This window comes from Carya illinoinensis, chromosome 13 (genome assembly GCF_018687715.1).
Source record: "Carya illinoinensis cultivar Pawnee chromosome 13, C.illinoinensisPawnee_v1, whole genome shotgun sequence".
Taxonomy (NCBI): domain Eukaryota; kingdom Viridiplantae; phylum Streptophyta; class Magnoliopsida; order Fagales; family Juglandaceae; genus Carya; species Carya illinoinensis.
In genome coordinates this window covers 3,729,299-3,851,194 of record NC_056764.1, presented here as the reverse complement: position 1 = coordinate 3,851,194, position 121,896 = coordinate 3,729,299, and the positions used below count along the sequence as shown (strand labels likewise).

Sequence of the window (121,896 nt, the reverse complement as noted above, 5' to 3'; positions counted from 1 at the left end):
GGGTAGGGAGTATCACCTCCTGCGATCATGCTATTTATGATCAACGCCTGACAGCGATGGGTAGAAGCAAATATAATACTAGTCAAATTAAAGGCAAAATACATAGGCTCAAAGGCAAGCAGCGCCTTTTCTCCGGCCTAATCAGCCAAACTGGCATGGGTTAGGATCCAGAGACCGGAACGGTCATTGCTAGCAATGAGCATTGGTCCCATGCTATTAGGGTAAGCACTTAGCCCTAGTATTTGAATAATTACGAAATATAGTATGTCAAATTGGGTTAACGTATAGTTATCTAATTAGAATATTAATAATGCCTATTACGTTTGTGTTAGGCAAAATCACAATGGAAGAACTTTCGCCATGCTGGCTGCCCTAAGTACGAGGAGCTATGCACTATTTTCGGGGCGTTTGTAGCCACTGGGGCACATGTGCATGTGTCAACTCAATCACCCCCAACTGCTGAGGAGGAGGTCCAGCGTGATAAAGATATGCACGTCGCACCAATGTGCGCCGTCACATGAATGTGGGCAATCAAGATGGTGTGGTGATGGATAGTCCTGAGATGGACGACTTGTTTGGATATGGGCAATCATCCGTGTCTTCGGGCCAAAATCCACGTCGTCGAATGAGAGGGGCCACCCCTAGGTTACAACAAGAGATGTCAAACTGCTTGTCCGAGCTAGCTCGAACTTTCATAGCGAGACGGAAGTGCTATGAGGAAGGGGATGAGGCTTCAGGTTCGAAGCGTAGTAGAAGCACACATAGTTCCAAGAGGGATGCTCATTTTGATCAGCACACTCAATGTGTAAAATTATTGTAATAACTTGAACCTCCATTGTCGCCAGAAAATTTCCTTCGTGCTTACAACTCATTGATGGACAACAAGCATCAAAATGGCTTCCTTGCGTTGGAACCTATAAACAGGAGACTTTGGGCCATGAGCCTTTGAATATGCTTTGGCGGATGGCCATGCATAATTTAATTTATCTATGATGTGGACTTTTTATTTCTTGGTTTTAATTTTCTATTAGTAACTATGGAGTGATGCAGAAACTTGGTTAATGGTTAATTTTCTGTTAGTAACTATGCTTTGTGGAATGTTTATGCCAAATTACTTTGTTAACGTTAATGTGTGTAGAAAATTTTCAGTTGCCATTAGTTTATTACTTACAAATAGAATTGCTTGTGGGGGTAATTTCATGCATATGTGGAATGTTTGAATATGGAATTGAAGCAAGATTATGTGCCAAATCTATGAATATGGAATTACAGCTAATCTGTGATTTTACAACTAATGAGTATGAGGCAAATATTATGGGCACATGGGCATGCTTCAAAATTATTATCTCTTATATCTTCTATCACTAAGATCTTTTGAATAAAAATAAATTTATATTTTAATTATGATCGTATACTCATTGTAAAATTCATCCATTCTTATCATTTTCTAGAAAAGATAGAAGAAAATAGTAACAACAATTTTTATTGCTACTTTATAAGTTTTAATTCATTAGCTTATTCCGCCATTACATTAACTTTAATTTTATCTAGCAATTGGTAACATATTGCTACTTTATAAGTTTTAATTCATCACCTCATTCCTCTCCTCCATTAACTTTAATTTTATCTAACAATTGGTAACATATTTTTCACTACAGTAAAGACGCACTTCGACAATGGATAGTGATAATCTCTTAGCGGATAGTTCGTCAATGGATGATGACAACAATAGAGGAGAGGTAAACTCTGAGTTAGGGTCAAGTTCTAGTGGTTCTGACTTCGAGCACGGGACGTATTCAATCGTCGTGCTTATTCGAATTATGTGTGATGAAATGGGCATTAATCTTAGAATGCCCCAACACAATATTAGTTTACGTAGCCATCAATATATTTATGAAATACTAAATAGTAACCCCAGAAATTGTAAAGAGTTGTTTCGATTAGAGGTGGACACATTTTGGGCATTATACTTGACCTTGCATGGAGAAGGATTTTTAATGGATTCCAGACGTGAGGTCAGTGTAGAGGAAGCATTAGCCATCTTTTGTATTTTGGTGGGACATGCACAAAGGCAACGTATGGTAGCGGACAGGTTTCAACATAGCAGTGAAACCATTAATTGTCATGTGCGTACAATCATGAATGTGCTATGTGAGCTTGGAATGCATATTATTAGGCCAACACACACAGACTAACCCCATCCCTATATTGCGAGCAACCCTCGAAATATGTAATGGTTTGAGATGAGCAACATATTTTTTTACCTCTGCACGTTAGTGTTATTGAATTGTAAGTGGAATAACAAATAAAAAAAAAGGAAAAAAAAAGTCTGGGCATTTGATGGATTTTTTCGAGGTATGTGAGGCATATAGAAATCGGAAAGGATGAGTTGCACAAAATGTATTATATGCATATGACTTCGACATGAAATTCACATTTGTGTACTTAGGATGAGAGGGTACAGCTCATGATGCACGTGCTTTAATTAATGTGATGACTCAATCAAACATCCATTTTCCAACTCCGCCCTTGTAAACTTCTAACAAGTAAATTATTTTTTACTTTAGACTTGGGGATAATTTTATTCGAATTCCTTGAATAGTGTTCATAGTATTTTCAACTTTACACTGTTGAATACCACACAGACGTGTACAGGTCGCTATTATCTTGTGGATTCGGCATTTGCATTTTCTCTTGAATATATGCCACCATATCCAAGATAACGATATCATAAAAGCGATTGGCATAATCAGCGTACATTTATTGGCTATCGAGATTATTTTAATTTTTGTCATTCGTCATTGCGGCATGTTATTGAGCGCACCTTTGGTGTGATGAAAGAACGCTTTAGAATTTTAAATTTAATGCCTTCTTACTTGGTTGGGAGGCAAGGGAAGATCATAAACGCATGTTATGCGCTACATAATTTTATTAGAATTAAAACACCATATAATTGGTTGTTTGCGGACGCACATAGCATACGGATCCACCTTAACAGTCAACTGGCCCGAATGAGGCTGCATCATCATCTCACCAAGCAGACATGACAAGTGCATCAGCCCAAGCAATAGGTACAATACGAGATAATATTGCACTATCAATATGGGCAGCTATGAGTGAGAATTGAATATTAGTATTTGAAAAAATTTATGTAATGATGTAGTTTGTATTGGGGTTAGATAATTTTGTGAGTGGAATATGCACTTTGATACATTACACATTTGGAATTTGATTTTTTTGTGACTATTGTTCAATTATGCAATTTGGGGTTTTAATAGGAATTTGTAATTCGAACAAGAAAAAAAATCTACGACACTTTAGGGACATATATAATTAATTATTTATTACAATTCATATAATTATTCTAATTTATAATAAGGAAAAAAATTGCGAATTTTCTATATATGGAAAAATAAATAGGTCATTTCTATTTATAATATTCTAATTTATAAATAGAAAAGAATTTCAAATTTCCTATATATAGAAATAAACAGGTCATAATTAGATTAATATTCTAATTTAAAAATAGTAAAAAATTTCAAATTTCCTATATATAGAAAAATAAATAGGTCATAATTAGAATAATATTCTAATTTATGAGATGAAAAAAATTTTGAATTTCCTATATTTTAGAAAAATAAATAGTTCATAATTAGACTATGTTTTAAAACAATCGTGTTATATATGATTGATTATAGGTAAGATATTATTATGATATAGTAAATCACGATAAAAAAAGAAGAAGATAATCATGCTATATATGATTGATTATAGGTAAGATATATATTACACCTTCTAACATGGTTTATATCTTACACCCCAAATTATTATAAAATGGCACATTGCAATAAAAGCAGCCAACAAAAGTTGCTAAATATGCTCTTCGTAATGTCAAATCATATAATATTAATATGGATAAAAATTATATAAAAGCAGGTGATAATGTCACAATTTTAATAGTACGTACGTTTTAGAAATATGAGTCTTGGATGTGTCACTTTTATATAATATGAGAAGTGAAGTATGCAATAGTTTTGTTGGTTGTTAAATTTATCTAAAATTTATTAATTATAATTAAAACTATTATAATTTACAAAATAATGATGTTGATACAACTACTTTATAATTCATTTTGCATTAATCAATATATGGATACGATAGTTACATTTTATTAAAATATATTGAAAAAATGAAATGATGTGCACAATCTTAAATATGTAAGCCACGTGCACTTTCTTATAAAAAATAAACAAATCTAAAATTCATATAAGAAAATAAATTTTTAATAATGATTTTCACTATTTTTTAATTTTTTGAAAGGTAGGCAACTAGTTACGCATAACATTCTACTATTAAAAAGTAGTTGTGTTAGGAGATTTAGACCTCACTTAGATGTTGAGATGAGATGAGAAATCTGTAAATTAATAATAAAATAATTTGTAAATAATAGTAAAATAATTTAAGTTAAGATATTTTATGTAGTTTTAGAAAATGAAAGAGAAGAATTTAAATAAAAAATTATAAAATTAAAATATTGTTAAAATATAAATTTTGTTTTAAAATTTGAGAAATTAATTTTTTTTTATATTTTATTTAAAAGTTTGAAAAAATTATAATAATTGGATGAAAAATTTAAAGATTAAATAATATTTATATTTAAATATTAAAATAAAATCAAGTAGAATGAGAGGTCGAAACTATCCCAACGGGCAAACAGTTCTTATGATTGTGATTGTAACTGTGACATTGATAAGGTAGTTACAAAGAGTTAATGAAGAGAATTTGTGTTCTGTTTAAAAATATATTAAAAAAAGGGTTTGTGTTTGTGTAGTGTATAATTAATTAATCAAAAAATTTACGTATAGTAGTTTTTATTTTTGTGTATTTTATTAATATAATTAGTTATAAATAATATTATATATATTTATTTTATATATTTTATTAATATAATTTATTATATTAAATTTTTTTAATATTTAATTAATTACATCACTAAAATATAGAAATGAATAAAAAAAAGTGACTGATCGAAAATTTTTAATTAATTAATTTGAAAAAAAGGAGACACCGTGTGATTGGGTGATTCGGTGTCGTGGACCGAAAGGGTACAGACAGCGCGGATCGAGGACGAGTGAAGTGAAACATCCACATGCGAACAAGTGCATACCACGTGTAATGCCACGCCCAAGCCTCTGGCTGCGAATGTTTGCTCAACTTTCTTCAATTCTGCTACAGGTAACCGGGTTGGATACCTTTGGGGAATCGGCTGACAGCCGATATATTTAAAAAGAAAAAGAAAAAACAAAAAGGGCAAAAACCGAAAATCGAATAGACAAATGAAACCCCAACCAGAAAAATAGAGAGTGCCGTTGTGGGTGAGTGCCGTCAAAGAATTTTTCTGAGAGAGAGAGTGCCGCCGCTCAAGGCCGGTGGTCGTCGTTGTGGTTATGAGCACTGTGTATCAGGTCGAGAATATGCTCTGTCTTGGATTATAGCTCGATCCGCAGCAGGCCGACTTCTAGGCTGTAAGGATGAGAAGATATTAGCAAAAAATTCTTTGGCAAGTTGCATTAGGGACTTTTGGTCTCTAAGTTCCATGGTCATGCAAAACAAACGCTCAAGCACCATCCAAGGAACTTGGTTTTCAGGCAATATCAGGTCATGGTTGAGGAATTGGAGCATGCAAGACATGGTAAGAAATTATCTTCTCTCTAAGCTCAGTATAAGCATTCTTGCGGAGCAGCTTAATGATGAAGCAACCGTCAATTACCAAAATTTGAATAAATTCATCTGGGGTGTAATCGATCTTCCCTGCGTAACATTGACGAGCTTCTCTCTCCACAACCTTGATGGATCTGACGAGTTCTCGTAGCTTTGTGTCCGGAGAGGGTGACCTAGAGATAAGGCCTCGCAAATACCGAGCTTTGATTTTTTCTGCAGGTTTCAAGTTTGGTTTTTCATGATGAAGAGGCCAAAGGAAAATGCATTTAGGATGTAAGCTTTTGGATTAAGCCTGTAGAGATTGGTCGGGACTCTGAAGATGGAAGGCTTGGGCAGCATTGACAGTTCATGGGATATCGTAAGTTTTATCAAAGACCTAATGCGATCTCCATTAGCAGTCGAACCCATATTTTGGTTCTGTTTCATGTTACTTTGCTGTCTGCAAAAAGTGTTTCTTCAGAAATAACAATAAAAGAAACGAAAGGAAGGCCAAAGAGAACAGAACAAAATAACGCAAACGATTGAGATATACATGTACAAGTTCTACCTGAGAAATTAATCAAGCTTTAGACACCAATAATGAGTTACTCTGAGTTCATTAAAAAAACAGAACAAATCATGACCCTCATGAAGCATGGCAACGCTTCCTTGAACAAGTGTCTGGGGAGAATTACCCTCATGATCTTAAGCCCAGTCTTGGGAGAATGTCTTGGGAGAATAAATGTCTTCAGAGAGTGCCGTCCCTCGAGGTCGATGGTCCTCGTTTTGGGTAGCTTTCGTCTGAGCCGGTCGTCGTCGTCATTCTGGGGAGGTTTCCTGGTCGTCATTGTGTTTCGTCCGTGGGTTTCGCGGAAATGGGGAGATTTTCTGGTTGTCGCATAAATACGTTCAAATTTAAAACACACCGCTTCGTTATTGTTCACCTGGAGGGACGGTACGCGGGGGTTCCCCAACCCCGGGTGCAAGTAGATTTTTTCAACTTCCTTTCCTCTCTCCCCTCCAACAACCAGCCCCTCTCACTTTCAATTTTCACCTACCAGTGTCGGTCTTCCAGTATCCTCTCTCTCATCCCTTATGAATCTTCCACTGTCTTTCCACCTTCCGTAAATAAATATAAATATATATATATATATATATATATATATATATATATATATATATATATATATATTTATGCGTATAAGTTCCAAGCGACCACGTTGTTCGATTGAGTAATTAGCAAAACGACGAGTTGGTTAGAGGGACAGACATGGCGCCGAACACGACTGGGGTCTGGGAGCTGATGAGGCCTATGCTTCACTTGCTATTGCCACTCTGCGTTCATTGGGTGGCCGAGGAAATGACTGTTTCGGTTCTCGTTGACGTTGTTACGGAGGCTCTGTGTCCGGGAGAGTCAACCTGCACCGAAGCTATTTACATAAATGGTCTTCAACAAACGGTAAATAAACACAATATTCTCTCTGTCTCTCTCTGTTTTCGCGCTTTTATTAGGAAAGAAACAGAGCTTTGCTTAAGGAAAAAAAGTTGTTCTATATGACCGAGCAATTGTGGCATACAGCATGCACTGGTCCGGTTCACGCTATTCAGATTTCATTTTCCCTTTTCTTCCTTCTCCCGGAAACCCAAATGGATGCTCTTGTTCTGCTTTAATGATTCGAGAGTTGATCGTGTTCTGCTGTCATATTTTCTGGAATATAGTGCTAAACTAGCGAACATGGAACTTTTTTTTCATGTTGTCTAAGGATCCTTTTCAAAAACACCAACAAATTGGAAGTTTTTGTTAATTTTCATTTTATGCTTAAAGAAAGGAGATTTATAGACGTTTCTCTCTTTATTTGCCTGCGTTTTTTACAGTCACCAAACATTCTCAGCAAGTGGCAAAGAAGAAAAAACAAAAGAAAAAAGGGTCCAAGCGTCATTTACAATGACATTCCTTGATTTTATCAAGATCATATATAGCACCGTCTTTTCCTTGATATTTTACGGGATGAATTGGTCAGACGTAAAAAATGTCAATATCAACTTCTACTTTTATTCTGAAGAGGCTAATGTACGTCTGGACGTAAATGAACAAAGACGCTCAACCATACGCATACGAAAACGACCCATAAGCTGTATATTCTCCTTCTAATTGCTTACTGGAAAATATGACTGAGAAACATTGTGGCCTAATGAAAGATCAATAGCTATAGACTTTATATATTTTATGAGCAAGTGTGCAAAATAATTCACCTGTTGTTGGCTGCATGAAGATATCACTCTTCCACCGATTAAACCGGTTGGGATTGTTTAAGACATTACTAATTTTTCCATTTCCTACTAAACAAATGGTCCTCTCTCTATGGAAGTGTCTTAAATAATCTTAATTTCAAATGATCTATCCTCTTGGCATGTTAATTTAATTAAGCTATTTCACATCATTAGCAAATTTTTTTTGTCTGGTTTATGGTATATACCTATGAACATCATGCCTGGTACCTTAAAAGAAGGATTAAGTTGATTTTAGTAATTGTTCCTCGGAAGTGATGTTTAGGCTTGCATAATTGCTTGTCCAAGCTATTGTTAGGTTTGTGTGAGATATTTTGGACCTGAAAGTCGGAATATAAAAGTGTAACGTTGACTAGCCAGTAATGTTACTTTCATGATTTCATCCTTGACATTAGCCGCCACCCAGTAAAATTACGATATATGAGGCAGGAAGTAATACGTATATTACTGTGACCAAGTACAGAAAAAATATTTTCAAAAGGAAAAGTGGCCGCCAGGGTCCCCCCGCCTCCTCCCTTATCTCTTTTATGCTGAATCATATTTGCTGTATTCTTTTTATTATTTGTTTTCGGATGTAGACAAGTTGTAGACTCTCTCGAGACACTGTGGGGTCGGCTGCTATTTCAACCAGTTTTTTGGCCGGATTTAAACATTAGGTGGCAACTTTGTATGCCTTCTTAAGGATATCCTTTACTTATCATGATTATATAGCTTAATGCCAAGCTATTTAGTTAAATATAAGGTGTAATGATTTGCTTGAAGTGTATTTATCTTAAGCTGGATATGGTATTCTACTCAAGGGTTTTTCATCTATTTTTTAATTCTGATTTATTTTATAAAAATTAAATTATAAATCATGTGTACATCTTTTAGTCACACTATTTCTTTTGGCAGATTGTTGGAGTTTTCAAGATGGCGATACTTCCACTTCTGGGCCAGCTAGCAGATGAGCATGGGCGTAAACCAATGCTCATCCTTACCACCTGTACTACCATATTTCCTTTCGGTATGTTTTTTTATGAGTATTTTTCATGATCTGGCAAGTTAAATATGCAATGCTGTTAAAAAAATTATTTTAAACTTGATAATGGCCTAAATGAAATTTCCAATGTATAAGCCCATTATTGTTCATTACCTTCATGGTGCGTTTTTTTTTTCATTATTTTTGTCTTTGATATTTGGCCCATTTCAAATTTCATTCTTGAACTTCAAAATTTTTTTTTTCCATCTTTTTGTTGTGTGTTTCATCGACTATACAGTCAAGATCATCATATGAGTTTACATATTTGATTTTGCTTTGTTGTTTCAGCTATGCTTGCCTGGAATCAGTCCAAGGGATTTGTATATGCATACTATGTGCTCCGTACGATATCGTATATTCTAAGTCAAGGGAGTATTTTCTGCATTGCTGTTGCTTATGCGGTGAGAGCCATTCCTCGGTGACTGAAAATCATGAGTAGGAAATATTACGAGTGGGAGATGTAAGATGGAGGGCGCCCACATGGGCAAACCCCTCCTATGGCCATGTGTTACATGCTGGACAATAAAAATGGTTGTTTGCCACTATATTGCATGGCTTAAAGGCTGGCCAGCCGTATGAGATGCACAGGGAGAGAGTGCTATATATAGCCCCCTCATATGATTCTCAGTCATTTCCAAAAAAAAAAAAGTACAGAAAAAGTATAAAATCTCTCTTTTTTTGTTATCTCTTGGAAAAGTATCTAAATTGTGGATGTGTTGGATGTTACTTTAATTTATTTTATATAGTATATTTCACCACTAAAAGGAGACGCTTGAGGCTCGCTGGATTATTTATTTAGGCTAGATAGAGTCGTAGAGCAACTCAATAAGCTGTGTTTAAAGTATTTCGTTGTGTTTTCTAACATAGGTGGTCACATTTTCCCTTACTTTGGTAGGCAGATGTTGTTGATGACGGTAAGAGGGCTGCAGCATTTAGTTGGATTACAGGTCTTTCTTCTGCTTCACATGTCTTAGGAAATGTGCTGGCACTTTTTCTTCCTGAGAATTATATTTTTCCGGTATGTTGGTGCTGTAAATCCAAAAAGAACTTGACTGTGCCATCTTTTTCTCTTGTTAATCGTCTTACTAGTTAAGCTTTTTGTTTCAGGTTTCAATAGCTCTCTTGATCATTTGCCCAGTTTATATGCAATTCTTTCTAGTTGAGACAGTTAAACTGGCTCCTGAGAGAAACCAAGATTTGGCTTGCTTGGCAAAGATGATTAGGGTTTTGCATAAACGATACAAATCGATGAGAGATGCCGCAACAATAGTTTTTAGCAGGTAATTCTGTCTGCAACAGAGAGTTTAGAATGTTGCCCTGCTTGCACACCATTTCTGGAATCTTTTGGGCAGGTTTTTGTGCCAGACTCTTTTACGTGCTAGACATTATATCAGACATCGTTTTTATCATAAGGGCTTCATTTTTCTTTTACAGTCCGACGCTAAGGGGCATTTCTCTTGTTTCCTTCTTCTATGAGTTGGGAATGTCTGGCATTACATATGTCATATGGGTATGTTTCCTATTAATCCTTCTCGGTTGTATACTTCCTGTCTAAATGGGCTATGCCTTTTCACTTTCGATAACATCCCTTCCCAATGAATTCGTGTGAAACTCAGATTTGCTCCCTAAGTCAGTTCAGTCGGAATCTGTAACACATTATTCAAAAAAATAGTAACCACAGAAATCTTATTATAACGCCTCAATAGAAAACTCAAACCACATGACCTATAAAGGTCCTAATAGGTCATGTGATTTACTCTTAAAGGACTAGTCAATGATATACTTGGAGCCTTGTTGGAACATTATAAAGAGCAAGAACTTCTCCTTGCCAAACAATGTGCGATCTACCATATACTACCTACCTTATCCTCTTATCATATGAGGTATTGCAGTCTCCTCCCTTAAATTCCCGACGTCCTCTTTGAGTCTATCCATCATAGGTGGCACGGCTCAAGTCCCATATTTCTGGTTAGGAAAGAATCAGATACCATTTATAACACCTTAATAGAAGGCCCAAACCACATGACCTATACTCTAAAAGGACTAGTCAATGATACAATTGGAGCCCCATTGAAATATTATAAAGATGCAAGAACTTCTTATTCCCAAACAATGTGAGATCTCATACACCATCTACCTTATCTTCTTATCATATGAGGTATTACAATTATGCTTGAGTTATTTTTGTAGCAAATTGTATTCATCCAAAATCTTACTGGAAAATACTAGCAGTTGTTATTATGTAATGCAATTGTGTGAAAGAAAAAAGACAAGTCACAAGGAAAAAGAAAGAAGGGGGAAATACCCATAAAACAGCATATCATACCTTGTAGTTGAGATGAAATAAAATGAGTAATGGATAGGTGGAGAAATCAGGATATACACTAGTTCCATATTTTGAAGGGAATACCAAGCCAGAGGCTTTCTACGCTCATATATTACACAAGATAATCCATTTATCTGCGCATAGGGTAGTTGTCCGTGTCAACCTATCTCTATAAAGAACTATTATATTCTTAAGTTGGTACGTAGAACATACTATCTACATCACTTAAATGGTAAGTTTTAGCTTGTAAGATTCAAATTTTAAAATTTTATCTTCTAATTTAAATTATTCCATGTGAATGGTGGGTGGTATAGAGGCTTCAAAATAACAGTACTCATCTATAAAATAGAATAAAGCTATTAGTGAAACAATTTCTGATTTCTATTTGAATAAATGAATTGACGGTGATGCAAATACCTGTGCAGTACTACCTGAAGGCTGCTTTTGGTTTTGGAAAGAATCAATTCTCAGAAATTTTGATAATGGTCGAAATAGGTTCGATTGTTTCTCAGGTAATGTCTACTATGGAGGTTACGTTTTCCTTTTGATATACCTTGATAATGAATATTATGACTTCACTGCATGAAACTGGAGATTGTGAGTTATTGTGTTTAACTCGGTATTTACCAGTCAGTTAATCAAGCGTATTAAATATTTCCTACCTTATTTATATTTAAGTATTGTTCTGGATTGGTACATGCAAGAGTTTTGTCTAAATCCATCTGCTTGGTTGCTCAAAATTTTTAGTTTTGTGGACCTCTTCCAGATGTTGGTGCTTCCCCTAATCAATCCGCTGGTTGGAGAAAAAATAATATTGTGCATAGCTTTACTTGCATCGATAGCTTATGTAAGTCACTTCTTAACGTTTTCTTTTAATCCACACAATCCAAATACTCCCCCCCCCCCCCCCCCCCCCCCCCCCCCCACAACAAAAAAAAAAAAAAAAAAAAGAGAGAAAAAGAAAAAGAAAAGAAACACTCATGGTGGCTTTTGCTGTGCAGGCATTATTCAATGGCCTTGCTTGGGCATCATGGGTATGTACATGCTTGGTGATTGCGTTATTTAGTGGTGCTGATTCTTTCCTTTTTTTCCATTCTTCCTCCTTTCGGAGTTTTTTTAAAGCTATCATGTGTCCATTTTGGTGTGAAAGCAGAAGATAAAATTCCTACTCTTATTCATCAATTTCTAGTATATTAAGATATATTTCACTAGCTAGTAGTAATACTGTGTGGCATTGCCACAATGCAGGTTCCATACATGAGTGCCTTTTTTAAAGTTGTAGTTGTCCTCGTAAAGCCTTCTGTAAGTATTGAAAGTTCTTTTCTTCATAGAAGTATTATAACGATATTTGAGTTGTTATTCCGTTCTAATGATATATCCATTTTGCTTGTCAAATTCCTTGATATGCAGACTTATGCTATTATTTCAAAAGCGTCGAGCTCAACCAATCAGGTTTGAAAAATGTCTATGACCATATCACCTTGCACTCAATATGTATGGATATATTACCCATTAAGTATACTTTAATTGCCTATTGTAATAGAAACAGTTCTGCTATTATCTCAAGAGTGATACAATTGGTGAAGAACTTCCCGTTTTATATATAAACTAGTTCTGAACTCAGATAGAAAAATTGAGGCAGATTCATCAACTTTCGGTTAGTGCAAATCAATTTGAGCATGTTTTCAAATGGGTTGTGTTTAAAGTAATGAGCTTCAGACAACTTGACGAAGTTCATCTTTTCTCATCTTCTTGTTTCTTTTTTTTTTTTTTTTGGTCTGTTATCTATGGAATATGGTAATATTTATTTTTGCCTTGAGCGTCAGTACATTCACACCTGAATCTTCACGATCACTTAATGACGGAATATGGAAAGAAGTAATTATGTTGAGTTACCTCTTGAGTGAAATACAGTGCACAAACAGATTTTAAAAATGCACTTCGCCTCATGCACTGAGAATAACTCCATTGCATGCTCTATTTTTACAGGGAAAAGCACAAGGATTTATTGCTGGGGTGGAGGCAATAGCAAGTTTTTTATCACCACTTGTCATGAGCCCATTAACTTGTGAGTGGACCAAGTGATAATTTTGTTTGATGTATGTTCCAATCATTTGGTGTGTTGCTAACTGGTACTTAAATTGCTGTCTCAGCATGGTTCCTGTCTGACAATGCTCCATTCAACTGCAAAGGTTTCAGCCTAGTATGCGCAGGAATATCCATGGTAAGCATTCACTTCCCACCTCTCTCTCTCTCTCTCTCTCTCTCTCTCACACACACACACACACACACACACACAACTAACTCAACATTTTAATTTCCTCAGGTTATTGCTTTATGGTGCGCTGGCGTGCTCAAACCTGAAGCAATCTCAAGCCAAGACTCAGAGTCGGAGGTCATTGAAGCACCACTTCTAGGTGATAGTTGATCACTTGCTGTACGTTCCATGTAGTTGATAACCGTTTTTCTCAGCTGATGCTGTTAAATATTTGGCATCCTCAAGAGTAAAATGATGTCATAATTATGTGAGTGCATATAAATTTTAGAGTACGCATTTTTCTTCAGAAAGTTGTTCTTTTCTCTACAACTAATTCCTTTCACACGCGCATTCTAGCCATATATCATAAAGCAATCAATGTAAAGGTTGGATGTATTCGTTTTAAACGAATTATCTTGGGTATATCATGGGAGGTTTTCTTATTCATGTAGACTTGTACTGTGGTGTTGCTCAACTCTCACCCTAATTTGAGCTGATTTATAAAATTCTTTTTATTAAAGAAATCCAGAAATGAACCCACCTATTCGATTTGATCGGTCCAAACAATGCGGGTTTGCTAAATATCAGGAAGACAAGCAGAAGAGTTAAAACCATGCAACTCTGCAAAATTATGTTCTCTTGTCAAGTATTTATTCATTAAGTCATAGATGGGAGGAAGCAGCAAAGCTTAGGTACGCCATGAAGGAGAAAGGAAACTGAAGGACACTGGGGTCTGGTTGGATTGAAGTAGAAAAAGATATATGCAAAACTTGATGAATTAGCCATGTAATTGAAATCAGCAGGACATGTCTCAAGTACAGATTTTGTCCTGTACGACGTTAAAGAGGGTAAGAGAAGGAGCATTTCCTTGCTTGTCACAGTGAGATGATGACCCTTACATTTGCACTGATCCATAAAGCTAATTTCGAAGTTTAAAGGAAAAGAGAGAGAAGCTCAGGATAATAATCGATTTCAGAGTTTCACTGATGGTTCATGTTAATGTAGAGAGTATTGGTGATACTAGAACTATAAATCACCCCAGGATAAGTGACGAGTACCCCCAATTTCTTTGTATATTCTCAAAGATGCAAAATGTTTTGGTACATTCACCAACGAGAGGGAAAACTCCTCTCTCTCTCTCTCTCTCTCTCTCTCTCTCTCTCTCTCTCTCTCTACATATATATATATATATATATTGCTTTTTCAAAAGAAAGCCAGGTAACGTTAGAGCTGAGATTCCCATGAAACAAACCCAGATTCCACATCTGAAATTCTATACAAATTTTCCTCCAAATTGTTAACAGCTTGTGTCACTTCTTAGCAACAATATTAGTATCATCCCCTCCCTAGTCCCTCCTAGAAACTTTCTTGGTATTTCTGCTTATAATGCTAAAACATATAATCCAATTCTCAATAAGCCTTGTACTTTCCCCCCGATGATCATTTCATTGTTATGTTGGTAGAGCTCACTTCAAACTAGATTTGGAGGGGCCTTAGAATCTCAGATGCATCCTTGGATTAACCCTCTTTGGAGCTGAGTTTGGGGGGCGATTGGAGCGTCCTTCCCAAGGATGAATATACAACACAACAGTTTTTTTTTTTTTTTTTTTAAGTTTTTAATCAAAATAGAAGATTAATCATTAACCCCACAAATATTAAACATGATATCCTTCCGAGGGAATTTTTTACCCCCCTAAAAGCGATTGAAACAACACCAAGGAATTGTTATTTTTTCCGCAAAGAAGAAGACAAGGGAAATAGAATATATAAAGAGGAACTGAACCAGATGTCAGTGGCACAATTGCTTTTGCATCTCTGTTCATCGAAGGAGAGTCACCATCTTTGTTTAAAAAGATAGATTATTTCAAGGGGGTTGACCATAACCTTCAAGAAGAATGGACTCTGATTTACATAATGTAATCAAGAAGAATGGAAAAGCTCCTAACACGACCATCAAGAAGGGAGACTCAAGCTAAGATTTGTATGCGTGTACGTACGACTGTTTGCTGCTTTCTATATATTATTCGAATAACAAGAAGTGTTTTTTTTTTTCTTTTTAAATTTTATTATTCTTAATCAAAATGATTGATATGTCACAGTTTAAATAATTTTCTATCGATGAGGACAACATATAATATTTATGATAAAAAAAAATTTCTTATGATTAATTCTAGAATATCTCCTGTAAAAATACTTTCAATTAAATGAAAATTAGGTAGAAAAAAAAATCTGATTTTGAGCATTATCTTTTCTCAAATAATGTTATGTATATTTATAAAGTGTGTAAGCGCTATGTAATTTCATATTTATTTATTTTTCTTAAAAAATTATACAGCATTTATATACTTACAACTACTACCGTAGCAATGAGACCACTCTCTTCGTCACATTGGTACGAGACATGAAATTCGAAGTTTGGGACCATTGATTGGATCTAAAAGATGCCTGTACAGCACTCCCTCGGTACTGCACCAAACCTTTTTCTTGTACTACCATAAGGAAACGAGTTTGTACCACTCAATTTATCATCTACAACCATTAAATTCACATGTCAACAAATGCATCATTTTTAGCTAAGAAAAAAAAGGGGGAATCAACCCACGAAATTGTTTGTGGTCCTCTTCACTTCTTTCAAGCCCTTTCAACTCCTGATGTGAACAGGATTCGAATTCCATGTACTATGATAATCCAAGTCGTTATTGAAAAGAAAAATATTTTACTCACAAAAAGATTTTACAAAAATAAATTTATAAAGTGATGTAACTTGATCTGATATGTTGATTATAAAATTATTTTTATTATAAAATAAATTCAACGTATTATATAAAGTCGTATTAGTTTATAAATTTGATTTTATAGGATCAATAGCAATACACATAAATTTAGCATGTGAATAATACTTATCCCATTGAGAAAAGCCACCGATAATGGCTATTGATTGATTTTTTTACTTAATAATTAATAAAGTATTTTTTTAATGATGTTGCAATTAAAAAAACGTTTAAGGATATAAAAAATGTATGAAAATAATACCAAATGACCTTATCGGTGGAAACTCTCAGTGTCTTTGTGGTTGCAGCAGGATCCCTTTAGCATATAAAGAAGAGTGTTATAGAAAAAATATACTCAAAATTTCTATCGACTGTGTAAAAAGTTTTTTATTTTATTTTGTTTTTTTAAACATTTTTTTCAATCCCTTAGATATTTTTAAAAAAATTTAAAAAAATCACAAATTCATTAAAATATATTTTTTAATATTTAAGTAAAAAATATAAATAAAAAAGTTATTCTTAAAAAAAAATTAAAAAAGTTATTCGGTATAAATTTTCGATGGATATTTTATGTGGAAGTAGTGTTGTCCTATAAAGGAAGAAAGTCGTCTTTTTAACGTTACGTCATGGGTGATAAATCCTTTTGTCGTTACAAAACCGACCCAACAAAGTTGTCGCTTTCTTTCTACATTTACGTGCTCGACCATCTTCCAAGATTTCTCCTTTAGCTTCTCTATATAAATCAACGACCTATGCCAACGCTTCCTTGCATAGAAAAAACTACTTCTCAGGGTCAATCTCTCTCTCTCTCCCTCAGTTCACCACCTTCTAAAATCCATAGCCATGTCTCAGGTAACTCCGTCAAACCCTTCTATAGTTTTCAAATCTGATTATCATTCAAGGTTTTCTTTTTGGTTTACCGTAACAACATTGATTTTACTTGTTCTGCTCATTGGAGGTCCATCTTTTACCCTTTCTGTGATGTATGATTTGATCTACAAATATAGAGCCATTGATCTCAATGTGTTTTGATCTTATGAAGCTCGGGCTGATGTAGCCTGTGTGCAAACATTAAGGTCCTGTGAATCGGGATACTATTTCCTTTTCTTGGGAGGGTTGACTTTGTTTTATTGACTCGGCCTGAAACTGGCACGGATCGAGTCATTCCCACAATTTTGATTTTGTGGGAAAAAAAGGATTTAGTCCAGTATATGTGGACATCTTAAACGAAAGATCGATTTGATCCTCGGATTGGTTGGAAAATATAATGTAAGGAGGAAGATTGGCTTAATTTTGAGAGTAAGGAACATAAGGAAGAGGTTCACTCTAGGTCTTGTTGTATGATCGATACCATGTTTGACTCTATGTTGTAATCGAGTATATTTGATGGTCTGATCGGCAAATGTTAATTTTTTTTTCCTCCATCACTGTTAACCTGAATTTCTGTTTTTGTTTTGGTGCAGACAGTTGTTCTCAAGGTTGGTATGTCATGTGAAGGTTGCGTTGGGGCCGTGAAAAGGGTTTTGGGAAAAATGGAAGGTTTGTTGTACCCCTTTCATTTTAGCCTTTTTCCCCCATTGTTTTTTGCTTGTGCTCGTTTCAAATGCCCTTAAATATGCTTTCTAATTGATCGAGATTATGTAAATCGACGCATGTAATCAAGATTAAAATTGAGCTTATGCTTGGATGGCTTTGTGCGTATTCTTGTCTTTGTTTTATTCAATAAATCTCTGTCAAGTCTAAATTGTGTTTGTGGGATGTTCCTAAGTTAGAACAACACTGGAAAGTTGCGAGAAACAAAAGATTAGATATGGGAACGAAACAAAAAATAAGGGTTATTACTATCTTATATTTGAGAGTATGTCCTTTATTTGACCAGGAGCACGATTTAGAATTCATTCTATTTTCTCTCCTGTCTAAAATGACTATTCTTCTTGATTGATTATGAAGTTTACAGGTTCCTCAATTTTTACCCTAGTTGTGATTTAATTCATTAGCACATATGTCATATTCAGTTGTGAAGAGAGAGACTGGTTTTGATGGTTTTTTCATTTTATTTTCTTTTAACAAAGATGTGATAGACAATATATTCAACTAAAAAACTGCTCCCCCTTTTTTTTGTTAATATTCCATTCAAAAATGAAAAATTCTACTCATTATCCTCACCACACACCACACCTAATTTGTATTTATTTATTTATTTTTATCTTACCAAATGTGTGATGTATAGATGATGAGTAGAAGAACTCAATTAATTTAAAAAGAATAAAACTAAAAAAAATAAAAAATAAAAAAAATATGTTGTGGTAAATCAGGAATTATACTTGCTTTAAAATGAAATGTGTACATTAAAACTGATTTGGAAATTTATTGCAGAGCTTTTAACCTGGCGGTTTTTCTCCTCCTATTAACTGCTGTTCCTGCTATTATCATGGGACTAGTGGTCTTTAAGTAGTTGTTACCTTCTAAATTAATACATATCAGTGCACTTTTATACCATCTGCAGGTGTAGACTCCTATGATATTGATTTGAAGGAGCAGAAGGTGACAGTGAAAGGCAATGTGCAGCCTGAGGCAGTTCTGCAGACTGTTTCAAAAACTGGAAAGAAGACTAGCTTCTGGGAAGCTGGAGAACCAGCCGAACCTGTGGCTGCAGCTTAAATCTTCACACTGCCTACTTCTTGTTATATGTAGTCTATAAATCGATTATAGCTTGTTGAACTTATATAGCACAATATCATGTGTACCTATGCAGTTTGACCTTTGATCTTCAGCAAAATCCGAACTCAGTAATGAATAATTAATGTAACACTGCCTCTTGTTGGATTTTGAATTCCAGTAATCTCTTTCTTAGATAATTACCCTTAAAAAGGGTGTTAAGATGTCTGCCTAGAAAAACTTGGCAAAGAGAGGTCAAGATCATAAGGATAAATACAAGGCAAATTAACAATCAAATAAATAATTGTTGACATGGAAAAAGTATACAATTAATGGAACTTTTTACTTGGGTGAAAACCATGGGTTCAACTAACTATATAGTTGGCAGGCACAAGTACCACATAAAAGCCAGTTGGAATGATGGATAGCCATTTCATTTGGATGCTGCTGATTTTGTAGGGCAAAGTTGCTGTCACCTGGATAAAGGGTTTGTGGTTGGTGTCTGGTGATCCATTTTTTGCTCATTTTAGGTAAGAATCAAACTTAAAACTAAAAATTTGTGAGTTTTGGATTGATTAAATCTTAGCTCTTTAAAATAAATCAATAAATCTTATCCCTTTTATGGAAGCATGAATGTACCATTTCTGAGTTTCTGATTTATAAGAAATGAAAATTTAAGAACTCTTGAATTTTACAAAACACTTGGAAATTGATTTGGTCAAATTTGGCAGGTGGTGGTGGCGCATTAATCCTTGATAATTTAGTGCCCCTAATTTATTTACCCCTTCCTATACCATATCCACTAACCTATTAAAATTTACATACACAACGGGACAAAATACTGATCCTAAAGTAAAATATAAGGCTGTTATGTACCCAAATAATTGTTGTTTGGATGTATGGAAATGCAAAGAAAATAATGGAGGTTAGAGGGAAAAGTGATCAAATTGGACGTTGATCAGCGTCTAAGGAAACAGAGGGACGAGAGACAGCTTGCATATAGTCTCTCGAGTCCCTTCATTACACGGTATCAACCATCGTTTCTACATGAATTGGGCTTTTTACTTGTTTTTATCAACTTGCTTAAAACTTGGGCTGGAAACCATAAGAGATCAGCCCATACACAAACCCAACAGACCAGGAGGCCTCGACGCCAATGAAGCCTATAACCAAACGAAGCCTACATACAATAATAATAATAAGCCCGATGGGTATGAGACCAGAGTCACCAGACCAGTGCTCGAACAGGCATGGCATAAAGTCGCAAGTTCCTTTTGAGTTGTAACTTGGCCTTGAAAGATCTTCGGAACCTCTGTAGATAGGTACCTTGCCGACCTTGCATGGAACATTCTCATGCAAAGGTATATCTGGTTTTTTCCAGGACCCATTTTTTCTCACAAGCACTAGTTTTTTATTTTTTATTTTTTTGGGTTCTACTTAATATAATGCTTCTTATCGAGCTTTAAAGATGTCCTCAAATTCGTTTATCAGCCACCTTCCCGTAGTTCTCGAATTCCTTCAAGATGACTTTTGGTCGTCTTCTGCGCCTTTTTGGCGACACCAGATGTATCCCCAAAGGCAGAGCAGTCCATGGCAAGATTATCACATCTGGGTTCCGCCCGGATGTCTATGCAAACAACCATTTGATCTCATTGTACGCAAAGTCCAATCGTATGGATGATGCTCGCAAAGTGTTTGATGCAATGCCTGAAAGGAATCTTATTTCGTGGTCTGCTTTGATATCTGGGTATTCCCAAACTGGTATCGAAGAAGAAGCCTTAAATTGTTTCAGATTAATGGTTATTGATGGTTTCAATCCAAATCCTTATACATATGTTGGAGCCATATCTGCTTGTGCTAGTATAGGTGACGCACGAGCTGGTAAGGAGATTCATGGAAGGATTTATAGACATGAGCAAGAGTTGAATGGCCGAGTCAGTAATTGCTTGGTCAATATGTATGGGAAATGTGGTTTGTTGAACTCTGCACGGCTTGTGTTTGATGCAACTTTGAAGCCGGATTTAGTTTCTTGGACTTCGATACTTGCCTGTTATTGTCAATGTGGGGAAAATCTGGAGGGGTTAAAGATTTTCATGCAATCACAGAAGGAAGGAGTGGAAGTTAGTGAATTTTCTTGTGCAACTATGTTGGGAGCTTGTGCTGCGCTTGAGAACCTGAAGGTTGGGATGCAATTGCATTCCCTTGTCATGAAGTGTGGGCTTGGATTAGACAACTTCGTTATGACAGCATTGATAAATCTTTATGCCAAGTGTGGAGAATTACACTCTAGTCATCGGGCATTTTTGGAGGTGGACAAGCCACAGTTGCAGGCTTGGACTGCATTAATGGGAGGCTATGCTCAACAAGGAAAAGAAAGAGACGCCATTGATCTTTTCCACAAGTTCCATTCTTCGGGTTTGAAACCTGGTGAAAGGACATTCTCGTCAGTACTTGGAGCATTTGCAAACATGGCAGACGTTGAAGTTGGAAAACAACTCCACTCTTTGATCATTAAAATGGGATTCATTTCATTCATATTTGTTGGCAACGCGGTTCTGGATTTTTACTCAAAATGTGGGCTTCTCAGGGAATCATCGAAGACTTTCGAGGAAATGCGTGAACATGATGTTGTCTCCTGGAATGCATTGATTTCTGGGCATCTTAGATCAGGTCATCATGGAGAAGCCGTTGAACTTCTAAAGGATATGTTGATCGAACGATTTGAACCTAATCATTACACATATTCTGGCATTTTGAGCATCTGTGGTGATCTCCCAGCCATCGAGTGGGGGAGACAAACACATGGCTGCATCATGAAACCTGGGTTCAACACCAATGTGGTTGTAGGGAGTGCTCTTATAGACATGTATGCTAAGTGCGGAAGAGTAAGTGAAGCTCGGAAAGTTTTTGATAACCTAATTACAAAAAACTTAGTTTCTTGGAATACCATGCTTGTGGGATATGCACAACATGGTTTTGGCAGAGAAGCTTTAGAGATCTATAGCATGATGCAGAGAAATGGGATTGAGCCTAATGATATAACATTTCTTGGAGTATTATCTGCCTGTGGGCATGTGGGACTTGTAGAGGAGGGATGGGGCTACTTTAATTCCATGATCAGAGACCATGGTATTACCCCAAGGACAGATCATATAGCTTCTTTGGTCAGCCTTTTTGCCCGTAAAGGACAGACAAAAAGAGCTTTTGAGTTCATAAGGAGTTTTCCCATGGATCCTGATAAGGTGGTCTGGCGGTGTCTCTTGTCTGGCTGTAAAATTCACAAGAATTTGTCTCTAGCAAGATATGCTGCAGAGAAGATTTTGAGTATTGATCCAGAAGATACTTCGGCTCATATCACCCTATCAAATATATATGCTGAGGCCAAAATGTGGAATGAAGTAGCAAAAGTGAGAAAAATAATGAAGATGAAGGATTTAAAGAAAGACACAGGATATAGCTGGGCTGAATTGAAGAACAAAATATATTACTTTTCTGCAACTCATTATAGACAATTCCAAGAAACCAATCTCCATCAGGTTTTGGATGGGTTAACAGAGCAGTTGTTTGATGCAGGATACGTACCTGATGCCATGTTCTTATTGCACCCCAGTGACTAAGCAAAGGAGATTGGATGGCAAAAGTATTTGGTCATACGGCATGAAATATACTGAAGTCGTTTACATGTGAGAAAATAAGACGTGAATCAATGACGATCTGAGATAATGGATAATGGCATTAGATGTTATGTTTGAAAATTCCAAATTGGTGCTAACTTGTAATATACCTTTTAAGTAGAGAGTCTGAGGTCACGTTGTCACACTGAAAGATGCGAGTGACCGGAGATTAGAAAAATGTTCAAGACTGATGGTGTGGGAAGACCCCTAGGTGAGAGGTTAACAAACTGAAGGCATTGTAGCCATAGTTTCAGAGGGTAGTCCGCGACACACCTGATTCTCAGGCCTGCTCCAGTTGACCATTTCTAATAAAGCCGATGCCCAAATTGATATGAGCTTACTTCTTTTTTTGACTTGATCCTCTTCAATATTTTTCTTTGGATCCCTTCTCTTCGGGCTCAAGACTATTGGAAAAGGTTCTGTTATAATGGCTCCTTCTTCTGTTTGAGAAAATATACATGATTCAGAGGGTCCAGAGTCCGCTGTTCTCAATCTCAAAGAAGCTTGAAACTGGAGTGGTTCAAAGTCAAAGAAGCTGCCAAGGTTGTTCTCATCAATTGGATGGAAATGTCCATCCACTATGCCGATGCTGGCAGGTGGGAAGACATGAGCACAATATTCACCAATTATGTTGATAAACTATATCCATCATCAAATTAAAGTTCGAAAGTATTTTACAAAATGATGTTCTGTTATGTTCACTAGTCTTGATCCTACCAGAATTGACACAATTTATGCTATTTTGTGGAATAGCCCAATGCGCATGCATGCTATTACAGAAATTATAAACCAAAGATGATCCTGTGAACTCGTTTAAACTAAATTGAATCTCATATCTTTTCACAATCCCTCTCCAACCTGCCAAAAATATCAAATTGTATGACACCATTACTATGTTGCCTATGTGAATGCTGCATGACTTGGAAGTTGGAAGCAATCAAGCTGATCCTACTCCACCGTGAGGCAGCTGTTTTCATTGTGCTCTGTGAGAATTGAAGAAAGAAACCGTGCCTTGCATAGTCTCCAGACACCTGCAAACATTACCACCCTTTTCTTAGAACGAGAGAGGAATTTCAATCTTACAGAATAAATGTATGAACACGAGGTGATGCTTACGAAAGCTCTTCAGCAACCACGGCCGAGTCCTGCGTCGGGTGCGATAGCTTGTATAAGAGAAAAGATCAAAGCTAAGAGTTTTGAGTCAATGTTACAAACGCTGCACTCATTTTAGAGCTCGGGAGGATACGATTGATGGGGTTTGTTTACTCTCCTGTCACTTTTTACACGGTTGAGAGCACAGACTGTGTTACATTTGAAAGAAATATCAAACTCTATCACACGTGAATCTGTCTCCATAGATCATAAATATTTTTTTAACATGATGTATCAAATCAAAACACATCAATTTATAATATGAATTTAAATTTTTTTTTTATAATTATTTTTCGTTCACAAATTAATGACAAGATGGTACTTACAACCTTTCATAATGTCTATTGATTAGAAAAAAGCTCACAATATCCCTCATCTTTTCAGGATGAACAGTTCTAAATTATCCCATGGATTTATCGACCTTGATGTCTGTCTTTATTTTTATTTTTAACCCCACATTTAAAATCTATTTGCATTTTGCAGTATTTCTTATCCTGGTTAGCAAATTATCTCTCCCGTGAAAAGATCTTTCCTGGTGTAAAAGGAAAACCGGGAAAGCGAGGACTCGGACTACCCTATACCCAAACAACTCCTATTGCAGCCCGAATCGATCCAACATCCCAAAACCAAACCCTAACCCTAGTTGTATAGCTTTATAAAACGCTCCTTAAACCCTGAGGACCTTCCGGCTGTGTTGCGCGCATTTCCATTCTCTCAGATTCACTAGCCCTCATAGTACTCCCTCCTTCTTTGTCGACCTTTTTGTCTCTGTCTCTCAAGTTATTGATTAAACCTAATTTAGATGAGTTGGCTTTGCAGGAAAAAGTAAAATGAAGGTGATAGCTGCGTATTTGCTTGCTGTTTTGGGAGGGAACATCAGCCCTTCAGCTGAGAATTTGAAAGACATCCTTGGATCCGGTATTCTCTATCTCTCTCTCATTCGTGATTTTATATGTAAATAGATCACTTTCTCATTAAAACAAATGTTGCCTTCTGCAAAACTTTCAGATGAATAACTTTTGGCTGTCAATTTGGGTTCAGATGATTGCATTAATTTCATTAAGGGAAAATAAAACTACTTACTAGTTTTGTATTCCTTCCCTTGAAGTGGTTTCAGATGATTGTTGTCGTTGCTTCCAAGTTTATTAAATTTGATGCTCCGTTTGGTTATATGGAATCCAGGGGATATATTACGGTTATTTCGTTAATCTGGCCTCAAAAGGTGATCATTTGGCCAAACAAGTTCCAGTGATTGGTGGACTAAAGATGGTTGTTTTATTATTTGTGCTATGAACCTCATTTTCTCTCACTTTTTAAAGTTTTTACCAATTGAACGGGCGGTTTTTTTTCATCCCTTCTTTGAGAAGTTAATATCACTTGTTTGGTTTCTGGTAGATTTGGGCTTTTCCCTTTTGTGTTGGCTGTAGTCTGTAATACCGCTCCCGGGTTGATCTGAACTCGTAACTTAGATTAGTTTTGGCAGAGTTTATATGTTTTAATAATGGGGATGGATTAGAAGATTTGCAGTTGAAGAACTAGACATTATACGATACTAATTGCATGGAATGCCGAGCATGATTGTTATACTTGACCTAATTGGGTTTCTGTTTTTGTCTGAGTGGGTTCATGGGGGGTAGTGGAATCTTGAGCAACAAGTGGAAGATTTTCAGTAATTGAGCTTTTCTTTCTTTTTCTTTTTCTTTTTTTTTTTTTTTTTTTGGGGGGGGGGGGGGGGGGGGGGATGCTATACCCCCCATTTTCATTCTTTTATATGACAACTAATTAAGGATTTTGTACATGCTGTACAGGTTTCACTGTTTTTAATAAAATAATTACCTAGGACAGGCTTGCTGGTCCTGCCAATTAATTCATGTTATGAGTAGATGGATATGTAATAATCGGTTGATATTTTCTTTGTTGTTTTGGTTTGATATATTGGGTGTCATATTAAATTTCCATGGATATCTTAATCTTGTTTTGGTTTGATTCTTTTAGTTGTAAATCCAGTTCTAATGTGAATTAGAAGTTTTTTATGCTTTTATTTACTTGGCCCATTTTAGGTTCAGTATTAATCTGGATTCCTGGTTGATGCTCTCATACTATGATTATGTCTAACATCTTCTGTAAATTGAAGTCAAAGAAATGTATTATTCATTAATGGTTACTTATCTCTGATAAAAAAACTTAACTATGTAGTTGGAGCTGAAGTTGATGATGATAAGATTGAGCTGCTCCTGTCTGAGGTGAAGGGTAAAGACGTTACTGAACTTATCGCATCTGGAAGGGAGAAATTGGCATCTGTCCCTTCTGGTGGTGGTGCTGTTGCGGTTGCAGCAACAGGTGGCGGCGGCGGTGCTGCTGCTGCTCCTGCTGCAGCAGAGTCAAAGAAAGAGGAAAAGGTCGAAGAGAAAGAGGAATCAGACGATGTAAGTATTCTGCAATAAAATTGCATTACCTGAAGTTAGTGAAAGTAACCTTCTTAAGATTGACGGTCAGGTTGACGGTCAGGTCTAAATTCTACCGGCCATCCATAGTTTCAAGAACCTAATTCCATCAAATGATTTTTGAAGCATGAGTTGCTGCAATACTGAGCCAAATTGAGCCATTGATATCTTAAACTCTTGAAATGTGACAACCCCCTCACTCGGGATGTTCCGTGCCATTGGTGGAAGCATGGAAAAGAGACCGGGCCCAATAGACTCCTTGGAGAATAGTGGGAATGTCGAACAATTCCATATGCTCTCTATAGACTGAAATATTTCACATAGGGGCACAAACTACTTGCTTTTGCAAACAGTTCCATTCAAATCCCATTTTTTCTGACGTTTCTTTTTGTTCTACTTTTTGCAGGATATGGGCTTCAGTCTGTTTGATTGAGAAATTAGGATCATGTTATGTTTCAAGATTACTCCAATTCAGGGCTTGGTAGAATTCACGAGTCCATGTTTCTGCATGCGCTCTTTTTTTTTTTTTTTTTTTTAAAAATGTTTGGTTCTCTTTTAAGACTGGGAAGTTATGCAGAAATCTTACAGATTAACTTAGTATTGTTCTTTCGAATATTGCACGTTTTTTTTCTGGTCCTTGAGATATTGATATGATCTACTAATTCCCAGTGGTATTTGGAGCTAGCTGTTCATCTCCAGAGAGATTTACATTTTCTATTCTCAGTTGACCAACTACTGTTGTGCTAGCATCTACTCTTACCTCCATTGTATTAGAAAAAGTTTACTCCAAGAAATTTTCCCAGAAAGAATTATATTTTGTTTTCTTGGCAAGTAAAATGCAAAACCGTATATAGGCCATGATCTGCCTTCTGACGAGTCCCAAAGGAGAGTACGTGAGGTTCTCGGATTGCTGGATTGAGATATAAAAGATTGAAAAATAATTATAGACTTACTATTCTACTATTACCCTTTTACTATTCTTTTTATGCTTATAATTTTTTTAATTTTTATTTTTTACTTAATGGTTAAGAAAGTGACTATTAGTAAAGTTATATATTTTTATAATTTTTTCTTAATAATCAAGGATGTTAAAAAAATATTTAAAAGAAAATAATAAAAAAATAAAAATTTTAAATATAATATTAAGTAGTCAATGAGTAATAAGGGAATAGTAAGTATATTGTTACTTAAATGATAATAGTCTTATCACTATTTTATTACTCTTTTACTATTTTTTTTAATTTTTTAATTTAAAAAAAAAATTTACTTACTGATTAAGAAAGTGATATATATTTTTTAAATTTTTTCTTGATGATTAAATGTATTAAATACTTAAAAGAAAATAAAGAAAAAATAAATACACTATAAATAGTATAATGATAGTGAAAGAGTTATAAGTCTATCATTTTCCTTATTACTCAAGAGTGAAACGGTAAGTCGGTTAGGGACATATTTATGCAGAATTTTATCTTGGAATGCCTAATCCAAAATTTAAGATCTTTGATATAAAAGTTAAAAGTAAAATAAAATATTATTAAAATAAAAAATTATAATAATTATACAAAATTAGATAAAATTGTTTGATTTTATATTACCAAACTAGCCTTAAATGTCGAATGCCGAAGAAGCCTCGTAAATACATAAACTCAACCAATGCATGATTTCTTTTATCGAATTTTGAAGCGCATGTAGGTTATGATTACTAATGACTAATGATTTGGAGCTTATTTGGCATGGTACCCGAAAACGAAAAAAAATAAAAATGGGTTTTGCTACATAACTTCTCAACACTCCAAAACCCCACTTTTTTTTTTTAAATTTTTATTATTTTATTTTTTATCAAATATTTAATATATAAATAATGAATAAAATAATTAAATTAATTGAAAAAGAATAAATTAAAAAAAATATTAAAAAAATTAAAAAATTAAAAAAAAATGGAATGTTGGGGTGTTGGGAGGTTGTATAGATTTTTTCTTAGAAAATAAACACCCAATTCAAACCTAAACAAAGGAAAAACGAAAAGAGACAAATGGACGTGCTTTCAAAATGTGGCATGGTATCCAAGGCATGCTTTTCATATATATATATATAAAGGCTTTTGATTTCATGTGCATCAAATAGTGTGTCTGTAGTGTATGAAACCTAGCAACCTTGACTGAAGCTTCCTTCATCCTCACTTCTCTAATAATACTCTACTGAATTGCCTGTACCCTTGTCGGCCGGGACAAAATCCCGGTGAGTCACCGGACGTGGAATGTAGGGTGGCTTTGCACATCTTAGCAATGCCCAATTAACCCCATCAAAGAATGGATGGTGTTTAATTGCCGCAGCACCCATTGTAGACCCCATTCTCCTAGTGGGGTCCTTCATTAAAAGTTGTACAATCAAGTCCTTAGCCGAGCCAGGTACAGTTGGTTCCTTTGGAAATTGTAGGGCCCTTGCCACTATGTTTGTTAGGGTCAAATCATGGCCAATACCCTTAAAGGGTGTAACCCCATAGAACATTTCATACATGAAAATCCCAAGTGTCCACCAATCTACTGCACTGCCATGTCCTTCCCCGGAAACAATCTCCGGCGCCAAGTACTCGTGGGTCCCCACAAATGACATTGATCGGACGTCAATTGGTTCTGCCACGATCTCGAGGGTCCCACGATGATCTGACCTCTTCTTGCGCTTGCGTTTTGGATGAAAGCACGATACAGCTGGCGCAATACAATTGGGTAGAATACATGATGAGGTATCAAACGGAGGAGGGTCGTTTTGGTATTCGTTGGTAGGATTTTGTACTTGAGGGTTTTGGTCGGAAACAAGTTGAGCTGTTGATGTGGAACTGTCACCTTTAAGGGAGAGATCAAAATCCGTTAGCATTATGTGACCGTCCGATCTCACTAGTACATTTTCAGGTTTAAGATCCCGATAGATAATTCCCATCATGTGCAGGTATTCTAGGGCAACTACAACTTCTGAAGCATAAAACCTGAAACACAAACATCCATGAAAAAACTCATGTTAGCATCATCAACATGTTCTCATTCAAATGAATATTGAAAAGATGAAAAAGATCACAGTATACTCCCATAATTGAGTTGCAAAATAAAGTGGGATCCACAGTGGATGCATGACCTTTGACCAAAAGAAAGTGGAAATAATGTGGCCTCAATGTGAGGAGGAGGAAGCCATGGAAGATGCAGAATAACTACAATCTTCCACGAGAGGGTCCACCATTGGGTTGGGTTGCTGTGCACTGTGATCGTCATAATGATCATGAAGTTGAAGTAGGGACAAAAGAATTAAAGAGAAAATCTTCAACCATGCCTATAGCTACTAGCTAGCCTTTACATGATCATGAAACAGGCTTAGAAACATTACCACTTTGGGGATCATTAACCAGAAGTTTAACAATTAATACTATAATATAGTGCTCTTTCTTGTTTCTTTCTCACCATTCTTTCTCATGAAAAAAAATTATAATTTATATATGTGAGGTTAAAAGTAGCCTTAAAATAATATTACCCATATTATATATATATATATATGAGACTCTCTCTCTCTCTAAAATAAACTAAGGGGGCGTCGTAGAGTATTATATTCATCTAGATCATGAATATCTCACAAATGTAAAATTAAGGCGGTATAAATCGTTTTAGAGAGTTTACCTATTTCATCATGTGATTCTCATTTGTTGTAATTGAACTGATTAAAAACGACAAATATGGATGATAATCATCTAGAATTCTCGAAGGAATTTCATCCAATAAAGAGTTTTTAAATAAGTAATATTATATACATTCCTACAATGAGATTTATAGTTAAAAACATAATTTCTTTACGTGGGCTACAAATTTACTCACATTTTTTTTAATGAGTATGCGAGATTTGTATAATCTAAAATTGGACGCACATCTTAAGATTGCCAATAAACATTTCTCTTTTTAAAATGATGACCATTAATCAATTTCATGTAATTGATTTGATATATATATCACATGCATTCGATCTTCAGTAAAAGGTTTAATTAGTTTAAACATTATTGTGGCTGTGGAGCTAGCAGCCTAATTTGAATAAAACTTGGCCAAAAATGAGTGATGTGTGGAAGCTAACTTAGTGGTGCTCTCTCAATTTGAAGTACTTCTTCCATCTAACGTGAAAGTGGGATCAATGATGATCCAAAGGGCGACAGACCCACCAAAGACAAAGAACAAACACATGGACCCCCACAAACAATATTGAACAGAGGAAGGACCCCACTGTCCCACTTATTATGATGCATCATTGGTCCTCCTCATGCAGTCGTAAAAATCATATTTATGACATAAATAACGCCATAACCATATATACCCTACATGCATTATACTGATCCATATGGCACTTCTACAAACACACACACCCAGCAAGCATAATAATGCTACGTAATTAGTAACTGTACGCACCGTACGGCTGCCTCGTCGAACCTTTTTTCCGGTTGGTTTTGACGGATAACATGGAGGTCGCCGCCGGGACAGAACTCGGTCAGCAAACAAGACCACCTTGGTGAGTCCAAGGTTGCATAGAGCCTAGGCAGAAAAGGATGGTCCAAGATTTCCAGTATTTCCCTCTCTATTCTTGCCCTATCGTCCTTGTTCCTGTTGACCAGCTCTTTCTTGTCCATCACCTTGGCCGCGAACATGCACCCGTTGCTACCCTTTAGCTCCACCAGAAACACGCTGCCTATGTCGCCGCTGCCGAGGCGGTGGAGGAAGCGGAGGTCCTCGAGGCCCAACGTCGCGGGGTTTTCGGATTTCACTCGACGGATTGCCGTCCAACATGGATCGTGGGATGGCGCGTGAGGCTTGGCGGAGGAGGAGGCATGGCTGGAGCCGGTCCGTGTGGTTGTTTCAGTACTCGAACTCGTGCTGCACTTAGTTTCATTGGGAGTACTAATGGTAGTGGTGGTCGTAGTAGTGGTAGTTGTGGTAGCAGAAGTGGTGGTAGAATTGATGCTAAGGTTGTCGATATCGTCGGAGACATCATCAACACATGGTTGCATGGTGGTGGAAAAGACGGGGGTGGAGGTGGAGCCACCCTTTGCAGAAGAGGAAAATGGCTGATGAACGAGAGAGTGGGGAAGAGAAAATGAGAGGGAGAGGTTTTTGAAGGTTTGGGAAAGACGGGACGGGCCGGCAGTGTTAGAATGGGCCATATGGCCGGTTTTGTTCCAATAGGACCCAATAGCATTATATTTAAATGGCTAATATCATTTTCAATTTATCGTACCATCAAACCAAATGGGTTGCTCCCAAAGTAACGAATAATGTTAATATGCATATAATTAATATTGAAATAACTATCTTATATATCGTCTCTCATTAGGAAGATGTTAATTTTATATCCTTTTAATGAGTTCTGACCCCAATTTTTTTCCGCTCTTGGGCTTAATCACAGCAACATGAATACCTTGAATAGCATGAAAGGTAATTCCAAAACAAGATGATAATCACTTGGATATAATTAACAGGAATGGTCTTCCTGTACTGTAATGGATTCCCTGAGACAATGCCATCCATTTATTACCTGATGTACAGTTTACAAAATGACAGTCTCTGTGGCCTATACCGTAAGAGGGTGCCGCCTATAGTCCTGAACAGGCAAAACCCATCTTTACAAATAGAGAAGCTTACAAACAATGCTATGATACATGAATAAGACCTATGTGCTAGTTTATGCACAACACAACCATGCCATGAAGAATTCCAACAGGCCAGTATTCAAGCAATCGAAATATAAGTTTGATAAATTAAACCCTAAATCGGGCACAATGTAACCAATCTTCGTATGGATGTGGGTGAACTGCCTGGCACCACGGCATCTGAGTTAATATAGAATGCTTATACTATGTAGGTCTGTTTCAAATCCTTCCGACCACGCTTTCTTCTTGGGTTGGCACTGATCATGCAAGAGAATGCATTGACAAGTTCAGAATCCTCTTCTGTAACCAAAATCTTAGCTTTGTTAGGATCAGCAAGCAGGAGCTTTGCCACAAGGTATCCTGCAATTGACCAGGTCTGGAAAAGGCGTGCTTGTTTTCCAATGAACCTTCCTCTTTTGGTGTCATAATATTCAGGCCAGTTGTCTTTTGATACACGTTTCTCAGCTATCTCAACAGCTCTCGCAGCAATTTCTGGTCTATTCATCTTTATGCATGCAACTGTGAACTGCAAAGATATCAAGACTGTTAAATTACTGTATGTGTTTGGGGAGAGAGAGAGAGAGAGAGAGAGAGAGAGAGAGAGAGAGAGAGAGAGAGAGAGAGAGAGAGAGAGAGAGAGAGAGATTAGTAATATTAACATCAAAAGTTCAAAACTGCCAAACACGTGTAAAATGCGTATCTTTTTTAGCTTGAAACACAGATTTTGCTAATTAATACCACCACAACTAACCTGCCAGAGCAGAGTTGGCCAAGAACCTGCATTGTGGTAGGACCAAGGGCTGCACCAAAAATAAATGAACCAGGCATGAATGAAACAGCAAAGTCAAAGAAAAATGTATATCATCATTATAAAGGTGGATACAGGACACATTACGTGTTCTTCGGATCACTTCCTGTGATAATCTGCCACTCCCGACCTTCAAGAGCAGGATAACATATCTTGAATGGCATATCTGCCACCAAATCTACCCATTTGGCTTCAATCAGGTCCAATATGGCATGTGACTGATCTGCTGTCGCAAGACTGCTTACGACAGACCACAAGTTTCCTAGAGAAAAAAATCGGAAATCCATGTGAGCTGGTTGCAGGTTTCCAATTAGATAGCCCCCTTTATTGGGTATCCATTCCACCAACCAAGGAGAAATCTGATCTGGGTAAATATTGAACTTATTAACTGCATCATATGAGTATTCTTCAGTCTTATAACGGTAAATCTCGTTCAGTTTTTTCGAATCAATCCAATAATACTCCCTGATATGAAATGACAGGGCTACCAGACGATTGTTCAGAGCCCGCAGAAGATCAGCAGATCCATCCTCTGGAGCAAGCATTTCGCGTGCGCATAGTAATGCTGAATAAAATAGTGCCTACAAGAATAAAACAATCATATCAGACTCGGATACTAGTACCCTTACTTGGAAACAACGAGAGGGTACAAAACATGTGTTACAAATGTTACACGTAGTACAGCCTGAGCTTCCAAATAACCTTTTGATTCTTTTTCTTGATGAGTAACAAGAACTCGCTAATTAAATATCATTTTGCATGCTATTTGTAATGAAACAAAAAAAATCCAAAATAAAATATTCCCAGAAAAAAAAAATGATAATTATTATTTATCAAAAAAAAAAAAAATCCCAGAAATCATTTAATATTTTTCCCCCTTCTTTTCAAAGTCTCATATTGCCAAAGCAATCTCCACATTCAAAATTAGAGACGCTTTTGAAAGTTATCTAAAGTGACCATTCAAAGACAATACGAGAGCTTATATACCTGTATTTCTAAAGGATGGCCATGAATTCCCATTCGGCGATCTATCATGCAGGAACCATCTGTCACTAATAATGTAGGAAACATATCAAAACCATCAGCAATACATAGCTTTAGAATCATCTTAATTCCTGTTTGCACATCAACTCTCTCCTGAACAGAGAGGTCCCCAGAGCATTTCCCATAGGCACGCAATAAAATAATCCACCATAATCCTGAAATTGACAATAGCCCAATCAAGATTCAGCATTGCATGAAACTAAGGTAAGCATGAGATTTTTCTCTTTAGAAAACCCGTTGACCTTATGAGAAAACTGACCAGAATCAACTGGTGCAACACGGCCAATTGCAGCCTCTCCAAAGTCAGGATCCAATACCTCTTCTGTTGCATAATCATCACCATCCAGAGGAACTGTGCGCACCTTGAAGCTAGCAGGCATCAGCCCTTGACCAGGACTATGACAATCCATTGTTTTCTCCCAACTCTGCAGTACAGTGATTCATGCGTACAAAAAGGGAATTAATAATATTTCCAATTGATTACGAGTAATTTCCTCAAATGGACTTGCATATGCAACGAGCATAGTGTATGACAATATATACATATATATAAAAATATATATGCAACCGACTTTACAGGCAGCCATGAATCCCATGCAAATATCGCACTATAGAAATTGGATCTATTTTGTTGATTTACAGTGACATAAAGAAAAGTTCTGTTGCTGAACTGTGACAGCAGATCTCATATTAACTATTGCATTAAAACAATATTTCAAGGAGTTGGTGCAACAAAAAAATTATAATCGATTATAATCGATGTATAGCCAATAATAATTTAAATAAATGTATCTTTCACATCAAAAAGCATATGAAAAGCAAACTTTAACATGACAAAATAAGCTTGGCAAACGACTTGTCCCAAGCATTGAACTGTCAGCATCATTGACTAATGGATTACCTGCAACTGAAGCGTATGAAGAATGAAGTTTCGAACAATCTCATACTCCCCCTTCAATAAGAAAGCTATGCCAGAAGGTATGAAATCTCGAATAAAAACCTGATCATAATTTAACGTATTGGAACTAGTCGGATCTTTTGCCGCAATTGTTCCAATTGGACTGCCACAATAATAAACCATCGACTCCCGGAGTAATTCCCATGCTTCATCCTCAATGGAGTCTATACTAACCTTGTGAAATGTTGTATCTCCCAGGGCTCCATTTGTTCCATTAAATGTCATAACCTCATTTTCCTGTTTTAACTCCTGAAACTCCAGAATATTTGATGCATTTACCATACCGTTTATGGGATTTAATTTCTTTGCATTATCCACAAACCATGTCCCAACACCATCTTCAGAAGTTATACCACCTACACTCTCATCCCTTTGGCATTTGCAGTGCTGAAGACAAGAAGGATCAATTTTTGCATTTCTAAGAAAACCACTGCCTATCCCTCGAACTCCATACTGTAGCATACTTGAGCGCTTGAGAAATTGCGAACAACTTGAGGCTCTTCTCCTCGAGCATTTGAAATGGAACTCAAATGCACATCTTGAGTTTGATTTGCTAAAACACGGGTTACTATAGAAAAGACGAGGTCCAGCCCCACACAAAATTTGCAGAACTGCTTCAGAAGTGCCCATTGATAAAATACTTGTATCAAACTAATATCAAACTTGGTAAAAAAGAATCCAAAAAATCCCGTTTGGTTCAAGACACCTACATAGTGCACATTAAATCAGAAACAACTATAAATCAGCAAAGCCCTTGATGTTCTCAGATTTGTTTCCATAATTTCTAAAGCCAGATAACAAATTCAAACAAGCCTAGATTTTTATTTTTATTTATATTTATTTATTTATTTTTATGGGTAATCAAGAAGTTTTATTCATAAGATAAGACATCGCCTAAGTACACATGAAGTATACATGAGAATTACCTTTTTTTTATTAGTATACGTGAGAAGTACCTAAATAGGGTTTACAACCACAAGTAGAAAATCATGAACATTTAGTCCATTAAAATCAATGACCCCCGCCTATAACAAAAAGGTTTTAAAAAAGAGAACTCATCCATTGTCCTCGCGATCCTCAAAGCTTCTATCATTTGAGGTGAAATCTTAAGTCATTCGCATCCTGCAAACGGTAAATACTTGAAGAATACGAGATATTGTCCCGTATCCGGTAACTGAGAAATTATCTAGGAGAACATGAACATAAAAAAAATATATATATATACTGAGTTTTTCATTGCTGCTACTACCTCTTAAACAACAAAAAAAGCATGTCCGTATCTTTTTCTCACTAACTCGAAGAACCCAAAGCGGGATCTCTCTTCTTGTCTTCCAAATATGTAAAAATAAGCATCCGAAACGATGACCGAGCGGAAAGCTATTAACAGCGCTAACCGAATGGAAAAAAAAACTAGTTCATGTTTTCCAGTAACAAAAGTTGCCAAAACTGTAGAGTATATCGGTATATGTACAATCAGAATTACAATCCTTTCAAAGATACTAAGCTGTGAAATAAGGAATTTAGAATGTTCGGAATATACGGGAAGAATAAAGATTGGGGAGCTGCAAATGGAAAACCAGACTAATTTAGTACCAGACAACAGCAACCAAAAAAGGATGTAGAAGGTAAAGAGAAAAATACATACCCAATTGAACGGAAGAGTGCAAATCTTTTCTACGCGCAGCGTAAATTAATCCGAGATTGTAGATGGTTCGAGCAATGGCAGTGTTTACTCGTGTCTCGAACGAAATCGAAAGGAATGGCGGCCTCGGTCCTTAAAAAATAAAAATCCGAAATAATATTTTGACAACAAATTTTTTGTGGTAAGATGAGTGGCGATACCTTGCCGCTCAGATTACACCGCTCGTTACGTTTTTCTATTTTTTATATTTTATTTTTTAAAAATATAATTTTTTAATTTTTTATCACAATTTTTAATAGACTTATATATTTTTAAAAAAATAAAAAATATATCAATACATTTAAAATTATTTTTTTAATCACTAAGTAAAAGAACAAAATGACTATTTTGGGCGGTCAAATGGGAAGGGTATACAAGCTTTTTCCAACATAAAATGAACCATGAATAAATATTATTTGTCCACGTAAAAAGTATATATTATCTGTGTACTATTTTCTTTGAATATAAGTTAATTATTTTTAAAAAAAATGTTATATATAGTTATAAAGTGTGTATACTCGTTTTAAAAAATTAATAAAATTTATTATTAAAAAATTAAATTTTTTATATAAATTTTATATTTATTAATTTTTTTAAAATAATTGCACACTCATGATTATAAGTATTATTTCTCGTAAAGTATAAATACAATTCTTTGTTGATAATTTTTTTTTTCTTTTTAGCTTATATAGTTGAGTTTTGTTTTGTTTTTTAATGCATCATCAACTATTATACAACATAAATTTATTCATGCCGTACAACTAAAAATGATAATAGAAAATCAAAACTTGTTTTGAAGTCTTAGTAAACTAATGGAAAGAGAAATATTTAATTTTTTATATATATCTTAAGACTCCATTTGCATGCATGTCAGAGACTCTCACTTAATAAGTGGGTTTAATATATAAATATTTAATTAAATTAAATAAAAAATAGAGTTAAGATTTGAATTTAAAACTTAATTATGATATCATATTTATTTTAAAAATTTAAATTGATAGAAAGAGATAAATGAATGAATTATTATTATTATTATTATTTTTATTTAGCTAACGGTAGTTTCTTCCAATATTTCTCTACTCAAACTGCCCATGATGCTGCAGCCTATTTTTCTGATCTAAAAGGCCTATTTTATGGAAAATATTCATTTATTTTTAAATTTCAAAATAAATATTAGTTTTCATTTTAAAACTCTAGCATGTTGAACTTTCTTAAAATAGTGAAAGTATAAAAGTGGTCAATTTCTTGAAATTGGTTCATTTACAGAGGTGGCTCAATGCACACTGTGGCCTAAGGCAAGAATTCAAATTTCAAAATGAAATTATTTTTTAAAAATCTTTTAATACAATAATTCAATAATTTCTCCAGTTAAGTATAAGTATAATACAAATAAAATAGACATGGCTCTCGGTAATGGATGGCACTGTACAATTCTACATCCCACGCGATTTTTTGTTGGGTTTTCGAAATCACATTCCACGCGACTTTTCGTGTCGTCCCGACAATGTTGGTTCTTCGTCTAGGAGGGCTCTTGTGCCCTCGGCTCCTCCGTTTCGATTATCAGTTCAAATCCTGTTTCTATCAACGAAACATTCGTTTTTCAGTTTTCAGGGATCGGACTCCGAGATACCCCTGCAAATTCTTCCGAGGCTCAGACCAACTAAATGGGTAATGTGCTTGTTCGATTTTAACCTGAATTCTGTTAAAAGTCTTTGTTTCTGAATCGTGGGTCGGACACTTTGTAGGCCTTTCTGGAGTGCTTCCATGGCATTTTCAATTGAAGCTCGTGGTAGACTCTTCACGATTCCTTTGGTAATTTTGCTGTTTTTGTTTGGTTTCGAATTGATAAATTTGCAAGAACGATTGTGCCTTTATTTCTTTCTTTCAATTGCTTAAAATGTGGGTTCTGTTAGGATTATAGTTCAGGAGCGTCTGAGTTTAGGTCAATGGGGTGTGAATATTCCTCATAACTTATCAAAAAAAATATTCCTCATACTCCGTATGCTTGATTGGATTTGAAACTTTAAAGGAATGGTGAGTTTTGGATTGGAGAATTTGCATCGTTGTTATTCCTTGTCATTGCTGAACACCCACGCAATGGTTTATGGGACTGACCGAGTTTTGCTTCTTGTGGTGAGCATGGTGGAAAAAGTGTTCAGGCATATACCGTGATTAGTTGGTGCATAATCCTAAAATTTGAAGATAGGGACGTTTTTTAGACCTGTCAATGTTTTGCAATGGCTTCTGTCTTTTGTTGGAGAGACTTGCTGCCATGGCTAAGAGAGGAGGCGAATAAGAAAGTTATTGTTTCCTAGACACCAATACAAGTATTTTCCTCCCTCAATGGCTCATCATTGTTTGGCCTAGTAGGTGCCTCCTTGATGGAGTCTATGCTCCTTATCCTTATATTGGGGTTTTATTTTGCGTCAAGTGGGCAGTAATTGATATTTCTTCTTTCAGTGCTTCCAATTATATAAGACTAGGAAGCAAAATATCTGACCTAAGTAGGTGTTTCCTTGATGGAGTCTATCTTTCTTATTCTCGATACCGGGGTCCTATTTCGCAGCTGGTGGGCAATAATTAAGATTGTTTCTTGTTTCCATGCTTCCTTGTTATTTTAGATGAGAAAGCAAAATTTGGGCATCTTCAGATTTTTGTCTATTGGATGCTGTGACGGTAGGACCTGTTTCTGGCCTATGATCTATGCCTATATGTATGGTAGTAGATTATTTTCGCAACACTCTTAAGGCATTGAGTATTATTCATAGTTTATATTTTTTCCCAGAAGTATTTTACCAAGCTTGCATGGTTCTGCATCTGCCCATGCCCACTGCATCTAGACTGGACACCTTGTTCATAAAACTATTTGGGTGGAGAATCCTAACATGCTATACATTTGAGCATTGCTGATTCTCGAGAAAGTAATAATCTGACCACCAACGAACTGTTAAGTTTTAAGATGCATCATATATAACTGAGGACAAGTCCCTCTCTTTTGCAATTAGGGCAACATGTGGTTGTGGACCAAACTGTAAAACTAGGTAATGTGGTTAGATATATTTCTTGAGCCATCAGAACATATTTAACTCCTGTACATTGCTGGCTGAAATTTTGTTGCTTGAATGGTTATTGGTGGTGGAACTGGTTTATTCTTTAGATAACAACTGTACTCAGTGGCCTAGTCAATGACATCTTTCAGTGTCCTTTATAATAATGGTGTTCTGGTATTTTGTTTTTTTAAATCCATCTGTAAGTAGCTACATAATCAATTTGGCAAATCAGCTGAATCCTTGTGAAATGCATGGTGCAGTGAAGAAGATGAGCAGAAAAGGGGGAACAAAAAGAAAAAAAAAAGAAAAGAAAAGAGAAAAGCCTCCATTGACTTCAATTGCTAAAGAAAACTGGATAAAGATTGAAGAGTTGCATTTGTTCGATGGCATTTCATCAAGTCCTTCAACTCTGTAAGTGAATGAAAAGTTTAATTTCAATTTCAATTGAAGCAACTTAATATTCTCTTTCTGGTAAATTAATCATTCATTGAGGAGAACACTTGACGAATCCACAGCTTATCATTTCTTACGTGGAATGTCATATAGAAGACAACTCAGTCTTGTAAGTCAGTGAGAAAATTAATTTTTTTTTTCTTTTTAAAGAAAGCAACTCAGTCCTTGTCTTTGGAGAAATCTCATGATTCTGCACATTAATCATATAGGAGAATTCTGATGATCCGTAGAACTTGGAACACAAAACATGAACCTCTTTAAAAACTAAGTTTGCTTGCATTTCTGCATGTGTGTACTTTGTGTTTGGGTGTTGGCATTTTAATTTCTATATCATGGCATTCGCCAGAGCTTGAAGACTCTTGGCGTCATGCTGGTTGCAAGTCGGTGAGGGTCGGGTTGGAACAAAATCATGAAGATAAGCATTGAAATGGTTTTTTTTGGGAACTCTTCTTAACAAATTGAGTTTCTTTGATTTCTCACAGAACCATTCCCAGCACTTCCATATCATTTTTTTAAATGCTATTTGTAGAAAAATCAAACTTTTCCCTGGCTTGTACTTTTGAGTTTGAATACTTGGGTTTTGAATAGAATTTCAACTGAAAATATTGGTGAAGGACTAGAAATGGCTAGAGTACTGATGATTGTGGTTCCCTTGGTGGCTTATCCTAAAGAAACTTGCATGACTAACTGGAGATTGTTACTAAAGCTATATGCTGCCAATTTTATAAAACTGTTTTTCTTTGAAATCCCAGCCATCAATACGATGATCATGCTTCCTGCACAAACTTTATTGATTCACAAGCTTACTCGTGAGTGTGTATTTAAATCTAGAAAGAAACTTTCAGAAATTTTTGTTTTCTAGTCAACCAGGGAATCCTAGGTGTTCAACACTGTTAGTATTTAAGAATTGAAATTTAAGCACATGAGGTTTTGGTCGGGAAAATTTTAGTGATGTTTTGTCTTGGGTTTCCATGCCTATGCATGGCATTTGACTGCAAGATATTGTCTGGTAGAAGACGGGGGCACAAAGGTGTCCAGAATTTTCTTGTGATGTGACATTGGATGGTGTACATAACTTTCCACGAAAGTGGTAGATTATTAGAACCGGTTTTCCCGCCGCTTTAAAGTGCTTTAGCCTTAAAAGTCGTTAACCCTGGGAACTTTTGACTAACATGTGAAACACTGAACACAGTGCACATTGTTTTTATTTTTTCACCATGAATTGCACTGTATATATTGTTTGGTGAACATTATTCTTTTATTTCTCATGCATTTCTTTATTCTTTCATTTTTTTTTTCCATTTTTTTTTGTTTTTACCATGAAGGTTTCTCAGTCTCTTGATGGTTCTTTGCTTTTTATTTTTTATTTTTGGGGGCGGGAAGGAGGGGTAAGTGCAATCTCTTGATGTCAAATAGTGAGTAGTTTTATTAGTGCAAGGAAAATATTAATTTTAAAGTAATGTTAAGTATAAGCTCTAAATATACAAGTCTTTTGTAAAAGGAAAATTCTATATATTACTATCATCCCTCTCTCATCCTATTATGCAAGTTGTGATACATTTATCATCATTGGATAGTCTTTTATTAGATGCTTTTTATCATCTAATGATGATAAATATGCTACATCTTACATAGTAGAATGAAAATTGAATGGAAGTATAGAATATAGTATTACTCTATTAATTGACTAATTTAATTTGCGAAATTTATCAATAAATCCTATATTCTATGAAATAAACTAATGGTTAACTTATCAGGTGATATTCAATGAAGGTTTGACAAGTATAAAAAATTTGTAACATTAATTTTTAATTATTCCTGTTTTATATATTGTATTTTTTTAAAATTATTTTTAAGCTGATGTGGTATTTATATATTTTTATTTTTAATTATTATATTTTAAAGGTGACTATTCGACTTTTTAATATATATATATATCGCGTTATTATATGCTTGATTCTGACGCCATGTGATAAGGACGTGGTTAATTTATTTGTGTAAAATGATCAAATTAATGTGATTAATAAAATTTATAAATGTAAATAGTAAATTGATAAAATAAAAAAAAAATTTATATTTAATTTTCTGAACCAATGAAGTGCTGGTTTGGGCAGCTGTCTCGATTCATTTAATCTCGTTTTCTTTTTAAATATTATTAAAATAAAAATATTTTAAAATTTTTAATTTTTTATTTAATTGTTATATATATTTTTTTAAATTTCAAGCAAAATATAAAAATAATCGATTTTTTTCAAATTTCAAAATAAAGTTAATATCAATAAATTACATTAGAATAATATTTTATTTTTTTTCCTATTCTTAAAATTTTAAAATTATATTTTAATTTAAATTATTTTTTAACTATTTATAAATTATTTTATTATCTTTGATCCCGACGGCCATTCCAGTTAATTTTTACAGCTTTACACGGCCCTTCTGTGACTCCTTATTTTTACTGCTGCTGAGCTATGTCACCGCTTTTTCACCCCCCGAGCTGAATTACCCTACATCTCAACCCGATCCAAAAGACTCAAAACCCCGTTCTCATCTCCAATATCAGCTATTTATCCCTTTAGAATTCCCACTTATTACGTCAAGCCCATTCTCGTCTTTTCACTGAAAATAGACCCTTTTGCAATTGCGAATCCTAAAATATCCTCTCTCTCTCATTCATTTTTAAAGCTAAAAAAAACCTAAAAAAGCTGAAACGAAACGCTCTTGGTGGGTCTTTGGGGCAATCGAACCGATTTTCTGACTCAATACCCGATCCAGACCGTCATCTTCTCCCAATCCAACGGTTCTCATCACTCGGTGTAGTGGTTAGTTGCTCTTCCCTCCCCGCCCCCAAAAGTGGTTTTTATCATAAACCCTAGCCGAGAGAGGCCAGTAGTCTGTCTGTCTGTCTCTCTCTCTCTCTCTCTCTCCAACAACAACTTCGTGAACCTCCAAAACTCTCTGATCTTCTCTCTCCCCCCACCCCCCTCTCTCTCCCCCTAGATCTCAGGCTCCGAGATCTTTTTGTTTTGATTTTCAATTCTGTTTATTTTGTTAAAGATGGATTTATCTTTGCCTTCCGTTTCTTTGTGAAGCTGTGTCGATCGGTACCTGAATTGGGGTTTTTTTTTTTTTTTTTTTTTTTTTTCTTTTTCCTTTTGTCTTTTCTTTTTCACGTAGTTATAAGTTATTGTAAGGTTTTTTTGTACTGAAATAATTTTGGCCCGTATCCGGATCCGAGTCCGAGTTCGTGGTTCCTGGTCTGGAACTCGTCTTAGTTTCGGTCGTGGCAAATGGCGAGTCTACAGGATTTTCTGTTTCCGAGAATTTCGTACTCGTTTTCTTTGCATGATTATGAAATCGGTATTTGCTAAAAAATCAGGGTCAGAGTTGGAGTGCGAGTCGGTGTTTGCGTTTGAGTCTGCGATAACTCGGAGATCGTCTCGAGGACTCGGTGGGTTGAGAGGGTATACGAACCGAACGACGTGTTGTGCCGGCTTTTCGGTTCGTTACCGCACGCCAATGCCGTCGGTCGGGATGAGGCGGACCACGAGGGTGTTTGGGGTGGTGAAGGGCTTGGACGGTGGTGCCAGGGTACTGCGTTCCGGGCGACGCCTGTGGCCGGAATCTGTTGAGGGAAAGCTCAGGAGAGGCAACGATGGTGAAGAGTGGTTCAAGCTCGTCAAGAACCCCGGGAACAACGGCGGCCTCGGGTGCAAGCAAAGTGGCTGGTCCCTGGGCGGTGTCAAAAGAGTTACCGCCGTTGACATCAACGATGCTGACGATTGCCAAGCAGAGGAGTCTCCGATTTGTGCTAAGAATGCTGATAATGTTAACCATAGCGTTGACAAATTATTTGGGAGGGTTTATAGCAGAAAGAGGAGGGGAACAGGCACTGAAATTTGCGATTTTTCTTTGGGTGATTCAAATAGAATGTACGGGCGTCAATTTTTTCGTCGGCAAAGGAGAAAGATCGATGGTAGTGAGGGTTTGGAGATCGATGGTATTGAGGGGTTGGAGGTGTTCCTTCCCCGTCCTATGCTTGCGGTTGTTGGCGCTGGTGGTGGGAGCGATTCCTTCATAGTAAGTTTTTTGTACTCCGTTTTGACTTACATGAGGAGGGCCGCGCTGAGATTGAATAAGCTCTCTGCATTCTTGAGCTCCGAGCCGATTGCCAGTGTTTATGCCTTAGGTGGAATTCATTTCTTGCAGGTAAGTCTTGCTGATATGATTCGCCAAAACTGCATTCTTGTGAACTACTCGGGTTTATATATATATATATATATATATTTGAAAGGGGACTTAAAAATTTATCCCGACATTGAGTTTTAATTTATGTTGTTTTTAGGTTAATTTTTCTGTATTATAAATGTTCTTCAGGATCCTCCCATCACTACTGGCTCTGGAATGTGCAAGTTTTTTGGGGCCATAGACTTCATACCCTTGTTCTCTCTGGATTTTTCTACAGTACCTGTTTGTTTTATGTACATGCATTACAGGATGCTTATGAGGTATAAGTGTTGGCCTTTTGCCCTTGCGAATAACTCGTGTGATGCAGACACAAGTGGTGACATGATAACAGACAGTGAAGAAGATGAGAGTGATGAACGCGGAGTATACTTTCCTTCTGATAGAGATCTGTCTGCATCTTTGATGGAACCATCTGAATGCGACAACATGGTGCATGAAGCACATAATTTGGAGAACAGAGCATTATTACACCCGTCCCTTAGAGCTTCGAAATTAGCTGGTCGGTCTGCACAGTCCAGGAATGGTTTAAATTCTCGTGGTTTCCGGAAGAGGAGGAGTTCTCTGAGGAGGGGGAGAGCTAGAAATCTTTCAGCTGTTGGTGGACACAAACCTAGTGGAGCTGTAGTTTCTGATGCAATTCGTAATAGGATAAATGGTATGCCTCTCTCTTCTTTGGTTACAAATAATAAGTTTAGGAGCCCAGTTCGGAGTAGCTCTTTTAGACAAAGTAAAGAAGAGAGTTCTACCTCATGTGGATCCAGGCAGGACGTAGATATATCTGGCTGCACTGCAAACATATTGGTTATTGACTCGGACAATTGTCACCGAGTAGAGGGTGCCAATATTATGTTAGAAATCTCTGCCTCAAGGGAGTGGCTTCTTGTAGTCAAGAAAGAGGGATTCACAAGATATACACAAAAGACAGAAAAAATTATGAGGCCGTGTTCTTGTAACCGATTCACACATGCTATACTGTGGAATTTGGATAATGGTTGGAAGCTAGAGTTTCCCAATCGAATGGACTGGCTCACTTTCAAGGATCTTTACAAGGAATGTTCAGATCGAAATGTTTTGGCTCCTGCTGTGAAGAACATCCCAGTGCCAGGGGTTCTTGAAGTATTAGACTATGGAAATAACAATACTACTTTCTGCAGACCTGATCTATACATTTCCATAAAAGATGATGAGGTCTCTAGAGCTATGGCAAGGAGCACTCCAAATTATGACATGGATTCTGAAGACGAGAAGTGGCTGGAAAAATTCAATAATGAGTATTTTACGGGGAATGATATTCATCATCATGTTTCTGAGGATGCTTTTGAGTTAATGGTTGATAAATTTGAGAAGGCATATTACTGTCATCCTGATGATTTTCCAGATGAAAAGGCAGCCGCTAATCTTTGTCTGGGCCTGGCAAGGAGTGAAGTTGTAGAAGCTGTGAATAATTACTGGATGAAGAAACGGAAACAAAAGGGATCAGCGCTTGTCAGGGTTTTCCAGGTAAAAGCACTAATATAATTGCAATGTTAATTTTAGTTTTCTAGGTTACATTTGCATTGGCCAATAGTACTTTGGGCACGTGTTATTTTGTTTATTTGCTTGTCATATATGATAAAATTATTTTTTATATACTAACTCAAATTCACTAAAACCAAAGGGTGTATCCAAGTGCACAAGAAGTATGCAAGAACCACCTAAATAAGAGAATTTATTTTCTTCCGTCAGATGTGAGAAGAATATTACGTACTAGAAAGAGACTTTCCTTTTGTACTGTTGTATGGTGGTTGAATGTAATGCCATCTGCATGCATATAAATTTTCTATCAATGGTGGAGCTGGTATCACTTATCTTCACCTCCTATCTCTTTGGGTGAGGTTGACGTGTATTTGTCAACTTATAAAGCAATTTTGAAAGAGGTTCACTTTTTGTTTGAATCAAAGTTGATGAAGAGTGTTTTATTCATTCATTTTCTTATCAAAAGTTGATGAAGAGTGTGGATTATTTGAAGTTTGACTTGGCCATTTGATTAGTGTGGATTATTTTGCAACACAGGGTCATCAAGCAAAGAGGGCACAAGTGATTCCCAAGCCATTTTTACGAAAGCGGAGGTCATTCAAACGACAGCGAAGCCAACTTGGAAGAGGCAAACCACCAAGTTTTTTGCGAGGTAAGCTATACAATATTAACTTTTCGGGACCTGAATGATTTGTAACATTCTATAGTAAGGTGGAAAGGAGAAAATTTGGTGTTTAATGATGATTATTTTGTTTCTTATTAAATCTATATTCTAAGGTGTTTGTTGGCACAAATGTATTAGTTATGTATTTTTTTAACAAGTAAGAATAAAGTTTTATTGATGGGAAAGAGGCACAACCAAGTAACAAACTTATCAAATATGTAATCTGTTTAGAATGTTTACTTTTTTTTTATTTTTTATAAGTAAACGGTAGTATTAATAATGATAGGCAACGCCCAAGTACACAAGATGGTATACAAGAGATAAAGAATGTTTACTTTTCCTTTCGCGGCTATGAGTTTAGAATGTTTTTCAATTGTGCAATTGTAGTGGCCCTGCAATTGTATGTTATTACTGGTGATACTTTTTCCCTATGAGATAAAACAAAATTTGTGAAAGTATGACATACAGAAATTCTGGTTAGTAAAAATCTGCTCAATCATGTTGAGGTGCAGTTGATTATTCATCTAAAAAAAGGTTATGAATGAGATCAACTGTGATCTACCGACTGAAACATTTTATGGTGGCTCTGCCTAACTTGAGGAAAAACCAAATTGTTTATTTGCAAAGATAGACATTGATGGATGCAATAATGGTAATAAAACATAATTGAGACTTGTTTAGTTGAAATCGTGTTTGATTTGGTGCGTACGAGTTGTTGGGTGTTTTTTCACCTTTGCGTTAATAGCTGCACTTCATCTTGTATTGATTTGCAGTAATAGCAGCTGAACAAGATGCTTTGGAAGAAAAGAATTCTATGCTCAAAGTCAAAGAAGCTAATGCGTCTGCAAACAGATCCGTGGAATTAGCTGTTCTCAAACGTAAAAGGGCTCAGTTTCTAATGGAGAATGCAGATTTAGCAACTTACAGAGCCGTGATGGCACTTCAAATTTCAGAAGCAGCTCGAGTTGCTGAATCAACAGATGCTACTACCAGTTATTTTCTTGACTGATGGACGAGGTGTTCCTGATGCTAATCAGAATGGCGATTTTTTTCCCCTTTTTTAAATTACAGGAAGGATTGCAGCCCCATGGCTGGTTTTGAAGTCGTCAGGAAGGTTACCTTTGAATGATTGTAATTTTGTATAGATGTTGATTGAATGTACATCCTGTATTATTATATGTTCACACCAATCGTGTACAATGGAGGTTAGTTCATTCCCTTGGGAAAAAAAAAAAAAAATAGAAAAAGAAATACGAGAAAAAATTTGAGACGTAGGTCATGCCGATGTCTCTTAACTCTTAGGTGATTCTGTTTTAAGAATGTGAATATTTAGAAATGTAATCTGCATTCTGTGCTTAGTATTCTCAAAAGTCCGTGAGTGAGTAGTCTAAAATAGATAGATATGCATAAAATCTCTCATCCCCGGCAGCCCCATTCTTTTACACAAAACACTGTATGGTTGACGTGCCAGTGACCTTTGCCTCAAAATGGCACTAGTATTTCGTGGCTGAGAACCGGGATTCGAATTGCTCACATCCCCATATAAAAAAGGGAAAAAACAAAAAGCAAGCAGTTAAGGTTAATTAGTTTCACTTTATGTTTTGGTCAGCTGGTTGAGCTTTCTTGAGAGACGCATCTCATTTTAAACATATCTGTGTCTCGAGAATTCCAAGAATTGAAGCAATAAAAGGAAAAAGAGGTTTTGGTTACTTCTCTCTTTGGAGGAATTGGGTGGGAGGAAAGTAGTTAGTAGACGTGTTTAGTTTAAACCTTATGGTAAGGTCGACGACAAATTGCTACTAAAAAATCTCTCTGATAATGCCGAGTTAGGAAGATTTGGACTTCGAATTATCCTGTTCGTAATATTTTCGTAATATTCAGCCATTAGGATATAAGCATTATAATGAAATTATGAAACTAGAGGGAGACTTTCAAGAATTTAGGTGATTTTGGAAACTACATGAGATATCATGACCTTATCTAAACATCATGCAGGAAACAATAAATATTGTAGACCCCACTCAAGGGTTATTCTTTATGAGTAGAGTTACTTCTCTCGTCTTCACTCGGAGCAGAGTTTATAAAATTTCGAGGAGGGGAACCAAATCATTAAAAGCAAAACATAGTTTATATAACAGAAACAACTTTTCATGACATATTCTTTTGTAGAGAAAACAGGAGGTATAAAACTACATTGAGAGAACCTTGAAAAGAAAACCTGGAATTTTCCCTACAAGAGTTTTGGGAACAAAAAACTATAGCACCATCTACATAAGAGTTGTAGTACGTGGACATTATCTTACCTCTCTTCAGGTCTAAGAGGAGCATTTGCTAGGTCCTGAATCTCCTTCTTACTCTTTATCAAATTCGTCTTCCTTGTGTAAATATCCACTTTATCCAAGTCTTCTGCAATACCCATGTATCCATACAGAACATGTTCCTCCGCCTTGTCTCCTTGCATTCCTGCATCCCAGCTGTTGCTGCTTTTGCCATTGTTCAATGCAAGTTGCCCGAAATCGATTCTACCGCGCTTATTTTCAGCATAGTACTTGTGAAGCCTCTCTGCATCTCCCATCCCAGTGAAAGTGCCCAAGAACTTTACAACCATTACACTTTGATCCGAAGGCCGTCCCAGGCAAACCTTGATTCTTCCCCTTACAAAACCTTTCCCTGCAACAAAGGAGAACCATTGAGATCAAGTACATTAACAGAACATATGGTTACTGGCCTTGTATTTAACAGATTTTGTGTCCTAATGTTCCTGCATAAAATATATTATTGCAGCCAATTTGAATAGTGGATACTACAAATATAAGCAAATATAAACACAAACTTTCCTCTTATGTTAACTTCAAATTTGATTTGATTTATTTGTTGACAGTTAAAACTTGACAAAATATACACTCAACTCATATAGCTTTATGCCCACTCAAATGTATCTTCAACCAATTGTATTTTTACATCATTGATCACACAAAATCACTCACTTCTTAGTAAAGCCTCAATCTCGTCCATGGTAATGACCTTCCACTTTCCTGGATTATTGTCTGACATAGATATGTTGTGGATGATAATGACAGGAGGCCAGAGTATCAAATCCTCCTTCTGAGCCAAAGCTTCTGCGTTGGGCAAGACCTGAGGAACCCATGTTATCGTATCATGAGGGGCAACAGTATTCCACCCCAACAAAACACATATTGCTTTGTGAAGACCCAGGTGTTGTGCTCTCAGGCCAACCTTGTGAGACATAAAGGCATGTCTTACCAAGCGTTGAGTATCCATGAACTCCTTTGACAAGCTGTAACAGAACAGAAATGTAAAAAAACAGATGCCAACAGAGTGCTTTATCAAGAAAGAAAAATAAATTCAATTACCATCCAATGAAACTCCAAGTTTGTGTTTTATAGATTCCCAACTTAATGAAAACATGGAGGAAAGAGAAAATATTTCATACAAAATCTTCAACATGCTTGCAGATGAATTACCAGATAGGCACATCTTGAAGCTTAGATAAACAATGATGTTAACTACCGATTCTCCTTAAAAGAATTAAATAAAGAATAATTCTTTATGCAGTCCCCTGTTAGAGACTGCTCGTGCATGCCTAACGTGGAAATATAGAGATCAAACAGTTCGTTTGATTTAAGTTAGAAATTCTCATGTACAGAAACGGTGCGTATTGAATGAGACCATCGTCCCCTTCCTTAGCCTTAATCGCCTTTTTCTCTTGGGTTTGCAGACTATATCCAACAAGGTAAACACTCCCACAATTTTCTCGCTCTTTGTTCTTTCTCATGGTCATCTTCACTGCCATTAATTCCCTTCTCAAACAAATCTTCAAGACAGTGAGAAAGTCAAGTGGCAGTCACTGGTCTCAGTCATTCTTGAACAAATATCAGATAACCAGAAGAAAACCTGCTGAAGAGAAGCTGCTTTCGCTCTTAAGGATGCCTAAAAAAATTCAGCCTCTTTTTTTTAGCTTCGTTATTTTCTCAAGGTCAGAACAAGCCGCTTTTAGATAACCAAATCCAGAACCGGCACTTGATACATGCAACTCTTGGAGCACTTTTCTAGTCTTATAAGAGCTTCTTCCACACTCTCCAATGCCTGACAACGTCAACTTCACCTTATCGCAAAAGAACTTTGCAAACTGGGACAATAATGGAATTTACAAATGCTTTTATTGGGCTCATAAATAGAAAGGTGAACACCAAGAGTGAGATTAACAAAATGTATTTTGATGGTGCGGGTTGCACAGGCTGACTAAAACAACAACACAGCTTTGCACAGGGAACTGCAAAGGCCGACAGTGATGGTGGAGTGCTGCGGAGGAACTCGACTGGCAGAGGGAGATTTTGGTGATGTGGGCTGGGTGGAACTTGGTTGCTGCAAAGCTTTGCACAGGGAGCTGCACAAGCCAACAGTGGTGGTGGAGGAGAAGCTGCATAGACTGGCAGTTGTGGAGGAGCTGAGCAGGTTGATGCTGGTGGACGGAAATACACAGGGAACCCGAATGGCAGAGAGCACAGGCTGTCTGGGCAGAAACCGAATTGCAGAGATTATCTGTGAATCGCCCATAAGGAGGGGGAAGATGAAGTCGGCTATTTTTGATATTTGAACCAAATCTTAGGGAAATGACCTAAACACCCTCTTCATGCGCACGCAAGGCCCAAAGGGGACTATACGTAGCATGACTCTTAAATAAATGGCAGCAATGTAAATTGGCACTCCAAGAACCATTCTTTCCATATTTGGATCAACCAAATCCACCACAACCATTGCCAAGCTGTGCATAATCAATCGTGAAATGAGGTCTCTCATTAACTGTAACAGCCCGCTAGAAATTCAATTGTGAAATTTCTATTAACTTTAGAAACCTCGTGAAAACCCCTTAAGTTTTCACGAATCCATTAATCGTATAGGTTTTTGTCTAACTACATAGTTAGTATTATTATTTACTATGGTATCAGAAGTGTGTTTTTGATTATTGGAGATAGTTAGAAGTGTCAAAATGTATTATGGTTTGTGCCATTAGACTCGGAGGGTTATTTAAAATCTTATGGCACAATAACATTTTTTCATATTTTCGGACAAAACGTCTGTTCAAAACTGTAGATATTATTGGATAAAAAGAAATATCTTGAGGTAATTTTCATGAATATTATTGGGTAAAAATATTTTGAGTTGATTTTTATAGATATTATTAGATAATATCTTAAGTTGATTTTTTGTAGATACTATTGGATAGAATATTATGAGATAATCTTTTATAGATATTTTGGGTAGGAGAAAACTACACTCAACTCTCAACTCCAATCTCATCTCTTCCATATCTCATCCATAAGTATCTCTAGCCACCTCTCCCCACGAAATTATCTTCATTTACACTTTCCATTGAAAGAATATCAAACACACTCTCTCGGACAGCTTTTAGGAGGTCTTTTGCACACCCATTTCGAAGCTTTTGTAAGTGTTTTATCATAAAGTCTCCTTCATATAAGTTGTTCATTTTTTAGTCTAGTTTACATGGATATCTTATTTGCCCCATTTGAAGATCATTTGGTCAGTTAAATATTGTGTAAACTATAAAAAGGTCATTCTGGGAGATAAACTGGAGAATATGTTATAGTTTGGAGTTTTTGACCAAGCTAATGGATAGATATTGGTCCGAAATTTTTATGGAGTATTGTTAACATGTATATGTGATTATTGGTTGAGGATTTTTGCATGATTAAAGGTTTTGATAAAATATTTTCTTAGATTTAGAAACTTAGAAATTGGAAGAAGAAAAACAGTTTATGTTTTGAGAAAGTTTAATTCTTTAGTGGTCTAAACCTATTCTAATGACTTTAGTAATTTTATTGGAGAATCTTAAGTATCTTATATACATGTTATATTATTATTTTGAAGATATTTGATGTTAGTTTCAAATATATGAAATTTTATGCAAATAGATATTCAAATAAGCCAAAGTGTGGATATTCTTGGCTAAATTTATGTTTTGGTTAATTTCTAACCATTTGATCTTGAATTAGAAGCTTATATATGTTTTAGGACATCTTTTTAAACCATGTGATGGTTTGGTTTGAAGATCATATATTTATAAGTCATAGATCAAGAGATTTATCAAAACTAGTTGAGGAAAAAGTTTCTGTTTTTGGACTAAGTGTAAAACCAAAAACTCCAAATGTTATTTTGTGATTTTGGTGACTTTAGTTTGATGATTTAAAGCATGGTTGATGTTAGGATAATATTATGAATATGTTAGAAGTAAGATTTGATTTTTTAAAATTCTTGGAGATGTTTTGATTTAAAGTCAAAACTTGTGATTTAAGTGCTTGGATCTTTTTACAAAAAAGTTTGATGTTAATTATTAGCTTTTTCTAAATGGATGTTTTAAGTATGGTTTTGAACTTAGAATTGGAAGATGTTTGTTGCAAAATTTTGGTTTAAGCATGAGTTTTAAAATTGGAAAGAATTGCAACAAAAATCAAGGGAAATGGCCTATGGATGTTTCGGCCATAGTGTGTTCTTCATAGTTGTGTTTTGTTTTAAATTTTTCTGAGTTGATATTTAAGTTTAGGACAAAATTTACATGAGGAATGTAAATTTTGGAAACTTTTGGAGTTAGTATGCAAAATCCTTAAGTTATGGGTAAAACGGTCATTTTCCCAAATGTAGAGAGTAAAATGAAAATTTTACTATTTAAGTTAGTATTTTTCCATATTTCAAATTATTAGTGATTTAGTTCTAACTTTTAGAATCACTAATTACAGTTCCTCGTGATTGCACTTGAAGTTTTATAAGAAACGCGGAGATCGAGGTAAGTTAATTTTTAACTTACTAGCAGTCTACTGTGTATGTGTGCTAAGTAAAGGAACTACAATGTATGTATGTGTGTTATCATATATGTCATGTCATGCCAAGTTATCACGTAATTGTCTATTATACAGAATTTATTCTGTCGTCAATTTTTATCTGTTACATAATATATTCTGTCATGTATTACTGTACCTTACAAGTACGTCATGCTAAGTATGCCATCTATTACATGTATGTCAAGTCATGTAATATTCACTGTTGTAAGTATGTCATGTTAAATATGTTGTCTATTATATGTTATGCAATGTTATGAAATATTTCTATCTCAAGTTGGTCATGTATTTCAAGTTATATTCAAGTCACGTTATGTTAGGTCAGGGCTTCAGTCATTTCGTATTCCAGTCACGTTTCATCTTGATTACTTATGTATGGGGTCACAGCAATTATGACGCATACACTACGTGAGACACAGCAATTGTGACACGTAGAATACATGGAGCCACAACAACTGTGGAGTATGTATTTAAGCAGTTAAAGAATAAGTTTCCGTAGAATACATGGGGCCACAACAACTGTGGAATATGTATTTTTCATGTTAAGTCAAGTTTGTGTAGAATACATGGGGCCACAACAACTGTGGAGTATGTATTTACACGTAGAATACATGGGGCCACAACAACTGTGAAGTATGTATTTTTCATGTTAAGTCAAGTTTCAGATCAAGTTCATGTCAAGTCAAGATCAGTTCATGTTTCAATTTAAGTTATGTCAATTATGCTATGTTGTACAATAAGTTATGCTTTAATTACTTATGAATTTGATTATACATTTATGCTTTTACTATCATGCATGCATCATTAGCTTGTGTGGAAGTTTTTTGTTAACTTACTGAGATTTGTAATCAAATCTCACTTTGGTAGTCCCAACTACCATTCCCCCCGAATGGTAGATCTTGTTACAGGACCTGAAGGAGAATCAGGAGCTGATCAACTAGACACAGTTGACTAAGCGACGGTGTGACGTCAATGTTAATATAGTAGTTAACGTAAATTACTACTTGTACAATGGAGTTGCATCTTTAGTATTTTTTGGATCATAACCATTTTGGACTAGTGTTGTGATCTACTCAATGGGTCTTTATGTATGAAGTATGTTTTAAATATTTGGAATATTTTCAATTTGGTGCACAGTATTGCTAAAGAAAAAAATTATCCGCTGCGAATATTGCATAATGTTAAATGCATGTTAGGAACATTGCATCTTATATGTCATGAAAGGGGGCAGGTAACCTTGTGTTGCATGTCTCGACGCTTCAAATGTCCGTCCGATCCCAAACGGAATTTGGGGGCGTCACATTAACTCCAGGTCTCATATCCCATAAACAGACGAGAACATCAGACATTTGGAGAATTTATTTTCAGCTCGTTACTGCCTGCTGCCTTCTTTAGTCTGTACTCCCACATTAAAATAGAGATGTACCACCTCAGTCTCAATCTAAAAATCAAATCATTTTCCAGGTGGCATAATAATCGCCAACACAGAAACAATCATTAAACTTCTTCTCATGTATGCAGTTGTCTCTCTTAAATGCAAAACAGAATCCTAGACCGAGAGCATTGCCAGTAAGGGTCAGACAGATTAAAACTTGAAAGATTATCCAAATTAAACAATTCTTCTTGGTCATTGCCTTATCAACATATCAGAGGGGCTTATGGCGTGGGAGTTTGGAAACTTATCCGGAAGGGCTGGGATGACTTTCTCGGCAATTGTAGGTTTGAGGTGGGAAGGGGCACACAGATCAAGTTTTGGCATGATCTTTGGTGCGGGGACACGGCTTTGAAAAACGCTTTCCCCTCTCTTTATAGGATTGCGTTGGATCAAGGGTCTTCAGTGGCTGATAATATGTGCAATAATACTGATTCCATTACTTGGTTAGTGAGATTCACTGGAGCTGTACAGGATTGAGAGATGGGACACATTACTGATTTTTTCCATGTGTTATATGCGCTGAAGCTAAGGGAAGGAAGGGAGGAAAGATTACTCTGGAACGGCACAAGGAACAAGAAATTTTCAGTTCGTTCTTATCACAAAGCTTTGTCGACCTACTCCTTCAATGACTTCCCTTGGAACAGCATTTGGAGGAGCAATATTCCCCTCAAAGTTGCTTTCTTTGGTTGGGTGGTCTCCCACGGTAAATCTTAACAATTGACAAGTTAAGAAAGCGTGGACTCTACATAATGGGTTGGTGCTACATGTGTTAACGCAACAGCGAATCAATGGATCACCTTCTTCTTCATTGCGAAGTAGTTTAGGTATTGTGGGATGCGATCTTCTTGAGGTTTGGTATTGCATGGGTCATGCCTAAAAGGGAGATAGATCTATTGTCTTGTTGGCAAGGGATTCGGGGCAATAGCCAGATTGCTTTTGTATGGAAGATGGTACCCTTATGTTTAATATGGTGCACATGGACTGAAAGAAATGGCCAATGTTTTGAGGATAGGGAACGCTCTCCGGACAACTTTAGGGACTTTTTCTTTCATACTTAGTTGCTTTGGGCTTCTTCTATCGTATGGAATTGAACGAGTCTTAATGTTTTGTACGCTACTATCAGTAGCACATAGGTTGATAATTAGGCTCTTTTATGTATACTTCATGTGTACTCGGGCTTTGCCTATTTACGTGGATCAATAAACTTTTTACCTATAAAAAAAAAAACATATCTACCGATTCACAGAGTTTGACCTTTTTGCCACTGACATTCATTCTCTGCCTGCTCGGGCATACCATTGGATCTGAATGTTCAATTTATTACTTAACAATCTCCAATCATGCAATACACAGAGCTCAGAAACAGGCCATGATGATTTGAGCCAGTTAATTAGGCTCATCAAATCCTGTCGGTTCTTCATCCAAGTCTGGTGAGTGAACCCGACCCCAGTGATTCAGTGAAATATAATTTCAGATCCGCTGCACCCCAACCCACAAATGCAAACCAAAAAAAGGGATAAACTCATCCATTCATTGGCTAAAAAAATAATCTGGAACATTGATCATATAAATCAAAGTTTTTCATAAAGGACTTCAACAAAGTACTTTTCCCGATTAAACAATTGAAAAGCCAAAGAAAAGTAGATGAGCTTAATGGATTGGAAATATATTTGGACATTTCGAAACAAAACATAGATATATTCCCAATTAATAGCCCTTTGCTAGATGGAACAGCAAGGATAGAAGATGGAAAGCACCTGAATGAGCACTTTAAAGTAACTTCTATCAGTTCACCAGAAGATCATAGCACATGGAATTGGTACCACTATATCATCCATCTCCAAACACTAATGCATAAATCTAAATGATAAACATAATCTTGGTCTTAAAATAGCATGGACCCTAGTTAAATTTCCAAGCAAACTTCAAACCAAAAAATCTAGAAGATTAGTCCATGGTCACTTGATTGCATAGGCTAAAGTACCAGAAAATTCCTGAATCAAAATACGAAAACAGGCTTTCCACGTTTAGAAAGAATATAAACAGAAAGTAAACAAACCTTCTGCCGCATGCAATGCAGAACAAACTACCACCTTTCCCTTGCTCCTTGTATCGTCTTCGGACAGCTGGGTTCACATTCAATTTTTTAGAGAACTTTAGGAAGGCTTCATGTACCAGTTGCTTGAATTTCTCAGAGTCCTCAGCTGGCTCAGATTCTGAGGGACTCGCCCAATCTTCTGAAGGGTTACCATAGTCTTCCTGCACATCCTCATAATAATCATCATTACTTTTCCAAACTTTGGGATGTTTGTGAAAACCACTTCTTCTATCAAGATTGTGAGAGTTATTTGAGCTGAAAGAACCATTTCTTGGATGACACCTTGTAAACTGACCGCCATTTTTATACAATCTAACTGAATGCCTTTGCGTATGTGCCAAAAAATCTTGAGATGATAACCATTCATCAGATGTAAAATCTTGATGACGTTCTAGCCTATCATAAATCCTCTTGGATTTTCTGTATTCATTACGGTCAAATCCCACAACATTGGATGAATACAAACCACTTGTATCATCATCAATCCACTCTTCACCTCTATCATATAAATCCTGACGCTCTCCCGTCGCATTCCATTTTGACATGAATCTTCTAGAATCATGCCCGCCTAATTCTTCATCAGCACTGTACTTTCTTTTAAACACCCTATCTAATGGTTCACAAAAGCCAAGCTCCTCCTCCATTCTCTGCATTCTTACAGAATGTCTGTGCATATCTGAATCATATTTAGAAATAGGAGGACTCTGCAGCCTTTCCTTTAGAAACTTTGGACCTGCGTCTTTTCCAAAAGCATAATCTGATCTCAAATGTATTAAATGATGATCTTGTGATGCACTCAAATGTGCACTTTCGTGGTGTTCTGACACTCTCCTTCCAAAGTCAACGTCATTACATCCAGAACCCAAATACTCTCCACCTTGCGTTGATGTATTTGATGTTCTATTCATATCAAGGTAGTCTAAACCTGCATGCTTTGGTATAGTGGGATGGTCCAATATAATTCCTTTGTGAGGATTTCCGTAAGAATCATCACTGTTATCATGGGCCCTATTTACGATAGGGTGCATGTTACTAGGACTTGAGAAATCTCTATGATCGTAATTGATTTGTGCAAGGTCATAGTCTAGTGGAGCACGTGGTGGAATCGCTCTGTATAAGTCATCAGGAGGATGTTCACGGTCATCGTTTGCAGTTGCACGTAGTTTAGGGTATGAATGATCTTCACACTTAACCCTGGTGGGACTATATGCACCTCTTTGGCAATATGTCAGATTCCTCTGTCCAGCTTCATGGTGTCCAGGGGACTCTATAAGTGGACTTCGCCCATACATGTTACGGCCTATAGGATCTTTAAGATTTCTGCCACCCCTTGAAAATTCATCAGGGGGAGGCAAGTGGATGTCATCCTCATAAGAACCCAAAAACTCACCCCTCAACAACCTTGAAGAGGAGATTGACAAATCCTTCAGAGGAAAGGTTCTTGCAGAATCTTTGGAGTGGGATGCAGACCCAACGAGATATGGCACATCCCTTGATTGAAACATGGGTTTCTCTCCATCTTTGGATGATTCCATGATTGTTAACTTATCCACAGCTAGAGGGTCCCGATACAGAAGCCTTTCATGCTCAATCTGGCGTATATCTATTCTTTGTGATGAGGATGATAGGTGCCCACCAGTTTCTCCATAATTTGATGTGGGACCTCGATCTTGAGGCAACCGATATGACCCCCGAGGCATGCCATCTTCCATTGCCATTGATTTCTGACCCAATATTCTACGCCCACCAGCTTCTGACAATCTACTTTCATCAAAGTCCTTCTCTTTACCCGTTCTAGAACTATAATGCTGATATCCATAAATATTTGCTGGAGTCAAGCTATCATCACCAACCTTATCATCAGTACGATCGGCCAACTCATATCTCCGCTGCAACTCTATAGGCAGCGCATAATCCCTACGCATGCCAATACCGCCCTCATCAAACTGAGCCCTTCTTTTCACTTGCTCGAAAGGGGGTGACCTTGATCGCATCCTATCTCTTCTACCTCCACTAACCCCGCCCAAATGCCAAGCATAATCCCCCCTTTCAGCAGAACCACTCCTTCGACTAGCACCCCCAACCCGTCTCGACCCATCTAACTCATGAGGACTCAAATTCTGCCGGGTGAGCGGAGACCGATCACGAAGAGTACCATTGCAAGGGTCAGCACCCATTCTCGACCGGTGTTGAGCACGGAACTTTGAATCCGGGGCAATTGTAGAATAATCTTCATGCTTTCGAGATTGCATCCTTAGTAACACTAATCGATACACTGTTAAATCCTTTAGAATTTAAAAATTCGATTTTTAGATTGAGTAATTTTACCAAATCTTAAGATCAAAAGATGAAGGACTTGGAAAGCCCAAATCCAAAGACACACAGCCAAAATGTTTCAAGCACGGTAGGATGGAATCTGAGACCCTAGCCCTATAAATACGCACAAAGATTACAACTAGAGATCAAAGAAAGAAGACCCAGAAAAGGGCTTTGATTTCCATGCAGCTGCTAGAGTTAAGGATCAGAGAGATTTCAAACCTTTTGATGTTGGTAAAATTCCATGGAAATTTTTCAACCAATATTTTTTCCTTGTTGCTTCGGTTTCTCAAAATTCATGGATTAGAGAATCCAGAAACACTCTCATACATCTAAGGGTGTTCTACCAAACAATCTGACGAAGAAATATGGGGTCCGAAGGCAGGTATGAGAAAGAAGTTGGGGAGGTTTTCTTCTACTTTATCCCCGGTACTGGTTTCCTTGTTTCATCGGCTACTTCTAGAGTGGTGCGGGAAGTCTGGGTTGGTGCGTGTAGCATGCGATCCTCTGCCGCAAATTTGCATTTACATCCGAACCGCTCATCACCATCTGATTGTATTTACGCAAACTGTCAGGCCAGGATCTAGGGTGAGGACCAGCGGGACCAACCACAAATAACGTGAAAATTCTCCAAAATTGAATTAAAGAGGTAAATGACGAATTTTAAATATTTTAATTAGATTATAAAATTATTTTTATTATAAAATAAATTTAATATATTAATTTATGAGTTTATTTTTATAAAATTATTTTATAATTAAAGTATTTTTCTTATCAAATATATATTTCATAAAAAATTCTATTCATGTGCCGTGGAGGACATACATTGCATACTATACACCTATTAGGATTTAGTTTATAAGGAAATGGAACAGAATATTGGTATAGTTTCAAATGCATTTTTTTAATTTATGATGTCAAAATGTACATTTTTGCTCGTAGATGTAAGTTTCTTGATGAATAAATGATAAGAATTTTCCTTAAAAAAATATTGATAATGTGTTTTTTACACTGACTTGAAAATAAAATCACTCATATTCCATAGCTATGCCAACAACAAAAATTATGATTTTGATTTTTCATAAATTTTAGTGATTTTAGTTGGAGTGAAAATTTGGGATCATAAATTTTACACAATGAATACTTTTGAATATGGTTGGAAAGTTCGATGTTATTGGTGTCAATGAATTGTTAGAGCATATGTTTCTAATTAACACCTTAAAAAAATACTATAAGTCAATGATATCACAAGAAATAATAGAAATTAACTGTGGAAACCATAATTGTATTGTATGGAAAATTCTATTAAAATATTTAAGATTATGTTTTCCTATATTATCAATAACATATATTTTATCATTTCTTACTTAATTTATTTATTTTTCTATAAAACAATGGTACATCTGATTATCGTTATGTATTTTATTTATGAATAATGTTAGATATAATCATGTGTTATATAATCGTTACATATTCTTTTAAAAAATAGCAATATCTATAATTAAAAAATTAATTTTTTAAGTAAGTCTCATATTAATTCATTTTTTTTTTTTAAATATGGCACCTGTACACTTTTTTGAAAAAAAGAATAAGATTAACTATTAAAAAAATTAATTTTTAAATATAAATTTCATATTTATTTATTGTTTTCAAAAAGAATAATCTATAGTTGCGCACTACCGAAAATATAATTCTTTTTAATCAACCATTAATCTCCTTACTTTTTAAAAGGGAGAAAAAAGCAAAAGACAGGAAACACGACAGAGAAAGGAAAAGGAATAAAAACAAAAGCTAATTACCACGGCATCGTGAATACAACGCATGTTCTACAGCCCATCTTCTCATGCTCTCCTACTACCACGTACGCACGCACCAGTTTTTGCAGGGAATCTGTGCTCTGCCTCGCTTCTACCAATTCATGAGTATTGTATGACTATTTTGTATTGTAATTATGTTATACCATTTACGCATTGAGGTTTATCAAAGAAAGGATGGAGTCTGATATAGTGATATACGTGTTGTTTTGGATAGAGGGGTATAAACCAGACGTATTGAAACTCTGCACTCATATACTTGTTCCATCCCAATGACTTGTGTATCCCAAGATTAGTCGAAACTTTGTAAAAAGAAATGGTAATCCTAGTCATGTAATGGTGGGTGCTTTCGTAGTTTGTCGATATTGAATCCTGCTTTTAGAAAGACGATATTGGTTAGAACCTTTTTGGTGCTGAACTTTTCTTTTCTATGAAGCAATCCTACTCCTAGTAGTGCACCAAAGTTGTAGCCCACGACGGCTATATTGTGTATACATGCATACAGTTCCGATTTGGGGCGATCGAGCTGGTATTGAGGGATTAACAGATACCAATCAAATTTTGACACATAACATATTCTATATTAAGCAAAATGAGATGCATCACACTGAATTATTGTTATACATAACAATATTCGTACACCCCAAACCTCACGTTTGACATTCTGTGTGCTGGATTACCTCTTCTCTGCCGTCATCCAACTCCGTCACCCATCTCTATCTCCGTCACCCATTTTATTTGCCTTCCTCATAAGTAAACGGACCGCGTTTAATGTTAAGATGAAGGTAGTTAATCCACCTAAGCCGACAACTCTTTCCACATCGAAGGAGACCTAGTGAGAGACATAGTTTATTGCTTAAAATTCGTATAATTAAGATTTATAAAAATTGTCTGTAGATTCCTTGCAAACACAAAGAAGCATAAAGTAAAGAAATGCCGTGATTTTCAAATGAGGAATTTCTCTCTCTTCTCTCTCCCTCTCTCTTCTCTCTCTACGGATAGAAAAAGGAAAAAAAGGCACATTTTACTCATCAAAATATGTCTTCCAACAAGTATTTTCCCACAATTACAGCTTCAAAATAGATGTTTTGACAAGTCGCATTAAAGCATCATATTAACCCACCAAATCTTATATGAAAATAATCTTTAATTAGCTCCTTGGAAGTACTTCCCTCATGAAAGAGCAAGTTTTCACTCACAAATGCAAGAAAAGCTCTTCTAGAACGCTAACTAGAGGATACCCATCTTCCCCCTTTTCAGTAATCTACAAAAATTGTCTATAGGTTCCTTCCAAACGTAGAGAAGCATAGAGTAAAGAAATGCCTTGATTTTCAAATGAAGAATCTCTCTCTCTCTCTCTCTCTCTCTCTCTCTCTCTCTCTCTCTCTCTCTCTCTCTCTCTCTCTCTCTCTCTCCACGGAGAGAAAAAGGAAAAAATGCACCTTTTACTCATCAAAATATGTCTTCCAACAAGTATTTTTCTATAAATTACAGCTTCAAAATAGATGTTTTGACAAGTCGCATTAAAGCATTATTGGAGCATCAAACGTAATTGAAACAAGCACACTTGATGAAACTATAACAAGCAAATCTGAAGCACCTGGAACACCCAAGTCTTCAGCAAAACAAAATCCTCAACTGCCGTGCAGAGTGAAAGAAGCAACCTCATGATCTTTGGGACTCTTATCTTGTTTAAATTTAAATACTTCCACATCATATGTAATTAGTTATACTCGTGTCTTATATATTGATCACATTTGAACACTTTGAATATACAATTTCGAATATTCAAACTCTGTTTTCTCAAAGTTCCTATATGGTATCAGCCTAACCAGCCAACGTCATTGTTTCCTCTGCTCCTTTCACCATGTCTAGTTCTACTCTTACTCTCTTCAATCCCACCTCCTTTCTTAATATCACCAAACTTAGTCGTCATAATTACCTCACCTAGAAAGCTACTATGCTTCCTTACTTAAAAGGCCAAAAAATTTTCAGCTATGTGGATGGCACCCTCCCACTGCGACCACAAGAATTATGTGCTGTTGATGGCACCTGCCCTCCAAATCCTGTGTTTGACACCTAGGAAATTCAAGATAATTTAATTCTAAGTTGCATCAACGCTTCCCTCACTTATGAGGTTCTTGTGCAAGTAGCACATTGCACTTCGTCACATGCAGTTTGGACTGCCCTCACCTCTGCCTTTGCTTCTCACTCATGAGCTCAGTCTATTCATGTGCACTCACAACTTTCTAATGCACGTAAAACCACACAGACAGCTAGTGAATATTTTTTACAGATTAAGCGATTGGCTGATGATCTTGCTCTCACTAGTCATCCCTTAACATGTGATGACATTATTACATATATTCTTGCTAGCCTTGGATTTGAATATAACTCTCTTGTCACCACGGTGTCTGCTCATGATACCACTATGCCGTTGGAAGATTTCTATTCAATGCTGCTCACTTGTGGGGCTTGCATTCAGCAGCACTCTCAACTAGCTCCTTCCGTAAATGCTTCCACCCATGTTGCCCCTAAATCTCCATCATTCAACAGCTTTCATGGACATGGCTCCCAAACTTTTCGTGGCAGGGGGCGCAACTGCGGCTCAGGCCGAGGTAATTCTCCTTTTCGACCTCAATCTACTTCTAACCTCTAGTGTCAACTTTGTGAAAAACCATGCCATATTGCCTCCAGATGCTACAAATGATATGATCCTCATTTTCTTCCCCCACCACCACGCCAAGCTGCACAAGCAAGTCTCTCTACTGGCCAAAATCAGCAAGCATCTAATCAATAGTGGCATGCTAACACTGGAGCTACTCACCACCTGACAAATAATCTGCATAATCTCAATCTCCTAACGGACGAGTATGTTGGTACTAATCAAATCCAAGTTGGTGATGGATCAGGTTTAACTCATACTAGCACTGCCTCCTTTCCCACACCTTCAAAATCTTTTATACTAGATCAAATCCTTGTTGTTCCATAAATCACTAAAAATCTACTCTTCTTTTAAAAATTTACTCAAGATAATAATGTCTATTTTGAGTTTCACAATTCTTTTTTTCTGATCAAGGACTACTCAAGAAACATCTTGCATAAAGGTCATAGCAAGGATAGGTCGTACTGCTTTTCCCAACCTCTCCAACGAACTATTTCTTCTGCTTTCAATGGTGTTCGTGTTTCTATTTCTGATTAGCATCGTCGATTAGGCCATGGCTCTTTCCGCATTGTCAATCATGTGCTGCATACAAATAAAATTCCTATTGGATCCAATAAAAGACAACATTTGTGTCCTGAATGTGAGATGGCTAAAAGCCATAATTTACCTTTTTCATATTCTATTAGTTTTTCTACAAAGCCTTTGGAACTAATTTATTCTGATGTATGGGACCTAGTTCGGTTATTTCCAGTTATGGTTCTCGTTACTATGTCTATTTTTTGGATGATTATACTAAATTTATTTGGTTGTTTCTTTTAAAACACAAATATGATGTTGAAGCCATTTTTTATCAATTTCAAAAATACGTCGAACACCATTTTGAGATCAACATCAAAAAAATCCAAACTGATCGGGGTGGCGAGTATCGTCGACTTAACGCCTATTTTAAAAACTCAGGCATCCAACATCGTCTCTCTTGCCCGTATACACACAAACAAATGGGTTCCGTTGAATGTCGTCACCATCAAATAGTGGAAATGGGTCTTACATTGTTAGCCCACTCTCACCTACCTACATCCTTTTGGGAAGATGTGTTCCAGGCTGCCACTTACATTATTAATCGTTTACCTACCAAAATCTTGCAAAATCAATCTCCTTTACAAAAAACCTATCAACAAAAACCTCACTACAATTTTATGCATATTTTTTGGTGTACTTGTTGGCCACATTTATGCCCTTATAATAAACATAAAATTGACTTTCAGTCGAATTTGTGTATTTTTATTGGTTATAGTCTCTCACATCAAGGCTACAAGTGTCTTGATTTATCTACAGGAAAAATATTTGTATCCAGACATGTTGTTTTTGATGAGTCATTCTTTCCTTATAAAGATTCCAAATCCACCCGAATAAATATTCAACCGCATAATGCTTCATTGCCTTTGTCCTTGAATCCACCACTGCTACGTCCTCTCACCCCTTCTGCAGGTACTAGTTCTTGTTCTATTGATCCACCATCAACTTCATTTGATATGGACACAACTACTTGCGTATCGGAAGTCGAGATCACAAATGTCCCAACTGCTCCAACTCAACTTGCCACTTGCGCATCAGATCTTATTGATCCTCCTCCTATTTATCTAGATCCTCCTGCTGCTCCTTGACGCATCATAACCCGTTCTCAAACCAACAATCTGAAGCCAAAGCTTCCCTTTGTCGGCCTGGCCAGGTATCCTTTACCAACATGTTTTCTCACAGAGTGTAACTCACAATTCAAGGAGTCAACTTCATTTACTAAAGCATCCAAGCATGCTTCCTGGCGTAATGCAATGAACAATGAGTTCAATGCCTTGATAAAAAAATGGAACTTGAGATTTGGTTCCACCAATGCCTCATCAAAATCTTGAGGGAAATAAATGGGTGTATCGAATCAAAACCCATGCAAATAGCCGTATCAAACTCTTCAAAGCTCACCTAGTTGCAAAGGGGTACTACCAACAAGCTGGTGTTGGTCTTGTAGTAAAGCCAAGCATAGTTTGTCTTGTTTTATCTCTAGCAACATCCAAAGGCTGGCCTCTTCGCCAACTCAACATTCAAAACGCATTCCTCCATAGCGACCTCCACGAGAAAGTGTATATGCAGCAGTTGCAACTATTCATACATATAGATTTTCCGCATCATGTTTGTCGCTCACGTAAAAGTCTCTACGGCCTTCGTCAAGTGCCTCGTGCTTGGTTCTCAAACCTAATGGAAAAATTGCAGCAATATGGCTTTCATGGATCCAAGGCAGACACGTCACTCTACATATTTAACCAAGGTCCTATTTATTTGGTAATTCTCATTTAAGTGGACGACATCATTATTACATGTTATAGCATGGCAGTGATTACCACTTTTATCACTCGATTGGCTTGTGATCTTCCAGTTAAGGACTTGGGTGAATTATCTTTTTTCCTTGGCATCGAAATATTGCATGATGGAACTGATCTCATTCTCACACAAAGGAAATACATTGCCGATCTTCTCTGTAAGGTCCAAATGGACAATGTAAAACCGTGCTCCACACCCATGTCCACTAGTTGCCAACTTTCAAAATTCGAGGGAAGTGATTTTGAAGACCCACAACTCTATCAAAGCATTGTCGGTGCCCTTCATTACCTGGAATTTACACGGTTTGATATTGCCTTTTCTGTACATCGAGTCAGCAAGTTCATGCATAACCCCAAGGTGCCTCACTGGCAAGTCACGAAGCGGATTTTGCGTTATCTCAAACATACAATATCCTTTGGCCTTCGTTTCTCAAGCAGCTCTACTCACTCATTGCATGGTTTTAGTGATGCTGATTGGGCAACATATAATGATGATAGGAGAAGTGTTGGAACTTATTGTATTTTTCATGGAAACAATTTGTTTTCCTAGAGTTGTAAGCAGCAGCAAACAGTTGCACGCAGCAGTACAGAATCTGAGTATAAATTCCTGTCCAACACTGCTGCAAAAATTCAATGGTTGCAGTCTCTACTACATGATCTGGATCTCAAACTCCCTCGTTGTCCGCATCTATGGTGTGATAATATTGGAGCAACTTACCTGTCTTCAAACCCCATGTTCCATCCCATACCAAACATATTGAAATCGACTTTCATTATGTACAAGATCAAGTTTTACAGAAGAAACTATATGTCTTTTTTGTCCACAAAAGACCAACTCGTAGATCTTCTTACAAAATCGTTGGCTGCTGCTCGATATAATTTATTACGACACAACCTGCATGTGAGGAGCTGCCCATTTGGTTGAGGGGGCATATTGGAGCATCAAATGGAATTGAAACAAGCACACTTAACGGAACTATAACAAGCAAATCTGAAGCACCTAGAACACCCGAGTCTTCAGCAAAACAAAATCCTCAACTGCCGTGCAGAGTGAAAGAAGCAATTTCATGATCCTTGGGACTCTTATCTTGTTTAAATTTAAATACTTCCGCATCATATGTAATTAGTTATACCTGTATATTATATGTTGATCACATCTGAACACTTTGAATATACAATTTCGAATATTCAAACTCTATTTTCTCTTAGTTCCTATAAGCATCATATCAACCCACCAAATCTTATATGAAAATAATCTTTAATTAGCTCCTCGGAAGTACTTCCCTCATGAAAGAGCGAGTTTTCACTCACAAATGCAAGAAAAGCTCTTCTAGAACACTAACCAGAGGATACCCATCTTCCCCCTTTTCAGTAATCTATCAAAATAATATGTTAGAGAAATTTCATATCCAGAAATTTCACCTGCTAAAGAAATTTGATACCTAGAAATTTCCGCCATAGTGAGAGAAATTTGATATCGAGAGAAATTCATGAGAGAATCAGCAGCGAAGATAGAGAGATGAGACGTTAACGACGGAGAGAGAATGTGAAAGAGAATGGGGAGACGAAAATTCGTACATGGGTTCTGGGTGAGAGTGAGGGGATGAGGGATCCATTTGCGTACGTGCAGTGGGGGCACATGGTAGGAATGCTGAGGAGGCTAAGTGTAACTCCCTTATTGGAGGGCTGCTTTTCTAACGTAAACAGATGGACCGTTTTGAATATTAACTCATATGCATAAGCAAATCAATGTGGTTTCAAAAGAGAACTTTGTTGGATAAGTAGTTGTGATCGATGCACCAAAACCTGGACCCAGAAGTGAGCCATAAATGCATATCGATCAGTAAGTACTATGCCCAGATCACCCAGCAAGGCAGGCTAGCCATGTGAATTCTTGTGACAAAACTTCCTCTTGCTTCAAGCAATCTTGGTTCTTGTCACCACCCGCCTCGGCTAATGTAGATTACGTGCATAATCAGTCACCGCAATGGTTGATAAAAACATCATCTCTCAATTCTGATTGGACATTTTAACTACTTCGGTTACAGAGAGAGAGAGAAGAGGCCAAATTTATAGTCCAAATTCCCTAGCTAACAAAGTTTTAATAGCTAGGATGCAAATACAGAGTATTAGCAGGAGAGTCTTCGTTCCTTCTCCTTGCGGTATCTTTTTAAGCCTGTAGTAAAATGACACTTCAAAAGATCTTTAGTTCCAACTAGAGGAGTTGATGCCTGTTGCGTACGCCTGTCTATATATAACGTACGTGTTCAATGTTTTCTGAAGAAAGCAAGTATCACAGAGAGAGAGAGAGAGAGAGAGAGAGAGAGTGAGTTTTAAAGCAAAAGCAAACAAGAGGGCCTTTGACAGCATTACAAAAGAACATAGAGGTTGGTTTTGAGGGAGCATAGAAGCCTCAGGGCATTACCGAGATCGATGCAAAAAATGAAGAACCTTGGGAGCCTTGGCAACAGTGGGAGGCTCTCCTCAACTGAGGAGAGTGAGGACGAGGAGATCACAAGGTTGGCCATATCTACAATTCAAGCCAGAGAGGAAGAAATTGAGAGGAAGAAGATGGAGGTTAAGGAGAGAGTTGAACTTCAGTTGGGTCGTGCTGAAGAAGAAACTAGGCGCTTGGCACAGATTTGGGAAGTAGGGTTCAGAAAATTATCAAGAATTCTATCAACCATGACTGTTTTCTTATTGCACCTTTTGATAACTCGAAAAAAATTATGATCGTTTTACGTACCTGTAAAATAAGTTTCTCCATTTATATTCTTTCTCCTCTTCTTGGATACTTCTTTGTTCGATAAAACTATAAACAAAAAGAATTTTTGGGTTGTTGCTTGTAGGAAAGAACTTTTATATGCACTTTCAAATGCAAAAACTCACAGGATGCATCGAACTTTAAACCATTACCGAGTTCTGAATTTATGAAAAGCAAAAAGATATTATTCATTGAAGTAAAACTCTCACCCTTAATTCTCGACAGAAAATGTTAATTCATTTGTTTTTGTTGATGGAATCGACTAGGAGCTAGAAGTACTTGCAGATCCTATGCGAAAGGAAGTTGCTACTGTACGCAAGAAGATTGACATGGCTAACCGAGATCTAAAGCCGCTGGGACAGAGCTGCCAGAAGAAGGTATTTGCTTCTATCTCCATTGTTCTTCTTAGAATATTCATCTCTGATACTTAATTTGCATCCAGACTTGAACTTCCCATGCATTATTATCACGATCTATAACTTATTTTGTATAGTTTTTATTCGAATTTCATAAGTTTATATGTATAACTCAATTATCACTACGAATTTTCTCTGTGATTGGCTGGCCACAGGAGAAGGAATACAAAGAAGTCCTAGAGGCTTTCAACGCAAAGAACGACGAAAAAACTCAGCTAATAGCCACATTAATGGAGGTAACAATCCCAGAATTTTCGGCCTGAATATCTCCCCTTCTTTCTACTCTCCTTTTTCCTTTCTAATATCTTCTTTGTGATATTATTTCCAGTTGCTGACCGAGAGTGAGAGACTGAGAATGAAAAAACTCGAGGAGCTGAGCAAGCACATAGAATCCACACACTAAGGTCTCCAATGTCATCAGTGGTTTGGCTTGTGAACTTGTAATTGATATAATTAGAAGTACATAGTTGTTTTTCTAATCATAGGTGTTTAAGAAGCCTGTAATCCTTGATCTACTTTAAAACGTTTTTTCCCATTGAGATGACATGCCCTACAACGAATATATACATTAATGTCAACCTCAAAATATTGTCCTATGCCAATTAGGGCAGCTGTAAAAAGAAAATTTCTCGTCATCCGCACAAGCAAAGTCTCAGTTTTTTTTATAGTTTGGTATACATTGTACTAATTTACCCATGCGTCAAGTGCTAGGGCAGATGGTTAATTTGAGGTAGTTCCAAGAAAGAAGCAAACTTCCCTAACGTCTAAATGACATAAACAAAACCTGGAAAACCATCATGAAAGATTCCATTCTTTGAAAGAATTCCCCCCCATATGCCATTTTAGTCGGATGGGAGTTGTTTATACTCTGCCAGCAACTTGGGAATATCATCCATTCGCAACTGAAAATAACCAAGATGTGATCAATGTGAGAAAGGAGAAAATAGAATGAAAGAATGTGAAGAACACAAGGCATTAAAATAATAGAGGACAACAACCAAAAGGAAAAAAGTGGGACTTGGTCTAAATAGCCTTGCGTGGCTCATACCTGAGAAGCATTTTTAATATGGTAAAACCGATAAGCATCTTTCCCAAGAAAACCAGACTCAATGGAATGCAGATCAGATCCATTATTAGCCCTGTCATCATTACAACAATTTAAGAGACCCATGAAATTGATTAAATCAATAGCCACGGATATTCTACTGAGAGAGGTCAAAACCAGAAGCTAAGCCAGCACCACTTATGGAAACAACAGCTGCAAAGCTGGTATGATCTAAGTGAACATAAACAAGTGATGGTGCAAAAAGGTTCATTCTTACAATTGATGATGGGCAATCAATCGCTGGTAGTCGCGAAGCAGAGGCCCTAGCTCCTTAAGTGGTATGGACCTTGGTACAGCCTTCCTCCAGTGATCACGAAGAGCCTCAATTGCCTTTTTTTCCATAACAAAGTCAGTTAAGAATACCTAAGAGATGGGCAATTGAAGTAAACCAAATTTGCTTCCATGTGTTAAACCTGTAAATTACTAGAGACTCTTTCTCCAGTCAAGGTTGATGCTAGTTCAAGGAATTCTTTGTCTTCCAACTCATTTACAATTGGAAGCCCAGAACTAGAAAGCAAAACAGAAATTTCCAATCTTCTTTGTAATTCTGAGACAGCAGATTGCTCCCTTTGGCTTCCCTGTCCAAAATATTAAGGATCGATCACATGATTAAAATTCGAAACCATCTAGGTGGTCTCTTTAAAATGATCACAATCAGTCAAGGGAAAATTGACATTAGAATGATGAGTACAACCTATGATTCTGATTTGACCTTCGTTAACATAAGGGGACCTTTTTTTGTAAGTACAAAAGTCAGTTAACGTAAAGGGAATTAACCAGTGAAACTTCTGAGAATGTCAATAAAGAAGCTTAAAACTGTGAATTGTTGAATTATTTTAACTTTTTTCACGACATGAAACTTCGCCAAGGCAGAGCCTTTCAGACCCACCATTGGGTAGCAAATCCTAGAGACATGACCGCACCTGCTAGAACTGTGTATCAGGTATTCCAGGGAAACTCCTAGTGAGTAATCAAACTAGGAGTGATTACATATATCAAAAGGTTGTGATTATAGTAGGAAACCCATTTCCTTAATATAAGCTCTGATCCGCATAACATAGGGAACAGGTCAATTACATTGGCATCTGATGCTGCCTGTATTTTGTTGGTTCTAACAAGTTTAAAAGTTGAATGTGATCTTGGAATAGAGATTCAGCCTACTTGCAACAAATACAAGGTTAGATAGGGCTTTGAGCTCCTTGGTCAACAAGCTCAATAGAACAAGCTATATCATTAAAATCAGAAGTTATACCTCAAGTGCAGACTGAATATTATTATTTGTTGCAACATCCTTATCTTCAGGAAAGCCTTTTAATGGAGCTGCAGTCAACCGCTTTGCGATGGGGTCCTCTACAAAACAAGCAGAGCTGGCAACAGTTTAGGACAAGTTGAAATTTACTTCTCAATTCTGACTCAGCATGGAATCTGCAGAAGAATCCAATCCAATTGTGCTGGGACAGTTTAGTATAATCTTGCCCCGTATGGAATTTGATGTACAATTACGCCTGTTAATTTCTTAATCTATCAAGCTTCTAACATTTTTCTCTTGACTCGATAAATGGAGCTTATAGATTTTCTTTCTTTTCGGCTTTTTCTCCAGCGACAAGATAAGATGATTTGGGGCCTGATAATCATTAATAGGAAAGCTGATTTCAATTTAATAATGTTGCATAAAAACAGAAAACTGGACAACAACAAATTTAATACAAATACAACACTTAAACAGCATCTTCCACAGCCATTTCAACAAGTCTTACATTATAAAGCTTGATTGATTAAAAAACAAAGAAGATAGAGGGTGACAGTGCAAACAACATTGTATAAACTATAAAGGTTTTTTCTTCTTACTTATCAAAAAAAAAAAACTGTGAAGACAGAACAGATTAGCAGCAGACTACAGTGCCTGACCATATTTTGCAACTAACTCAAGAATTCTATAACATATCTTGCAACTGACTTGAGAAAATGCCTTATGGATATCCATCTAATGGAAATGCATGCACACCATAACATTTCATTTATAAATGATACTGCATTCAACATTCTGTAAATGCTCCAAACAAAAGGTGTGCTGGAGACAAACTGATGCATCATCATCGAGAAGATTTTGCCCTAAAAGTTCATACAAGAATCAAATTCACAGCATGGATGGTTCGGAACACATCCCGGTGGAACTCTGAAAAGCAAAAGGGTTAACAGACAACAGCCAAATAACACAATGAGTAAACTAATTCACAGTAAAATTGGTACCTTCTGGAACCAACCACCATAGCTCGCCAAATGTTGATTTGCCATCAAAGCCACCAAATAACAGATAACGCGAACCAATACATGTCATAGAGTGGTATGCCCGAGCAGGAGGGGGTTCATTTCCAGTAGGTAAGCGTTTCCACTGTCCGGACGCTAATTGCCAAAAAGACAATATAAATAGTACTTTGTAATGTGTCATTTGCATAGCTATAGAGCCCCAAGTAGACAAGAAAAATGCCATCATTGATGTCCTTTAAGCTAAATCCCTTAAAATTATATCCTCTTGCAACACATACCATTAAACTTAATGAAGTAAAGATCTAAAGGAAAATTTTTAAATCCTACATTTAAATTTTAAATATTGAAGCTTTGCTAAAAGGGCTCTCATATAAATAAATATATAAATAATTTTAACCAGATGTTCATATTTATGTGTGAACACAGATGTAGGAGGGTGTAAACTCCACTCCTTCAACATGAGGTTAGCACCTTCCCTGAATTTTTGGACCATATTTCCCCCCAACACCTAAATACAAAGATATAAAAGATTTTGAAGAATCAAGTCATGGTCATGACATTTGGTGAAGATCTGACACACTGGCATTTTCTATTTAATTTGTCTGGCGACAAAACTTTAAATCTTTGCTTCAAATGGTGATTATCAACTAAAATCTTCATTCAGGGTCATAATATATATAGCATTAATAATACAAATGGTTCACAATCATCAACATGAAACATTCAGAAAACATCTGCTATAAATCCAACAAGTAAAGTAGGAAAGCACTCACTCCTATCTAAAATTGTGCAGTCATTGTAATAGATGTCATAACGACTCAACCAACCACCAGTCCCATGCCCTCCAAACAACAACAGCTGCAAAGACAAGATTTTAGCAGTCAGGTTTAAGAATCTAGAAGAAAAATGTTTCAGCATTGACATAATAAATAGGACTGACAATGACAACATCAAAATGAATATGTGAAAAGAGATCACAAGGAAAACAGAAAGTGTTTATTACATAGTGTCCTCCAGACGTAACAGTATGACCGCATCGAGGAGAAGGAGCTTGGCCCGGAAGCTTCAACTGGGTCCATCCAGGTGTTTCATTCTCTTCCTTGCACAACAAAGACAAGACAAATCCAACTTAGTCTATCAAAGAACCTCTAATAGAGCTACAGAGATGTACAAAGCAGAAACTTGTACATTGATTTAGAAATATGAACAAATAATAACAAGAAATTCGGTCAAGCAATACAGATGACCCCACAGATTCATATGTCCATTCAAATGCAATTGTGCAATTCAAACAAGGTAAATGCTGGCTATAATTTCTTTAGTGCACTTGTTAGAAGACGGAAATAGACAAATCTCATTATCAAATGAGCTCGGACTTCTAAAAAAGTGAACCAAAAAAAAAAAAAAACGCTTCTTAAAAAAATTATTAGAAGACAAACAAATTTACGCAATGCATCCATTTATCTTTGAGGAGAATCATTAATTTTATGCATCATTAATTTTAATTATTTCTGTGCAACGAGAATACAAACGTTCCTTTCTACATGTATTATTCAACAATATTTTTTTTTTTTGATAAGTATGTATTATTCAACAATATTGCTAATGCATATCGATTCACAGACATATATACTGAGTTCCAAGTAGCATTAGAAGGTAGGAATCCATCGTGTAGATTGAGATCTACATCTACCATGTAAGTAGAGTCCAACAACAGAACTGTGTAAGACATTGGTTTCAGGGACTCAAGATCAGTTGCCATATCATTATGTCGTGACAGATGCAGTCCATATTTATCATTACATTTACAATAATGGAATTTTATTTTATTTACAGTAACTTTTCATGATAGGCGATCCTCCTACTCTAGAGCCGAATTTACATGGAAGCTTCTCGGACTAAAAAATTTCCTTTCAAAGGTTACTTGAATTTGTGACAGATCCCAAACCAACTTAAGACAAATTCAAGTAATAAATAACTTTATTTTATCTATGAAGGAAAACATGCAATTAGCCCGCTATATCAAATACTAACTCCACTGCCAAAGTTTCATTTGGTATAATACATCAGGTCAATAAAGAAGCTGCTTATAAAACATAAAGAAGCTACTTCCTCCTATTACACACATTTCCTGCAGAACTATCTATATGTCATTCTCCAGACAACCTGAATTCTAGAACCTTCTAAGGCAAGCCATCATTGCTTAAAAACAAAACTCAACTATAAAGACAATAGAGCCATTTAAGTCAATTTCCAACTTTCAAGGGACACCTAAATGCAACTAGAAATTGATTGTTTGAGATTCTCTGTATGGACTCTAGCATATTTGAGTTACAAAAGATAATAGAACTTAAGCCAGCCCAAATTTTCCATGTGTTTACACAAGAAATGAACTTGTCTTCATGTTTTGCAAAGGAAACAACCATATAATCAAAACATACACTTGAACCTGGAACTTGCGAATATTTATTAAGAACATAGGCATATAAATGAATAATATCAAGAACAAGATATTTGCTAAGCAAAATGTAAACCAGAACTACAACACATTAACATAGTCAGGATGTGTTGAGACAAGGATATATTTACATCCATTCACTTGATGAAAATTAGATAATATACCCAAATTATGAAATACGAAAACCAAAAAAGGCAAAGGAAAAAAAGGCAAGGAATAGGAAAATATTAACAGGAGCAACTATTAACCTTCTTCAATAAGACCCTTCAAGGCCCACAAATCACCCATAATTGGCCCACCACCTCCTATTGAAGTGAAAAAAAAGAAGCAATCATGTCAGATAAGAAAAAAAGGATTTAATTAACTCCACCATTAATTAGATCATAAGTGATTCACAACGTAGACACACTTGACTTAGTATCACATTTATAAACAATAATTGACATGACAAAGTTGATGAAAATGAGATCAATGTATATCTCTCAGAACCCTCACTCAGGAAAAAATAAAAAAATAAAAACCCAAAGGTAATGACAAAAGGAAGAGCCATGAACTACTTAAAAATTAATATTGGCAAATTTTGAACACGTCCCACAAAAAAAAATGAAATATATTTAATGCAATTCGGGCTCATTGCAAATCAATTTTTTGGTTATTGAAGTATCTATGAAACCTAATTCTGCTGCTACAAGAGTTTGCTACATCACCTCTGCCGCCATAGACAAGCAACCTTTTCTCCACCATAGTAGCTGTATGGCCACATCTAGGCGGTGGCAATGTTCCAGACACCGACAATTCCATCCACTCAAGAGAGACTGTTTCACAAAGCAACCCAGGTTACAATCTTATGTCACACCAATCAAATTAAACATTCTCTCACTATATATAACAGAGAAAAACTGAAAAGCCATAGTAAAGAAGTTACTTGTGTCCAAGACATACACGTCTGATAACCACCTTTTACCATCCCAGCCACCATACCTGCACCCAATTAATATCTTGTTTAATATAATAATAGAGGACAAAATCCTTTATTTTTGTCACTTTCAAGTCCAATACCTAAGACCTAAACTAACTATTTGTTAAAGAACGCCACATAGAGAACTTTAAGAGACTCACATAACAATCCTTCGGTTTCCAATAGCTGAAGCTGAAGCAAAATCACGCGGTGATGGTAAGTCACCAAAACTGGTGAGCTCAGACCATTGCCATATGTCTGGAACAAACATCATAAGTTCCGTAAGCCCCCAACAAGTCCAAGAGAAACCAAAAAAGTACTAATTATAGGATCTCAACATCCATCACCACCATGCTTACTCAAATAACTTATGTACATTCTTACCTGTATCTAGGACCCAAAAGTCACCCAACCTGAAAATCCAACCTCATCATCATTAGCAGGTCTATGCGACTTTAGAGTAACAAAACACAATTTGTGAGCAGAAAACATATAATTGTTGCACGTGTACAGACCTTTTGCTGCCAGAACGCCCACCGAAGATGAACATGTGACAGTCAATTGCAACAGCAATGTGAAATGCTCGTGGGATTGGACCTACCTGGTCCTCAGACCCACTTCCGGTGCACTCAGGCTGAAACCAAAGTTTGTTCTCTGATTCAACCAAAAAACCACATAATTTAGAATCTGGAACCATATCTCCAAACCCCCCCCCCCCCAAAAAAAAATAAATAAATAAAAAATGGGTGTGCACTAGGCAAAACGATAAGGTAAAAAATGTATCCTAATTATTCTACGACCCTCTCTCTGAAACAAAAGCACACTCGCCAAATACACGGATGCAATCTTAATCATTTTGTGGGTAGGGCACAATTACAAGCCAAAATTAAGGTACAATTGTCTCTTCTCTGTCCTTGTCTCTGTATCTCTCTCGTTGAAACTCATATGCAAGCACCAAATACAAAGGAACATCCTCTTAACATTTGGGTGGTTTGGAAGAATAATACCAATTTTAGGAGGAGCATCGAAAAGAGAGTTTTCACAACTGTACACATAGAAATCCCGGCATTCCTTCTCTTCCCTCTCTCTCTCTCTGTGGTCTTTTCCATTTGATTATGGGTCTTTAACTACATCCTGAGGTCCTCAACTACACAATATACTCTATCATTCCCACTTTCTTGAGAAGAATTATGCCTTTTAGAGTATTTCCTTTTCAAATCTGTACCAAGAATAAGCTTACCGTGGAAACACGTCAGGCTTTTCATTTTTCTTTTTTTTTTCCCTTGTTAAGATATTTTCACTCAAAGAATGATGTGCTTACTTCCTTATCTGACTGGCATCAAATGATATAAATGAATTTGAGTTCCCTATAAAAGTCTCATACTACTAGAGCAACATGCCGGAGCTGCAGTAAAATACACCCAATGACAACTGCTTAAGTGGAAATGTTCATAATCAGCAACGTATAAAGGAAATAGTTATCCTTACACCTAATGCAGAGACAGATTTAACTTCTTTGCTAATTTAGAATACCATAGCAGCATAAAAAGACATAAGCAAACATTTTTTTCCTAACCAAGTACTCAGGCAACTATACGCACTAGAATTGCACAACAATTCAGATGACCACCCCCAAAGTTTCAGTAAGGCTTGTGTGTTTATGTGTAACATACAATTAGATTAAGTTGCATTTGGATGTGAGGACTCAAAATCAAGGAATTTGAAAGATGATTGCTAGTCTAAACTGCTTGGTACGAATTTTAATGAAATATGACGATTTGGGCTTTGAAGACTTTACTCCGACAAACTGACGTGCTATGAATTTGAGCTGACACCTTACATCCAATCAATCCATATCCACTGATTAATAAGGCTTAAATCCCCTCGAATTTCATCAATACAAAAAGAAAACTACTCTTCATACTTTATTCACGCCATTTAAACTAAAAACTGAAAGTAAATTCCTTATATTCAAATACTTCCATCCAAATAACCAAAAACTGAAGAAAGCCTTGAGATTGAATTGACAAAACAGAAAAACCAGAAAGACCGAAAAGTTTCAGAGACCGAATTTTAAAAAATAAGGAAAGAGATTAGAAACGAAGTTATTATCAGAAATCGAGCTGAGAAAATAAAAAGGAAGCCCCCCATAGACATCAAGAAAGGAGGAGTACCAACGTCATAAACCATGATATCGCTGAGAAACCTCTTGTCGAAGAGGCCCCCAAACACGACCACCTTCGATTTGCCGACGTTGACCGCTGTGTGACCACTGAGACGCCCAATAACAACAACAGATAAAGAAAGAATCTTGAAAGATATGCAAACGCAAATAGAGAAACAGGACGAGAGAGTTAATGCCTGCGAGGTTGGGGGAGAGTGCCCCCGAAATCAGACGAAGAAGCTCGAACCCAGTAATGCATTGTGTGGCTTTCGCCGTCTCACAGATCCTCTATGGTCGAAGAAATGAAGAAACTTTTTGTATATTTTCATGGAACGTACGAGTGTGTTCGGAGCCCTTCTTAAGGTTTTTTTGTATTTTTTTTCTTTTTTCCCTCATTAACCGTTGTTTTGACTTTTTGTTAATTGTCTTTGACCGTTGGTCAATCTCTTTGTTCCAATGTAATTTAACATCCAACGGACCAACACAGATGATAAACTTAATTTAACAGATTAATTGCTTAATCTGCAACCCCACTTCCTTTCTTCTTCCAAAAAAATATGAGATGGACAAAAACGATATAAACATGATTGTTCTAAATTTCTAATTTGTAGACACAGCACTTGATGTTGAAACAATTATAATTATAAATAAATAAAATTTTAATACTTTTTAAATACTAACTAATTTGAAATGCTTCCACATCATATCCGAGAAATCTTACAAAAAAAAATTTACACTACACACATCCGCATAATTAACGTGTAATTTGTCATTCTATTTAAACATAATCATAATATTTAAACATGATTAATATAGAAAGACAAAAGTAACAAATCATGAAGACATATAATAATGTAAGGTTTTCATGTAGAATTTCTCCTCCCTACATATATATATATATATATATATATATATCTGTCGTTTCTATTTATATTATTAACCTGTGTGCATAAACCTCTGATCATCTTTACATTATTTCGGAAATAATGTTACACACTAAGAGACCTTAATTAATTTGCCAAGTCGATCAATACACCGATATGCAGTAGTACTACTAGTACTAAGAGGCATGCAAAAGTTGCGTACAATTTCGAGCTAGTGCCTGTTGTTCTTCTTCTTACAAAGTTGCACCAGCTCTTGCACCACTTCACCAATCTCTTCCTCTCCCTTGCTAATTAGTTTCTCCTTCAATTCCTTTGCCTTCTGCCTTACACTCTCTCCGGCCTTCTCCACAACCACATTTCTGATAACTTTTGCCACCTCCTCTCTTTTAAGCTTCCCATTCATATCTCTCTCGACTTCTACACCCACACCCACTTCCTCCACCAGCCTTGCATTGAATGGCTGATCAAGGTGCATGGGCATGGCTATGATTGGGACCCCAAGTTTCATGCTCTCCAGCACAGAACTCCATCCACAGTGACTCGAAAACCCACCAATGCTAGAATGCTCTAAAATCTTCGTTTGCGGTGCCCATCCCTCCACAACCAGTCCTCCATCTCCAACCCTATCGAGAAAACCTTTTGGAAGTGCCATTTCAAGACTGACTTTGGCACCTCCAGGAAATCTCACCACCCATATGAATGGTACCATGCTCTTTTCCAGCCCATATGCTATCTCTTCTATTTCCTCCTTTGACAGAAAATACTCACTCCCAAATGAAACAAACACAGTCGATGACCGTTCCTTTTTATTAAGCCATTCCATGATTCCCGGTTTCTCATCATATTCGTGAACAGGGTCTTGAACAAGAGGCCCTACTGGCACAATCTTCTTCCCCGTCAACTCTGAGATATAGTCAAGGTATTTTGCCTCAATCTCCCTAAAAGTTTTGATCAAAACTATCTCAGAAGATTGCTCACAGCACTCTACTGCTCGTTCTGTGTCTTTGATACCATTTGCAGATGATTCAAGAAAGTTCTGGAACTTACTAATCGCATAATTATCCCGGAGATAGATTTCTGGGAAAGGAAATTCGACACCAGGGTTCTTCGTAAGGTGTATGACAAAAGATGTCACGACAGCATTAGTAGGCAAGAACTCAACTGCTGGAATGTTTTGAGACAGAGCAATAAATGGTGCCCATTGCTGAAGAAAATCATAGATAAGCAAATCAGGGCGCAAGTTCTTTAGGATGGTGGAGAAGTTTGGGCTGGCCATGTCAAAGGCCTTCTTCAGGGTGGGCATGAGATGGGGTGGGAGGCCATTGGTTGTGTGGTAGTGTGGAGGAAGCTCGGGCAAGGAAGGAAGATGGAGTTCCACAAGCTCTATTGAAAGTGAATACTTTTCAGGAAGTTTTTCTTTGATGGGGCGGAGGTTTACAGGTGTAGAACAAAAATAGATGTGAAAGTTTCTCTTGGTAAGCTTCTTGGCTAGCTCTAGGAAAGGTGATATGTGGCCGTGAGCTAACCAAGGAAACATCAAGACACTGATACGAGAATGTCTAGCATCCATTTTTGAATTTCCCATGCCTTTGGGATATTGGTTTCATGCATGGAAAGCTAGGAACAAACATATTTTATATACATGGTACGTGGATCGAGAAGATCTGAGATCGGTGCGAGAAGAGACCCGAAGCGTAGAAAAAAGTTTGAATACGTGGCCAAAGAGAAGTTACCAGAGAGGGAAAGGCGAGGACGTGGAACGGTCAACGGATGCCACGCGAAAGTACTAACGACTACGTACGTAATTACACGCCAGCATGCAGTTCGGATAGAGGACCAAAAAAAAATGATCTTCGATCTTTTAAAAATTCCAAAAGTTAATTAATTATATATTACTAAATTATTATATTAATTATTAAGAAAAAATTTATTTGTAAATATAACTACACATTAATATATACACAAATTTAATATAATTAATTAAAAAATATATTTTATCAAAAATAATATTAATTTAAATTTTAAATATAAAAAAATTAATATTAATACGTAAATTATTAGTAACTTTGTTTATACCTAATAAAACCCAATTATTAATAGCACCGATAGGCATCAAGATTATGTATTGTCTCTATGCATGCATATTCTATGATACTTGTACAACGTAGTACTTCGTATTATATGCATCCAATCATTGGCGCCCCAATTATATAAGGTCCATCCAATTTAGATAATTAAAGAATATGAAATCATACTTAATTAATTTGTTTGTAATACTAAGCATATCATAAGATTATATATAATATATAAGAAATATTTTAATTACAAAAATATTTTATAAAAATAAATTTATAAATTAATATGACATATTAAATTATATAATTGATCGCTCCTACAAGGAATTTGGGGACAAAAATGTAGATCACTTCAACGCAAGTACTGGTACGGTCCATGTAGGTGGCGTCATCGCTTACGTACCTTAAGCGCCCAGAACCACATGATTTGATTTTTAGGTATGGAATTCTGGTACTAATCACTATCGGGCAATTAACAGAATGCTCTTATTCTAAAAAATCAATAACTCAAATATTATTTATTCAGTATAGGCCATTAGCCTTTCAAATATTTGCTATAAAGTAATTATAAAAATTTTGACAAACAAGTTTAAAAGGATTCTTCCAAAAATTATTTTTCCTTATCATACAGCTTTTGTCTTAAGTAGAACCATTCAAAAAAATACTATTATGATTCAGGAGCTTTTTCATTTTTTCCTTTTCAAAAAAAGAAAAAATAAAAAATTAATTTAATGGCAATCAAGATCGACATGAAAAAGACGTTTGATTCATGTAATGGGAATTTGTTCTCATAATTATGAAAAGTTTGGGTTTCAAGGAAAGATGGATTAAATAGATTAAAGAATGGATCACAACAGTCTCTTACTAGGTGATTATTAATGGCACCCAGAGAGGTTTCTTTAAGCCTAATAGGGGGTTAAGGCAAGGTGATCACCTATCACCTTTTATTTTTATCTTAGGCACCGAAGTACTATCTAAGCTAATAATCCGAGAAGAAAATATGGGAAATATCCCAGGCATATCCATTAGTAGAAACAATCTACCAATCTCGCACCTATTGTGACGCCCCCAAATTCCGTTTGGGATTGGACGGACATTTGAAGCGTTGAGACATGCAACACAAGGTTACCTGCCCCCGTTCATGACATATAAGATGCAATGTTCCTAACATGCATCTAACATTATGCAATATTCACAGCAGATAATTTTTTTCTTTAGCAATACTATGCACCAAATTGAAAATATCCCAAATGCTTAAAACATACTTCATACATAAAAACCCATTGAATAGATCACAACACTAGTCCAAAATGGTTATGATCCAAAAAGTACTAAAGATGCAACTCCATTGTACAAGTAGTAATTTACATTAACTACTATATTAACATTGACGTCATACCGTCGCTTAGTCAATTGTGTCTAGTTGATCAGCTCCTGATTCTCCTTCAGGTCCTGTAACAAGATCTACCATTCGGGGGGAATGGTAGTTGGGACTACCAAAGTGAGATTTGATTACAAATCTCAGTAAGTTAACAAAAACTTCCACACAAGATAATGATGCATGGATGACAGTAAAAGGATAAATGTATAATCAAATTCATAAGTAATTAAAACATAACTTAGCGTACAACATAGCATAATTGACATAACTTAAATTGAAACATGAACTGAACTTGACTTAACATGAACTTGATCTGAAACTTGACTTAACATGAAAAATAAATACTCCACAGTTGTTGTGGCCCCATGTATTCTACACAAACTTGACTTAACATGAAAAATGCATACTTCACAGTTGTTGTGGCTCCATGTATTCTACGTGTAAATACATACTCCACAATTATTGTGGCCTCATGTATTCTACGTGTCACAATTGCTGTGTCTCACATAGTGTATGCGTCACAATTGTTGTGACCCCATACATAAGTAATCAAGATGAAACGTGACTGGAATACGAAATGACTGAATCTCTGACATAACATAACGTGACTTGAATATAACTTGAAATACATGACCAACTTGAGATAAAAATATTTCTTAACATTGCATAACATATAATCGACAACATATTTAACATGACATACTTGCAACAGTGAATATTACATGACTTGACATACATGTAATAGATGGCATACTTAGCATGACGTACTTGTAAGGTACAGTAATACATGACAGAATATATTATGTAACAGATAAAAATTGACGACAGAATAAATTCTGTATAATAGACAATTACTTAATAACTTGGCATGGCATGGCATATATGATAACACACATACATATACTGTAGTTCTTTTACTTAGCACACATACACAGTAGACTGCTAGTAAGTTAAAAACTAACTTACCTCGATCTCCGCGTTTCTTATAAAACTTCAAGTGCGACCACGAGGAACTGTAATTAGTGATTCTAAAAGTTATAACTAAATCACTAATAATTTGAAATATGAAAAATACTAACTTAAAGAGTAAAATTTTCATTTTACTCTCTACATCTGAGAAAATGACCGTTTTACCCATAACTTAAGGATTTTGCATACTAACTCCAAAAGTTTCCAAAATTTACATTCCTCATGTAAATTTTGTCCTAAACTTAAATATCAACTCAGAAAAATTTAAAACAAAACACAACTATGAAGAACACACTATGGCCGAAACATCCATAGGTCATTTCCCTTGATTTTTGTTGCAATTCCTTCCAATTTCAAAACTCATGCTTAAACCAAAATTTTGCAACAAACATCTTCCAATCCTAAGTTCAAAACCATACTTAAAACATCCATTTAGAAAAAAGCTAATAATTAACACCAAACTTTTTTGTAAAAAGATCCAAGCACTTGAATTACAAGTTTTGACCTTAAATCAAAACATCTCCAAGAATTTCAAAAATCAAATCTTACATCTAACATATTCATAATATCATCCTAACATCAACCATGCTTTAAATCATCAAACTAAAGTCACCAAAATCACAAAATAACATTTGGAGTTTTTGGTTTTACACTTAGTTCAAAAACATAAACTTTTTCCTCAACTAGTTTTGATAAATCTCTTGATCTATGACTTATAAATATATGATTTTCAAACCAAACCATCACATGGTTTAAAAAGATGTCCTAAAACATATATAAGCTTCTAATTCAAGATCACATGGTTAGAAATTAATCAAAACATAAATTTAGCCAAGAATATCCACACTTTGGCTTATTTGAATATCTCTTTGCATAAAATTTCATATCTTTGAAACTAATATCAAATATTTTCAAAATAATAATATAACATGTATATAAGATACTTAGAATCCTCCAATAAAATTATTAAAGTCATTAGAATAGGTTTAGACCACCAAAGAGTTAAACTTTCTCAAAACAGAAACTGCTTTTCTTCTTCCAGTTTCTAAGTTTCTAAATCTAAGAAAATCTTTCATCAAAACCTTTAATCATACAAAAATCCTCAACCAATAGTCACATATACATGTTAACAATACTCCATAAAAATTTCGGACCAATATCTATCCATTAGCTTGGTCAAAAACTCCAAATTATAACATATTCTCCAGTTTATCTCCCAGAATGACCTTTTTATAGTTTACACCATATTTTACTGACCAAATGATCTTCAAATGGGGAAAATAAGATATCCATGTAAACTAGACTAAAAAAAGAACAACTTATATGAAAGAGACTTTATGATAAAACACTTAAAAAAGCTTCGAAATGGGTGTGCAAAAGACCTCCTAAAAGCTGTCCGAGAGAGAGTGTTTGATATTCTTTCAATGGAAAGTGTAAATGAAGATAATTTCGTGGGGAGAGGTGGCTGGAGATACTTATGGATGAGATATGGAAGAGATGAAACTGGAGTTGAGAGTTGAGTGTAGTTTTCTCCTACCCAAAATATCTATAAAAGATTATCTCATAATATTCTATCCAATAGTATCTACAAAAAAATCAACTTAAGATATTTTTATCTAATAATATCTATAAAAATCAACTCAAAATATTTTTACCCAATAATATTCATGAAAATTACCTCAAGATATTTCTTTTTATCCAATAATATCTACAGTTTTGAACAGACATTTTGTCCGAAAATATGAAAAAATGTTATTGTGCCATAAGACTTTAAATAACCCTCCGAGTCTAATGGCACAAACCATAATACATTTTGACACTTCTAACTATCTCCAATAATCAAAAACACACTTCTAATACCATAATAAATAATAACACTAACTATGTAGTTAGACAAAAACCTATACGATTAATGGATTCGTGAAAACTTATGGGGTTTTCACGAGATTCCTAAAGTTCATAGAAATTTCACAATTGAATTTCTAGCGGGCTGTTACACCTATTATTTGCTGACGATCTAATTCTATTTGGAAAGGCCAATCGAACCACCTCCATTAACTTCAAGAATAGTTTGGAAAAATATTCTTATTGGTCAGGACAAAAAGTCCATGCAAGTAAATCTTCCATTAAATTTAGTGACAATACACTGCCTCGTCAAAAGCAATGTGTAAAGATTGTGTTTGACCTAAAAAATGCTTCTTTCAATATTAAATACTTGGGTCTTCCTCTGTCCTTCAATGGATCAAAGAAAGCTCACTTTCAGAACATACAACAAAGAATCACTAAAAGATGGCTAAATGGAAAGCAAAATTACTCTCTCAAGCAGGACGCACAACCCTCATTAGAACAGTTGCCAGCACCATACCTTCTTATTTAATGTCTACCATCACCATCCCAAAAAGTATTGCTAGCAACTTGGATCGTACTTTTATGAAATTCTGGTAGGGTTTCCCACCTGAAAAATCTCACGATATCACATTTAAATCTTGGAACTCCATCTATAAACCAAAATCCATGGGAGGTCTAAGGATTAGACTTATTGTTGATTTTAATCAAGCGTTCCTCTCAAAAATTGGATGGCATATGATTACAAGTGTCAATGTCATCTAGAGAAAAGTTCTAGCAGAGAAATATCTCAAAAAAGCATCTTTGTTAAAAACCAACCAAAAGCCTACAGACTCATGGATTTGGAAGCGTATCCTCAAGCAAAATGACTTTTTAAAGAAATGACTCTGTTATCAAATTAACAATGGAGTAAACACCAAAGTTTGGATTGATCCTTGGATTCCCAGTATCCAATCCTTTACTCCAGTACCAAAAGATGCAAATGTCCCAATAAATCCAACTTTTTAGGTCTCAAAGTTAATGATAGAGGAACCTAGGAGGTGGAACACCATTCTCCTACAAGCCCTTTTCCAACAACATTTTGTTAATGAGATTGAAAAAATTCCTCTTGCCCAACAAAATTTTCAGAGCCTTCTTAATAAGCCAATCTGGACACAACACAATTTTGGAAAATACAATGTAAAATCAGCCTACTCAGGTATCAGCTTATCCCATGTACAGGGTGGTTTTGACAATAACAACATTCAAGATAATATGTGGAAAAAGTTTTGGAAGTTAAAGGTCCAAGATAGACTAAAGCTTTTCTGTTGGAAAATTCTAACAAATATCATTCCAACAAAAGATCGAATAAAAAACTTTGTCAAAATCAATCAGGAGAATATTGACTGCATTATCTGTAATACGGGTGAAGAAAGTCAATCTCATCTCTTTCTAAATTGTAGCTTCACCAGAATTCTATGGAGAAACTCTCATTGGCCTTTAAACATTTCCAACTGTGCCCAAGATGACACAAACAGGTGGATAAAATGTATTCTAGACCCGTCAAATAGCTTAGGAATTCCTAAAGAAGATATATTTCATTTCTAAATTTTTGCAATTGTGGCAATGGATAGCATATGGTTCCTAAGAAACAAGGTCATTCATGAAGCTTTCAAACCTTATTTAAATAATTTCATTTTGTCCACAAAAAAAGTTTCAAAGAACATTGTGATGCGTGGGGCAATATTCATATTAATCAAAATAAATCTTTGATACATTTTTCCTGTGAATCATTGTATCATCACCTTTGATGTGGCAATCAGACAAAGAAAATGCACAACAGTAGCCATCTGTAAAGCACCAGACAGATCAATTCTTTTTGTGATTATAAAGCAGGTTTGCAATACAAATCCAAATCAAGGGGAAGCGGAAGCAATGTTATCATGTATGCAAGAAGCAAAAGCAAATCAAATTGGAAATATTGTAGTGGCAAGAGATTCATTAAACACTCTAAAAGCAGTTCAAGATTCAAACTACATACAACCGTGCAACTTATTATTCAGGATATTAAGATTGCTCTCAAAGACTTTCACAAATGGAAACTATAAAAAATACGTTGAAATAAAAATCGATACTCGCATTCTATTATGCAGTGGACTTCTTCCAAATCTTTATTTAGAAATATTTCATTAATTATAATCTCTCCCTCTTTGCTAAACTTTCATAATGAAAAGGATCCATCAGTATAGTTTTGTTTATATAAACACTGCTAGACACTATCTTAATATAATAAATGCTTTCTTTGAAAAAAAAAAAAAATTAATAGATTGCTCGATCTCATTCAAAAAGGGCACTGAAAACCAAAAAAGGACGTTCCAATGGTTTCGATCGAGATAAATGCTATATCTATAATCTACGGACAGTTGGCGTTGGGTCTGCCGACGCTTTTTTTAATTTATTGATTAAAAAACTATTTTTTATGATATTATAATTTTTTATTTTAAAATATTTATGATGATTTAAAAAATTACATAAAAAATAAATAAAATAAATACATTTATCGGGACATTTTCTCAAGAGATTATTTCCGTGCAGTAGTGCTGCTCTTCAATTTATTTCAGTTGATCGTCACGGCACCTCCAGTTAACACAAGCAAGAAAATGTCTTGGAGTTGCCCACTGGATCGATCTGGCTTAATTTCTAAAAGCTAGGAACCTGATTCTCATTGAATCTCATAATTTTTCTCTTTATATATATATATAATTTTATGTATAATTATTTTTATATACTTTTTTACACACTCTACTAATATAATTGGTTGTGTATTAAAAAAAATTATCTTACTAATTATATCAATAGAGTACATAAAAAATATACAAAAGTAATTATATTTAGTATTACTCTATACGTATGTGTGTGTGTGAGGGGATTAAAATCCCATAACCCAAGGCCAGGCCAAGCCAACTCACCTAGTTGGGTGTTAGAGGACAAAGGGAGACAATAAAGGACATGAGGTAGGCAAATGGTATGAGGTCTTAGAGCAAGTTAAAGGGAAAGTAGAAAAAGAAATGAAGTTAGAGCACGCCAAGGGATAGGGTTCCATCACTGCAAGTTGGTGCACACAATAAGATGATATATAAAATGCCTCCAGCCAAAGGGAAAAGCGGCCTCGACTTCTTCTTCTTCTTCCCCAGTTTCTGCTTCATCTCCTCATGAAATCTCCAGTCAGAGAGCTCCTACACAAGTATCCACCTTTCGTGAACACATCCGAGACCACCATTGTATAGTGAGAAGTGAGAGGTCATGAGAGATTATGAACAAGAATATTATAGTCAATTCCTCAAATACTTGTGGACATAATTAAGCACAACGCCGAACCATGTAAATATGTATTGTCCATCTCTCTTTATCTCCTCTGCGATTGCTTTCTATTCACCAACATGGATGTATGCGCTGACACTATACGACCTTGTCGAAACACCGTCAAGGACTCCAAACAATACCGATAGAGGCTTGGATCGAGTCAATGGGCCGGGAATGACTTTTTCTCTCCCTCAAACCTTTGGACCTTTTTTACGTCATCAGCAATATATTTATATGTATGTTCTTCTAAAGCCATCGACCTAGCATTAATAACTAGCTAGGCTTCAATCGCGATCGAGGTGATCATAACTTTAAATATTTCGTTCTAGCTAGAACGCTCTAATTAATTCATGGATAATTTTAGTTTTAAATATTACAACATGATATAATTATCAAAATAATTAGGATCTTTAACAAAAGATTATTACTTTTGTGATAGACTCCATGCACAATTCATATCCCTATATATATATAAAGACATTTTCTGAAAATTAAAAATCACAATATATATATCGCATTTTATTTTATAGGTACATATGTCTCTCCCATTTTAGACCTTCAAATTAAAATAAAAAGTTGAAGAAAATCCATAAATTAATTAACCAAGAGCAGCACCGGTGACAGTATTGACACCTTAATTTTAATTAATTTGTTCCAAACAAGTGGACTAGCTGATCAGCCACCCGGTCCATCTCCTCCTCTCCTTTCCTTCGCAGATTGTCTCTCATATCTCTTTCTTTCTTCCTTGCATTCTCCCCAATCTTCCCCATCACCGCCTCTTTGATCACTCTTGCAACCTCTTCTCTTTCAAGCTTCCCATGATCTCTGTCTCTCTTAACTTCCACACCTACACCAGCCGCCTCCACCACTCTAGCATTCAATGGTTGATCAAGTTGCATGGGGATGGCAACAATTGGAACCCCAAAATCTATGCTCTCCATTACCGAACTCCACCCACAATGACTCACAAACCCACCTATGCTGGAATGCCTCAGTATCTGTACTTGAGGTGCCCAATCCTCAACAACCATTCCTTTCTCCCCTACCCTTCCAAGAAACCCCTCCGGAAGTGCCTCTTCCAGCTTTATTTTATCTCCCTCAGGAAACCTCACAACCCATATGAAGTTCGCCTTACTCAGCTCAAGCCCATAAGCTATCTCTTCCATTTCTTCCTTTGACAAAAAGTACTCACTGCCAAAGGAAACGAACACGGTTGAACACAGTTCTCTCTCGTCAAGCCATTCAATGATTTTGGATTTCCCATCATGATCATCTGCAGGGACTGGAAGTTGAATAAGTGGACCAACTGGCACAATCTTCTTTTCAATTAAACGAGAGAGGAAATCCATATACTTCCCCTCAAGTTCTTCAAAAGTCTTCATCAGAACGATTCTAGAAGATCGCTCGAAAGTTTTAAGAGCCCGATCTATGTCATTAACGTGGTGATCATCATCCTCACTTGAATTAGAGTGATCTTCATTGGGCGAATCGACGAACCTTGCTTTCATATAGTCATGAAGTTGAATTTCCGGGAAAGGAAACTCAACACCGGGGTTCTTCATGGCGTTAAACACAAAAGAAATCGTGGCCGCTCCGGAACAAAAAAAGTTAACAGCCGGTATATTCAGGGAGGAAGCGATTTCTGGTGCCCAAGGCTGAAGAAAATCATAAATAAGAAGATCTGGATCTAGAGTCTTGAGGATGCTGGAGAAGGTAGAGCTGGCCATATCAAAGGCTCTTTTGAGGGTGGTATTGAGGTGGGGTGGGAGTCCTTTGGTTGTGTGGTAATGAGGAGGAAGCTCAGGCAAGGATGGAAGAGGGAGTTCCACAAGATGTATAGAAAGAGAGTACTTGTCAGAAAGTTTTGGTTCAATAGAACTGAGGTTGACAGGTGTGGAACAGAAGTATATGTGAAAGTTTCTCTCAGTAAGCCTCTTGGAGAGCTCTAGGAATGGTGATATGTGACCATGGGCCAACCATGGCAGCATCAGAACTCTAAGTCTACTTTGTGTAGAATCCATGATCACGTGTTCTCAGCTTTATTTCTGTGTATATATATCTCTCTCTTGCCTAATTGGTTTGTGCTGCATGGGCTCTGATCTTTCACCTTCTTGGTTCCAGTTTGCGCCTACTTGGTGGGTTTAAATAGATTAGGGAAGAAGGTTGCGTTCACGCCAAAGATGGCCGTGAGGAGGAAGAAGAACAACGTGGGTGTCAAATGAACAATTTTAAAAAAGAGTTTCTATATATATATATATATATATATATATAAAGAGATTATATAAAATAAACTCACAGATGTAATTTTATAGAATCCGTTATATCTGCTTTGTACGTAATAAAAATAATTGTACAATTTGATATACCACATTAAGTTATATCAGTTTGTGAGTTTATTTGTATGTAATTCCTTTATGACTAAAGTATTTTTCATTTTAAAATAGATCTAACAAATCACATAAAATCACGTCATTTTATAATTTTATTTTTATATACTCTCTTTATATGTCTGCAGTACTTCTATTTCTATAATCAAATCACAAATTACTTTTTGCAATTAGATTAGTTGATATAAAAAATAAAAATTCTATTCATAGCCAATAATTAGCTCGCCTTAAGTTATGTGCTTAATTTGCACATTACTATAATTATTGATTTCTATAGAAAATCAATAATCTAAAGGTTATAATCCATGATAGATCCATATAATCCATTTTCAAATAAATAAGTCCTAATTAATAGTGGCAAAGAATTATAAACTATTCTCAAAATAGCAATGGATATACTCTCAACCAATCATAGAATGTCGTGTTTACGGTATAAAATCCTTTGTGTTCTTAGATTACTTGATACTTAACAACATTATTTCATAATTTGTACATAATAATTATGAAATAAATATTTGAGTTTAGTTTTTTTAAATCATAAGTTCATCACTTCTTTTTTTCTTTATATTTTTAAGGGAGAGTTTTCGTACTTGTTCTTTTTAATTTCTTAAACCATGCATGAGATCGCATAGATGGTCATTATAAAATACTCATAGAAAACAGTACTGTAATATCATGTCAAGTACTGTTAAAAAATAATATGTTGGTAATTCACTACAAAAAAATGGATTTTTGTGACTTAATTTATTGCAATGAAAAGACTGTTCACAACACAAAAATCCATTTTTTTTTGTAGTGATTGGTAATTGTATCAGGTAATGGGATCAATAATGGTTTACTGAGGGAATGTTTGGACACTGAGAATTTTTGAAATTCTTAAAACATCACATCTCGAAATTTCATTTTTAAACATTACTCAAATACAAACTTTTTAATTTTGAATTTTCAAAATTTTTATTTGATCATTATTCAAACAAAACATAAAAATCAATGCAATTTTACAAACTTCAAATAAAAAACAATATTGAAAATTATATTTAGACAATTTTTTAAATTTGATGATATTTATATTCACTTTTTTTTTAAATCTCATTGTCTAAAATTTAATAAAATATTTTCACAAAAATTATTTCACTATTAATTATAAAATTATAACATACTCCAAATATTCAAAGATCCTCTCATCGACTATAAGAAAGAAAACAAGTGAAGATATATATGGGTGCATGACTTTTGATGTGAAAGATATGAAGGCCGCACGTAAGAACATTCTCAATTGATCATGTACCATACAAGAAACATAAATAATTTGAATAATTACTTAAAAAAGAAATTTCATCCGATTTTATAAAAGAAAAGTTAAAATACAATTTGCTACTGTAATTTGATCGGTACGATGTAGCATACTGTTCATCATATAAATATTTTTTTATTAATTATATTTTATTTACTCTTTTTTTTTTTTCTAAAATTTTCATCGTGGAAGTAAATTCTTTTTAATTATTGGGAATGGGGAGGAATTATTGTTAATTATTGTCAGATCGAGGGTTCTATTTCGCTGGTGAGAAGAGACAGTTTTGGTTGTTTTCGATCGGGATGATGAATTAGCATAGAAAAATGTTTGATTTAACGTTGCATTATTGATCATCTTCTTGACTGTGCGCATTATTGGATTGGATAAGAACAAACAGATTACAAAAAAAAATCAGATTTTTGTGATTAATTTATTGTAATTAAAAGATTATTTATAATTAATTTTAGTTAAAAATAATTATTTTATTAAAATTAACTGGTAGTAAATAAATACATCATTTAAAATACATCGATTTTATTTTTCTTTTAAAAAATATTTTGAAAATACTTTTTAATCATTTTTTCATACTTTGATTTTATTTTCAATTTTTATTTGACCTTCATATTTTTATTTTGTGTCTATAGAAGTACTGAATTATATTACATTCTATATAAAAATATATGAATTTTGTAAATTTATTAGTAAACAAGAAATATTTATAAATAATAAAATAATTATTTAAATGATATAAAAAATAAATAAATAAGTAGGTTGAAGTTGCTTTTAATTGGGTAGCTTTCCTAGCACTCTGGCATGTCTAATTCTGGCAACATATGATTAATGACTTGAAAAGTCAATGATCATCATGATCACCACAATGCCTAAAAATAGCAAGCTGCTACGTTCCCTCGAGTATCAAACTACAAAGGTACCAATGAAGAATGGCCAAACACATAGGATTCGCTACGACTTGCAAGCGGTGCTGAATTCTCCACGGCATCGCAAGTACCATTTTATATGTTGCGGTGCTGAATTATCCACGGCATCGCAAGTACCATTTATTATATGTTGGGTTTGTAATGAGCCCCATTTTCTTGGTAGGTGGACCTCAATTGATGACTGATAAAGATGTGTTATGAATTTTTTTTTTATAAGTATTATTGTGTATTAATATGTGTATTAATTTAATGTGATTAGTTAAAAAATAAATTTTATAAAAAATAATATTAATTTAAATTTTTAATATGAAAAAATTAATATTAATATGCAGACTAGTATGCGACTTTGTTTGTATGTAACAAAATTTTTTTTTTTTTTTTAAGTAGACTTTTAATGAGGTTTTGGCCATAGAGCTCAGGTTTTGGCACTAATTGCAATAAAAAAATTAAAGCGTCAGGCAGAAAGTTTGCTCAACACTCGTTCGATGGGCCAGTCGAGTGAAATTCAGACAGAGATTTCGCTTAACACGTGATCAACACTCTACTCAAGTGAAATCCAGACAGAGTTCGCTTGATGTGTGTTTGAGCGAATAATGCAGAAAAATAAAAATAAAAATTTTCACTATGTGACATTATATATATGTACTTAATGAAAGTCCTGAGTATTCTAAACAATAAAAACTTCTCCCCAAAGTGTATTTCATGATTCTCCAATATAATAAAATTTTCTGCAACTCTATAGACGCAAGCATGTTATTAAACTATATTAATTTTATGTCGTGTAATTATTTACTTTTATTTTGATTGTCATCGGTTTTCTCAATACATGCGCCAAAACATTGAAAAAAACAACGTTTTAATTAATTTTCAGAAATGGAAATATGAAATTATATACGTATATTGTTTTGCATGTTACTAGTACTTATGTTACTGTCTCAGCTTTGCACAAAATGATCTTATTAAATGGTTTAATATGTTGAAAATAAAATATAAAAGAAAATGAGATGGAGAAGAGAGAAGGGAGAAGGAGGGAGAGAGAATTTAAGGCTACAATATCTTTGCTATTCTTAATTATTCTCTAATACACAATTTAGGAAAATGTTAAATGTGCTTTAAAAAAACTTATAAAAAACTTATATATTGATATGCTAAAAATTATAAAATTTAAAATTCAAAATGTGAATTTAAAAATAAAAAATAAAAAAATGAGTTTTGTAAGTATATATAGCATTACTCCATAACATATGTTCCTATATATTAATTAGAGAAATAATGGAAATATAATAAACCAATGATACTAACTGATATTGATTGATTTACACAATAAACTAAATATGATAGAAAATAAGTCATATTTCCATATATATTAGAATAATATTACAAATATATTCTATAATAAGTTAATGTAATCCAACAACCAATTGTGCATGCAACTTTCTGTTTGACTGCTCGGGTCCAAATTCGATTCAAATGTACGTTGTTGGTCTTTTAATTAACACGTACTCTTCGTTTTATGCGATTCATGAAGTGCAAAAACTATTTTTTCTTTTTCTTTTTTGGTTTAAATCCAATTAATAACATGCCCTACCTATTTTCTTTTTCCGAAATTGTATCAATCTGATGAATCCAATTTGCTTGGATAACAGGCTGAAAGAAGGTTTTGAAATCCAAGTGAAAGTTTTACTGGATGGAAAACTTCTAGCTAGGTGGCTTAGAAAATCATTAAAAGGTAGGCAAGAATGAGTTTGATTGCAGTGAATACTTAAGAGACAAAGACATGAAAAAAGCACTAGAAGATCAAGCACAACTTATTGGCCAGTAGAAGAAATGGAAAAAGTTCAAAGAGATCAATGGGAAGATACAGAAGTTCTGGAGAGAAAATAATACAGAATACTATCATACTGGTATGCTTCGTTAGAGCTTTTTCAACCATTTAAATGCTTCTGTTTTTTATTCATGATTAGTTGCACATGCATCCAGTGGGTCTTGAATCCACAACCTTACCCTTGATCATCTCATCTTTTGAGAGGGGGAAGTGTAAGAAAGTGGCACCTATAGTAGGCACCCCTTCACCCTCTCTTGGGAGTTATGAAATGGCTTAAAAGCCCCTTCATGAGGCTTGATGGCTTACCCTTAATGGCAAGCCAGGGGGTTGTACTAGAGGAGCTATTTATATGGCCCCTCCCCCCTTTGGATGATATACTTGGATCAACAAGATTTGATCTTTCAGATGGTTCTCTCTAATCTCAGCATCTAGATTGTAGAATTTATAGATGTTGCTTTGATATTATCATATAGCACACTCTACCATTAACGGGACGATTTCAGATAAATAACAACACCGAAAAATCTGTGAAACACCTGTATTTAATTTAAAATATTTTTAACGAGGTAATCTCGCTTGTTGTGCAGATATAATTTTTCTAACATTTGTATCAAAGCAAAATCAGTTGTTCCCCATTTATGTTTGGCGTGCATGTTGTGATTTCATTCACTGTTTTTTTTTCATGCATGAAGAGACTTTTTTTTTTCTCTCTCTCTAACCATGGCCACCTGAGAGGTGGTGACGTACCCCAGTTTTAGGCCACATCTCACATGGATGCACTGTGTTCACCACAATATACTGAACACCATAGGTGATGGGAGCACCTTGGTGTTGCGCGCGCCCGAGGGCAGCGGCGTCCACCTGAGGTGCTAGGCACCATGTGCGAAACGATGCCTCACAACGTGATCTGCTGCAAGAAGAGCTGTGCGCACCGTGATGGTGCAGCAAAAAAAGCGGCTGCGCACAAGGTGCTGCAGCGCACCCGGTGCGGCTTGCACCAGGTGGTACGCACAACAGCAGTGGTGCACACCTGCAGCAGCTGCGCCGCGCACATGGTGCAGCGCGCACCAGTGAGAGGCGGAGAGAGGACGCACCGCCATGGTGCTGCGCTCACCACCTGCGCACAACAGTGGTGCCACGTGCACCACTTGCGCACTGCAGTGGTGCTGCGTAGCGCACTGGTGCAGGGGTGCTGCGCGCACCACCTACACAACACAGAGTTGCTGCGAGCACCACGGCTCCAGACGGAGCAGCCGCAGAGGTGCAGCAGTGTACCTGGTGCCGTTGCGCACGAGGTGCAGCAGCATGCACAAGGTGCTGAGCACCTGTGACCGGTGGAGAAAAAAAAATGAAAAAAAAAAATAATTTTTTTGTGTTATTAGAGGTATTGTAACCGTCGGCTGAAGGAGGAAGATGAACAGTGATGTTCTTTTAGTTTGTGATGAAGAATGGGCTGGATTTAAAGGAATTTGGGCCTATTTTTAAATCAAGTTTTGGGTCCGGCCCATGTATTTTGTTTTAGCAAAACCCCATCTGTTAAATGAAAGGAAAACAGTTTTTGGTTTAAATTATTAATGAGCTGTGGGTTGCAAAACTAATGGGTTTGTTGTTATTTATTGTTTGGGCCGAAAACAATTTTTTTTATTGCTTGTGATATAACGTTTTCGAGGCTGCAAAAGGGGCTGGGCTATTCTTTAATTGTGGCCCAGTTTTTTTTCACTAGGCTCTATGGGCCGTGGGCCCAGTAGGCACTGGCCTATTCTACAGCTAAGCTCCCAAGAGGGTGTGGCCTATGGCTGTTTTTTTTTTTTAAATGTTTTGGTGTTGATTTGAAGCCAAGACCTTGTGTGGGCTTTTTTTTTTTTTTTTTTTAATGTTTTGGTGGTGATTTGAAGCCAAGACCTCACACACAAGGACAATGAGTTCAACCATTAGACTAAAGCATATTGTTGGTAAGTTTGCTAACTTTATTTATTTATTCAGCATATTATTGTGGCATAGAATATTTATCTAAAATATTTTTACATGTTATTATGGTTATTGAATACATGCATGCCATGATATTATGAAATGATTTTCGTCACGTTTGTTAGACATTTTATTTTACGTTATAAATTGCCTAGGTTATTATTATTATTGTGAATAATAATTATTTGGATGAAATGTGATGAATTTCTTGTATATGTATTGTGTTTACATGTAATTGCATGAGCTTGTTTTATCACATGTATTGTTGGGCTAATTTTAAGAGTTAGTCATTATTTTTTTTTTTTATGAGATAATATAGAGGATTAAGTAGCTTGAGTTTTATTAGTACATACTTATGATTGGTTTAAACTGATTTCTTCAATTTAAGAAGAAATTATTTTTGCATGTGACTAACTCGGTAGATTGCTTATCTTAGTGGGAGTATGGTTAAAATTGATTTGGAATTAATCTCCTATACAATATAAATTTGTGCAAAAATTAAGTTAGAAATTAATAATTAGACAATGAGACGCAAAAGATGATTAGAAAGCATAGCGAATTTTCAATCTTATGACATGTATTTTTTTTTTTTTTTTCTGATTTAGATTAACGCGGCAAATTTCTTAAATGTGTGTGCAATTAGATGCGCATAGGTTAATAACTTTGAAATAACCGAGAAAAAAACCTCGAGATTATGTATGTGACTTAAGTGTCTCATTAATCTCCTACATGAGCAGTAGTTAGAAACAAATAAGATTATTAACAGGGTTAAATAATCTTAGATCATCATTATAGTAAAAACCTCTGAAATGTCTAGAGTAAAATTGGAAGTGCGCGTGGGACGCATGCACTACAATTTTTTATAGAAGTTGATGGGGTCAACTGTCATATAGAGCTAAACCACTATTTTACCTTTGAGAATTTTGTGGGTAATAATAGAAGTTGCACATTATTTATGCAACGCAAAGATTAATTGCTCCTATATTTGAGATTGAACATTATAATCTTGAAGCAACTTAAATTAACTCACGAATAAAAACATACTCTCTAAAACTTGTTAGTTTATCTGGCGAGTAAGAACATTAAAACTTGAGTGTGTAAGAGTGTTGAGGACAATATTGATTGGCACATTCATTTTAAAGGTTTTATTAGTGCATCTCTATGTGGTATTAGCACTGATAATATTACTCAAATTTTATTTATCTCTAGTGAGAACAAGTAGGTTTTTGCAGAAATATGAACTTAGGAGCACCTATTGAGAGTAATACCAAGCACTTTAGATATTTGCATGATAATTGTGGTAGTCTGAATAATTAGGTATGACTTAATTAAGCCTAAAAAATCTTGCTTGCAGTTACACTGATGCAAGATAGGTTTTAGATTAAGATAATTTCTTGCAAAGTTTTCGTTTATCCTGTAGTGGATTGGAGAATATGAAAATATTGAGTAAGTGAGAAATGAAAATATATCGTTAGTTAGCGGCTAAAACGTCACATACTGCATTTGTTGCACAAAGAGATATTTTTATTAGTGCTTTTAATGCAATATTAGAGAAGTCTAGACCTAATTTGATTTGAGACTCGTTAAAAGTAGTGGTGTTAGTGAGTATTCCTAGAAGTTTAGAAGTGATATTATTTCTTGAATGGGGAAATGATATATTAAAATATGCCGTTGAGGCATAGGATAATGGGTGTGAAGTTTGAGAAATTTAAGATTTTCTCACTAATAAGAACCCTCTCCTTTATTTTGAAGAGTTAAAGAGAAAAAAACAAATATGAGTATTTCTATATGGAAGTTCCTAGATATGCATAATAAGGATATGGAATAAAAATATTGTTTCATCATATAAATACGATTATAAATTTTTTAAGGAAAATATATTTTAGGTTAAAATATTTTTTCAAAATCGAAATCGTATGAGTTATATGATAGGAACAATTATCTTGCAGTTTAATGATTTGCTGAGAATGAAGTTCTAAATAAATTATGGCGCAAAGGCAGTTGTAGCCTTAAGTTTTGACTTATTGTCCTTAAATCAAGTTCATTTGCCATTGAGCTGACTTGAGTGACTACTTTGTGCAAACGTGAATTCTATCTAGATGATCTAAGCTTGATCATTTTTGGCTGAGTCGAGAAAATTACTTCTATTTTCGGCGAGGGTGGGGGTATTGTATGTATTTTTGGAAAGAACGTTTCATTATGTTCCATTCCACATTACCTGATACTTTAAATTAAAAATTTTTTAGAAAAATATCACCGAAGGTAGTGAGAGTATACCTTTGAGTTAAGGTATACCATTAGTGATAGTGACTCCTAAAACTCATAGAATATAAAAATCCTCATAAATAGTGTGGAAGCAATATATCAATATTATCTCGTCGTTTAGAGACTAGAAGAGAATATTTGTAATATAGTTCCGCTAAAGTTATAGAATTCAGATAGTAGGAATATCAACATAAAATCTGAGATTCACTTCATTTATATGATCTAACCCGAGGTTGTTGATTGGTTTGACACAAAAAAAGTGGAGTTGATAGAAGTATAGATCCATCTCTTGGCACTAATCGAGTTGCCTTTAGATAACCATTGATCAAACATTTATTAGAGTTTTTCTTGAAATAGTCAAATAGCTAATTCTCGTAGGAGAATTAGATGATTAAGTTTTTTGTGATGTTTAGGTGCAAGTACTGTAAATGCACGATTGTTGTTTGTACTGTTTTAGTACAAAAAGTAAATGAATGCTGCTAGTATTGTTTACATGCGACCTAAATGAACCATCTACTCAAAGATACCCAATATACCTAGTCGTTTTTATTAACGACCTATTGAATAAAGTGTGGTTCTTTGAAAGCCGTTGACGGTCTTAGAAAAATGTCTCTACTGAGAAAGATGATGATCTAGTTGTCTTAGATTATTAATTGTTGCCTAATGAGAGGTTTTCCATACTACAAGGTGATGGATGTGGGTTTGTAAAAAGTAGTTAAGACTTTACGTCTTGTGAGACTGTGTATGAGAAAAACAGTTTCTAGGAGCTCTTGTTCAAAATCCATATACAATTAATGAGATGGAAAATACTAAAGAATCTAGTTTTGCCTTGTATACAATTTGGTATTTCTATTATGATTTGCTCATAGGAGTTAGAGGTTGAGATCTTGTTAGAGGGTAAATATGGCTTACTTGATTAAGTGAGCTTGTGATGCGATTGTCGTTAAAAGTAATAACTAGACTATTGTGATTATCTTTGTGGGCAAAGGCCGTAATTGCTTTACCCTTAAAAGAAAAATAAATAATGATTATCTCACATTCTTTTTTGTTGAGTACAAGAGATTCATATGAAACATTGAAATCGTAAATTTAGTTTGCTGAATAACATTTGAGGTTACATTGAATATTCTTAAAAGTCGCATGTAGGACTTGCTGACTAGAATCTAAGATTCAAAATTGTGAGTTTGACCTTAATGAGATTCGCAATGAGTCTTTCATGACTTCATGGTTGTACTAATGACTTTTATATATAAAAGTAGAGTCTCTTGGAAGGTTCATGTTTTGGAAAGTTACTATACATGAAAATGCGCACGGAGTAAAAACTTCACTTGAGAGTTGTGATTTGATTATTTTTAGTTGATCATGTGATTTCCCTCCATCATGGTATTGCTTGTCATGCACATGATACTGATGTGTTTTAGAATCATGTGGCATGGCTGGAAGCATTTTTTGGTAAGTACAGACATTCACTATAAATTTGGTAGTTATGGTGAAAGAGGTATATCGATAGGTTTAGATCGGCTCACTCACACAAGCGATCACGTTTAGCGTTATAAAGGGGTAGCGAGCAAAGATGAGACAATGTGTCATTTGGAACTTGTTCAAAGAAGGATAAGTTGTAAGACACATAAAATATGTCGCCTTAATGGGAGCTAAGATGAGGTCTAAGGACCATACATGGTTACCTACAATTGTAACAGTCCGCTAGAAATTCAATTGTGAAATTTCTATTAACTTTAGGAATCTCGTGAAGACCCCATAAGTTTTCACGAATCCATTAATCGTATAGGTTTTTGTCTAACTACATAGTTAGTGTTATTATTTACTATGATATCAGAAGTGTATTTTTGATTATTGGAGATAGTTAGAAGTGTCAAAATGTATAATGGTTTGTGCCATTAGACTCGGAGGGTTATTTAAAGTCTTATGGCGCAATAACATTTTTTCATATTTTCGGACAAAACGTCTGTTCAAAACTGTAGATATTATTGGATAAAAATATTTTAAGCTAATTTTGTGGATATTATTAGATAAAAATATTTTAAGCTAATTTCGTGGATATTATTGGGTAAAAATATCTTGAATTGATTTTTGTAGATATTATTAGGTAAGAGAGTCCTACACTCCACTCTCACTCCGGGTAAGAGAGTCCTAAATTAACTCTCACTTCAGGTAAGAGAGTCCTACACTTAACTCTCACTCCAGCCTCATCTCTTCCATATCTCATCCATAAGTATCTCCAGCCACCTCTCCTCACGAAATTATTTTCATTTATACTTTCCATTAAAAGAATATCAAACACTCTCTCTCGGACAGCTTTTAGGAGTTCTTTTGCACGCCCATTTTGAAGCTTTTGTAAGTATTTTATCATAAAGTCTCCTTCATATAAATTGTTTCGTTTTTAGTCTAGTTTACATGGATATCTTATTTGCCCCATTTTAAGATCATTTGGTCAGTCAAATATTATATAAACTATAGAAAGGTCATTCTGGGAGATAAACTGGAGAATATGTTATAGTTTGGAGTTTTTGACCAAGCTAATGGATAGATATTGGTCCGAAATTTTTATGGAGTATTGTTAACATGTATATATGACTATTGGTTGAGGAGTTTTGCATGATTAAAAGTTTTGATGAAAGATTTTCTTAAATTTAGAAACTTAGAAACTGGAAGAAGAAAAACAGTTTCTGTTTTGAGAAAGTTTAACTCTTTGGTGGTCTAAACCTATTCTAATGACTTTGATAATTTTATTGGAGAATCTTAAGCATCTTATATACATGTTATATTATTATTTTGAAGATATTTGATGTTAGTTTCAAAGATATGAAATTTTATGCAAAGAGATATTCAGATAAGCCAAAGTGTGGATATTCTTGGCTAAATTTATGTTTTGATTAATTTCTAACCATGTGATCTTGAATTAGAAGCTTATATATGTTTTAGGACATCTTTTTAAACCATGTAATGGTTTGATTTGAAGATCATATATTTATAAGTCATAGATCAAGAGATTTATCAAAACTAGTTGAGGAAAAAGTTTCTGTTTTTGGACTAAGTGTAAAACCAAAAACTCCAAATGTTATTTTGTGATTTTGGTGACTTTAGTTTGATAATTTAAAGTATGGTTGATGTTAGGATGATATTATGAATATGTTAGAAGTAAGATTTTATTTTTGAAATTCTTGGAGATGTTTTGATTTAAGGTCAAAACTTGTGATTCAAGTGCTTGGATCTTTTTACAAAAAAAAAAGTTTGGTGTTGATTATTAGTTTTTTTTCTAAATGAATGTTTTAAGTATGGTTTTGAACTTAGGATTGGAAGATGTTTGTTGCAAAATTTTGGTTTAAGCATGAGTTTTGAAGTTGGAAGGAATTGCAACAAAAATCAAGGGAAATGGCCTATGGATGTTTCGGTCATAATGTGTTTTCCATAGTTGTGTTTTGTTTTAAATTTTTCTGAATTGATATTTAAGTTTAGGATAAAATTTACATGAGGAATGTAAATTTTGGAAACTTTTAGAATTAGTATGCAAAATCCTTAAGTTATGGGTAAAACGGTCATTTTCTCACATGTAGAGAGTAAAATGAAAATTTTACTCTTTAAGTTAGTATTTTCCATATTTCAAATTATTAGTGATTTAGTTCTAACTTTTAGAATCACTAATTACAGTTCCTCATGATCGCACTTGAAGTTTTATAAGAAACGCGGAGATCGAGATAAGTTAGCTTTTAACTTACTAGTAATCTACTGTGTATGTGTGCTAAGTAAAGGAACTACAGTATATGTATGTGTGTTATAATATATGTCATGTCATGCCAATTCATCACGTAATTGTTTGTTATATAGAATTTATTCTGTTATCAGTTTTTATCTGTTACATAATATATTCTGTCATGTATTGCTCTACATTACAAGTATATCATGTTAAGTATGCCATTTATTACATGTATGTCAAGTCATGTAATATTTACTGTTGCAAGTATGTCATGTTAAATATGTTGTCTATTATATGTTATGCCATGTTACGAAATATTTCTATCTCAAGTTGGTCATGTATTTCAATTCATGTTCAAGTCACATTATGTTACGTCAGGGCTTCAGTCCTTTCGTATTCCAGTCACATTTCATCTTGATTACTTATGTATGGGATCACAGCAATTGTGATGCATACACTATGTGAGACACAGCAATTGTTACACGTAGAATACATGGGGCCACAACAACTGTGAAGTATGTATTTACACGTAGAATACATGGGGCCACAACAACTGTGGAGTATGTATTTACACGTAGAATACATGAGGCAACAACAACTGTGGAGTATGTATTTTTCATGTTAATTCAAGTTGCAGAGTAAGTTCATACTAAGTCAAGTTTCAGATCAAGTTCATGTCAAATCAAGTTCAGTTCATGTTTCAATTTAAGTTATGTCAATTATGCTATGTTGTACGCTAAGTTATGCTTTAGTTACTTATGAATTTGATTATGCATTTATGCTTTTACTGTCATCCATGCATCATTAGCATGTGTGGAATTTTTTGTTAATTTGCTGAGATTTGTAATCAAATCTCACTGTGGTAGTCCCAACTACCATTCCCCTCGAATGGTAGATCTTGTTACAGGACCTGAAGGAGGATCAGGAGCTGACCAACTAGACACAGTCGACTGAACGACGGTGCGTCGTTAATGTTAATATAGTAGTTAAATTACTACTTGTACGATGGAGTTGCATCTCTAGTACTTTTTGGATCATAACCATTTTGGACTAGTGTTGTGATCTTAGTTGTTCATTAGGTTTTTATGTATGAAGTATGTTTTAAGCATTTGGGATATTTTCAATTTGGTGCATAGTATTGCTAAAGAAAAAATTTATCTGCTGCGAATATTGCATATTGTTATATGCATGTTAGGAACATTGCATCTTATATATCATAAACGGGGGCAGGTAACCTTGTGTTGCATGTCTCGACGCTTCAAATGTCATTCCGATCCCAAACGGAATTTGAGGGCGTCACAACAATCCATGTAGCATGTGGTTTAGCCAGATGCGAAATCCTCTTTGGCACTTTGAATAGCGAGCAAATGGAGGGCCCCGGGTTAGACGTTGAGATAGCGACTACACTAAGATTTGTATGGTGTATTGAGATAAGATATATGCTCTTCCTTTAGAAAGAGAATTCTATCGTAACATGTATTTTATATTACACGTGCTTTAGCGATCAACAATAGATTTGAGTGAATGGATCCCTGTTTTCTCACCGTGTGAGTCTTGAAAGTCATAATTGATGACCTTAATTTATTTATGCCCTTAGGAGACCTTTAACTATGTCACAAGGTTGATGTTTTAGTGTCAGTTACTTTGGCATGTTATCTATGGCCATGAATGATGCGGTCTAAAGAGACATTATTGGGAAACGACTGAACTGAAACTGAATGACATGAGGGTAAAGGGAAGACTATTTGATAACATCTCGATAATGGTGTGTATTCACTGCCGGCAAGTTATGTTACTTCTTAGGAGTTGCGATGTAACTGTGAGTACATTATGTCTAATAGAGATTGAGCATTACTCTAAGTCATTTGGACTCGAGAGGGATTAGAAATGCTTAGTCTGATGTGACCAAGTAAGTCGGGGCATAGTGAGACACTTTCAGGAATGTTGCTATATCGGTCTTCTTTCGAATAGATTTGGTATAGTGCTCTTTTTTATTTTTATTTTTATTTTTTTTACAGCTGTGCTCGATAGTCGCACGACCTATTTGCCAATATGAACAAGATTGAAAACATATCGAAAGATTTAAACCTAGGGTATTGCCCGCTATGTGAGAGTGAGAGATGTAAAAAATGGGCACTTATAGTAGGCACCCCTTCACCTTTTTCTTGGGGGTTATGAAATGGCTTAAGAGCCACTTCATGTGGCTTGATGGCTGGCCCTTAATGGCAAGCCAGGGGGTTACACTAGAGGGGTTATTTACATGGCCCCTCCCCTCTTTGGATGATATAATTGGATCAACAAGCTCTCTCTCAAATGGTTCTTTATAGTCTCGGCATCTAGGTTGTGGAATTTATGGGTGTTGCTCTGGTATTACCACGTAGCACACTTCACCATCGATGGGACGATTTTGGATAAACAACGATGCCGGAAAATCTGTGGAACAACTGTACTAAATTCAAGATATTTTTGACGAGATAATATCGCTTCCGCTGTGCAGATATAGTTTTTCTAACAGGAATTGCCTTTAGAGTTAAAGCCCTGTTGTACTGTGATCTCATAAATTTCATTTGTACTGCTTGCCATGTTCCTTTCTTACTTCTTTTCCCACTTCCTCGTCAATTATTAGGGTCCATGTCATCCTGGGAACCACTCGGATGTCACTGAAGAAACAGATCTAGATGAGGATAAGGGGCCGGAAAGTTCCATACATTACTGAGACAGTTGCCTCTCATGCCCGAGAGGCGAAGTGTGAAAAATGTTTGCTTCTCTAAAGAAGTGCCCAGTGGTGTTATGCCACCTTCACGTACGTGCATGTTGACATCAGAGGTACACAAGATCAGAACAGCAGTACTAGTTTCGTTTCTAAATCCACGGCTCATGAATTTTCCTTCCACATGACAAAGGAGATGCAAAATCAAGAGAGGCTAGAAACCCATCATCATATATAGCAACCATCAATATCCACTTTCCAATGGGTCCCCAGGAAACCACTAAGCTAGCCAAGCTGTCTTCATCATCTGTAGCATGTAGGAGTTTCCATAAAGGAGATTCTTCAGTGAGCCAAAGTAGCCTCTATGCAATGGTGCCACATGATCAACGGTAGTGATGGTTTGGGTAGTGTGCTGGAGGTACTACAACAAGCAATTAAAGGGCATCACTCAGACAGAAAATTACTCAGGTGCATCTGTTAGAATTACAGCTTCACCAAGAAAATCACAGCATACAACTAGGTTTTGTATAGTAATATATTTAGTGTTGTAATGATGTCCCTTAATAGTCAATATATGTAGTCTCGCTTTGGTTGTGTAGAATTGAGACACGGTTTGTAATTAAAGAGGTGGGACTATTATTCTTATTGTTTCTCTATCATACATCTTTTTTCTTTTCTCCTAAATTTCTGCTCAGAAACATTCTGCCCAGTCCTCAGTTCTCTCTACCCTCGTTATTTGAAGAATTTCTGAAGCTCTCTTTGAATTGTTTTTATTTCTTATCATACATATTACATGATACAAGTACTCATTCGCTTAGTAAGTTGTAAGATTTGAACATACCACTGATGCCTTTATACCCACAAGATATGCCTTTAAATCCAGTAAAAGAAATAAGATTTCAACATACCACTGGTGCCTTTATACCCACAAGATATGCCTTTAAATCCAGTAAAAGAAAAGATATTTGTAGTTATAAAATATGCAAGTCTTGCAAATTATTTTATAAAAAATAGATAAATATGAGATTTATATAAAAAATTAATTTTTTAAAAATAAATTCCATTATTTTTAAAAAGAGTGTACATTGTGTGAAACTTACGCATCATAGACCTGATTTTATCCTTAATTCCCCAGAAAATACAGTTGCAAATTACATCACACAATTATTATTATTATTGAGTTGAAAAAGAAACAATAGATAGTTATTGCCTAATTTCCTTCAGCCCCTGATTAAGGTTTTTAAGTACAGACAGTCTTTGTTGACATTTTCTTTGTAAGAATTTGCTGGTTGGACAAGTTGGCAGCGCGCTTCTATCTCTTCCTACTTTGGGGCCGCTAACATGGATCAGCGCCGTGAACATATCCTCCACGAAAACTAATTTTCATTTTTCATCCATCATATTCGAAAAAACGGAATATATTTGAATGGTCAAGCCTTCAAGGTCAGTGAATCTCATCATCAAGCTGAAGCTAGGTTCGGACACCATTATTTATCATTGCTAGTCTTACCTTCTTTTTCTCCTCTAAATTGCAAAAGGAATTTGTGAAACTATCACTTATCTCAAAAGTTTAAATTGATTAAAAAAATTAGATTTAATTATTTATATTATATTATTAACACTCATCTTTAATAAATGACTGACACATGAAATATTTAATTAAAATTATATTTGGATGTCAAGCTGAGCTGAGCTGACTTCTTTATGAATAATAATGAATTGAGTTAATTGAGTGAGTTGTGTGAGATTCATCTAAAATGAGTTTAAATATATTTAGATGTTAATATAAGTTTAGTTCTATTTATGAGAAATTGAAAAAAGTTGTGGGTCTCCTTATAAAGATGTGTTGAGTTGAAAAAGATTGTGAATCCCCACGTGTAATAAAGTTTTGAGTTGAGATAAGTTTAGTATTTTGAGAGTTGGGTGTTTGGATGTTAGACTCGGTTTAAAATTAAACGGAACTGAGTTAAAGCAGTTGAGTTCAACAACTAAATGGGGCTTAAATGGAGGTAGAGTGTAGAATCATAGTTCGAATTCAGGACTTATTTTCTGATATCATGTAAAATCACCATTTATCTAAAAAATTTAAAAATTTAATTATTTATATTATATTCTTAATAGATAGAGATCAAAAGTTGTTCCCCTATCTGTTATAATAATAGTACACTCTTATCTGTTGAGGAGTTTCTACGAAGAAATATTTTTAGGTACTCTAGGACCTATTAATTAATTAAAAAATTTATGCAAGCATTAATTTTAATTCATACGTAATCGTATAATAAGATGAGAATTCCACGTATTTGTATTTCGAAAATAACTAGTGATTATTTACTCAAAGAGATAATGTAGATAAACTTAGAATCGAAGAAACCGTTCTATTTTTATTTATTTTTTATATATTGGAGTAATACATGCGCTTCCTCAGTTCCTTGCAAAGAATGTTCAGGGTTGAGTACAAAAATAGTTTTATGGATTTTCCATGATTTTAATTTATCTACTCTACGGACAGGTTGAAAATAGAATCATTTTTTAATAAACCTCTAACAAATGAGTTTTTTTGGTTACAGAACTTACTAGTAAAAGGAAAGAAAATGCTAGATCTCCCGCTGGGAGCTACCAGTGAACAAATTTTTCTTAATCATTATGGAAAAAAAAAAAAAAAAAACTTCTAAGCCTAACAAGAGCTCCCAGCAATCTGTAGAAGGCTCCTAAAAGGAAAGATCCAGCTACGTACCGGTACCGGTAGCTGGACCTTTACAATAAAGGTAAAAATGTTTTTTTACAATATATTTTTAAACATATATTTTTTTAAAAACAACACTTCACCAACAAACACTTGTTTAATCATTAATTTTTATTTTATTTTATTTTTTAAAAAATAAAGAAACAAGTATCGGTCAAATTGGAAGTCCAATTCATTGGTCCCAACATTTTCCGAAAGGAAAACAACACATATTAAACTATGAATTGCACTTTAACCCTTATGTTTATTCAAGTAATATTATTTTAAAGCTTGTTTATTCAAGTTGGGTGTGCCCTATACCCTCTCCCTCCGACTTTTTAGACTGCTTTAATTATAATTTTAATTCAACTCGGTTGTGCGTTGTGGCCTAATAAACTCGAGTCGAACGACCATGCGTTTCTTCCCCCCTTCTCTGGGTGGGTAACGGCGGAAAGCCCATGATAAAGGCGAGGCCCAGTACATTGAACCGTGACAACTCATGACAGCTTGGCTACTGTACAAGGTCAGTGACGCGTAGTTTTACCTTCAACTTGGAAGAACGAGTCATCTATTGGAAAAGTCTACGCTTGGATTCTTGATCCTTTCAAGAATTGATGCTCGATCCCAGCTCCCAACCTGATCTATAAATTAAGGCCAGGCGGAGATCCACGAATCCCATACAAACTGATCCTAAAAATCTCCTTTTGACATTCTTCCTTCATCTTGATTATTCTTTGATCTGCCAACTCCCCCTTCATACTGATACGGCTACGTACGTTTACATTTGTTTGATCTTCAAAGAAAAACTTCATTAAGCTTGCTCAATCCCAGTACTCTTCAAGCTGTTGTTTCAGCCAGCTTTTGTAGATATCATGTCCATGTCCATGGCGGATAATGGTCAAGAGATGCAGAGGCCTGAAGGGTATCCATCAGGTGAGGAAATTGAAGCCTCTACAAGCAATTCGGAATCAAGCAGTGTCCGGAATTGGCGCTTCTTTGCTACCTCCAATGATCTGTCACTGTTGGAAAGTGGTCTCCTGCAGAGAGATATTGACGAGTTCGTGTATGGCATTAACAGCAACCGGTTTCAAGAAAAGCTTGGAAAACCATTAATGGATCCAAAGTTGGTGTCAGTGTTGGAATATTTCTGGGAACTCTTCGTTCAAAAACGGGAAGTTTTCATGAACATATTTCCGGAGCTCCTTCAGCACGAAGTTGTGAAGTTGCTTGAGAAATTTGAGACAGTGATTGCCCAAGTGAAAATGGATCGAACCATGAAAGCTCGGGTGCTGCAAAGGAGTTTGAGCATTGACTCGCCCAGACCAATGTCTGTCGGAGGAGATCGAGATTCACCATCAAAGCTCGAGTATTTCAGGATACGCACTGTGTCCACGGATGGTGGTGCTCCACAAGGTGATGATCCTAAAGGCACCCGAGGCAAATAGGGTCATTAAACTGAAAAAAATAACAATAATTGAAGCTGCTGCATGGATCAAACATATCGCCGCTGCTTCGATGATCTACATGTAATTAAATACCAAATTATAATAATTAATTCTTTTATTGGTTAAATTCGAATTATTATTATTAATGGGTCAGTATATAAATTATTTCATTGTTTTGTAGAACGAATAGGAAGAACTATTTGTTCAAGTTGGATTTATGTCGGGGAATTCTTTTGCTTAATTGCGTTGTAGAATATATATAAAAGCCTGAAAATTTGTATTTAAGACTACTTTCGGTCATTTCCTTATTTTGGATGCTCAAAGTTGCCTTACACGAAAGTTGCCTTTTACGTAAAAACGCTGCTCTGCTAGGGTTTCTTCCCCGTAACGCCTTCACGTACGTTGCATGGCGGCCGTTGATGGCCCGGCCCCCATGGCAGGTCCTCTTCGGTCGTTCGCCGATCTTGTCTCGACAGTGCCACAACCACTGCCTGAGATGGTTGTCCCTTTCCGGCAACCGAAATATGTGGATGGAGAAGTGTTTTTCACTTTCTCATCCGAAGAACTAGGCAAAACTGCAGAACCTTTTAGGTTCTCTATGGTAGTGAAATTCTTACGCCAAAGACCCTCTCTCGACACCATCCGGGCTTTCATTAGGAGCCGTTGGGGTCTGTCTTCCATGCCGGTCGTCTCGGCCATGCAACGTCCCAGGAATATCTTCATCCGCATGACCAATGAAGCTGATTTTCACAAAGCCTTGTCGAGGGAGTCGTGTGACATTGAGGGGGTCCCTTATCGTCCCTTTGCTTGGTCTCCAGAATTTGATGAGGATTGTGAGCCGCCGTCTGTTCCAATGTGTATTTTTTTGCCGGGCCTTCCGCCCAACTTCTATCATGCTTCTCTCTTGAAGATTCTCACGGCACCGATAGGGAAGTACATCCGGCGTGATAATCCCACGACCTGTGCTACTCGTACAGATGGGGCTCGGGTTTGCTTAGAAATTGATGCTTCACATGAGCCCTTGTCCCACTTTTGGATTGGTATTCCCGGGATGCAAAAAAGCCGTAGACAGGAGATCATCTATGAGACCTTGCCAGCGTATTGTTCGACGTGTCGATGCCAAGGCCACAACCAACGGACTTGCAGGTATGCCAATGAGCAAAAACAAAAAGTGAAAGGAGGGAAGATATGGGTGAAGAAACTGGACAAACCGATTGATAAGGGGGAGAACGTGGCTGGAAGCTTACCGTTTGAACCTTTAGTGCATAAGTCTGATAACCCCGAAACGACTTTGGAACCTTTTGTTGGTGTAGTCATAACTGAAAAGGGAGAATCAAGCAAAGAAACATCTCGGGAGGAGACAGTTCAGCCGGTTGTCTCTGATGGAAACATTTTGCTGGGAGTGGTTAACGATGAAAGCCTCCATGGCTCGAGGGGTTATGGTCAGGTGCAAGTGTCTCTTGAGCAGGAATCTGGGTTTGAGGTTGGTGCTAATTTGATTGGAGAATCCTTGTCTGTAGCCATTCAAGAGGCTGCACCGATTGTTGTGATATCTGATGCAATACCGTCGGAAAGGGTTGAAGAGGTAGGTGTTGCAAGCCAAGGGCCTATGTGCAGGTCCACGTTCGGGTTGAATGAAGAAGTTAAGGTCATTGGGTCTAGTGTGAACCCATTTCATCCGAGTGTTGAATTGAACACGGGCTGTTCCAAATCCATGGGCGATAAACTTGTGGCTTATTCAATGGGCCCTGCGTCTGGGCTTAATAATGAGTTAACATTGGAACCGATTGTTATTGAAGAGATTGAAGGTGCAAGTGAAGAAGAAATAATCCATGAGGAGTGCGTAAGAGTTGATGAGCAAGATATGAACATTGTCACTCATTCAGATTGTGAAAGTGAGCGGGATAAGCTGAAAGGAGACATGAAAAAAGATTATTGCTCGGACTCGGAAGGACCTAATAATATGGATGGTAAGTTTTCAAAAAGATGCTCTACTAGGGTGGTCACTTGCCCTTCTAAATTGAATTTATGAATAGTCCAATTATTTTTTGGAATATTAGGGGTCTTGGCACATCTATCATGCGTTTGAAGAAACTTATTAAAAAATTTAGGCCTAATATTCTTGCTTTGGCTAAACCTTTTGTGATGGCGGATGAGATTCCTAAGTTGTTGGGGCGTGTTAAATTTGAGTCTTTCCTCACTAATGAAGCACAACATGGGAAAATTTGGTTATTTTGGAAGTCTGCTGTTGCTGTCCAGTGTTTGGCTGTGTCAAATCAATTTGTGTCAGTTAAAGTAGAAGAGAATGGGCACATTTATGTTCTTACCATTGTGTACGCTAAGTGCACTCAAGTAGAGCGGAAGATGTTATGGGAGGACCTGGAAGTCTCTAGGTGTGGTAATCTTCCTTGGCTTATATGCGGAAATTTCAACATTATAAAAAATGACTCGGAAAGAAGAGGCGGTCATCCTCGTCCTTTTGCAGCTATGGAAGATTTCAATTTGTGCATTCATAACAACGGTTGGTTGGACATGCGCTCTAAAGGCCCAAGCATGACTTGGTGTAATGGTCGCGGCGGTTTGGCTCGTAGTTGGGCAAGGTTAGATAGATGTTTCATTGATTCTAACTTTCTTCAATATTTTCCTAATGTGTTTTTTCAGGTCTTGGCTCGTACTACTTCAGATCACTCTCCGCTGGTAATTCAAATGGGTGAGGATCCTTTTAAGTATGGTCCTTGTCCTTTTCGGTTTCAGTTTATGTGGACTGATTATAGTGATTTTCTTAGCCTTGTGGAGAGAGTGTGGAGATCAGAGGGGTATAGTCATGGCCTTGTGAATCTTTCTATTAAATTGAAAAGGGTCAAGATTGCTCTAAGGGAATGGAACAGGAATGTGTTTGGAAGGACTGAGGTTATCATTAACCAATTAGAGAACCGTATTGATACTTTGGAAGTTCAGCTTCAAACTTGTTTTAATCAAAAGGATGAAAATGCTCTTTTGAGAACTAAAATGGACCTGTCTATTTGGCTTGATAGAGAAGATACTCGTCTTGCTCATTTGGCTAAAAAAAGTTGGTTGAAAGATAGGGATCAAAATTCTAAATTTTACCATGCTTATCTTAATGCTAAAAATCATACGAAGATTAAGGAGATGCGTTTGGTTGATGGTACTTCTTTAAATTCCCCTTCTGACATTCATAAAGCTGCTGTGGATTATTTTAATAATTTCTTAGGGATGGGGACTCATCGTGATATGCCCAATCTTAGTGAGTTATTAGATCCTGTGATTACTATTGATGAGAACAGGGTTTTTCTCTCCAAGAAATTAAGGACGCTCTCTTCAGTATTCCTATTGACAGTAGTCCAGGTCCAGATGGTTTTGGCTCAGGTTTTTATAGAGTTTGCTGGGACTTGGTTAAAGATGATCTGTTGGGTGCTATCTCTGATTTTTTTCACTGTAAGTCTCTTCCCAGATTTTATGCTGCATCTTTCATTGTGTTAATTCCTAAGGTGGATAAACCTTCTGGGTTTGATAAATTCTGGCCTATTAGTCTCTGCTCCGTGACCTATAAGATTTGTGCTAAAATTATTGTAAGCCGTCTTACGGATTTACTTAAGAAGATGATCTCTCAGGAGCAAGGGGCGTTCATCCCTGGGCGTAGTATTTTTGAGAACATTAGTCTTACTCAAGAGATGGTTCATTCTATTCATAGACATACTAATGGAGGGAATGTTTTGATTAAACTTGATATGTCTAAGGCTTACGACCGTGTTGATTGGAATTTTATTTTACATGTCTTGGATGCCTTTGGTTTCTCTTCTGAGTTTTGTATGTTGATTAAGGCTTGCATTACCACTCCTTGGTATTCTGTTATGATGAATGGCACTTCCTTGGGCTTCTTTAAAGGGGAGCGTGGATTGAGACAAGGTGACCCGCTATCTCCCTATTTATTTATCATTATGCAAGAGGTATTATCTCGCCTTCTTAAGGTTTCTTTTGGGAATGGTAAAATTGGGCATTTTAGTCAGGCTCGTGGTACCCCCCTTATTTCTCATCTTATGTATGCGGATGACATTGTCATTTTTAGTAATGGTGGTAAGAATTCCATGAGGAGTTTGATGGAGGTTTTGCATATTTATGAATCTTGGTCGGGGCAAGTCCTTAGTAGAGAAAAAAGTAATATTTTTTTCTCTAAAAGAATCTCTCTTAATAGAAAATCTTCTATTCTTCGTATCACTGGTTTTTCTGAAGGCTCTTTTCCTTTCAAATATTTGGGGGTTCCAGTTGTGGATGGTAGGCTGAAAGTTAGTGATTTTGGTGATTTGCTTGGTAAGATAAAAAGGAAGATTGCGGGTTGGAAGATGAAAATGCTTTCTGTAGGTGGTCGTACTATTTTGCTTCGACATGTTTTATCGAGTATGGCTACCCATCTTTTAGCTGTTTTACATGTTCCTAAAACTGTGCTTAATGTTTTGAACAGGCTCCTGAGTTCTTTCTTTTGGGGTGATTCTGATGGCAAAGGTAAAAGAAAATGGATTGCTTGGCATAATATTTGTAGGCCTATTGAGGAAAGTGGCTTGGGGATACGAGATTTTGGTGATATTCAAAAAGCCTTACATATGAAACTGGCCTGGCGTCTGGTTACGGGACATTCTTTATGGGCGGATTTCTTTAGAGGCAAGTATGTTAGAGGTAATCATCTCTCTCTTTTGGAGCCTAATAAGGGTACTCGGCTTTGGAAATCTATTGTTAGAAGTATTCCTGATGTTTTAAACAACTCTAAATGGCTTGTTAGAGACGGTAATATTTCTTTTTGGCATGATAATTGGGTTGAAGGTGGCCCTCTTAGCAATCTTTATCCAGTTTTTGAACAGCCTTTGTTGAAAATTAAGGATTGTCGCCTTGACAATGGTTGGGATGTTCCTCTCATGGAGCGGCTTGTGGGTTCACAAAAAGCTGCTGACTTGTGTAATTTTTTGGCTAGGAGGAAAGAGGGTCAGGATGTTCTAATCTGGTTAAATGACAAGGCCGGTAATTTTACTACAAAAAGTGCTTGGGATTGTATCCGTGTTAGGGCGTCTCCTTTAGATTGGGCTGATTGGATTTGGCATAAAAATCTACCAAAGAAAGTTTCTATTATGATGTGGAAGGCCCATCACAATTGTTTGAGCGTTGATGCGAAGATTAAGAATGTCGGCGTTCCTCTAGCGTCGAAATGTCATTGTTGTTCTAGGGGTCGTATGGAGGATTTGAATCATGTTCTTTGTACTGGTGAGGTTGCTCGTCAGGTTTGGCGTATGGCCGCAATTCAGTTAGGTGTGCACATGGGTGTTTTCCAGACTTGGCATGAACAAGTTAACTTTTGGTTCCGTCGTGCGAAAAAGTCTTCTCAAGTTAGAATCATTTTTGGGATTCTTCCTTCCATTGTTTCGTGGAAACTTTGGGAATGGCGTTGTAAAGCCCGGTATGATGGTAAAGTTTCTAAAGTTGAGGTGGTTTGGCAAGCTATTACATTTTGGCTTCGTAGGATTATGCATTTGTTTATGAGAGTTTCTAATATCTCAACGCATGATATTGCTATTTTAAACAGACTTGAGATCCCGATCTTAGCCCCTAAACCTAAGAAAGTGCGTGTGGTGCGTTGGTCTCGGCCTCTTTATGATTGGGTTAAGCTTAATACGGATGGTAGTAGCTTAGGTAACTCGGGGTTGGCTGGTGCTGGGGGTGTTATTCATGATCACTGTGGTAAGCTTTGTATGGCTTATTCTGTTTCTTTAGGCCAAGGTTCTAATAACTTTGCTGAGCTACATGGGGTGTTGGAAGGCATTCGTAGGTGCTATCATCTTGGGTATTTACATGTTGAGATTGAGACGGATTCTCAATTGATTGTCAATTGGATTACTAATGGGAATTGTAATGTTTGGTATTTAGAGGATTTCTGGGAGGAATTACAAGAGTATCTTAGGGGCATGGATTTTTGCATTCGCCATATCTTTCGGGAAGGAAATGCTGCAGCGGATTTTATTGCTAAGAGAGGAGCTGGGGGTTTAAATAGAAACTGGATTGAAGATAGAGATATGCCTGATCAACTCAGAGGGCTTCTTCGGATGGACAGACTCGGGCTTCCCTATCTTCACACTTCGTAGGCTTGGCTTTGTTTTTTGGGAGGTTTTGTGGGGTCTCTTGGGCGGTATGGAGTTTTGCATGCACCATGTTTCTCATGAAGAATCTGTCTCCCCTACTTGCGCATTTCGTAGTCCTGGTACGTTTTCCTTGTTTTTGTTCCTGCATATTTTATGTTGTTTTCTTGTTTTGCAGGTACTTTGGCTTGGGTCCTGTTTTTTTCTTTTGTTTACGTTTAGTTGGTTGGTTTTTAGGCCTGTTAGAGTTGGTCTCTTTGTTGTTTTGTCTTTTCGGTTGGTTTGTTTTGGACACATGGTTTTGGGTTTTTTTTTCCTATCGTTTATCTTGTAAGCCCCCAAGTGTCATGATGTTACCACGGTATTCCTCCATCATAAGTGAGGACTCATTAATAAATTTGGGACGGGGCTGCTATGTGGGTGGCTACCGGCTCTTCTTAAAAAAAAAAAAAAAAAAGAAGAAGAAGAAGAAGAAAGAAGAAGAAGAAGAAGACTACTTTCGGTCGTGAAGAAATTATTAGATGAGGTTTGGGAATCAATAAAAATTGCTACCTGCCAAAGATCAAACAAATATATAGCTCCATGTTTTAGACTCAACGACGGCCGGCTCACGGATCTGTACGTGTGCAATTATATATGTACCATCTTAGTACGTACGTCCATAGAAGTTATAGCTGCAATTCCGAGGAGTGGCGGCTAAAATGTAAGTCCAACTGATGAAATTGATATCAACACGATTTTTTTACAATATATTTCACAATTATATTTTAAAATAAAGGATGTTATTATAAAATATTATATAAAAGTAACATTATTTTATATTATGTATTGTGAAAAATATTGTGAAAAGTAAAGGGTGTTAAAAAAAATAAATAAATAGGACTGAATCAATGAATTTGATTTAATATTGAGTTTGGTTCGATATGGTACAAATGATATTTTTCTTAAAATCAATCCGATTTTTATTTTTTTTTTTAAAACCGGACCAAACTGATTTATATATATTTTTTAATTTTTTATATATAATATATAATTATATATAAAATAGTTTTATATTATATGATAAATTATTAATTGATATAATATTAAACTTTAAAATTTTATATCACTATAATTAATTGTATTAATAGTTATATTAATTTTATATAGTACATATTAATAATTATATTAATACTATATTACTATATATTATAATATACTATAATATATTATTATAATAATATATACTATATTATAAAATATAATATAGTATATTACAATTAAAAAATCGGATCAAAATCAATAAAATCAAAAAAATCGATTTAAAAAAATAATCAGTACAAAATTAATTCTTAAAGTTAAAAAATAGATTTATACCGTATTTCAATTTTAAATTTTATCTAAAATCAAATTAAACTAAACTGATTATACTCTTGATGAAAAGTGTTGCGTATGTTATTACTCCTACAGTAGCAGTCCTTGATAAGAACTCTGCTTTATATATATATAATGATGATAAAGGATGATGTGACACATAAGCATAAGGTAAAATGCTAGGCGGTTGTCCCCTCGAGTGTACTCAAGGAATTGTATCTTTTTTAATATTTTAAAAAAATTAATAATGAATTTTTGTATTATTTTAATATTTAGTACCAGTTGAGTAGCCGTGTAGCAGCACGTACCCAAGCGCAATTGACAGTCGACAGATCTTAACGGAAGGCCCACAATATTAATTAATCATATTAATCCCTGCATGTATTTGAATATTAATTTCTTATATTGTGATGGGGGTAATTAAGTGACATCAATTAAACTGCCACAAAAATCTAATTTGGACCGCAAGGCCCAAAATATTGACCGAATTGAAAGATCTAATGTTAGGCGAAAATTTGTCGTTTATATATAAGATGCCGTGTGACAAATAAATTCCAAAAAAAAAAAGAAAAAGAAATAGGGATGTTAGGCCAAAATATTGATATTACATATTAATATTTATTTATTTCACTTTCTTAAAAATAGTACTACTACTGCATCTAGAATCTTCCAATATTTGAACTTTTTAAGGATCATGTCATGACCAGCAAAATCGGAAATCATAATTTCCCTTAATATAATTGGATCAATATTATTAATTGAGGAACATTATATATAAATAATTTGCACAAATCGTTTCAATAATTTCATAAAGTTAACTATGTTCATCAAATCATGTTGTCCATTCATTAAGATCAAGATAATTATACATACATATACATATATGTACTGGGAAGAATCAATGTGCAAAGCATGATTGTTTAGTTGAGTGAAATGATTATATTTTTTAAAAAATAATATATATTTTTATGACGATCAATCTCAAAAAATTTAGAAAGGCAATAAAACTCACCTTAAGGGTGTTTTAGCAAAACCATAACATGCAAGGGCTGAAGTTAAACTTTACAAACACATTTTCTAAAGCTAAACTATGTAACCGAAATAAACTCATTGAGAGAAAAGAAAGCTAGCGACAGAGTTTTAGAAATGACACTGGGTAACTATCAACTGCGTCCCTGTTGGGAGGGGTGGCAGAGTACGGGGAGAGAAAGAGGGAGAACGAATTGTTGAACACGGCGGAGAGAGAGAGAGAGAGAGAGAGAGAGAGAGAGAGAGAGAGAGAGAGAGAGAGAGAGAGAGAGAGTGGCTGAGAACCTGTGGATGGAGGTTGCTCTGTTTCGGGGAGCCAAAAACAAGGGCTAAGAGGCTTGCTATGTGGTGGTCAAGCGGAGGAGTAGTTGCATCTTGACTTATTATCGTGCTCAGTTTTGGGTTTCTTGAAATAGACTTTTTCTTTTTTTGTCGGTGGTTACAGAGGTATGGACAGTGATTTAAGGTATTGGGTGAAGGTTCCAACATGATGGCTGAAGCTGACAGTGATGCTTGGTGCATTTGGGATGGGTGTTTCTCGGTATGCAACTTGTTGAGGTGACTCACTAAAAATTTAAGCGGTGGCAACTCTATTCTTGGAGAACTCTTACTTACATAATACATATATACATATATATATACAACTGTGAGCCCTAGAAGGGAAGATTATGGTGCTGTAATCGTGAACTGATAATTTCAATGAGTACAAATTCAACTGTTTCATGAGTTATAAATAGGATAATAAATTATTGTTTTCAAATTTAAAAGATAGTAAATTAATATAAGGCAATAAATTAATAGAGGGCCGTTACATTCACAATACGAATGGACTTAGATGAATTCACAGTTTCACAGATGGATTTAAACAAACAGCATTAACTTTAACAGAAAAACAACAAAAACTGTTAAAACAACAATTTCCGTTTGATAGCCACTTTATATATATAAAGATATAAATTTTATGGACAGTCAATTTTATGTACTCCTTATATATTCTACTAATGTAATTAGCTATATAATTTTTTTTAATATAAAATAACTATTTTAGTCAATCACATCAATAGAATATGTAAAGTGTAACAGCCCGCTAGAAATTCAATTGTGAAATTTCTATTAACTTTAAGAACCTCGTGAAAACCCCATAAGTTTTCACGAATCCATTAATCGTATAGGTTTTTGTCTAACTACATAGTTAGTGTTATTATTTACTATGGTATCAGAAATGTATTTTTGATTATTGGAGATAGTTAGAAGTGTCAAAATGTATTATGGTTTGTGCCATTAGACTCGGAGGGCTATTTAAAGTCTTATGGCGCAATAACATTTTTTCATATTTTTGGACAAAACGTATGTTCAAAACTGTAGATATTATTGGATAAAAAGAAATATCTTGAGGTAATTTTCATGAATATTATTGGGTAAAAATATTTTGAGTTGATTTTTATAGATATTATTAGATAAAAATATCTTAAGTTGATTTTTTGTAGATACTATTGGATAGAATATTATGAGATAATCTTTTATAGATATTTTGGGTAGGAGAAAACTACACTCAACTCTCAACTCCAGCCTCATCTCTTCCATATCTCATCCATAATTATCTCCAGCCATCTCTCCCCACGAAATTATCTTCATTTACACTTTCCATTGAAAGAATATCAAACAGTCTCTCTCGGACAGCTTTTAGGAGGTATTTTGCACGCCAATTTCGAAGTTATTGTAAGTATTTTATCATAAAGTCTCCTTCATATAAGTTGTTCCTTTTTTAGTCTAGTTTACATAGATATCTTATTTGCCCCATTTGAAGATCATTTGGTCAGTCAAATATTATATAACCTATAGAGAGGTCATTCTGGGAGGTAAACTGGAGAATATGTTATAGTTTGGAGTTTTTGACCAAGCTAATGGATAGATATTGGTCCGAAATTTTTATGGAGTATTTTTAACATGTATATATGACTATTGGTTAAGGATTTTTGCATAATTAAAGGTTTTGATGAAAGATTTTCTTAGATTTAGAAACTTAGAAACTGGAAGAGGAAAAACAGTTTCTGTTTTGAGAAAGTTTAACTCTTTGGTGGTCTAAACCTATTCTAATGACTTTGATAATTTTATTGGAGGATCCTAAACATCTTATATACATGTTATATTATTATTTTGAAGATATTTGATGTTAGTTTCAAAGATATGAAATTTTATGCAAAGAGATATTCAGATAAGCCAAAGTGTGGATATTCTTGGCTAAATTTATGTTTTGATTAATTTCTAACCATGTGATCTTGAATTACAAGCTTGTATATGTTTTAGGACATCTTTTTAAACCATGATATGGTTTGGTTTGAAGATCATATATTTATAAGTCATAGATCAAGAGATTTATCAAAACTAGTTAAGGAAAAAGTTTATGTTTTTGGACTAAGTGTAAAACCAAAAACTCCAAATTTTATTTTGTGATTTTGGTGACTTTAGTTTGATGATTTAAAGCATGGTTGATGTTAGAACGATATTATGAATATGTTAGAAGTAAGATTTGATTTTTGAAATTCTTGGAGATGTTTTGATTTAAGGTCAAAACTTGTGATTCAAGTGCTTGGATCTTTTTACAAAAAAGTTTGGTGTTGATTATTAGCTTTTTCTAAATGGATGTTTTAAGTATGGTTTTGAACTTAGGATTGGAAGATGTTTGTTGCAAAATTTTGGTTTAAGCATGAGTTTTGAAGTTGGAAGGAATTGCAACAAAAATAAAGGGAAATGGCCTATGGATGTTTCAACCATAGTGTGTTCTTCATAGTTGTGTTTTGTTTTAAATTTTTCTGAGTTGATATTTAATTTTAGGACAAAATTTACATGAGGAATGTAAATTTTAGAAACTTTTAGAGTTAGTATGCAAAATCCTTAAGTTATGGGTAAAACGGTCATTTTTTCCACATGTAGAGAGTAAAATGAAAATTTTACTCTTTAAGTTAGTATTTTCCATATTTCAAATATTTAGTGATTTAGTTCTAACTTTTAAAATCACTAATTACAGTTCCCCGTGGTCGCACTTGAAGTTTTATAAGAAACGCGGAGATCGAGGTAAGTTAGCTTTTAACTTACTAGCAGTCTACTGTGTATGTGTGCTAAGTAAAGGAACTACAGTGTATGTATGTATGTTATCATATATGTCATGCCATGCCAAGTTATCACGTAATTGTCTATTATACAGAATTTATTCTGTCGTCAATTTTTATCTGTTACATAATATATTCTGTCATGTATTACTGTACCTTACAAGTACGTCATGCTAAGTATGCCATCTATTACATGTATGTCAAGTCATGTAATATTCAGTGTTGCAAGTATGTCATGTTAAATATGTTGTCTATTATATGTTATGCAATGTTACGAAATATTTCTATCTCAAGTTGGTCATGTATTTCAAGTTATATTCAAGTCACGTTATGTTATGTTAGGATTTCAGTCATTTCGTATTTCAGTCACGTTTCATATTGAGTTTGTGTAGAATACATAGGGCCACAACAAC

At 35.6% G+C, this 121,896-nt stretch overlaps 13 protein-coding genes and 1 long non-coding RNA gene across 22 annotated transcripts; 7 read left to right on the top strand and 7 right to left on the bottom strand.

Annotated features, from left to right (window-relative positions):
- Positions 1-5,020: 5,020 nt before the first annotated feature.
- On the bottom strand, positions 5,021-6,866 carry LOC122291622. The gene is made up of 2 exons (XR_006236719.1): positions 6,269-6,866; positions 5,021-6,160 (listed from the first exon to the last, which is right to left on the bottom strand). It is a non-coding gene; the product is annotated as an uncharacterized LOC122291622 (long non-coding RNA).
- A 27-nt stretch (positions 6,867-6,893) lies between these two features.
- LOC122291620 (hippocampus abundant transcript-like protein 1) lies at positions 6,894-14,040 on the top strand. Of its 5 annotated transcripts, none has more exons than XM_043099424.1 (14): positions 6,895-7,159; positions 8,884-8,995; positions 9,299-9,411; positions 9,906-10,028; positions 10,118-10,290; positions 10,445-10,520; positions 11,762-11,848; positions 12,103-12,183; positions 12,338-12,370; positions 12,585-12,638; positions 12,747-12,788; positions 13,326-13,404; positions 13,490-13,560; positions 13,663-14,040. In XM_043099424.1, exons 1-14 carry the CDS (start codon positions 6,971-6,973, stop codon positions 13,762-13,764), a joined length of 1,335 nt encoding a protein of 444 aa, XP_042955358.1. In that variant the 5' UTR covers positions 6,895-6,970; the 3' UTR covers positions 13,765-14,040. The 5 variants fall into 5 exon arrangements, with proteins under 5 accessions (XP_042955361.1, XP_042955358.1, XP_042955360.1 ...); XM_043099426.1 differs by lacking the exon at positions 6,895-7,159 and adding an exon at positions 8,622-8,645; XM_043099425.1 differs by lacking the exon at positions 6,895-7,159 and adding an exon at positions 8,650-8,775.
- A 3,021-nt stretch (positions 14,041-17,061) lies between these two features.
- Positions 17,062-19,197, top strand: LOC122291774 (copper transport protein ATX1-like). The gene is made up of 3 exons (XM_043099743.1): positions 17,062-17,216; positions 17,828-17,903; positions 18,871-19,197. The coding sequence occupies exons 1-3, from the start codon at positions 17,208-17,210 to the stop codon at positions 19,023-19,025; spliced, it is 240 nt and encodes a 79-aa protein (XP_042955677.1). The 5' UTR covers positions 17,062-17,207; the 3' UTR covers positions 19,026-19,197.
- Positions 19,198-19,346: 149 nt separating this feature from the next.
- On the top strand, positions 19,347-24,584 carry LOC122291772 (pentatricopeptide repeat-containing protein At2g27610-like). The gene is made up of 3 exons (XM_043099741.1): positions 19,347-19,552; positions 19,754-23,952; positions 24,332-24,584. Exon 2 carries the CDS (start codon positions 20,546-20,548, stop codon positions 22,637-22,639), a length of 2,094 nt encoding a protein of 697 aa, XP_042955675.1. The 5' UTR covers positions 19,347-19,552; positions 19,754-20,545; the 3' UTR covers positions 22,640-23,952; positions 24,332-24,584.
- On the top strand, positions 24,444-26,976 carry LOC122291773 (60S acidic ribosomal protein P2-4-like). The gene is made up of 4 exons (XM_043099742.1): positions 24,444-24,583; positions 24,668-24,766; positions 26,045-26,274; positions 26,699-26,976. The coding sequence occupies exons 2-4, from the start codon at positions 24,679-24,681 to the stop codon at positions 26,723-26,725; spliced, it is 345 nt and encodes a 114-aa protein (XP_042955676.1). The 5' UTR covers positions 24,444-24,583; positions 24,668-24,678; the 3' UTR covers positions 26,726-26,976.
- A 1,355-nt stretch (positions 26,977-28,331) lies between these two features.
- LOC122291418 (serine/threonine-protein kinase D6PK-like) lies at positions 28,332-31,492 on the bottom strand. The gene is made up of 2 exons (XM_043099126.1): positions 30,729-31,492; positions 28,332-29,275 (listed from the first exon to the last, which is right to left on the bottom strand). Exons 1-2 carry the CDS (start codon positions 31,475-31,477, stop codon positions 28,477-28,479), a joined length of 1,548 nt encoding a protein of 515 aa, XP_042955060.1. The 5' UTR covers positions 31,478-31,492; the 3' UTR covers positions 28,332-28,476.
- A 331-nt stretch (positions 31,493-31,823) lies between these two features.
- LOC122291417 (neutral/alkaline invertase 3, chloroplastic-like) lies at positions 31,824-36,585 on the bottom strand. Its single transcript, XM_043099125.1, has 7 exons — positions 36,419-36,585; positions 34,717-35,479; positions 34,075-34,240; positions 33,759-33,970; positions 32,859-33,352; positions 32,715-32,763; positions 31,824-32,489 (listed from the first exon to the last, which is right to left on the bottom strand). Exons 2-7 carry the CDS (start codon positions 35,401-35,403, stop codon positions 32,163-32,165), a joined length of 1,935 nt encoding a protein of 644 aa, XP_042955059.1. The 5' UTR covers positions 35,404-35,479; positions 36,419-36,585; the 3' UTR covers positions 31,824-32,162.
- A 1,291-nt stretch (positions 36,586-37,876) lies between these two features.
- LOC122291416 lies at positions 37,877-47,751 on the top strand. 2 transcript variants are annotated; one of them, XM_043099124.1, is made up of 7 exons: positions 37,877-38,122; positions 38,200-38,266; positions 39,765-39,915; positions 43,334-44,163; positions 44,332-45,702; positions 46,255-46,369; positions 47,155-47,751. In XM_043099124.1, the coding sequence occupies exons 3-7, from the start codon at positions 39,888-39,890 to the stop codon at positions 47,388-47,390; spliced, it is 2,580 nt and encodes an 859-aa protein (XP_042955058.1). In that variant the 5' UTR covers positions 37,877-38,122; positions 38,200-38,266; positions 39,765-39,887; the 3' UTR covers positions 47,391-47,751. The 2 variants fall into 2 exon arrangements, with proteins under 2 accessions (XP_042955058.1, XP_042955057.1); XM_043099123.1 differs by lacking the exons at positions 37,877-38,122; positions 38,200-38,266; positions 39,765-39,915 and having other exon boundaries at positions 42,279-44,163.
- A 739-nt stretch (positions 47,752-48,490) lies between these two features.
- LOC122291415 lies at positions 48,491-59,635 on the bottom strand. The gene is made up of 3 exons (XM_043099122.1): positions 56,751-59,635; positions 49,369-49,679; positions 48,491-49,051 (listed from the first exon to the last, which is right to left on the bottom strand). The coding sequence occupies exons 1-3, from the start codon at positions 59,039-59,041 to the stop codon at positions 48,681-48,683; spliced, it is 2,973 nt and encodes a 990-aa protein (XP_042955056.1). The 5' UTR covers positions 59,042-59,635; the 3' UTR covers positions 48,491-48,680.
- An 8,519-nt stretch (positions 59,636-68,154) lies between these two features.
- On the top strand, positions 68,155-69,768 carry LOC122291860. The gene is made up of 4 exons (XM_043099882.1): positions 68,155-68,602; positions 68,984-69,094; positions 69,289-69,369; positions 69,462-69,768. The coding sequence occupies exons 1-4, from the start codon at positions 68,387-68,389 to the stop codon at positions 69,534-69,536; spliced, it is 483 nt and encodes a 160-aa protein (XP_042955816.1). The 5' UTR covers positions 68,155-68,386; the 3' UTR covers positions 69,537-69,768.
- LOC122291857 (protein GLUTELIN PRECURSOR ACCUMULATION 3) lies at positions 69,647-78,437 on the bottom strand. Of its 4 annotated transcripts, XM_043099877.1 has the most exons (16): positions 78,284-78,437; positions 78,097-78,194; positions 76,438-76,576; positions 76,307-76,335; positions 76,084-76,180; positions 75,890-75,945; positions 75,672-75,779; positions 75,213-75,269; positions 73,510-73,601; positions 73,280-73,364; positions 72,489-72,641; positions 71,491-71,588; positions 70,652-70,816; positions 70,456-70,568; positions 70,182-70,272; positions 69,647-70,035 (listed from the first exon to the last, which is right to left on the bottom strand). In XM_043099877.1, the coding sequence occupies exons 1-16, from the start codon at positions 78,343-78,345 to the stop codon at positions 69,976-69,978; spliced, it is 1,503 nt and encodes a 500-aa protein (XP_042955811.1). In that variant the 5' UTR covers positions 78,346-78,437; the 3' UTR covers positions 69,647-69,975. The 4 variants fall into 4 exon arrangements, with proteins under 4 accessions (XP_042955811.1, XP_042955812.1, XP_042955813.1 ...); XM_043099878.1 differs by lacking the exon at positions 72,489-72,641; XM_043099879.1 differs by lacking the exon at positions 78,097-78,194 and having other exon boundaries at positions 78,284-78,409.
- A 290-nt stretch (positions 78,438-78,727) lies between these two features.
- On the bottom strand, positions 78,728-80,572 carry LOC122291858 (UDP-glucosyltransferase 29-like). Its single transcript, XM_043099881.1, has one exon. The coding sequence runs from the start codon at positions 80,553-80,555 to the stop codon at positions 79,182-79,184; it is 1,374 nt and encodes a 457-aa protein (XP_042955815.1). The 5' UTR covers positions 80,556-80,572; the 3' UTR covers positions 78,728-79,181.
- Positions 80,573-89,067: 8,495 nt separating this feature from the next.
- LOC122291421 (UDP-glucosyltransferase 29-like) lies at positions 89,068-90,787 on the bottom strand. Its single transcript, XM_043099129.1, has one exon. The coding sequence runs from the start codon at positions 90,601-90,603 to the stop codon at positions 89,227-89,229; it is 1,377 nt and encodes a 458-aa protein (XP_042955063.1). The 5' UTR covers positions 90,604-90,787; the 3' UTR covers positions 89,068-89,226.
- A 21,209-nt stretch (positions 90,788-111,996) lies between these two features.
- LOC122292186 lies at positions 111,997-115,997 on the top strand. The gene is made up of 2 exons (XM_043100424.1): positions 111,997-113,238; positions 113,361-115,997. The coding sequence occupies exons 1-2, from the start codon at positions 111,997-111,999 to the stop codon at positions 115,995-115,997; spliced, it is 3,879 nt and encodes a 1,292-aa protein (XP_042956358.1).
- Positions 115,998-121,896: the final 5,899 nt, after the last annotated feature.

Bases quoted from the DNA above. Each gene is read 5' to 3' on its own strand.
- LOC122291421 (XM_043099129.1), bottom strand. From the start codon at position 90,603: ATGGATTCTACACAAAGTAGACTTAGAGTTCTGATGCTGCCATGGTTG.
- LOC122291774 (XM_043099743.1), top strand. The intron at 17,904-18,870 runs GTTTGTTGTACC...TACCATCTGCAG, and splicing joins GGTTTTGGGAAAAATGGAAG to GTGTAGACTCCTATGATATT.
- LOC122291418 (XM_043099126.1), bottom strand. From the start codon at position 31,477: ATGGCCCATTCTAACACTGCCGGCCCGTCCCGTCTTTCCCAAACCTTC. The intron at 29,276-30,728 runs GTGCGTACAGTT...TTTGTGTTTCAG, and splicing joins TTCGACGAGGCAGCCGTACG to GTTTTATGCTTCAGAAGTTG.
- LOC122291416 (XM_043099123.1), top strand. From the start codon at position 43,300: ATGATTATGAAATCGGTATTTGCTAAAAAATCAGGGTCAGAGTTGGAG. The intron at 45,703-46,254 runs GTAAAAGCACTA...TTTGCAACACAG, and splicing joins CGCTTGTCAGGGTTTTCCAG to GGTCATCAAGCAAAGAGGGC. The intron at 46,370-47,154 runs GTAAGCTATACA...ATTGATTTGCAG, and splicing joins ACCACCAAGTTTTTTGCGAG to TAATAGCAGCTGAACAAGAT.
- LOC122291860 (XM_043099882.1), top strand. From the start codon at position 68,387: ATGCAAAAAATGAAGAACCTTGGGAGCCTTGGCAACAGTGGGAGGCTC. The intron at 69,095-69,288 runs GTATTTGCTTCT...GGCTGGCCACAG, and splicing joins GACAGAGCTGCCAGAAGAAG to GAGAAGGAATACAAAGAAGT. The intron at 69,370-69,461 runs GTAACAATCCCA...TATTATTTCCAG, and splicing joins TAATAGCCACATTAATGGAG to TTGCTGACCGAGAGTGAGAG.
- LOC122291620 (XM_043099424.1), top strand. From the start codon at position 6,971: ATGGCGCCGAACACGACTGGGGTCTGGGAGCTGATGAGGCCTATGCTT. The intron at 10,521-11,761 runs GTATGTTTCCTA...ATACCTGTGCAG, and splicing joins GCATTACATATGTCATATGG to TACTACCTGAAGGCTGCTTT. The intron at 12,371-12,584 runs GTATGTACATGC...GCCACAATGCAG, and splicing joins GCCTTGCTTGGGCATCATGG to GTTCCATACATGAGTGCCTT.
- LOC122291417 (XM_043099125.1), bottom strand. From the start codon at position 35,403: ATGGGCACTTCTGAAGCAGTTCTGCAAATTTTGTGTGGGGCTGGACCT. The intron at 34,241-34,716 runs GTAATCCATTAG...ACTGTACTGCAG, and splicing joins TTCATACGCTTCAGTTGCAG to AGTTGGGAGAAAACAATGGA. The intron at 33,971-34,074 runs GTCAGTTTTCTC...TGTCAATTTCAG, and splicing joins TGTTGCACCAGTTGATTCTG to GATTATGGTGGATTATTTTA.
- LOC122291858 (XM_043099881.1), bottom strand. From the start codon at position 80,555: ATGGGAAATTCAAAAATGGATGCTAGACATTCTCGTATCAGTGTCTTG.
- LOC122292186 (XM_043100424.1), top strand. From the start codon at position 111,997: ATGGCGGATGAGATTCCTAAGTTGTTGGGGCGTGTTAAATTTGAGTCT. The intron at 113,239-113,360 runs GTTTTTATAGAG...TTAATTCCTAAG, and splicing joins TCCAGATGGTTTTGGCTCAG to GTGGATAAACCTTCTGGGTT.
- LOC122291773 (XM_043099742.1), top strand. From the start codon at position 24,679: ATGAAGGTGATAGCTGCGTATTTGCTTGCTGTTTTGGGAGGGAACATC. The intron at 24,767-26,044 runs GTATTCTCTATC...TTAACTATGTAG, and splicing joins GAAAGACATCCTTGGATCCG to TTGGAGCTGAAGTTGATGAT. The intron at 26,275-26,698 runs GTAAGTATTCTG...TACTTTTTGCAG, and splicing joins AGAAAGAGGAATCAGACGAT to GATATGGGCTTCAGTCTGTT.
- LOC122291772 (XM_043099741.1), top strand. From the start codon at position 20,546: ATGACTTTTGGTCGTCTTCTGCGCCTTTTTGGCGACACCAGATGTATC.
- LOC122291415 (XM_043099122.1), bottom strand. From the start codon at position 59,041: ATGCAATCTCGAAAGCATGAAGATTATTCTACAATTGCCCCGGATTCA. The intron at 49,680-56,750 runs GTTTGTTTACTT...GTTCTGTTACAG, and splicing joins TGCATTGCATGCGGCAGAAG to CTTGTCAAAGGAGTTCATGG. The intron at 49,052-49,368 runs GTGAGTGATTTT...CCTTTGTTGCAG, and splicing joins GATTGAGGCTTTACTAAGAA to GGAAAGGTTTTGTAAGGGGA.
- LOC122291857 (XM_043099877.1), bottom strand. From the start codon at position 78,345: ATGCATTACTGGGTTCGAGCTTCTTCGTCTGATTTCGGGGGCACTCTC. The intron at 76,181-76,306 runs GTAAGAATGTAC...TGTTTGTTCCAG, and splicing joins CTTTTGGGTCCTAGATACAG to ACATATGGCAATGGTCTGAG. The intron at 75,780-75,889 runs GTAACTTCTTTA...TTTGTGAAACAG, and splicing joins CGTGTATGTCTTGGACACAA to TCTCTCTTGAGTGGATGGAA.